The sequence below is a fragment of the Melospiza melodia genome, chromosome 2 (assembly GCF_035770615.1).
Source record: "Melospiza melodia melodia isolate bMelMel2 chromosome 2, bMelMel2.pri, whole genome shotgun sequence".
Taxonomy (NCBI): Eukaryota; Metazoa; Chordata; class Aves; order Passeriformes; family Passerellidae; genus Melospiza; species Melospiza melodia.
Window position 1 is genome coordinate 133071239 of NC_086195.1, and position 144179 is coordinate 133215417.

The following is a 144179-nucleotide window of genomic DNA, read 5'->3' on the forward strand; positions in this document are numbered from 1 at the left end:
TCTGAGACAGTTAATGCAGCAGTAAGTCTCCTAACTCAGAAAATACTCTATATTTTATACTGGGTTGCAACAAAACCATCTTCTGAAACAGATACTGACAGAGACTAATAGTAGATGCTGTAACTTAATCTCAGAACCCCAATGATGTCAAACCTCTTGAGCATCATATACAGTTTATGGTAGGGTATTATCACAATCCTTCAATGGAATTACAGTTTTGTAACTAATCTCTCCCTATCAGTTACACTGCACAGAAACTGTGAAGTCCAAATACAAAGAGGCCATAGGTGTGAATGATTGCACTTGAGTCTTTCCCCCAAACCATATTTCTAAGCCCTAGAGTGATAAATGGCGCAGCAGTTATAAATGGGCCATAGGGTCAGTGGAACTAAAAGCTGAGAGTTCAAAGAAAAGTCACAATTCTTCAGAGTTCAGCAAAAGGCCAGAGACTGATGTTGCAATGCTCAATGATGAATGGCCAAGGTTGCTATGCTCCAATTAGAGAAGATAGGAGATTGGCAAACAACCATGGCAATGGGAACACTACAGCCTCAGACCATCCACATCACCTTGCAGGTCTCTAAGTGTTATGGCTTTCCTGTATTTGTCTAAAATTCTTCTTTGACAGAAGCTTAAAAGTCACAAATAAACCAGCCATAAGAGGGAAATTATGTACACAAATTTAGCATAAATTGATCACATCTACACGAGTTCACAAAACAACTCTGAAGTGTGAGGAGAGGAACTTTGTCACGAACAAGAATTATCACAGGAGACTGAAGGCCAAGTCTGCTGACAATTTAGGTACCTAAAGGGAGAAAAAAATCAGGAACTAGAATTGAGGCACACATGAGTTCAAAAGGCTGATTCAGCAATAAACCTAAACAGATACCTGAATCTCTACCTGTTCCACTCAGAGAAGTGGAGGCCAACAGCATCTTTCTTTTGTGGAAAAGGAATCATATTTAAAGCATTTTCTAAGGCACTGAAACTGCTGCGTTCCAGACACATGCACATTTTACAATACACTCTTACAATCCAAGTGAACACCCTTCCCACCAGGAGTGTTTTCCATCCTGCACTAGTTGCAGTTGGGAGATGAAAACTGGTGGATCTGTAAGGATTGCTGGCAGGAGGACCTGGCCTTTTGCCACTCCTGTTCAGGAAGGAAAGATAATTTAAACTCATTTAAACTCCAATATTACTTCTATTTTTTAGACAACAGGATAATGTGTAAATAGTCGCCATTGAAGTGAGGCCTGGAACAAATCTCCTTCCTGGTAGATAAAGATTCAGATTCCAGATAGGCTAAATTGTTTGTTCATTGCTGAAAGCACCAGATTTCCAGAATATTCTTACTATGATCTTTCATGGTTGAATTTTAAGGACCATGGTCTAAAACTGGATCTCAAAAGTGATCACGCAGTGATATACAGAAAGAGTTGCAATTTTACATTTATGAAATTATCAATATACAGAAAGATTTGAAATAGGAATTAAATTACATGCATTTTCTACATACTGGTCTCCAAAAAAAACCCCCAAATGAATCCTTGCTTATTTCTTTTCATTGCATCTCTGCAATAACAACAAAAACAAATAGTTTTATGTTGAATATTTTTACACAAAATCTTGAATAGTGATGAACGAAAAATAGATATCTATTTGTCAGAAGATTCTTAGAGACAGCACATGAGGAAATTTTGCATGAAACAGCTATTCAGGCTGTCTGAAAGTATTCTCCAGAGATGTGTATCAGTGCCTACAATGAAATCACATAAACAGAATAATTGGTCATCCTCACTTTTGTATTATTGTCTCACATGATGGATTAAATGTCCTACTAATGCTAAACCAATTCACCTATAAATGAATGATCAGGCTCCAAGACTTTAAAAAATTACTCACCTTTAAACACTAGAGCTGCAACAGGAATAGGAAATACCGGTCACAATATCCAGAATACTTCTTAACATTTTTTTAAATATGACTCTTTGATTTCCCCTATCAAATCACTCGTTACCATGGGACTTCACCCTTGTTTTCAGAACTTAACTAAAATTAGTACAAATGTTCTTAAGTAAAGCATTCATAAGGCAGGAAATGGGAAAATTAATTCCCCATCTCATTTGTATATACAGACTGAACAGACCTTCTTTATGTGCTCATATAACATTTGCTAAATGAGAGTTGACTCCCTCATCACAAATACTCAATGTGCAGCTATTTGGTTTTTCACTGCAGAGTCACTATCCCTGGTTCATAAAGTTCCTAAACTGCAAATTGTTGAAGGTTAGGAAAATATTCCTGGGAAGTTTTACTGTTTGCTGCTAAGTTACACTTTCTTCCTTCAGCAGCCAGTGCTGGTAACTGCCAGGGATGGAGCACTGGGCTCTGTGCTCCCAGGAACGTGGACTGGTTACAGTGCTGCAATCTCACACACACTGCACGTGCAGTGAACACTGCTGCCTTTATTTGCATATGTCAGAAAACTGCATTTACTGCACCAAGATTTTTTTCAATTTGTTCTGGAATACATGGTTACCTGAGTGCAAGAAATTTGTCTTTGTCTAGGTGTACATTTTGATATTTTAAAATATTTAGAGGTAATTTTCCAATTTGGCCTTCCTCAGAAAGACAGAAAGCCCAACTGATATATAAATTCTCTGCAACTTAAAGTGCAATCATTTAATTTCATTTTATTGAAATCACTGAAGCATGCCTGAACACACACCTCGGTAGCACATGGGCAAATCTTGTTCAGTCTGATTTCATAGTTTGGGTGGGAAGAGATCTTAAAGCTCATCTTGGTCCAACACTCCTGCCAGGGAGAGGGACACCTGTCCTTAGACCAGAACTCCAGGCTCAGAGACCCATCCAACCTGGCCTTGAACACTTCCAGGGATGGGGCATCCACAAGTCCCCTGGACAACCTGTTCCAGTGCCTCACACAGCAAAGAATTATTTCCTAATATTTGGTCTAAACCTACTTTCTGTCAGTTTAAAGCCATTCCCCCTTGTGTGGTCACTACATACCCTTGTAAATAGTCCTTATGCATTCTGTAGGCTCCCTTCAGGCAACAGAAGTCTGAAATTAGATCACCTCAGACCCTTCCCAGGCTGAACAATCCCAATTCACTCAGCATCTCTGCAGAGGAGAGGTGCTGCATTCCTCTGATCAACTTATTGGCCCTTGGCAGCAGTAGCACAGGCAGGGCAGACAAGGAGGCAAGGAGCAGGTGGCAGCTGTTTGATTGGAGGCCTGGAGTGGACAGTGAGGGAATAAAGCCAGGAGGATGCAATGAGGAGAGAGGTGCAGTGAAGAGAACAAGGCTAAAGGAACATGGATGTGTTGCTACAGATTGATCTGTAGGAAGACAGTGGTTCCCATTCACTGAAATAAGAATGAGTTCATATAAGTCCACTATCATGCAGTCATCCTCTATTTAGCCAGCCAATTTGTGGTTCACTTAGTGGGGACCACCCTTATTTTAGGCAGGAATACTTATTTCACTGTAGGTGGGATAATATTTAATTTATCTATTCCTCTTTGCCTTCTTTTGCACTTCCCTCCTTTTCCAGTTCCCTCATTACCTCCATACCTTTCATTGCAAAGCTGGGATCTCACGGACAGTCTAACACCCTCCACCACCCTGACTCACCCCTAGCAGGTGATGGCAGCAATGCCTGGCATTTAGCAGGCGTTCTGCAAGAGCTAGGAGGCAGGTAAGAGAAGGTCGTGTGGCCACCTGCCCTTTTCACCCTGTCAGCAATAGCCATGTGATGTGCTTACAGACTGCCCTACAGACCAACAGAGAAATCCTGTGGCAGATCAACTGTTGAACAACAGAAGTCTCATCAGGACAGAAATCAAGGAGTTGCAAGTTTTGCTATTCACTCACAATTATGGCCCCAGATTCAGAACACCCTGGTTCTCAGGGCTCATGAGGCCTCCTGAGACAGAGGCACAGACACATCTGATTCGCTCAGAGTGTGATTTTACGTGACAGAGAAACATTGTGCTCAAGCTGTTCCAAAAGGGAATTCTTCTCAGTGATTCAGAAGGAGGTTTTGAACTTTGCTCTCCAAGATCCCAAAGCTGTAACCTGATCACCAGTTATTTTGGATAAAGTACCTCTGGCTCTGCTGGAGCTATCCCACTTTGTATAAACAGTGCAAGAAGACTCTGCCTGGTGGCTGGGGAGCTTCTCCATTCATGCAGGCAAGGCAGAAACCTCAATATGAACCTCAGCTTCCTGGTGAGATGTTTCACAATGGTGTTACTTGCTGCCTGACAGCCCAACCTTTCTCTCTTCTCCTCTTCCACTCACCCAAAGGGTGGTCAGGAAGATTTCTTATGAATCAGATCTGGTTTCTTTAACTAAAAATATTCCCATCAGCTCCACTTGTACAAGGCAGAGCTGTGCAGGCATCCTGACAATTCCTACCTGGAAGCAGGCTGCTGAAATGAAAGCTAGAATTCAGCTAAGAAGGGTCTGGTGTCTCTCTGACAGTTTCAACCTCTGAGACAAAATGAGTAATTTTGAGAGCAAAGATCAAACTCACTTCAGAGACTGGACATCAGAACCTGGCAATTGTTGCAAGGCAAACACTGAACTTTGAAGTCCTTCTCTTTCATTTAGTACAGCAAAAAGTCCTTACCACTCACACTTAAGCCACAGTGACTTCTCTCCAAAGTGCACATTGCACTGAAGCTCTCCTGCAAAGGACTCTGAACTCATATCTCCCATTTTGAGAATACTGCTTGAAAAAATACAATTTGGCACTTCAAAAGAGACATTTGACTTTTCCATGTCTCAAATGATTGCCCCTTATAGCCCTTGAGCAGCTGCAGCTTTGGGAGCATTTCAAAGATAAATGCTCTAGCATTTGATATCAGAGAAAGTAGTTTGAGGTACTGTAATCCCCATTATCATATTCTTAAAAAATATACTATTGCTTAGTGAGACACAGCTTTTCTCAGTCCTATTTTTAAGCTGTGGTACCTAACAAGGCTGATGTTTGAGATGAAGAAAAGGTAGTTTAATGTATTTCTTTTCATTAAATCTGAAGAAAATAATAGCTGCATCCATTTGGGGTAGGTATAGATAAAAAAAACATCATTAAGTTCCTAAAGCTTGTGTTAAAATGCAATCTGTTATCCTTAAGAAAACAACCATTATCTTCCATCACTATGAAATATAATGTGTGTGCACACTCATACATATGTATGCCAATGCACAAAAACACAGGGTTTTATTTTCTAAATTTAAGTGACAGCATATGAAAACAAACACACTTTGATGTACACACTTATGCTCCAAAATCATTTACCATACTTGAAGGGCCAAAAACCCCAACAACAAGAATAAAATCCCATCCCCAAACTGAAAGTTACCAATATTTCTCTGCATTTCATTTAAAACACTTGATTATCTATTTTGCTTTCTATTACATTCTCAAATATGCTCCATCTGACTTAAAACCTTATAGCAAGGTTACCAGGAGGAACAGAATCAGGTCAGCACATTAAACTAGATTTTTCTTTTACAACAGCTTCTAGGCAAATCTTCAGATTTTCCATGTTATTTACAAGGACATTAAGGAGGTCTTGGGCTTTCTACCTCAGTGATTTATTCTTCCCATATGCAGATGTGGTAATTCTTTAAAAGCTAGTTAATTAAAAGTTCTAGCAATAGCAGTAGGATCTTGACAGACTAACTTTGATTTACCAACCTTATAAAAAGTCTGTCCTTACCTTTCAGAATCTGACTTTACCAGGGGATGTGCTAAATGAGAATAATAATTCTTAAAATAAATTAGCTAAAAAAGTTAGTGTCTTACACCCCAAGTGGCTGCAAACACAGTAAATGCTTTCACATAAGGATTTGACAATTTGTTATATAGTATTTATGAAAACTATTTGTAATATCAGGGGTATCAGAAGTTAAGTTATTATTAGAAATGTCTTGGTGATAAGACATGCTCTTAAACAGACACCTACTGCTTTTTTCAAATACAATTTGCATAGCAGCAGTACACTCCCACACAGTTTTGTAAGAGATAAGGGAAAACAAAATCTTCATTCAGATAAGCTTTTTTTTTTTAACTAGTATCTATTTTGTAGTCTATGTGGGCTCTCTTCATAACCTTGTTTTGATACACATCACAGAACATCTGGAACCACCTGTGTTTTCTTGACTTCCTTCATGCTGGATTTGAATATTTTTATTTTAAATGATACACAGTACATGATATGCATATGTAACAATATTAACACTAGAAAAATTGTCAGAAACCATCTCCTGTGTATCCTGCCTCCCCTTTGCAATCTTCTTCCCCACATCCCCTCTGCTGCAAAAGAATGATTCACCAGGATTATTAAATGTTAGATGTAGTTTTGTAGTGTGAACCACGATGCCCCTCTTGCAGAGTTGTAGGTTGGTTGTAAGAAAGTTTTCAATAATTACTGGAGGATTTGTATCATAACTAAGTGATAAATCTGGAGTTACCCATTCTCATTCAGTTTATTGATAGAAGCAATAGTGTTACAGCTTTAGATAGTGAATTCACAGGAGAATTAATTGCTTGCAGAAGGTTTTAGACAAGAAGAATTCCTCCAGAAAAAAATATCTGGGTAATATCAGATTTCCATGAGAAGAAGAGCAAGTGGCAAATGCACCAATGTGTTCTGAAAGATATTTAGGTAGAGGCATCTTCTTCAGGAGGCTATTTCCTGAGAGCGTGATATTTCTGAATTTACATATTCCATCAGGCCCAGCAAAAAATTCAAACCTTATCTAAATTGTAACAGCCTGTGCAATCAGGGAGCACGTTCTATAGCAAAGATGCTAATATGTGTTTCCTTAAATGCAAATTGGAAATCACAATTTTTCACATCAGATAATGGCACACCACCAGTCAGTCATACATACAATCAGATTTTATCTATCAGCTTTATCACCAGACTGGCAATAACCAGAATACAAGTACTGGGGTCCTGCAATAAATGGTGAGATATAAATCCCACCACTCTTGCTACTACCTAAACATGCTCAGCAACTTCCATGACTGGATACTAACCCCAAAACCAAACTGGGGCAGAGTCTTCCCTAGGCTGCTTTTGTTTAATTTTAGGAAAAATAATATTCTTCAGTTACTTTAAGTTATATAGCTCAACAAAAAAAAATTATTAACATTCTTCCTACAAAACTTAATAGTACATTTATATCAAAGACACCATTAGCTTGTCTGGAAAATCCCTTAGGAAAAGTCTTACCTTACGTGGAGGAGACAAATTAAACCCAAGTTTACAGTTTGAGACTTCCTTTTTTCTTCTAAAGATGAATTTATCTCTTTTCAGTTCAGTACCTCTGTGCTCTTTTCTGACCCAATTTTGTCTGTGATATATGCCAGAGTTTCAGTGGAGTCACTTGAGCTCCTATAAGAAAAGAACTGAAGTAAAAAATGAATGCTCTCAACATTCCTGCTCTGACAGATTGCTTGACAGGCCACTAAAAGCCTTGCAAGGCTATAGGTGAGGTAAAGCCTCAGAACTGCCATTCTCTTAGACAAAATTGCATTTTGGTTTTCTGCTAATTATTCTGTACTAACATAACAAAGTTAAAGCTCATGCAGATTAAGCAGGTCTACAATTTGTACAGGCCTGATACAGGCTGTTTTAAAGGATTCATTCCCAGGGTATTGCATGACAAGAAGACATTCAAATTAAATTTCAGTCTTAGTTTAGACAGGAGAAAGACAAAAAAAAAAAAAAAAAGGCTTTCTACTGAGAGGCACTGCAAAGCACAGCTGGCACAGAGGTTTCTCAGTTTCATTACTTTCTGTTCTTCCCCTATCCAAGCACCTTGCTGGGATTGGTTTTTCACTTGTTGATGGAGAGTCAGCAAATTGCATGGAAGACTGAGCACAGGTGCACCTGCTCTTGCAGAAATGGGCAGAGAACAGCCATAGAAGGTGCAGGGAGGTTTCCCATCCCAGCCCTTCTGGGGAGATCCCAAGGTGTGTCAGAGGAGCCACCGCAAAAGCCACATTGCAGGATAAGGCAGGCAAGATGGCTCAGACCCTCAGGTAACAACAACATTTAAAGGGCTCTACTGGCCCGAGTCAAAAGCTCTTCCAGCCCCATATCCTGTCCCAAATGCTGTGCTAGGGGTAATACAGGAAAGCACACCATGATTTTTACTCTACTGTTTGCTCCCAGCTTCCAGCATCCTGCAGCCTTGGGGCTTACGGAGCCAGCAGGCATTTCTTTCCAGGGCTATAGCAGGGCTAAACCCCTCCCGAATTCATAGCACTCATTTATCCCCACCTCAACAAGAAAACTCCCTCGCAGAGCAATGAGTTCAGCTGGAGGGAAAAACTGAAGAAAGTAGATCAGATAAGCTCATCACTAACACATTTAGGAAGGAGTCTTTTTCTGGAAAGCGAACCAAAGCATGTGATACCTTATGAAGTAATTGGTGGGGGGGGCAACAGTTAAACAATTGTGGTTATATGTTATACAATCTTAAGCCTTAAGATGATGTAATAAAACATTTTTAAATGTTTGCTTATAGCACTAACTTAACCAAGTTGGGCTATTTCAATGCCATGATCAGTTTCACTGATTCACTGTAAATGCTCCAAAGTAGCTTTAATTTCCCAAAAATCATGCAGGTATGTTCTGAAGTCTCAGTTTGTTGAGCAGACAAATATTTTGTTATGTAGGATCAAGGAATCCCCAGTTCCATCTTCTATCAGCAAAAAAAATCCATAAGATACTTTACCTGAATCATATGAGAACAAAAACTGGCTGTTTTTGCTGCTAATGAACAGCTGCTTCATATCAAAGGAGCAAGAAAATATATTTATCAGAAGAGCAAGTTTTCCTTTATTAAAAGTGCTCCATTTTTTCTTAGTGTCTCCTCAGTCCTCTGGGGAAAAAAAACCAAAACAACAACAACAACAACAACAAAAACAAAAACAACCAAACCCACAACCCAAAAACACCACAAACCCTTTTTTAAGGAATAAGATTATCAGATCTTTGAACTAGTATTAAAACACAGTATTGCAGACATATTAGGAGGACGGTGTTTCCCAAGCCTGTGTAATAAAATTCATCAATGTCTTTAAACAATTCACTGAGGCTCTGAAAAGCCAATGTTTAAAAGTACTATTCAAGTCTGATTTGCCCAAGTGAACAGTTGAAAAAAACCAACAGTATTTGAAAGACTAAAGTCAGAGCTTCTCTCACTCCATTATTGTTAGCAGATGAGTACATTCACATGAACACCATAAAACAGCACACCCACACTGTTTAGGTATTATCAAAACTTGCAGATCTACATAAGAGGAACAAATTTATGAAAGCATTTGTAGATTACATTCTAGCTTTTAAATGAAGAACAGAGAGTTTTCATGCATCCTACCCCTTAAACACTTCTTCAATTCCTAGAAAACATTTGGATTTTTAAAGGTTTAAGGAAATTTAGTGTTGTTCCCCAATGTCAATGATGCTAAGGTGTTTACTGAAGTAGTGTCACTTCTGAAAGCTCACCTTAAAAAGAAAATGTGAAAGGCACAGACAAAGATGTAGCAATCATTAGTACTCATTCTTCACCATTCTTCTCCATCTTTTTCACAGTACTTAAATGTCTAGGTGAAACAAAAGGAATCTGATCATGTTACATTTAGGAGACAGCTGTAAAAACCAAAACCAACCAAACAAACAAAACCCCCAAAAATTCAAACAAAAAGCCCACCCAAACAATAAAAACAAGTTTAAAAAGGTGGGGTATGACTAGACATCAAAATCATTTTGCAGAAGTGAGAGTTAAAAACCTCATACTATCATTCACTTCTAACAGCAAAGTAATAGCATTTCTTTTCTAATGAACTTTTCTTACAGTGATAAATAGAAAACATAACCTTGTATAAGTAATAAGTAACAGTAATCAGAGTACCAGCTATAGAAAACACAGCAGCAATATATCCAGAGTTTCATATTGCTGCTGTTACACATTTTCCCAGTTTTGGCACTCCTTTTATAAACACTTTTTACCCTGTTCTTGAATTTTTCTGGCACTTAAACTTTTCCCCAAAGTGCTGATATGATTCTAGAAAAATGAGTTGGGACTGCACCATAGAAAGGTTAAAAAAGTCATGTTCTACACATGTGTCTAATGTTGCTCTCTGCCTTCCACAATTATATAAAAAACAGGATTTCCAAAACTAGTATTCAAAAACTGCTTGTTTCCTTCACTTCCAAACCAAGCAGGGCATTTAGCTCTGAAGACTGGAGGAGGGATTTAAAGGACTACATTCAGCATTGGTTTGTAAAGCAAAATGGTAATAACTTTTGTCAATATCACTACTCTTATTTTAGAAGAGGCACTTCGTGATGCCTCAGGTTTTAACTTTGATATTTTTCAGATTCTATTCTGCTTTAGTGTGTAAGGCTAGGCTTCATATTAGGGGATAGTAAGCTCTCTTCACAGAATAGGTAGACAAAACAATCCCTTCTCTAGCTGGGGACCCATGGACAGATCCAGATCTCAGGCCCAAGGGCATAAACAATGGTGGACTGAAGAGAGAAAACAAGAAGGATGGGACTTCTAGGATGTGCTAAAGCTGTAATTGGACAATTAGCTCCAATATGCTAATGGACCAAAACTTATAAAAGGGAGAGACCCTGTGACCTGTTGTCCATTTTGTGGCCATTTTGGGTTGTGCTGCTCAAGGTGGATCTATTTGAGGCCTCTTAATAAATCCCTACTTTATTCTTTAGCTCCATCCTGTCTCTGTTCTAGGTCAGCCTTCACGAGGCATCATTGGCACCAAAAACCCTCATGGCTAAAGATTGCTAAGGCCCATCCTCCTCACTCATCAGTCCCTGCAGTCCTGGTGGGGCAACAGGCCTTACTATTAATTGCAATTACTATTACTACGATTGTATCACTGCTACCAGCAATTGTGCAGCACAGTGCTGAAGATTTTTTGCAAGGAAGCATCCCCTGTGTGAAAGCATCTCCTGTGAGCCTCTCTGGTTTCTGCAGCATCATCAGTACCATGCCAGCCAACTCTCCATTCAATTCCTCTCAACTTCCTGGGGATTATGGGATGGGAGTCGTTTACTGTGGGCTTCTTTATTGCACCTGCTCCCAAGAGCAGCCAGCACAGTGATTTGATTTAATGTGAGACACTCATAGGATCTGGGCAGAGCACTGAGTTAGTAACACCAAGGCTGTGGCTTCGATTCCTGCCCAAGCCATACATATAAGAGCTGGACTTGCTGATTGATAGTTGTGCACAATATTCTGTGCAATCTGAAACGGGACTGAAAGGACTGGAAAGCAGCTCATTCTGACATGAGTGATGACAGAAAGCCTCTTCCCCTCTTCTTCCTTCAACTAAATAAGGACTAAAAGTTGGCTCCTGGGAGGAGTTGCCACTAAATGGTCATTGGAGCAAGGGTGTTTTGCATTGGTATCCAAGTGGCTGCTGCTGTTTGTGCAAAAGGGATCCATGGTAGCCATGCAAAAAGCCACACACAAAACACTTCTGACCTCTGGAATCTTGCAGTTCACTTGGAACACCAAGGCTTTAACAGAGAGGAAAAAAGGTACAAATTAGAAGCTGAAAATTACAGCTTAAGTCCACTTTTATCTTTCGCATTACCCTCCCCAAAAATAGCTTTTTTTGAAATTCCATTTAGCACAGAACTGTCTAATAGGTGAACAATTCCCTGTGGTGCACTCGCTCCGATAGTTTTAATATCAGCATAATAAACCTGAATTTTAATTGACTTTGACATTACAGTTACCCTAAAACGAGTCTTATTCTGCTTCCAACTAAATCATAAGTAACATTTGCTTTATAAAGTGATAAAATTATTCAATACTTGTGATGTGAACATATCAGATACTCATGGTAACTAACATTCTGGAGAGTGTTGGCACCACACAGCACTCTAAAATCTGGACACTTGTATTTGACCTATGATCTCCATAGATTTTTTCAAGTTTTTTGTGCTTTTTATATGGTTCATTACTTTTGAAAGAGATTTTTTAAAGTATTAACTTTTCAGAAGTCAAAACAAACAAACATAAAACCTTTAAAGTTATTTTTAGGCTGTGTTCTTGCAGATGTTTGAGTGGCTTTGAATTAAAATATTGATTATCAGCTTTCCAAGTGGAAGTACCAAGCCCTTGCAAACAAATCTGCTAGAGTGGCAGCCTACAGCCATCCAGGACTGTTAAAAGGCTAGTCTGAAGGGTTTTGCCTTTTCCTGAGCACACAGCATATTCCATTTCCTGCTTTGTGGACGAAGAATCACAATAAGCACACAAACACATGCATGCATCTATGTCTGTTCATACACACATTTGTGCCAATCCCAGATTACAGACAGCAGCTGTTCTGTCTGATCTACAGGAGGAGCAGATGAACACTGACTTGATAGCATATATTCAAGACTTTTTGGTTTTAAACATATTTTCAGTTTTCCTGAATGGGAAAGAAGGACCATTCAACCAGCTTCACTAGAAGAAGCTCATGGCTCTAGAAGGAAGACAGCACTCCAAATAGAAATACAGTCCTCAAACACACGGCCCAACCTTACCCTTCTTTTATTTCTGCTCAACTTCCTTTCTCTACACTGGGGAGGACACATCTTTCTCCACTGTGTCTTTTAAAATTTAAAGATTCTCAAGTTCATTATTCACTCTTACCATCGCTGGTTTTACTACACTAACAGCAGAAGTTTTCTCTCAGCTGGGGTTTCAAGAACATATTCTAACACAAACCAGAAGGTGATGATGAGACTACACATCCCCAGGTCTTGTGGCCCTCCCTGCCTCAAGTGAGTGTCAGGTCCAATTGCTGCAGGGTTGGGTTTGCCCTGGGGTACCTGCTCAGAAACCACAACTTGGCTCTCCAAAATTGAAACCACATTTCCAAGAAGCATATAATCAATCTTTCAGAGGAGGAATAGGGCAGCAATCTATTTTTCATGCTTTTATAACCCCTCATGACAACATATCACATTAAGATTTTTTCCAAGTGTGCGTCATTTCAGACTGTACAGGTCACAACTGCTTATTCCCAGTGAACGTTTCCATTACAGCACAAACTCTGCTGAATGAACCACACAGAAGACTTACAAGCCTTGAGAGGTGAGGGGGGAATAGCACTGCACTGTGGTAGTTTTAACACACAGGACAACTAATCAGTTCAGAAACCTCCCAGTATATTCTAGAAAGAGTTTAGCAACTGCGGGAACAAGGACTATAATGGAAAAATAAAAAAAAGCAATTTACTGCATGCTTTGGTTTTGCAACAAGATACCAATATAGCTGGAAATAATATAAGGGAAGGCAAAGTACTGGGGGTTTTGAGTTTATATTAAGAAAATTGTGCTTTTTATTTTACTTCTTCCACCAGTGTAGGTGCTCCATTAAGAAAAATTCCATATCTCAGCCTGTAATTCCATAGCTACAGGTTTCTCACTCGGGGTGGAACTCAGCAAATTTGCATAAAAAAGAACAAAGATAAAAGAGCTGAGTGTTATCATTGAGTGCTACTACTGCACACATTAACTCCATCCTTGACTTTTGGCACTCTTCTCTCTGAATATTTCCCAGTGAGTACATACAACGTGCAGCTGAAGAAAGCCCCTGATGCTTCTCAGCAAAGCATTTGGAAGTGAAACCATGGAAAAAGCTCGGCACCAGAAGCATGACATATTTCCTTCTGATCTGTGCTAGAGAGCAGGCTGGCAGCTGGGCTCTGCTGTCAGCCCTGGAGCTTTGAGCACTGACAGAAGTCCATTGTCACCAGGCTGGCAGCCCTGTGACGTGCTGCCAGCAAAGCATGGTGTGACAGGGCTGGGAGAGTCAGGCTGAGCTCTCTGGAGCAGGTAGAGCATGAGCAGCAGGGAGGGGAGCAGCAAGCATGGAGCAGCTGCTGTTAATTAAATCCATTAAATGGCAGCACTTTAGCATGAACACAAATGGCTCAGTGCTGGCCTCAAGTCTCCAGCTCTTGCAGAGTAACTTACAAGCCATGGAAAAGTAATTATGATGGCAAGAAAGAAAAATGCAATAGGTCTTGGGAGTTGGGGGGGTTAAACTCCTTGTTATATGAGAACTGAATATCAGAGAGGCTTTCTTCTGTAAGTTGGCTTCTCTTTCATGGGGCAACTTTGAGTAAACACACATCTATCTTTTTTCTTGCCCATATGACCTCATACACTGCACATTGGGAAAAAAAGAAAATTTCACAAGTCCTAAAGCACGCTGGGTAAGGAGAACTGCCTGCAGGAAAGCTCCATGCTACAGCAACACAAATTCATCCATCTCTATAACTTTGACCACGAGTCATGATTATCTAAACATCTCAGGTTATCTCTGACATGTTCATGTAGGGCTATTTTGGTCTTGCACACGTGGGACTGAGTGGCACAGAATCACAAACACTGAAGGCCACTTAAATTCATCAAGAATTAAAAATTCCTCACAGAGCTGGTCCAAAAATTGTAGAAGACTGATCATACCTTCCAGTATGCCCAGAAAATAATATTATTTTGTTTTGTAGCTTTTCACACACTAACACCCCTCCAGTCTGGCCAGCCATTCTCAGTACTCTGTAACGTGCATCTCAGAGGAAACCCCTTACAGTCTGTGGGAAGAAGAAATGCAATATATGCCACAAGAGGGGCAAACACAAAGGTAGGACAGCATCAAAGGTGAAAAAAAAAAAGCACTTTCTTTGTGAGAAAGATTTTCCTTGTAAAATCTCAGCTGGTTCCATGAGTGATGGAGAATTTAAGGCAGCAGCTACTTGGGCACACTGAGAACATGCCCCACCTTCCTCTCCTGTATCCCTGCCACTGCAGAGCAGGGACGCAGAGTTTTCCCTCCCCTCCCTTCCCCAAGGAGCAGCTCAACCCTGCCTGCCCTCTGCTTGTCAGCCCTGCAAGTGGAACCAATAGCTGGCTGCACATTAGCTCAGAACATGCTGACATGCCACTCTGGAGAGCCTATTTGAAAGGTTAATAACTTTTAAAATCCAATTAGAGGGCCTAATTAGCTAAAGCAATCTTTGGTCTGCCTACTGAATCTCAAACTAGGTGAGCACAATAAAGATTAATCAGTTCTTCGTTCTTTTGCAGGCAAAGCAAAGAGGATGCTGGAGCTCCTGAATGCCTCAGTTTTCAGGTGGGCACCAGAATGACCTGAGCTAGCTCAGGTCTGAACTTCAGAGCAAGTTCAAACCCAGCAGAAAAGCTCAAGCCACAAACTTTGCGTTCCATTGCCACGACATCATGATGCTGATACTTTGATTGCAACAGGCACAGCCACACATGCTATTTTTGCCATTCTTGAGCGCATAAGGTCAAAATGATCTGATTTGTTAGGAAGAGTAGCAGAAAAAAAATCAGCAATTTTATTTCTCACTCAAGTATCTCTGTGGAACTTTTCCTTTGTAACATCAACTGTGACAGATCATCTTGCATGCAATGTTGCTCCTTCACATGTACACACTTCCAAATACACAAGAAAACCATCCGTTTGTTATTAATACACTAATTACACTAATTCCTAGTTAGCCTGCTCTAGGCATCCAAATGAAACTTTATTTCGTTATTTCACAAGCTATGCTTTCTCTTTCCTGCTAGACGTCATTAGCAGACATAAAAAGTGAATATATATAATATATAAAGTGAATATAAAAATGTACTATTTTCATAGACATTTAAGACATACCAAACCAAAAATGTCCTTCAACACAAGCTCCTGAAAATTTCCAGTGTATAGCTGTCCCAAACCCCCATTTATACACAACCTTAAAGGTAGAAAGGCTAAATTCACAAGGTCATATTTTTTTAAACATCTACTAATAAAGTATCCTAAATTCCCTTGTTCAGAGGCACACCTGAATCTCAAAAAGCCCTACTGATTTTCCTCGGAGTGCTTCCTGGGAGGTGGCACATGCTGCCAGAGCCATGGCAGCGGTACCAGTGACAAAGTGAATTTCAGAGGAAAAAGATCAGCTGCTAAGAGCACCACCCCAGCCTGTTTTAAATTCAGAAAGCAGCTTGGTACGAATCTGTCACAGGAACTGCAGTCACTAGAACAAACTACTGAGAAAAGCTGCCAGTACTAAAATAGCCCCTAATCACTTCAGGCTTTCCCTGGTAAAAAGGGAAATTTCATTTCCAACCCAAGAGAAGAAAGGAATCGTTCTGATTCACGCGGAAACTCCACTAAAAGTGAAAATGCTTAAAGTGCCGAGAGAGCAAAACCTGCTCCCATGGGACCTCTCCGGAGCCCTCGGCCCGGTGGAGCTTTCCCTGCGGAAAACACCAAGTGTCCGAGTTTATTTACACAGCCCGCCCGGGTCCCGGCGGGCTGGCAGGGCCCTGGTTCTCCCGCAGGAGCCATCCCGGAGCTCACGGAGCTCCCGGCCGCTCACGGAGCGCGGCATCCCGCCCGCAGTGCCGGCCAAGGCCCGGCAGGGGCCGCTGCGGCCCCGCGGGAGGGCCCGCTGCCCGGGCTGCCAGGGACCGGGAGCGGCCTGGGCTGGAAAGGAGCTGGAACTGAGCCAGGCTCCAACCCCTGCCGTGGGAATGGAACTGGAGCAGCCTGGGCTGGAAGGGGCCTGGAACTGAGCCCGGTTCCAGCCTCTGCCATGGCCAGGGAACGGCCTGAAAGGGACCTGGAACTGAGCCCTGTTCTCACCTCTGCCACGGCCAGGGAACCAGAACGGCGTGGGCTGGAAGGGACCTAGAACTGAACCCGGTTCCAAGTCCTGCCATGGGCACAGAACTGGAATGGCCTGGGCTGGAAGGGACCTGGAACTGCCCCCAGTTCCAAGCCCTGCCACTGCCAGAGACAGGGAACAGCCTGGGCTGGAAGGGACCTGGAACTGAGCCCGGTTCTCACCTCTGCCACAGCCACGGAACTGGAACGGCCTGGGCTGGAAGGGACCTGGAACAGCAACCTGTTCCAACCCCTGCCACAGGCACAGAACGGGAACAGCCTGGAAGGGACCTGGAACTACACTCAGCTCCAACCTCTGCCATGGGCAGGGACCGGGAATGGCCTGGGCTGGAAGAGACCTGGAACTGCACCCGGCTCCAAACCTTGCCATGGGAATGAAAATGGGGCGGCCTGGGCTGGAAGGGACCTGGAACTGCCCCCAGTTCCAAGCCCTGCCATGGCCAGAGACAGGGAACAGCCTGGGCTGGAAGGGACCTGGGACTTAGCCTGGTTCTCACCTCTGCCACAGCCACGGAACTGGAACGGCCTGGGCTGGAAGGGACCTGGATCAGCAACCTGTTCCAACCCCTGCCACAGGCACAGAACGGGAACAGCCTGGAAGGGACCTGGAACTACACTCAGCTCCAACCTCTGCCATGGGCATGGACCAGGAATGGCCTGGGCTGGAAGGGACCTGGAACTGAGCCCGGTTGTCACCTCTGCCATGGCCACGGAACCGGAACGGCCTGGGCTGGAAAGGACCTGGAACTGCACCCGGCTCCAAACCTTGCCATGGGAATGAAACTGGAGCGGCCTGGGCTAGAAGGGACCTGGAACGAAGCCCAGTTCCAAGCCCTGCTGTGGCCAGGGACACCTTCCACTGTACCAGGGTGCCCAGAGCCCTCTCCAGCCTGGCCCTGAGTGCTGCCAGCGATGGGGAGTGCACGAGCTGCCTGGGCAGCCCACAGTTCTCACCATCCAAATCCAGGCTTCAATACTCTCAGTAAATACCTACGGACTGAGGATATTCAGAGTGTTCCAGAATCCTTTTACCCTGGAGGTCACCACAGCCTTCCCAGATGGCAGCTGTGTCCATGGCTGAGGGCAGCATTTATGTTTTTCGTGGAGCACAGCAGAGATACACTTCAGCCCTCAGCAGATCCTATACCCTGGGACAGTGCAGCATCAGAGGATCTGAAGAGATCACTGTCAGCATTATCTATTCAGAAAACATAAAAAGTCATAAAAGCCAACAACTCCAACCCAGACAAACCCTTAGGTTCTTAAAAAATTGCAGTATAAAAGCATTGTCAATAGCACACATATTCTATACATTTACAGAAAAAAATGCTGTCCAAATTAATGCATTCATTTTAAACTATTTCCTATGCAGGTCAGAGGAAAAGGTCAACAAGTTTTTTAAAAAGATCAAAAAGTATGTACATTGCCACTGAGCACTCCAATGAAAACTTCCAGATTTTTAGTTTAACTAGGTGGGACATATAAGAAATAGAAACTTTTAAAATATCAAAATACAAACTGAACTTTAGTCAAAACTGAAATTCAGGTATTTTAGCTGCATTCCTAATCATTAGGCTGTCACCGTGTAATATTTGCATTTAAGAAAATTTTCAACATGTAAGGCAGCAAAGGTTTCAGTTTCATCACATCTGTGTTCATTTGCAGTGTGTTTAATGTCATTTTAACATTTTTATCCTTCTCCAGTGAAGGAGGCCTGAATCAGTAGGACTGATGCTGAAATTTGTAACTCTGAGACTTAACATGTAAAAGTAAATTCCCACATGCAGTCTTGATAGCAAACGTCAGAACATTTGCTATCACTGCAGACCTGTGCACACTGTGCTGGTGTCAAAGAAAACCTAGTGCCAAGACCTGCTCTACCAGGTGCTACACAGAACTCCATCCTTCCCTTCAGGGAGAGCACTATTCACCAGAGGAGCTTTCCCATTACAATCTCATGGCCTTTAATGCTGTCTGAAATGGCTACAAGACAAAAATTTATGATTTATTGCAGAATCACAGACTGGGTAGGGTTAGAAGGGACCACTCGGTCATCTGGTCCAACTTCCCTCCTCAAGCCAGATCAAACTAGAGCTCATGGCACACGATTGCATCCAGATGGTTCTGGAACATCTCCAGTGAGGGACACTCCACACCCTCTCTGGGGGATCTGTCCCAGTGTTTGGTCACTGCACACTGAAGAATTTCTTCCTCATGTTCAGGTGAAATTTCCTGTGCATCAATTCCTGCCCGTTGCCCCTTGTCCCATTGCTGGGCACCACTGAGCAGAGCCTGGTCCCTGCTCTGACCCCTCCCTGCAGGCACTGATGAGGTTCCTTTCTTAGTCATCTCTTCTCAAGGCTGAACAGCCCCAGCTCCCTCAGCCTTTCCTCATAAGAGAGAAACTCCATCCCTTCCTCATCTCTGTAACCTCCACAGGACCCACTGCAGGAGCTCCCTGTCTCTCTTGTCCTGAGGAGCCCAGGACTGGGCACAGCACTCCAGATGTGCCTCACCAGGGCTGAATAGAGGGGCAGGATCACTGCCTGAACTGCTGACAGTGCTCTTCCTAATGTACCCCAGGATGCCATTTGCCTTCTCGGCCACAGGGCACAGAACTTTTTTGTTTATTCCATAGACATTTTTGTGATGTCATGACAGGAGGGGTTTCTTCTTACTAAGAACTTCTTTCCAGAGGAGCACTACTAGTGAAGGGAAGGAGTCACATCCTGCAGACCTCTTCATCAGGGAGCTGAAATACCAGCAATGACTACAGAGATCTGAAAAACCTGAAGGGTACATTTTGCCATGAGTCAGTCAGTCAATCACAAAATGTAGCTGAGTACTCAGTGAGCTGAATTCAGTTGAGTACAGGTTTAAAACAGGATATGCCCCTTCACTATTTAGAAAGTAAATTTCCTTATCCAAGAGGGCTTGTACCCTAGAAAGGAGAGAGGGCTCAGAAGGGACTTGAAGTAAAAATGAGCTCACAGGTGTGACACTAAACAGGAGTGTGGAAAAGCTGGCACTCAGCTGAGGAAGCAGAAGGCTGAGACACTCAGCTAGTGACAGGGAGGGGAACAGCCAGTGTGCAGACAGTGACTCTGGTGGAAAAGACAGGGTTTTGCCCAGCTGTATTCAGCTGTCCCTATTCCAAAGAAAGGCATGCCTGTCCCCTCAAGGTTACTGTCCAAAATACACCTGCTTCCCCTCTTCTACAGCAGGGAGCCCCACTCCATCATTTCTCACAAACAAACCCAGCTTTGCCTACATTATTGAGAAGCACTGAGTCTCCTCTGGGCAAAGAGCCTGTGGTTAATCAAACACAGAAAGAAGGAATGAAGCCACTTGCAGAAATCCTGACAGATATCTCTGTCCATTCACACCTCTGAGTGTCTCTGTAGTTGACACCACCTGTCTTTTCTGAACTCTGCAGGGATCCAACTCCACAATACTCTCCCTCTGGAAAGAGGTGTTGGACAACAGTATTCAGAAGCCCTCAATATTTACTCATCATCCAGCACTTCTCTGTAGACATTCTTTGCACAGCACCCTTTTATAGATGGCTTGTAAACAGCATTTGCAACCACTCCAAATTTTTCAGTCTTAATAGCAGAAATAAGACAGGTAAGTTTAAACCTGGCTGTGTCTCTTCCTCTCTTAGCCAGAGCTTACCAGGATTTGGTATATATATTAAACCTCTTGTAGCTCTTTGCCACACAACTGGTCTTTTCCTTGAAAAAAAAAAAAAAAAAAAAAAAAAAAAACCAAAAAAAAAAAAAAGAAACAAAAAAGACCCCTAACAATCAACAAAATTATAGTTTGCCCTGAGCCCACTACTTAATTTTAGAAGAGGCTTTGTTGAGGACAGTAGGGAGTTAACCAGGTAATAGCATAGACATAAGAGAGAATAATTACTGCAGTTTCACAGCTTCACTGAATTGACAGAAAATTCCCATTGGAATGCATCATGCTTTCTTGCTTAACACCAAGAACTGAAATTAGGTATTTACAAAACAAGCCTATCAAAATAAAAAAAATTACTACAGACCAAATAAAAACCCACCATATATACTTTTAAATCAATGTGTTTAGAGCAAAGACAGGAGGACAAACACACTTTCCATGCAAGTGCCCTCCTGAAGGGACTGTGACCAGTTTGAACACTTACCAGCTCTTACCCAGAAACTTCTCCTTTTCTTGTGGGAATATATGTCAAGGGAGAAATTATTTCATTTTACTTTGTTATTAAATAGAAAACAACATTATGGCTCTTCTCTGTCAACTGCAACCAACAGGTAATTAACTCCATTACCTTCCATTTCACATAAATTCACAGAGCACAAAGCACCATAAAATCTCTTAAGAAGTCGAAGTAGCACAGAGATGTCTCTGCACTATCTCCAGTGGAGTAGAACACTGGCAAACAGAATCAGTGCTGTTTCACTTGCTCAATGCAAAGCATTTGAGTAACAGCCTTAAACTGAACCAAGATAAGAGAGGAGTAAATTCCTAAAACACAGCAGTATAAACCTTAGTATGCAAAGAATGTTGAGGATTACATCCCACAGAGGGAAGCTGAAGTAACAAATCGTCTGTTCAAGCTTCTTGCAACAACCACATAATTAAAAATCACCATCACCTGAGAGTGGAACAAGTGCCAGTAGTGCCAAATACAATGACAGGTCTTAATCTCACATTGAAAAGTATCGGAGATGACAAGTTTTCCTTCAGAAATTCAAAGAGAAATTATATGCATTTCAAAACATAATGTACTTGCTCAAACAGACTGAGCAAAGGAGGGAGGAAATAAGTTTTTTTAAATATCCAAACTAAACTTGGACTTCACAGAACAGAATTATCTTCCTGGAGGAATTGGGTGGGAGTGGGAGGGTCATTTGATTTTGTGGAGACAGTTTGTTTTTTGGGTTTTTTACTTTCCAGATAAAAGACTTCATAAGCAGATTACAAGAATGTATTACCTTGAGCTATTAAAAGTTACAAGTTTTTCAGTTTCACCAAACAAGGTTGCTAACAAAAGCCAAACAGCTTCCCTAAGAACACAGGAGGTTTTCTTCAAATTGCATTATGTAACACTGACTTCTTGGCTTAAAACTTAATTCAACTAATGATTTTTTTTCTAATCCACAAAAAAGTTTACTATGTTTACACAGCCATTTCCTCCATCTCATGATCCTGTATTATTGATAATTTTTTTTTAAAAGGAACCCCTTCCCAAGCTCCCACAGGTTTCCCAAGCCCTTAGTCCACATCCAACTGAAAGTTCTGCTGTTACAAATTAAAGGTCACAGACAGCAAGGAAATTTTGTTTCTTAGACAATATCTACAGGAATTAGTGCCCTTCCCCTTTTGTCTGTATATCCATAAAGTACAAATCGGTCCAGGGAACCTCCACACAGATAACAAAGCAGATACAGTTATGGGCACTGATAGGCAACACCCAGACACAGAACACAGACAGGGGCAAGGACTGCAGTTACTGACTGAAATCAGCATAGCAGGAAAAGCTGCTTTTTGCCAGAAGTTGTTTGAAAGCAGTTTTAATAATTCAAGACAAAGTATAAAGATCAGGGTAAACTGAAAACTATTGCACAAGAGGAACAGCCTCTATGACCTTCATAAAAACCAGGATAGTGCCGAGATACAATGCACAAGACACCCCCACATTCCTTAAATGCTCAGTTAGTAAATGAGTTAGGCTCCAACAAATTATTTCCTTTTTTCTTTTTTTTTTCTTGATTTGTCAAGACATGGTACAGAAAACTCTGGTGTAGTTAGCTTTGGCTAACTATCCATAACTTTCCTCTTTCAGACTCTCAAATGCTGAGGTGCCAGACAGTATGCATGTGGATGGTGTTATATGACCTGTACAGGCATTTCCAGGACAAGACAGAAACTGAAGCCCACACTAATCAGATGGAAGCAGAGAAATCCTGGTTCTGTATCCTGCTGGTGAAGGTACAGTTGAAACTGATGGTGAATCAGAGACTTGATCAACTACAAAGCCTGAAAAGTGAATATTTCCCCAGTGACCTTCACCGGGGGACAACATGGGAGGGAGAAATAAAAAGTGAAAGAATGAACCATGGAGCCCAAACTTTATTTAAGAGGTACTTCACTTTAGATATTAAGAGAGCAATGAAGAATGACCATATCCTGACATTCATGATGAATCCATCCTGTGACCATCATCCTGAAAACAAGCCTTTCCCACTATGCATTTCCCAGCCTGTGAGAAGGGGATTTGGGTTGATCCCAACCACCAGAAAGCAAGCCAAGCTGCTCTTTCAAAGTGCTACCTCAAGAAACAGTTTTTGAGAGGCATGAGTCCTTTCCTGCTATTTACAGAAAAGATGTGAAATTCATAATTGAGAACATTCCATGGCCAAGGCCAAGATTTTAAGGGCATGACAATTAAGCTGGAGCACACATGTGTATGGCAGCAACAGACATGTCTGCAAAAGTCCAGAGACTTTGCTCTCATATGGATCAGAACAAAACTAGAAATGCTGAACCAAGCAGGAATGTTCTGCTGGTTCTTGCCTACAAAGATACTCTTTAGGAGTTAAAAGTGTTTCCAGTTAATAACTTATCCACTAAGACCAGGACCTCAAAAGATTTTCAAGGGCAGAGTAGATTAAGAAAAACTGGATCCCAAGCACATGAAATATAATTGTTTCACTTGAATCACTCCCCTTTGGAATTCTACCTACTGCATTTTGCTAAAAGACCTCTTTAGATAGCAGCATTTTCATATCCATATTATTGTCCTCTCCAGAAAAGAAAAATGGAAAGATGCCACCATTTTCACTGAGAGGACTGTTACTCACTTTTCCTGCATTCTTACAGGCTCACACCTAGAATATATATTTTTTTTAAAAACACACATTTATGTCGAAAAATGCTGCACAGATGAGGTGACTCATTGCAGACCTAGAGTGGTGCATTGTTCCATGAAAATTCTTTACCTTGTGCTTATATAAGGCCTCCCACAGACATCTGGAGTCACTGGAGATTGAGAGAAGGAAACGTGACAAAATGAAGAATATGGGCAGCAACCATTGTCTCCCTTTATGAACCTTTACATTTGTTGGACATTATCCAGCTGTCTCCTGTGTGCTACTGATGGTGTTCAGTTCCTTCTGGGAGCTTCAATCTTCACAGGAGTAGCCTAAAAACAACCTGAAAGATACTTAATGCAGATATTATCAAATTGTGGTATGTTAATGCTTGAACACAAAGCATTTTGGGGCTGCTCATACTTCACATTTCTCAAGCAACCCTGTTCCCTGCAGTAAAGCACAGACTGCCCACAAAGCAACACTGACTCACTAGGGAAGGTCAAGTTCTTCATGTCTGGTGTGATTCCAAATGTCCCACATCTAAGAAGGACAAACTGACTCCATCCACCCATCCTCTTTGTTTGTTCAGCTCAATTCTCCTGCTGCTCACGGTTTTCTGCTAGGCTGAGACTGACAGGCCTGCTATGGTAGCTTGAACTAGAAACAACAGGATTCCTGATACTACCAAAATATCACTTCAAGTAAAGCAATAGGACTGGGCAGCCAAAATGAAGATACATGTTTGGGAGAGATTAAAAAAAAAGGCAATTAACTAAATCAGGGTAAATTCAGACTTTTTCTTACGATGAAGCAATAACTGGAAAAATCCCCACATTTCACTTGATGGTACATATGATTTTGTAAATGAATTTTGGTTAAATTTCCTTAATCTTTCTTTGTTCTATTAACTGAGAAAAAACCCTGATAAAACACTTGATAATCCCCATGCTGAAGAGACCATACCTCACATAATTCAGCCCCAGATTACCAGGTAGCCACATGGACTGTATGCTTTCCTACCTTACAGTTACTTGTAGAGGTTTTGTGCTGGGCATTGTGAATCCAAGCTATCAACAGCAGTGAGAAAAGCAAGGCTTTCAAGACAAAGTTAATGCAACCATTAATGATTTCACATTAACATAATCATTAATTATTTCACATTAATGTAATCATTAATGATTTCATTGAAGGCCTAAACTCAGATATTAAAAATATATTCAATATATATTTATTTCTACCTTCTCAATTCAACTCAAAAATCTGTCTTTGCAAAGGAATACACATTTATCTTCACTGCTATGAACTTCAGTGGATTATTTTCATACTTTCAGAAACTGAATAAAAAAAAATCTGAAACAAAAACCAAGTCTCATCCTTCCTGACTTCCTTTTAATTTAAAAATCTTAGTTATTCTTCCCAGATGAAATAATTTATTTTTCTTTTTTACCTTAGAAAGAGCGCCTTTCCCCATGTGTTTACCCATGTGTTTGTTGTCAGAAATTAAGCAGATGAGGGTTACTGGCTCCTTTGGGGTAAGAAGGGAGCTTTCCTTAAAACTTCCACAAACAAACTCAAAACCTGTTAGCCATAATGAAATAAAGCTCCTCTTTCACATCTAATTCTTTTTACTATTATTAAAAAAGTAGCAAGTCTGATCTGTTCAAAACCTTGTTTAAAAATACAGTGCTAAGTAGGCACATTCTTGAGTTTCAAATCAAAGTTGAACAGGTGCAAAATGTAAAAGCTTTTAAAATGTATCCTCTCCCACTTCATAATAAACATACCTTTTTCTTTAAGAGGGATATTTCACACATCAACATTCTCAGACCTAAAATAATGCTCCTTTGCAGTATATTTAACTTCTAAAAGGTCAATATTCTTTTTTCAAAAAAGAAATTTGATAAAATAAATGGGTGGTTTGAAAAAGCATGAAGCACTGCAATACTGAAAGGAGGAGTGGAGAACAGCCCTGAACAGATTTGGAATTGAAGGCCACATTCCATTCCCTGTACATTGTGATCCAGTGTTTCTCCAGAGAGAACAAATTCTCAGAATGATACGTGCTAAGATTGAACTCTGCTGCTTCTTGCTTATGAGATGCCCACATTTCTGCACTTCTAAGTGGTCTGAACTTCATCACTCCTTGCATTCCCTTCCTTCTGTGGTTTTTATTAGCAGATACTCAACCACCACTTGAAAACCTGTAAGGAAAAGTTGTGTCGCTCCAATAAAAACATACAAATAAATATTCACATATTTTACTGATCTAACACAAAACGTTCTCTAAAAAGAGAAGGAATCAAAATAGTGTCAGGTAACAGGATTACCTAAGGACGCATTAAATCTCTTTTTCCACAAAATAATTAAGTTTCTTCATTAAAACCAGACAGTATTTCAGTTCTACAAAACAAGCCCGATAGATATGTTCTTTTACTTCCAACAGAAATTTAATTAGGACAGATAAAAGATTTTTGAGATATTTTGTTGCAAAAATAGCAACCCATTTCAAGTAAAGAATTAAAATTAGGATTTTCTTTCTGGTCATTTACATGACTCAAAAACCAATTAAATTTGATTAATCTTTAAGCTTCATAAATTCAGTTTTTTAAAATCTTTATTTTCTTCACTTACACCAATTCAAAGAAGCTTTGCTTAGATGGTGTAATATATTTAGACAGAAAATATTTTAATTTTTTTACTTACATTTTTTTCTAAGAAGAGAAGCAAGGTGCCATTATTGTTTTGCTTCAGAAGCCAGTCCCTACCATTAGAAAAGACTTGGCATGGCCATTCACACGCACACTAAAGTGCTCAGGTGCAGTATCAAACAGACCAGTGAAGAATATACAAAACACCATTGTGTATAATACTGTGACAGTTTTTCAATATATTCACATACAGTAATCTCTGAGTACCTGAAAGGAAACTGGCCATAAATCCTAAAGAACCTTGTCTATAAAATTGAGTAACCCATCAATATACTGTATCTCTTCTAAAAATACCCGTATTTTACAATAATATACAAGGTATCTGCTTGCAAACACAGAAGTAGCCATAAATAAAACTTTATTCTTTCTTTTCATTTACAAGCTACCAAGTACCATGTATTTACACAGCACTGGACACTTAAAGTAGTTGCAGTCACAAAATGATCCAGACAGCTGTTGATAAAGTAAAGGATCTTAAGATAAAAGCAAAGTAATACTGTAACAGATAAATGGCAAAAAAGCAGTTTTGCCATAATGATCAGACTTGCATGTTGCATCAATTCTGGTTGAAACGACTGAGCGCCATGCGATTCTCAGCTTTAATCGTTTGCAGTCTGGCTAAAGTTTGTACAGTCATTTCTCTTTTGCAGTTATTAAAATAAAAAAGTTAAAAACTATAGCAGCAACAAGCAAACCCTGTGACAGGAAGGCAAGGTTTAAGAACTAAAAAAGTTTATACAATGTGCTTAGGAAGGTCTGCAGAATTTATCTTCCATCGGCTGGAGTTCGACTGAGTGACAGCATGATTCGGGCGTATCTTTCACACAGTTCATGTGTGGAGTAGGAGGGTAACTTTGGCGGGTCATTGAAACCTTTAATCTCTGTAGAACAATCTAGCAGTTTTGGCAGGAAATCTGTCAGTTTTTCTTGCAAGTTGGCTGCAAATCAAACAGAAAAACAAACATAAGCATTGATGTCCACATGTAGAATTGTCCTTTTTCTGCCCAATGTTGACTTCTTTTTAATTAGTGGGTAGAAGAGGAGGAGTTTCACTTGGAATAATTCAGATTCGTTAGACCTACCAAGCAATAACTAGGACATACCAATTCCTAGTAAGATGTTGATATAAACTCCCCTTTAGATAGTCTAACATCACAAATCTTTTCCCATTTGAAAAGCATGTTTCCTTTACAGCTTGATAGTGCAACACATGAAAAAATCTTTTATTTGTACAGAAACAATCTTAAATGTGTACAGGATTATTCAAAAGTCAAGGTAGCTCAAAAAACATTAATGAGGTAAAAAAGATACAGGTTTAATTCCAGATATTGAAAACATCATACTTATAAAAAAGGTGCACAAGAGCCTTTTACCTTGATAATAAATTACTTACGTTCCATTTCTTGTCCAAGATAGGAACACCAACGGTTCCTCATATCTTCCACAGCAACAATATCTTTCTCTTCCATTTCATCCACCAGCAGTAATGGCAAACAGGGGACAATAAGCTCGTTCATTATGATCAGGCCATTATTTACTTCCTGATCGTCTCCCGATTCAAACAGTGCTGCAGCATGTTCGTTCAGTTTCTTCAGAAACCACCACAAAAAAGGAAAGCTTTTAAGTCCACAGCATTTCACAGTCTACCATGCATCATTATCACTTTGTTTTAAAGCACAATCTTCCTACAGAATTACCTGGCAGTTTGTATTAATCACAGCTGTATTTTAACATTTACTCCATGATGCATATGGTGTACTAATCCACTTGAACTTGTGCTGTTCCTCAAGCCACTTCATTTCATACCTGCCAACTCCAATTTTGCAGCTGTTTTGTTAAGACTGAGATTCTATCAGCAGCTTTTATTTTTTCACTATTGTTAAAAGTGACATAAACAAGGAAAAAATCCCTTGTTCCAGGCAAGGCATGATTGCTGATGCCTTTGCCAATATTTGTCTCCCCAACAAACCATGGCAGCAGGGTGAGTCTGCTCACCAGCATTACCAACCACTGCTCCCACCCAGCCCAGCCCAGACTGCAGTGAGCCCACTATAATCATAAAGAAAATTATTTGCTACTCACAAAAAAATCAGGGGAATAATGTTTTCTTTTTTACTTGTGTTTTTTTTTTCCTCTTACAGCCTCACTATTAAATTACTAATGCAGGGAGGTTTGAGGTTTGTTGTACATGATGGCAACACTTTACTATTAATTAATTTTATTAGAGCTATGCAGCAAACTCAACATTTTGAGACATACAGTTCCCCTTCACTTACTAGCAAACACTCTCGTCTGTAGTGAGATATCAGCTCCTCGTCGTGCCCTCTGTAGGGGCCTTTGGACAAGAGTTCTTTGTTATTCTGGTAAGCATAGATAAGGTAGAGCAAGGCTTCCATGTAACTGAAGTGAAGAAACAAAAGCATTAGGTGCAATATCCACATACCACCTGCCTCAAGGTAACTATTCCAAGGACAGATAACTCCACCTGCTGGATGGCAAGTCCACCCCTTCCCACCAATCTCTTCATAATTGTATTTTTAAACCATACAATTTTGTCTTTTACACACACTAGAACAAATTATTTTATTATTAGGTTAAATCATTACAAACAATGTCTGATCCAAAGCTCACTGAAACCAACGGGTATCATTTCACTCACTTCAAAAAGCATCTTTAGATTGGCCTTGAGTATCTATGAAAATTTAATTTTTCCTGACTGCATTTATGTCACATTGGGTTTGAGTTTCCATTGCAATGAATATCTTGACAGCATTCTACACCTCAGCAAATAAGATTTAAATTGTGTGTTTCTAAAACAACAAATGTGAATTTTTAAGCTTCACTAATTGAAAGTTCTTCCAAGTTACTTGAAATCTAATGTGATGGAAGAAGCCATCACAGAATTTCAGCAGCAGAAGTGCTGTCAGACTGTTGATATTTCTGTCTTTAATCTGAATGCAGCAGATAAATGCAAGGCTAATTGGTAGAGAAGGAATAAGAGAGCACCCAAGAACCTGTCAGTTAGTAATTGACAGAGATCCCTTCATGCACAGATGAACAATCTCCCCTCATACTGCTGCACATCATCTCCTGCAAACACACCTGAAATGGTTAATTCTCTGATTTACAAAGATCCAGTTATGACAGACAAGCACTGAAAGCAGTTCCGGTAGCTACCCTAAAAACAGGCAGTTTGATATCTCATTTTTATTCAAATAATAAAAAATAAAATTTAGGAAGAGAAATTTCCTAAGGGAGTGGTTAAAGGAACATGAAATTGTGCACTCCCTCTTGATGAGATTCAAGTTGAAACTACAAACACTACCAAGCTACTGAAAAAGGCTAAAAATTATGTGGACACACAGAGCATATCTGAATGCAAGTCAAGAATTTTCCGAAGTAAATAACTCAGGATGTAAGGTAATACCTCCCAATGAGACAATATAAAAATAAAGGAAAAGGCTACTTCAACTCCATTTTTCCTAGCCATGAAAACTCTTCATACCACTGGTCACCAATAAAACTGACCAGACAGCTGGAAATTTAGTGTGGGATGAAAGGGGAAGAAAAGATGGTTACAAGAACTGAAACTGCTGGTTATAAAGCCAGAGGGGGCGGACCTTCTCCTGTTCTTCGTTCAGTTATTTGTGAAACTGCAGGTTGGAGCTACAGCATCAATAGCTCTGTTGATGCAAATTAAAACTCAGTGGTGGTAGTGACCTTATTTCCAATCACCCTTTCTTGCTCCTTCCCTCACCTATGCGTGACCCTTTCCTGAAACAACTGTGGTGCCATTTAACACCAAGGTAAGTTATATTAGATTATCATGACCATATATCCAAACTCAGACTCCTTATATATCTTGGGTCTGAGGAGTGGGACTACAGTAAAATTAGCAAACAGATCCATAGAATCATAGGGTGGCCTGGGCTGAAGGCCATGGGCATGGGGACACCTTCCACTTGACTAGGCTGCACAAATCCCCATCCAACCTCACCTTGAAGATTTTCAGGGATTGGGCAGCCACAGCTCCTCCAGGCATCCTGTTGCAGTGCCTCACCAACATTAGTGTAAAAAATTTCTTCCTGATAACAAATCCAAACCTTCTCTCTGTCAGCTTGAAGCCATTTTCCCTTGTCCTGTCACTCCATGCTCTTGTAAAATGTCTCTCCTCATCTTTCTTGTAGGCTCCTTTCAGATACTCAAAGGTTTCAGGTCTCCATACAACTTTCTCTTCCTTCAGGCTGAACAGCCCCAACTTTCTCATCCTGTCTTGACTGGGCAGGTGCTCCATCCCTCTGACCCCTTGGTGCCTCCTCTGGGCTGGCTGCAGCAGGTCCCTGTCCTTGCTGTGCTGGGAGCCCAGAGCTGGATGCAGCCCTGCAGAGGGGCAGAATCCCCTCCCTGCCCTGCTGCCCACAGGGCTCAGGATGAGCTTTCTGCCTTCTCACAGCTGAACTGCACATAAGTTCAGGTGTGTGCAGACTAAACCTAAAATCACTGAAGCTGCTCACAAATTTCTGGAGCTCACTAGGTTGAGGCATTGGAAAAGACAAGCAAGCACAGAATGGCAAAATTTTAGCACTGCTTTCAAAAAGGCATTTCAGTCAAAATTGAAAAGCTGTACTGGCTTTCCAAGTAACTTAAAAGGCAACTGGTAAAGCATACAGTTTGTTCACTTTTAAGTTGCTGCCACAAGAGTGAGCTGCAGGCAAGGTTCATTAGCTGCTGCCTGGGTTGATCTCAGCCAGAGTAGGTTACTGCTCCACACTAAAGTCAGAGATCTGCCTGAAAGACCCCTTAATTCTCCACCTACAGTGAAAAGTGGGCCTTGTCACTCACCATCAGGGATGAGTGACAAGTGACCGCTGAAAGTAGGCATGAAAAAGATATACCAAACTAATGTTGATTTCTGTGTTTGTTCAACACATTACAATTAAAGAAATAAATACTGCTGGAATAAAGGCTGACTTTTGGCTCCATCAAGACATTGAGTGCTGCTAGGTTATTGCTTAGTGTTATTGAATCTAAGAAAAGTTTGTCAGCAGAGAGGTGGGTTTGTGGGGGAAAAACAGCCTCAAAACAGTCCTACTAATGAAGATCATATTTCTAGTATGAAAATCTATCCTTTCATGAAATATTTCTGAAGTTATGTTTTTATGATTTTAGTGTTGAATGAACTGACAGGGATCAGCAGTTTAGTCTTGTTTCCAGCACAAGGATGGTACCATTGCTCTCTCAAGTGTGCAAGGTGGGCATCTCTGTAAATCTCTGAAACCTTTGGGAACCTGAAGCTGAAACACAGGTATGTATTTGTACAAGATGTCTTTGGAGCAGGTCACTCACTGGATAGCCAGATCTCACTCATCCACTAACTATATTTCAGTCCTACTATCTTTGTATCAGAAACTTCATGAAGCACTTCTGAAGTTGTACCTTTTATTTCTGACCCATATTAGAGTGTATTATCACCTTGGTGATAATAGGCTTGTTTTTTAAATTATGAAGGTGCTTTCTAACAAAAGAAAACCTAATTCTGCAAGTTATTGTAAATAGTGGAGAACGTCATTTAGCACATAGTACAAACCTGTGCTTCCCTCTCTCCTCCATGACATAACCAGATTATATTATGGCAAGAAGGAATTTATTGAAAACATTGGTATTTTATAATTGAAGGTGCCACTCTGGAGTCCCAGTGCCAAAGAACTTGAAGATGTTTCACCCTCCTGTAATCTTAGAGAATGCATGAAGGGCTTCCTATAAACAACACCAAGGCCTGTAACATTTCTGCCTCTTTAAGGAATGAAGCAACACCAGACTTCAAATAAGCCAGGCAATCTTCTGACTAACCTTTGTCCACAAACTGTTTAGGACCAATAGTGTAGCATATTTCAATACAGATTATTAGTAAATGTACTGTTTATTACATGGTGGTAACCCAAGGACAACCCAAGACTCTGGGCTCATGGTGTTAGTCACTATTAAAAAAGGTATCATGTCACAAAGGCAATGCTGTGTCTTTTGCAATTAATTTTCCTGTACTGTTTGGGGCCTTTCTTTTTTGGGAAGATATAAGATGAGAAATATGGAGCAATTTACTACTCAACAAAGAGAGAAAGAATTAAATTTCACTTCTGCTACAAATTTCCCTACCTATTGTTTTATACATGAAAAATCAGTGATTGACTACATTTATACTGTAATCAACATTCTTGTTGCATGTGTAGATCAGAATAAATATGAGCAGTTCTGAATTAAGTACATAAATGTCACCCATTTTATACAGCCACAATTTCTGACTTGGTTCAAAAAGAGAAGGGAATGAATCACCACAGAGTTAAGGACAATCAGCTACAACTATGACAGCTATGCATGACAGTTTTTCTCAAATATGTTGTTTTCCTGACCTTTAAAGGCCACCACAGGTGGAGTTTTGGCTCAGACTAATGCAGAAGGCAAAACTGCTTCAGTGGGAAGTCCCAGCCAAAAAGCAGGAAAGACACAGCCTTGACTAATTGTGTCTGCTAATGAAAGCAAATAAAAGTATGTGCACAGAGTGACACCCAGAGCATTTAAGAATAGAAGGAAAAATAGGGGTGCATGTGGAGGGTGCTCTGAAAAGAACCCATAGCTTGATAAAAGATTTGAAATGGAAATTAAACACTTCTTATTTTAGAAAACAGCTTTACTTATTAATATTACATTTTGCTTTCACATCATTCCACTACATTTGAGTTCTATACTACCACTTACCTCTTTTTTTGGAAAAACTCCAATCCTACCATGAGAAACATGGTTGTTTCCCTGAAATGTCTATAGTCTTGATGCCATCTCTGCATGTAAAAAAAGGGTAAATAGAACTTCATCCACAAAAATGAAATATAATTTTTTTAAAACACAAAACCACCTCCAGTTAAATTCAGTGTCCAGTCACAGTAAGTACTAAGGATGCCAGTAGGCTTGCATATGAGAAAAGTCCACCAGAATCCACCCTTCCTCAATAAAAAGAAAATTCTTAAATGTCTTAAACATTTCTAGATGAGATTATTCTTACAGAACCTATTACCATTTGAAAGGAACACAAAGCATCATTGGAGAACCACAGGTAAAATTATACAAGATCTTGTTCTTTCTTCCCTGCATTACTCAGGTGGTGTTGGCAAGCTTTTTCATACGCCAGATATTAACCTTAATTTTCAATACAAGAATGACACAGAAAAAGCCTGAACACTTTACATGGGAAGTGCTAGAAAAACCCAAAGGCAGCTCTGATGAGATGCTGGCGCTGAAGCAGAACATTTATCTTACTGCATCACCATTTACACCAAGTGACTCCTGGCTCACTTTACAAGTAAATGGCCCAGGTGAGAAAGGCACTTTCTCTACAGAGGGTTAAGTGCTGACTTTCAATTTATTAAAAATAAAATAGACATAAGACACAGCTACTAGCAGATTCAACAGAAAGAGCTTGAGAAAACATCCATAAAATGCCAGCTCACTATACCGAGCTGACACCATCTATGGTGAAACCCCCAACTACCTATTGCAGGAGCTAAAAAAGAGGCACTTTTCTGCAGAAGAATAGAAGATCTCCCCACTCTTAGAGCCAAATTCAGAATTGTTTATTCTCTCTGTGCAGCATCATTCAGAGAATGGTAAAACAATGAGCTCTGCAAAGCCAAGAAAATGCAATTAAAATGCCACTCTGAGGGTCCTCCCTCTCAGTGGCTAGGGAGGCACACTGTAATGCAGTAGTATCTACTGTAGGTCCTAAACCTGGTAATGAGAAGTGGAAATTAAAATATTTTTCATTGGATTTATGAGGGGAAGATTACTCCCATTATCCTCCTGATCAAGTTGTTTGGACCTACCAACACAACAAGGAGGTTCAGGTGCTGCACTGGAATCTGCCCAGGACGTAAATACCGACTGTTAAGAGGTCTTAATGAACACTGTTACTCAGACTTGAAACTGATGCTGGAAAATCAGCTACAGCTTAGCTTTAAATGTGAGATGAATTATTTTAGTAACTATTAGTCACGATTATTTAATGTCCAATTTTCACTCTCACTTTCCCTCCAAGTTTTTCTAAACAACCCAGGAGGAAAAATTAAATGCATAAGCTGGTTATGCATGGTCTCAGCAAAGAAAAGAATCTGCTGCTCATAAGACAATGGGAATGGCTGCAGAGATAGCTGGAGGAGAAGCACAAATGGGACTGTGCCTGCTATGCAGCTCTCAAGATGAGCAAGGCTGGGCACAGACCACTCTCCTCCTTCCTTGCCAGCTGCCTAGACACAGCCATGTGGCTCATGTGGTGATAAATTACAAAATATTGTTAGTGACGTCAAGACTGGTTAACAAAGTAAGGACAGATTCCAACGTGACACTTATTAATGGCTCAGACACTGGAATTACAGAAGTGGAAAAAACAGCTTTGGCTCAAGAGCAGCCTTTAGACAAATAAGGGCTTTAAATAAATAGCCAGTTTTAACTTCTCAGTCTGAGACAAGAAGAAATTTGTAAAAACAAAATTCAGCTTTACTGATAACTATTTCACATTACAACTTAATTTAAAGCATAAGAAATACTGACCTCATATTCCTCCATGTTTACTTCATCTGGCTTTATCATTTCAAGTTTGGCCTGAGCAACCTTCATTATGTTACGGCACCTTACGAAAAGCAAAAAAATAACATCATTAAATATTACTGGAAATTCACAGAGGGTATTATCCTTACAAAGACAGGAGCCTCAAACAGTATGAGCTACAGCTTTATGCAAACCAGTATGAAAATGCCTTGGAAAATGTACATTTTGTTATGCAGGGTATAATCAGCAGGAGAAGGCACACTTTTGAAGTATGTGTGATGGAGGCCTGTGCTATTTAAAGGATTATGTCTTTTATTTCACTAAATTGCCACATTGCTCAGTCTTTCTTTTAATTTTAAATTTCAGATAATTTGAAACTCCCTGACAATTACTTTGCAGAAGTTTAGAAGATTATTCCCTACACAGAAATCAGACTGTTTTCTAACTTTTAATTTATCTATTTATTTAAGTAAGTAGATGAAATTTTGAGTGGAAGAGAGACATAGTCTTGATCTGGAGGCAGTCACTCAGTTGGAAAGGCTTTGCTCTCTCTACTGCCTTTCAGAGCAGTGAGAAAACACAGTGAAAGAAAGTACAAAAAACTATGTGAAAGACTATGAACAACACTGAGCATTTCTACTTATTTTAGATGAGTAGAAACTCAACCTCTTGATTAGTCTTTTAGCAGGGATTTTTATAAAGATGATTTGTTTTACAAAGTAAGCGTGCAAGCTATTAACCAGGAGATAAAGCCAAACACACCAGCCAAATATGAAGGGGTGTTTCCACACATCAGAGAACATTCATGAACACAGGAAATGAGATGTGCAGATCTTATTACCTTTCATCAAAGCTGAGATTGTGATCTCCAAACTGCTCCAGTAATGTCCTCTCAATTATCTTCTTTGGTGCCTGGTTTTGGATGAAGTAAACAATGGCATGACGCAAACGATAATCACATTCAGGTGGCGGATCTTCCTGGGCTAATTTTAGCAGACGTGTGTATTCCAACTTAATTGCCTACATAATTTAAAAGAAAAAGATATTATTCCTTCTGGCTTTCAACTCAGACATCACAGACACAAGATACTTTATGTGCCATAACATTTTGCCTATAAAAATTTTTAACAGTTCCACAGACTAGTCTTCTAAGACGTCTAAACTATATTTTTAAAAACTCCACAGACAAATTGTCGAGTTGGCACTCTCTCTCACCAGTTAAGCCTGACAATATCCCAAGTAAACCTTCCCTTTAAAAGTAGTTCCAATCCTGTGCTATGTCTCCCTGAGAGGAGATTTATCCAATCCTTAGAAAGGTTTCTTTAAACCCAAGAACCCATGACAAGTATAAGATTTCAGATACTTGACCTTAAGAAATTTTCTGAAGACTCATAAGATAAAAAAGTACCTCTAATACATGGTTAAATGCAAAGACATGAATAAAAATACCCTACAGAAAGTTTAGTGAATGGGTATGATACAGAAAATACCAAGTGGGAATGGAATATCTCCTTCAATGAAAAACAATTGATAGGATTTCTGAAAATAATAATTCCATATGAACAGCACTGCTCTATAGGGCAGGAAGAAGCCCTCCCTGAATATTTTAGAGAAATTTTAGAGGTCATCAGAGTAATTTACTTTTCCAGCTTTGCCACCACATTAGGTTTTAATGAACGCTATTTGATGTATTCATTAGATTTTACTCACTGAAACTATACAGCATGAACAGGAGCAACAAGAATTAGAAAAATGGTGACAAATGTTAACACACACAAATTCCCTCTGAAAACAAGGAGGTTATCAGATGGTTTCCTAACACATTTGCAAAGTTTCAATACAACGTATGCACAAAATAAAGCATCAAAGCAGTCACACAAAAAAAACCAAACCCACAACAAAAGAATCCTGCTCAGTATTTCAAGTGTCTTTATGCTGTAATATCAGAGATCTGGGCTCCCATCCTCTGCTAATAACACATTTTGTTTCAGGACTAAACATGTAGGGTAATAATCATACAGGTTTAAACATAGAGCACGTGGAGATCTTTAAAACTTAGGACAATGTTCTGCATCAATATCTTTAAATACTCATTATTTGCATTACCATTAAAAAGGATGTTTAGGACAACATTATAAGTGCCAAAAGCCACAGAGGTTCGATTATCTTACATCAGAATTTCGACCATTAGAAAGTTAACATGGCTAACAATTAAACCTTGTTTATTGAGGATGCAAAAATAAATTGATTTAGACATTTAATTTTTCATATCATTACTTAGAAGTAGGAAAAATGCAACACAAACCCTATATTTTTATAATAATTTTAAAATAATGTGGTATTCTAGATTCAGAAATCTTTAACAAAATGGAAAAAACCCCACTACTTCTCTACACAAAAAAAGAGACAGTTGAAAAAAGTATTATATGCTTTCATTTTCTCACTAAGGATAACAAAGATCTTAAAAGGAAACATTCTGCAAGGAGTTGTCTATAAAGGTTAAAGAACAATGACTGGAAGAGATCACTGACCAAGAAATATCTGAATGTTAGTCATGTTAAACCTGAGGTCTAGAGGGGGATGGAATCTTGGCTGTAACAATGACCCACACCAAAAGAGTTTCACCTGAGTAACATTAAAACAAAGATACAGAACCCCCCCATTTTTTTTGGAAACACTAATTTCATCAAAAACAAACACATAAAGGAACACAGTAACCGTGTTTATAAGACATCATAGAAGCTTTTATAGTAAGCTAGGGGAAAAAGTGAGATTGCATCTGATGTATCCCAAACCAAAAATTTTGCTCCCAAAACAGCCCCACTTCATCTGCATCCATTCATACTAATGTATTCCTTCAAAATGAACCACATTTCACCTCTTCTAAGCTATTACAAACACAATCCAGCAGAAAATGAGTAAGGAAAGTTTTCTACTTTATGTCAAAACATTTTCTCACTCAAAGACATTCTGCCCCCATGAAGCCTAAATGTTTAAGGACTCAAAATTAAAGACTGAAAATCATTTCAACTGAGCATTGTTTTGATAACTCTAAAGCATTAAATAGAATTTTATTTTGAAGTAATTTTCTGCTTTAAAATTATCAAAACACCCTTCATATTAAAAAATATAATTAGATATAATTGGACTTTCTGATTCAAATCAAGGAGTTATTTGATCAAATGAGGATTTTTTTTTTCAACTTGAAAACCACTTTACATATTTCCATTAATAAATTTAAAAATAAAATAAGCAAGCAACACTAAATCCCAAGCAAACCCAGTTTCACTGAACAGAGGCTGTGGCAGATGTCTCTCCCTTCGCTGAGACCAGGCACAGTTAACAGAGACGGCCCTGCACACACATTATGGTTATAACCCTTCTCTAAGTATCCACGTCAAACACCCACACAGACAAACCAGGCAACCAATCCATGAGGTTTCAATTTCCTTACCAAGGGGTTGCAGAGCTTTTTGTTGGTGATGTTAGGGTTTTGTGTTTGTTTGTTGCTTGTTTGGGGGTTTTGTGGCTTTTAGAATTTCTTCTACATCATAACGATTAAGAAGAAAACACACTGCTACTCAATGACAAGCAAGAAACTTCTTTCTCCTCTCCAAATCACATTTGAGAGGATTTTACACTTTACATCATGTCAAAGCAACTCCCTTTCTAATATCCTGAAAATTCAAAAGGCCACGAGCTAAAGGTGCTCAGAAGTTTGTGTATTTAAGAAAATGAACACATTTCCAAATCTGGTGTCACACTGAAGACTAATCACCATAAAAAGCCTAATGTCTAATTCCCAGTAATAAACCACTGCTTAAATAAATAGTATTGACACCCATGCAGTTACACAAAAGCAAGAAATTTAAAATTATTAAAAATCTTCAGGAGTACAAACCAAGAATATCTCTTTGAAATAAACAACAAATGGCTAAAAGTCCATAGGTAAAAAAAACAAACCTTATGTCCCACAGTCTACCAAAGGCATGAGTTTTATTACTAAGAGGAGAAAAAAACCATATACTTTTATTGATTACACATTTAGGTTTCATATTACTAATATGTAACTCACTACTATTACTAAAAAAGCTAAAATGCAGAAAGGTCTATGAGCTGCTGACATCAACAGGGCAAATAGCTGTATATTTCAAGGGATAAACATCTAAATTAGGGACTGATATAGACAAGCATGTATAAATGCTGGAAAAGACTTTATATACAGAAAGGGGTAGAGGGAGTAGCATATCTAACAGGAAAAGTCAGAGGAGAAAAAGTTGAAAATGTTAGTTGTACCTTAAAGAACCCTGCTTCTGGCCCACACCTGTCATAAACATTCCTGGCTTTACCTATAGCCATGATAATACCTTGCATGTTCGGGGTCAGCATGACCTGCCACAAGGGATTTAAGGTAAAAGTTTTGAATGATTAATATTTTAATGACTAAATTCAATATGCTTTTAGTCTCATGCAAAATGAAAAAGCAACTTAATGCATGCATACATTGATATGGCACACTTCAATACAGATCTGGTGAGCATATTCTGCAAATCAAATCATGGCATGTGTATGTATAGTTTAACTGTAACAACATTAAAGGAATCTTACAAAAAAAAAAAAAAAAAAAAAGGAAAAAAAATCTGTGTTAAAAAAGTTACATGGACCAAACTTCCCAGGAAAGGAACATGCACAGTTCAGCATTAGTACCAAGCAGAAACTGCACACTGAATGAGTGCTACCCATGGCCATGAAAGGATTAAAAAAAAAGTTTCAAGTAGAAAAATCATCCAATCACACTTGAGATATACTGCACTAAAGCCACCTGTGTTTTATGCATATTTCAAGGTCAAAAGAGGAGACTCACTGCTGCAAATGCAATCAATCCCTGAAACATCTGCAGACAATCTCTTAAACATCATACCCAAAACAATTAACAAACACCAAGCCAAACAGAAGGCATCTCTCACTGCTATTCACATCAGTTACACACAATTTGATACATCCAAGCTACTCAGAAAAGCCTCTCCCCTTTTTTATCTCTAAGGAAAGGAAAACATTCCCTCCCTGCCCAAGGTATTGCTGGCGCAGCAACAAATGATGAAGGATCTTAAACTCCCTCTGAGTCTCCCACACATAAAAACATTTTCAAAAGTGAATACACTCACAAAACAAATAGGGAAATAGGTAAGAAAGTTATCCTCTAGAAAGACAAGGGCATGGGGACAAAATTAAAAACAAACAAGCAGGTCATTATATGAGGTTAAATCTCATTTCTTTCAAAGTGGAGACTACACATCTGTGAGAAGCTAAACTCAGTGCGATGATGTCAATTAAACCATTTTATTCCCCATCCTCCCAGTTATAACTGATCACACTTCCAGGTCAGAATGACCTGAAACATCCATTTGCCCAGGGAAGCTAAAGCTCCCCAAGAACCCATGTTCAGAGCCCTGAGAATATGGGCTGCACCAACTCTATTCCCTCCCAAAACAAACATGGAGTAAGCAGTGACAATGAAGGGGAGTTTGATGACCAGCAGTGTTGCTTTCTACTGCTGAAACTGGGCAGCAAAAAACAATGTTCCTCAGAAAAACAACAGGCCCCTTAATTATTCCTCAAGTACTAGCAGATACATGTACCACATGAGTCTGAATTATTTTTAAGATTTTCAAGATTCAGTTATACCAGCCATATCAATTTCAGCTTATTTCCATGGCTAATTTAATCCCCAAAGCCTGAAAAGCTTAACCTTGGCAAATGAGAGATCAGACTTCACTGGACTGACAAAGCACAAACATCAAGAACATTTCTCAGTGTCCTGTCCCCTTTTAAATAATGCAGCAGTGTGCAGTCTTATCACCAGCATTTTGAAGGCTACCTGGCCTAACACAAACATTCGCCCTCCAGAGCTGAAGAGACAGATACACCTCCAGTGTAAAAGGCAGCATGCAAACCGTGCCCAATTAAGAGTTTGTAGTGCTTTCCTTCCATATTCCACAACAAACTATGACGTTGTTAAAGATCACAAATCACTAAGCATTTAGTTTTTGCAGAAGTCTGTTAGGTGTCACAGTGTGCAGACATGCCAAAACTCTCATCAGGCAGCACAAGGAAGCCCCGAGGAGGAGCAGTGCACACGAGTACCTCATCGTCATAACCCCCCTCCTCTGACTCAATGACAAACGTCCCCACATCGGGGATCGCCACCTCCACCACTCGCTGGGTGGGAGCTGCTTGAGCTGGGGCATTAGCAGAGCTCTGCAGAAGAAAACCATTATCAGTACATGCTTGGGGGGAAAAAAGGAATAATCATAATCGTTATCAGAAAATACAAGAAAATTATGGAGAGATGCAAACTGACAGGATGATCTGCAATGATGTCCACTGCTGAAATTTTGAAAAAATTCAGAAGCTGTATCTAGTTAGAGAATATAAGTGATATTTCTAATTTTTTAAGCAGTACATTTTAAAATTAAACCATAATTATTAAAATTATTTCAATTGTTCTTTATTCACTAATTCTATCTTTACATGTTATTATACCAGTATTACAACTCTAATATCCATTACAAACTTAAGTCACTTGGCAAAGGATGTCAGTGAACATTTTTTGTACATTTCACCCCAAAATTACTAAGTATATTATAAAATATCAGAATAGTTTAGGAAGGGACCTCAAAGATCATCTAGTCCTGAAGATGCCACCCACTAGATCAGGTTGCTCAGGGACCCATCCAGCCTTGAAGAAGGCCAGGTCAGATACTTCATATCTGAAATACCTGATAAAAGTCGCACTATAGGGTAAAAACAAGCTGAAAGCTAACATTTCCCAATGCTCTGGGAGAGAAAAAATGCCAAAAAAAGCCTTTTAAAGAACATTTAAAGAAGCATTACATTAAACCAGATTCCTTTTAGAAGACAAATTAAACAGAATATCAGGAGAAGACTATCTTAGTTACTAAAATTCTTGACATGTTAAATTAAGTTTTAAACAGCAACAGAGACAAATATTGGCTCCTATGGTCTATCACTCAATAATAGGCAGTTTGCAACATTTGCAGAACTTAAACCTTCAAGCGCTATGCTACTTGTTTTGCAACTGTAACAACAACTTCACTTTTTAACCAAGATTCCAAAAACACAGTATCTATTTACACCCAACACTGTATAAATACAAAGGAGGGCTATGCAATCAGAAGGCAGAAAAAATAGGCAAAAGGCACAAAATGGAAAAAATGAACATGTGGTGAGTAACCTACAATCCTGTTACATGTGCTGATGTTGCCTTTCCTTCTTTTATAAATGGACAAACAAAAAGGCAAGTAATGGGATTTATGCCTGCATGTCTGAATGCATATGGAAGCGGAGTAATTTGAAAGCATGATGATACACTGAGAAGGAAGCACAATTCTGCCTAAGTGAAATTTGGGAATACAGAGAACAGCTTTTAAATGTTAAAAGAGTACCTTCAGATTAACTAGAAATTGAACTACATTTGTTTCTAAATAATGTTTGCATGGTTTGTTTTTTTTCTTTTTTCTCATTAAACAGATCATGGTGTTCCCCAACCACAGTCTTGTGAAGTCCTAAGGCTGACCACTGTGCCCAGTGCCATCATCCTGAACTACAACACTTGATGCATTGAAAAAAGTCTAAGAGTCTTTCACATCCCACTGGGATGGTGCCCACAAACCCTGGAAGGAGGATAGCCTTATGAAAGACATTTTATCATGTATTATGGTGTCTTCACAGTCACTTTTCCAGCTGGAGTAACACATATTAAACAGCTTCCCACTAAGCTGTTCTGAGAACTCAAAAAAGGCCAATATGCAGCAGCCTAAGGCTTTGGTGGCAGAGCATCTTCTCACCCAGAGTTAGGTGAGTTTCCCTGTTAGCTTCATTTCAGTTTAGCAGAGGAAGTGTGCTTCCCTGCCTTCCTGACACCACAGCAAGAGTGGAAAACACAGCTGGTCAACAGGGTGCCAACAAGCTGTCACATAATTTTCAAAGATTCTAAGGTATCTGGGGCCAGACTGCTTCTGTTTAATGAGGATTCACACCTGATGGTGGGAAATATTTTGTACAGATCTAAACTGTTCATATCCTTGGTGGTTACTAGGGATGCCTAAGGAAGCCATACTGTACATTTATGGATACAGTTCCAAGACAGATGCATATATTGCTTTAATGACACAAAGTTTTCTGGCAAACACATTTGTCATTCATCTACATACTTATAGGGAAGTAAGAAAGTATTTGCTGCAAGAAAAAAATGTCAAATATTAGTTTCATTAATAACCCATAAAATAGTTAATGCCCCATTCCTCTTTCACTTTGTACAAAGTGAAAAGAAACATCCAACACTGATTGTTAAGGCATCCTATGAACCACAAAAAATTATTTTCACCAAGTTGTAAATCTGCATTAAAGCTACAAAATACTGTTGAAAAACCCCTTATTTTTGAAAGCTACATTAACTTCCACAGGTCTATCAAAGGAACTCAATTATGTATTTACATTTCCCAGATAAAAACCAGAATGTCTAAAGCAATATTTTTCAAGTCTTTCACATGGACTGTTAATGTTTACTCCTCAAAAAAATACATGGAATCATCTAACATTTTTAAAAGATGGTGGGCACAAACAGCTGATTCTAATCTGAACAATATGCTGTACTCCTGGCAAGCACTTTAATCCCATAGAGAACAGCTATCTTAGTATTTTTATTTTTGCACTACACCCATTACCATTGTACACAGTTTCTGGATGGACTTCAGTGTTGGACAGTCCTTGAAGAAAAAGCAATTGTCAGTTCAAAATTTCCAGACTCACCCCCTTTTATCAGTTTTTGTATCATTTTTCACTTGCAAAATAAAGGCAAAATAAATATTTCAAGCTTCAAAATGTCCTCACCGTATCCATTATAGCTTCTGGACCTCTATCTTCTTGTTCAGCTAAAGCTTTATTGATTGCTTGTACAGAATCTTCTTTTAAGTGCTTTGAAATATCAGTTCTTGATGGCTGCTCTAAATACTCTGGTTCTCCAGGTTGAACTTAGTGACAGAAATAAGACAACAATTTTGTGTGTTAACATAAGCCTGAATTTTAAATTGATTTAGTTTTATTTAGATCACTGTCTCATAGATAAGGTAAGCACACAGAAAATGCAGGGTAGGACACAATTCACAAATACAACTTTACACCAGTCTGTGTCTCAGGTAATTTTAAACACTTCCCTACAAATGGATCCCTGATTTTTTATTAGGAACTAATATTTTATATTAGGAATATATTATATTAGAAATTTTATATTAGACCTGTCCTGTCTATAGATCCATTGAGGCTCCTGAGTGAGGGGTATTCATCAACCAATCATCAGGGATGACTGAGAACAAAGGTGAGATTCTAGGTGGAGTTTCTGTGGGATACAGAGTCAACATATGGAATGACCTCCAGCTACCTGAGTGTAAGATCTACTTTTGCTTTGTAAAATAATAAACACATTATATTTTTCTGCCTTAAGGGAGATCTCAGTCTCCTCCACTTGAGAGCAACAAATTGATTAGTATAGTGTCTTATATTCCTTACATGATGAAACCAAATTTTGGCAGACTAAACACTAATTTTGTACTTTCCATTACTAACAAAAGAAATAGCATAAATCTCAAAGTGTTTGTGAACTCAAAGCATAACAAAAGATGAAGCAGCTCTCTATAGAAAATGCAAAACAAACAATCACATTAAATCACTGCACTTCTTACACTTATTTTGCAGTCACACGTGGCTATGAGAAATGTATGCTCAATCTTTAGGACTCAAATACAGCAATAAGAACATCTGGACAGAAAATTCATCATCATTGCCAGTGGTCCTTATTATCTGGGTTCCAACAAGCATTGGCCTTACAGTTGCTGGTCAGAATCTTTTCCACCCAATTTGAACACCCTAATTGCCACACACTAATTTCATAAGCAGGCCCTACTCTCATTATCATTAAATCTATTCAATGCACTGCATCAAATACATTATTCTGCTCTTTGGATCTAAATGCTATTCTAATTTAAAATGTGAATGTAGGTCTCACACTAAATCATCCTGAATAGAAGAAATATATCATTTACAGGCTAACAAGTCCTCAAAACAGACTGGTAAGACCTAACTTAAAAAGACTCAGTTTCTATGGTGGAAAAAAAGAAAAAAGAACCTCAGGACAACTGGGAGGGAAAAGTCAGAAGAATCAATGAATAATTATTTTCTTTAAATAAAAAATTAAATGCAAAAACCGACCCCAACAGGCTAAACTTGAAGTATAGTTACCTTGGCCAAGTAAACAGCTGTAATTCAAGATTACACTAATTAACCTTTTCTTCCTTCCTTATGTTCTAAAATATATATACAAACCCCAGTGACTTCTGGTCAACAGGTGGAAGCAGCTAACCTGGAGCAGGTGAGGGTGCTGGTGCCCTGGGTATCTGAGATAACAATTTCTCCTGCTGTGCTTTCTGAGCAAGTTCTGCATCCCACTCTTCAAGTTCTTTTTCAAAACGTTTATTGTCTTCCTTGACATAATCCCTTAGATCAGAAGGCAGTGTGTCCATCCCAACAAGCATCTGTCCTGTTTCTTTGTTGAACTCCTCTGTGGTAACATGAAATATAATTTTCAGAAAAAGAAACAATAGGACAAAAGAAAGTAAAAAGTAAGTTCAACAGATATCCACAAGAAAATTACCAGAAATGTACAGCATAGCACCAAATCCCCAAAACTATAATAGTTTTAACTGGTTTTACTATCTGTTGAGCACTCTATGTGAACATTCAGAGAATACTCACAAAACCCCAACCACTGTTTGACTGTATTACTGCCACAGAGAGCTGGACACACCTAAATTTCCCAAGAGAAAAGGGGAAGGAGAGTAGGAGAGTGGACCTACAGAAATTCAGAAATCTAGCTGATAAGAACACTAACTAAATTGAGTGATCTTCCTTTTGCTTTGAGAATGGTCTCTGCAGGGGTATCCCACATCCCAGGGGATCCACCAGCAGTAATTGCCATGCAGTGGGCAAGCCTCAGATTTAATCAGAATGGCACAGCCTATGGGGCCCAAACACCCTATGGCTGCAAGTGCACCACCAACATGGCAACCTAGGAATGTCAAGGGTAATATTGGTTCTCATTTAAAAACTGATCAAATGAGCACTTGAGCCTTCTGCCCTATGAAAAAACAGGAACCTGAATATTTTCCATGACCTCCTATTGAATATCTGGACACTTCCACAGATAGCTCTCTGTCTACCATTATCCAAAACTTTGTGTTAAAGGATCACTGTCCTCTCTTTAATCACTTCCATACAAAGTCTTATGGCTGCATACTCCTATATGACCTGAAAAAAAATTCCCAACCCATGTATTACTTAGGTTTGATGTGTGGTTGGTAAGTCTAAGTTATTCACATTTCAATTTACTGCATAAGCTTTCAAGTTTTCATGCTCCAGTAGAGTGTATCAGGGCTCTGAAGCTTATGGGGAAAAAAGCAGCTACACAAGGATTTTAATGTCAAATGGCTCATTTCTCCATTTCCATACCTCTCTCCTAATCTTGAGATAAACCCTCCAAAATTCTGCAATCCCTTCTCTAAATATTTACAAATTAACAAACAGGTTTTTTTTTTTAAATCTTAATAATGCTGAAACACAGGCATTCTTTTTATTGATCTATAAGCTGAACAGCAATTGCTCCTCCCACAAAAACAACCTAACAGTTAGCAGGAATAAAATTTTCAATAACTATTAAAAACATTTCAAAAATCTGGAAATCCATCTGAAAGAAGTTTGTTCAACCAATGTATTCAGCTATTCTGTATCATGCAGAATCTGTGTAGATAACATTACCTTGTATCAAGTACTGCTCCTTGTCATTGATGTACATTAAACAATATGCACTGGCATTCCTGTAACCACCAAAAGAGTCCCGTTCCAACTCTTCCCAAGTTGACTTTGTCACAGAAATATCATTATATTTCATCCATCTGTTCTGGTGGTGGTCATAAATATATGCCCAGTAGTGTCCTGCATTTGCTTGACCCTCATGAACTAGGACAGCATGCAACCTATAAGGAACCTTAAAAAAACAAAACAGGAGATAAAACAAATGTCAAACCCTCCCTGACAGCATTTAGTTCCTATTGTATGCTACCAGTAATTGCTACATGAAATAAAGGTAATTGAAATAAAGTTAATCAGAATGAAAACACAACACAGAGGAAAAACAAGTAAAACTAGCAACCCACTAATCATGAGGACTTGGAACTATGTTACTTACCACTACAAGTTACAGGAGATCTTAAAATATTAGTATATGACATATATGTCTACTCTGTTGCCTTTACTGCCACTCATCCTCTTTTCTTAATTCCTTAATATTCCTACCTTCATTATATCTATCAAAAAAACCCTCAAATAACTCAGCCTTGACTGTCTCTGATTTGCTTCAGTTCCAATCTGGCAAACCTGTCAAAAAGTCTGGAAAGGCGCATGCAAATTCAAACTCAGTGTTTTTTGTGTGACAGTAAAAGAATTTATTTAAATTAGTATCTACTTCAGTTACCCAAAAATAGAATTCCCACAGTAGAATAGGAATACAACTGTTTTCCACTGTTTAAACTGTATCAGGAAAAGTTAAATAAAGCACAGAAGACCTGAAAAGGTCCCTTCCTCCTCCTGAGAGAAAGGATGATAGCAGTTTCTAGGATCAGTGGAAAATGAATTACAGGCTACATCTGTAAACCAACAAGTAAGAACAATGGGAAACTCAGTTTCTACCCAAGTAATTTGGAGTCTGAAGGAAAGAGAGAAGCAGAATTAATGAGTTCTTTCTTACTTATAAGTCCTTTGAGAACATCTTAGTGATTGACTCATTTTAACCTGCTGTTGCACATGCAACATAAAAAGGAAAGCTGAGCTTCTCTGCTATGCTCAGTGTGTCTCAATGACAACAGCTCAGCTGGCATGAAAAACCTCAAAACCAGCTTGTGCTGGTGTCACAATCTGGACTGAAGATAAACAGTCTTTAACTCAAGGTGTACTCAGTATTTTTTGCAAATATCATTTGAGTACTGCAACAATCACAAACACACACATATCTGTGACTGGAGAAACTCCTTGAAGTTATTTTTAAGCTGATCATTCTCTTCCAGGCTATATGCAAGTGCTGGAGATATGCAACTCCCCTTGAACTGTAAAGCAGAGTGACTGCACAGCAGCTGGAATCAAACAGCCTGTCTTTCCAGAGACCAGACCACACTCTAAATCTCCCAAACACAAGAAGAAATCCTGACAAGTCCTTAAATCTGAATGCTCTGGGGTTTTTAACATCTGTTATTAAACCAGTGTGAAAGCCTCCTTAACATGACTGCAAGCCTCTGTATATGCACACAAATGTATGCAGATCCTGATTTAATAAAAAAGGGGTCTCTTTACACTTTGTCAAAACAAATTTTCTTACCCTAAAATCAGGAACTAAAAATCCCTGCTGAATTTAAATTGTTTTACTTAAAACCATGCAAACTGGGCCAGCTTGAGGGTCCTCACCCTTTTTTCCAAGCCAGGAGAAGCAGCTGTCAGTCACCCACACTCAGCTTTCAGGAAGGTTCCCCACAGAGGTCTGTGACCAGGGGACAGGTGAGATCAGTGCCAACAGGCATCTCTTGTGATAAGCCATTATATCAACAGTAATTAACAGCACAAGGCAACACAAACATGGGTGGCATTAAACTTCTCAGTTTACATTTAGTACTTGTAAATCAGAAACAGAGCTTCACCAGCCCCATCACATGTAGCTGGAGAACAGATACATCAAAGCTGCTATAACCCAGACGAACTCCCACAGAAAAAACAACTGTGCCTCTTTCCCAAAAGCAAGTTCACAGAAGGAAGGAAATAAATAAGCAGGTGATAAAACATTCATTCAGGAGAATGAAACAATAAAGATTTCAGGAATGCATTTCATATGACAATTTGACAAAGATTTTATGGACTACTGTATCTGCTCAGAATCCTAAAGGATGAGAAATGAGAAAATGAGAAAACAAAGAGCTTATCAAATAGTTCATAAATATAATATTTGCAGGATGCTTCCTAGTGTATGCTTGTCTTAAAAATGTATCTAGTTTTATGTGCATAGAACTTGACTTCAAGACTGCAATCCTGCAATTGTATTTTGCAGAGGGAAACTGTTCCCAGGGAATGGGGCAACACCCAGCTATCAAATCACCCAGAGACAGAGGAAGCAGGGAAAAAAAAGACAGCTCTGTGTACTTGCCTCCTTCCTATTGTGCCAAAACAGCAACAGGGACAAACCAGGTGAGCTGCAGGAGGGCAGCTTCCCTCCCAGCCTGTGATTTCAGATGGGTTCAGCACCTACTTTGTGTTTTACTAAGTAATCTCTTTTTTCTTTTGTAATGAGAGCTGACTAGTATCTTTGCTATCCAGAGGTATTTCTTCCTGCTACACCTAAGCCAACACAGGTAGATTATTCAGATGCAAGTGACTAAATTAATTAATTTTACAGTTAGATGACATGTAGCTTGTGGCCTTCTTCTTAGAACACAAGTATTAAGGGAAAAAAGTGCCTGCTAGTAGCAAGCTTAAAGAAAGTCATCTAGGCAAATCTGCCTGAAATCCTTAACATCACAGTTCAGCTGCCAGTAACTATTAGGAGCCATGTACAAAATGAAAACATACCTCAAGAAAAACTGTAAGCTGAACAGATCTTACTTGGAATGCTAATAGTTTTTTTTACTAACAGAAAGTAACAGACAAAGTAATCTTTAGCCTTAAAACCTCTCAGAGTGAGAGAAGAGGAGTATGTGAACATAAGAAACAGCAGAGGAGCCACAACTCACAGCAAAACATTCTAAAAACACTGATCAGACTACACAAAATAAGAATTTGCTAGAAGATAGCTTAGACTAATAATCAAAGTTGTGAGTGATACAATTTCTAGACAAAGTTTAAAAAAAAAAAAACAGAAAAACAAAATAAAAAAAGCCAATAGCAACAATACCACTCACTGGAATTAACTACAAAGCAAAATCAGGAGTCTTGAATTTCCATGTATTAGCATGGAAGTTGCAATATGCAGTGGCACTAAGCAGCAAAGTAAACAGTTCTTTCCTGTGTCTAATGCTTCATCACCTTAAAGCCATAAGTTACTGAGTAATAATGGGCAAATCAGGGCAAGAAAAGTTTGTTGTGCAAATCTGCATTCAGGTAAAAATGGAGATCGGAGGTAGAACATGTTTGGGCTTTTCATCATAGCTGCCTGAATTTAAGCCTGTCACCTGTAAAATACTGTAACGCTGTCTTTCATTTGACTGCACAACTAAAGGCTTACAAAACCCACTATGACTTTGCAATGAAATTTCTCACAACACTACATAATTGTACAGTTGCTCTCAAAACACTACATAATTGTATACTTGCTCTGTTTTCAAGCATCTAAGAATTTTTTAAAAGTGCCAAAAAATATCTATTTTCAGTTATGCCAAAACTGTACTTACCTGGACCATTGTTTTGTCAGAGTACATCAACTCAATTGTCCGATGTATTCGGGATATACTTTCTTGTAAATCTGAAAGACAAAGAAGAAAGAACTTTTCTTCCACAAGGCTGTATAACTGCACATGACTACATATTTATCTCACGAAAAACCAAACAGGGGTGCATTTCACACATGGTACATCTATCTACAAGCCAAATGCTAAACCTTCTGGGATGAAAGGTTTCCCCCATGTGCACAAATCCTTTCCTACAGCAAATGCCCTTCCCAGTGTGGCATTACCTCTTGTGTCATTCTCTACTTCAGTCCTCCAGCGGTGCAAGCAGCCCTCCAGGACAGACAGCTCCTCCTCTGTGATGTGCCTTGGTGCTGGATGCATGGGCAGGTCAGGGGGAATCCGTGATTGTGTGAATGGTTTATGTATTACTGATCTCTGTACAGGAGATGTGCTTGGGACTTCTGATGATGAAGGCCCCTGCTGCTCTATTGCGCTGCATTCATTCAAAACATGAAATATAAAAATTGAATCATCACATAGACAGACTAAATGTTACACCATAAAAATAAGCTTTTCACCTGAAAATGTGCATTTTAAACATAATAATTTCCTCAAGTGCAATCCAGAACATGTAACTACAATAGCAATATGGAATTAGTTTTTAAATTCTGAAAGCTTTGTGGTGCATTACATATTAGCACAACAACAAAGTTTGCTTATTTGAAACACTACTGGACAATTTCAAATCATGTCATACATGTAAATAACTGTGGTTTGAAACATTTACAGCCAAGTGGCAGAGAGAGAAATCACAGTAGTTTGTCTTATGGCCAATGACTATAAAATCCAATAAGCACAAATGCTCAGTTTAATAACTTCCTTCATGTGTCTTATGCCTAGCAGACTTTTTCTAACATCCTACCTACAACTTATGTTAGCTGAACAGCAATAATGAAGGGACCTCTGATATTTATGCCACACAGGAAATGCACTACCAAGCCATCTAAATTTGTTCCAAACCACTCTAACACAAACTGCAAAGCAGCCACCTTAGGAGAATTCTGCCAGAGCAGCAGGGTAATAAAAATGTTACTTGTTACAGATTTTTCTCTTCCCATCAACAAGATCACTTCTATATAATTACACTGCATAAGAGGAATCTGAAGATCTTTCTTGCATGCCACTGAATTTTTACTTTGTGTATAGCATCATGATACAGCCTGAGGAACTTGGATTTTTCATGAGTTTAGAAAGGTCTGAGAACATTAAGAGCTGAAAATATCACTCCATATAACATGCTGTGGTGTTTCTACAGATAGACAAAAAAGCCACAATACTTACATTTCTACAGAACAAACTTCCTGTACAGGAGTTTGACCAGTTTATTACTTTTGATAATACATTTCATGCAGGCAATGGTAACTTTTAAAAGTTTGTCTTCTCTTATCAATCATCACAATTTCTACTGGCATGATACCAGTAAGGCATTGGACATCCTGTTAAAACCTTGTCAGATTAATGTGCTTCACTTCTCTGAATGACAAATTTAACAACCTTGACTGACCCAGAAGACAGAACCCTACTTTCCAAATACAATATACAAAGCTATGTAACAAGCTGTTAAATGTCCACTTATCCAAAATTGCACTCTATTACCAAAGAATTTTTTAGGTTGGAGAAAACTTCTAAGATGAAGTCCAACCATTAACCCAGCACTGCCAAGTCCACAGCTAAACCATGTCCCTCAGTGCCACATCTACACTTATTTTAAATAGAGGAAGACTCCACCACTGCCCTGGGAAGTCTGTTCCAACATTTGACAGCCCCTTCTGTGAACAAATCTTTCTTAGTATCCAATCTAATCCTCCTCTAGTGCAACTTGAGGCTGTTTCCTTGTGTCCTGTCATTTATTACCTGGGAGAAGAGGCTGGTTCCCACCTCGCTAACCCTCCTATCAGGGAGTTGTAGAGAGTGATCAGCTCTCCCCTGAGCCTCCTTTTCTCCAGGCTGAGTCCCTCCAGCTCCTCCTTATCACAGTGCTCCAGACCATTCCCCAATCCATTGCCCTTCTCTGGACACACTCCAGACCCTCAATGTTTTTCTTGCAGTGAGGAGCCCAAAACTGAGCACACGATTGAGGTGTGACCTCAGCACAGGAGCACAGTCACTGCCCTGGTCCTGCTGACACACCATTCCTGACCCAGGCCAGGTGCCATTGGCCTTCTTGGCCACCTGGGCACTGCTGGCTCATGTTCAGTCACTGCTGACCAACATCCCCTCCAATCCTTAACTGTTGGGCACCATCTGCAAACTGACTGAGCATATACTCAATTTCCTACACCGAGTTATTAACTTAAATAAAGAGAAAAACATTATTGGACATTGATTTCTCTGGTACTTTAGCTATTCTGCATTTAAGAAGCCAGATTATTTAGATTCCTGACAAATTTGATAAGATATGCAAACTGCATGGCAGAAAAGGAGCTTAGCTCCTAGGCAAAAATTAAAAGATAAATTGCACACCAGAAACCTTGATGCTACACAGCACATACACACTGTTCAATTCAGATTCTTAAACAATACACATGGGAATCAATGACCTCACCAGAATCTTCTGTCTATTTAGAATTGTAGATAAAATTGGGCTGTGCTTAAAAATGGTAATCTCCTTGTGAAGACATTTTTTAAGTGCATGAGACAAACCCAGGTCATTAACATTTTTATTTATTTAAACCTGCCGTGCTGAAAGAAAAGAGCAGAAACTTTATGCTACCCCCCCAGAGATGCCTGGTTTTACTGGTCTGGTGCACAAAGCAGCTGAATGTGCTGGTTAGCTCTGGGAGCAGAGGCAGCCCTTACCTGGGGGGGATCTGTGGTGGCAGAGTGCCACTGGCAGGGGCACTGGCACCCAGGTCATCCACGGGGGACGTGCACACCGGCTTGCTGGAGGCAAACTCCAGGGCATACTGCAGGACATCTACCAAGGGGAATCGTTTAGGACCAGAACCATAGCTTAAATATCTGTTAACCACAAAACGTATTAATGCCATGACTCACAGATACAAAAAAAAATTAAAAAAAAAAAAAAAATTATATTTTTTTTTCTGATTGACTGCAATTAATAAAAGCAAATCTTTCCTAGCATGTTTCATGAATCAGAATTACAACACTCATACATAGCTTCCAAAGAAAGGTTAAAAGAAAAGATATAGAAAGGAAATCTCAGGTAATACACAAAGTATATAATTGCAAAGAGTTATTCTACGTAGCCCACAATACTATTTGCATTGACAGTTATCTATAGTACCGTTCTAATCTCTGCTGTAAAACTGTGAGGTACTCTTTGAGTCTCTTGATTTCATCTCGTTTAATTCTTGTTATTTCTCTGTTTTTGTGCATATACCTGTAAAACAAAATTTAGAAAGTATTGTCAGCCTCTAGTATCCCAACAGTGAAACTGAGGTGTGTCGCCATCAGCCATGCAGTTCAATACTAATAAAAACTCACACCCTCTAGAACTACAACATACTCAGCACTAAAACAGAACTGAGAAGAAAATGAGCCTTCCCTTCCACAACTTTCAGAAGATCCATTTTCCCCAGTGTCAAAAGCACTGTTGATACTGAGGATGACAAAAATGTATTAGAAAGCCACTATTAGAGAGATTCTAAATTAAGTAGTTTTAGTGGCAACCACAGAGCAATACTCCTGTTTCATTATTTAGGTTCACAAATAACTTTACTGAAAGCCATCCATTTCTGCTCTACAGAGAAACTGCATGCACTCATGCTGAGAACTGACTGCATGTTTGAAGAGTATCTGCAACACCACAAAACATCCAACTTGTCACCCTATTTCCCAAAGGGACCCATAAATGGTGGGCATGAATTTTCAGAGTATTTTGCCTGTGTACACAAGTACCGAGCAATAAATGAAAAAAGAAGCAGGTTTTTGACACAAAGCAGCAGTATGTCTTAAATTGTGATCTATGTGTACTTTCTGAAACAGATGAAACCCATGAAAACTCTAACTTGTGTAAATAGAACATAAAATTACTATGATTCAAGTGAGCATAAGACACATCATGAACTTTACAAACTTACATGATTTATTTTATATCCACACTAGAATTTTGTTGATAATATTATACCATACCTGTCTAGATACAAAATTGGAGGAAATTCTAATTTGTTGTGTATCTTCTCTGGTCTCCCCAAAGCCTGATTAAACTCAAATCTTGATAGCTCAAACGTTAAGACAGGAGGAAGCTCTGTGAACCAGTGCTGGATGAAGAAACAGAAATTCCCAAAATTAATGCCTTCCAATAGCAGAAATTCAGTAATAGTGATACAATACCTGCAGACTGACACAGCTATGACAGAAACTGGTTTTAGAGTGGGTCAGCATAAGTTTTCCAATGCTACCACCCTCTCCCTTCAATGTAAACACAGACTATTAGTTGCCCATGCCCATAAAAGCTTTGTTATCTGTATTGCAGCAGAGGAGGCAGAAATACTTATTCCACTCACATTTAATTTGCTCATACAGAAGTCAGCTCATGCTTGAGCCTACCTGCCTTGTCAACTCCTCAATGATACTGAAAGGGCTGTTTACACTGCTAGCAAGTGCTCTTCCTGCTATAGTTCTCTCAGACTCAGCTTCCTGATCCTTTCATTCACCTAGCAACATTCAAAGCTTCTAATGATCCCCTCTGAAACAGGATCAGTGAGCGTTTGACATTTCCTGCATACTAACAGCTTAAAGTTTCTACTCATGTCTCTAATCATCTTACAATCTTCTGCTCTCATCATCTTACCCCATTTGTCTTTGACTACTCAGCAGAGGTCTATCGCTAGTCCTCATTTCTTTTTTTACATATGTTGTTTCTCAACTACAATACAAATCCAGCTCCAGTTCCAGCACTGAAGATCATTTTTTTCCTGTCCATTCTCACACATAACAACCACAGTCTACCCATTTAAATAAGTTTGGGGTGTCTAACCACCACCTGAAGTTTCTCTGATTGCTGCAGACACCATTGACATATTTGTCATCAGTGTCATAGCCCAGATGTGGCATTTGACTCAGGGCTCACTTGAAGTTCTCCTATCCAGCCAAATGTCTTGAATAGCCTTTTCACATAATAACTGGCAAACAGCCTTTTCTTCCAGTGCTCGTGGCTAAAATTCTCTTGAAGCAGGATTTAAGTTCCTCAGGACAGAGAACGTTTCCTTTTTCTGTTCCTACATTAGCTCACTAGCTGAGACCCTGCTCTGTAACTGAGGCTTTTAGGTATCATGATAAAAATACTTATACTAATAGCAGTAAAGCTAAATACCCCATTACAGTCAATGGTAGGAAAAAGGAAAAAAACCCAGAATGTTACTTTTAGGATCTTTCAACACATTTGAGTACCACGTTATTTTTCTCTTTCAAGCTTTGATATCAATCAGCTCACAGAAAAGTTACTTGAAGGCTTTGTTCAGTTGAGACAGACCATGTAAAAGCTACAAGAAATTCAGAGTTCTTTACTACTTCCAAACCTTCCAGTGCACTGTGACATCTTTCTGGCATTGAAACACAGCTACTAAAAGAAGCAATATCACTATAGATTATTTCAGGGGCACATCACCAATTCACTTGGCCCCAGTCATAATGAAGCAATGCTTTTTCTAGAGTAGGACTTGACACATTACTTTTCTTGTTTTTCCACCACTGTAAATCTGTCATGTGTCTATTTCACTTCTATTTCCACATTCTAAAAAGCAAAGCTGACAATTTCACAGAACTCAAAGCTTAACAGTATAGATCTGTACTTCACTATCCTGCTGTTTCCCAGTTTCCCAATATTACAAGTTAAAAAAGCCTCAAAACCAAAACAAAAAAGCCCACAATACCCAAATCTGACATTTCTAGTCAAGCATTTATAACAGAACTGGCATTTTATGCATGAATACACACAGGTTATAACTGCAAGACAACCTTCAGTTCGTAAGATGAACAGTTATGCTCTTGTAGTAGGTACAAACAAGGCTTCACCTTGCATGGAGAAACTAAACTTGGGATTGCACCAAGAAATTTATGAGATTTTGTTTTCTTTAAATTACATTTCAGGAAATATGCTCATTGTGGAAGAGATGCCATAAAACATTTGATGTAAAACACAAATTGGTACCAGAACTTCAGATTGGAGGATGATTTCAGTGTGTGTCACTAGGCTTCACAATTAAACCCCATGTGTACTTGGACATTAGAGGAAGCAAAATTGCATTACTGCAAAAGATTGACATCAAGGAAGAAATTACATCTGAACTTTTTACATAAGCAGGAAAAAACCTCCTAAGATTTCACATCTTTAAAATAACCGTGATGAAACATGAACAACTGTGTAAAGAGAAAGCAGCTCAGCCTTTACAGGCAATGGGGATTCCCATCTATACAGCAGGTGCCATGAACCATAAAACCCAGACATGAAACCCAAAGAAAAATAAAGGGCACTACAATAACATCCCAAGAGAAGTCCACAGGAGCACTTAACTCACCTCCTGACCAGACTTTGCAGAGTTTTCTGAATGGAGAGATTCAATTTCCCCTTCAATCATTGCAGCTTCTAGGCACTCATGCAGATCTTTAAAGCCATTAACCTGTAGTGGATACTGGCCAAACATTTCTGTGTTTTCAAATTTTTTACCTTCACATGAAAAATTAAACAGTTAATGTTTTAGAACAAAAATTTACCTCGAAAAAAACTCTATCTATCCTAGGTCAATTGATCTAGTCTACTAAACAATACCCACATTTTCTTGTTGAATTTAATTATATGCCAAAACACAATTTATTCAAAAATGTTGCTCCAGCAATCTTGAAAATTACTGTATTTTCCTCTTCAGCCCACTTTTATATATTTTAAGCATCTTTTGGTAATAAGAAAACTGAAAATTACTTGGCACCACAGACATATGGCAAGTTTTACACATATAAATCAAAGTCCTCCCCTGCAAATAGGAGCTTCATAATACAAATGTATATTGTATCAGCAAAGCCAGTGGAATTGCTGGTATGAAAGAGCTCTTTGTATAAGTACATTTTGCAAAACTAAGCCACAAAAGAGAACATTCATTTCTGTCCTGAAAACAAGATTATATTTTGGTAACATTGTATTAAGATGTAAGTGCAAAAATGAGGACAAATATGGGGGACAAGTGATTTCAACCTAGAAATTCAATTTATTTCAGCTCAATGTCAGTAACAAGTCTTGCATCCCCTAGTTTCTTTTCATTTGTTTGATTTTTACATATCTCCTCTGTTAAAATGAGAATGTTAGGGATGAAAGTAGCTAAATATAAAGAAAAAAAAAATGCTACTAGCAAGAAATCTGCAGAATGGTTCTGAAATCTGACAACAACTCATTAGAAATATGTTCAAGGTCACAGAATAACCTGGAAGCCACTTAAAAGACTACACCTGCTTCATTCAAATACAAAAGTCATTCATTTGGATGAGAGACAGAATCACCAACATTAAAATGACTCAAAAATACTTTCATGGCCTATTGGAAATAAAGAACAGTACAATTCTGCAGATCTACTAATCACATACAAATAAGGTAAAGGGAAGCTTGTTGTACAGTGTCTTCCTCCTTAGCACTCTCTCCAACACTGCCCTTGAGCAGGTTTCCACTGACTTGTTTCCCAACAAGCTGTACTTGTGGGAGGGTGAGTTTTCCATGTGAGAAATTGTGCATAAGGAAATGCTGTAACTCAAGCTTTAAATTGCATTAAATGAATCAGAGGGAGCATGAGAGAACAGCTCAGTGAAATACCCTATCTTGCCTTCTGGTAAGTGGTAACAGTGCCCCAATAATTTTTTCCAAGCATCTTCCCTCAGCATCTCACCCCAAGTTCTGCTGCACTGAGAACATACACTCAGCTCCTGAAGGTTATGAAAACATGGATGCAGCTCACTGCATTTCTCCTCAGTCTCATACCTCACCAACCATTTGTCACAGACAAATTTATATATGTGTGTTCTCCATACCTGCTTCTGCAGAAGCAGCTAAAATCCTAAAAATGCATCAGTCACCTGTGTGCTTGGACAAGCACAGATCAGACATGACCAGAGAAGTGCAAGTAAATTCTGATGCATACCTTCAAGTACACCTACTGCTAGAAATCTTCCATAAAACAGCTCCACCATTGGGTTCTTTGGTTTCTCTCCATCCCTAAAAGAATAGGAGCTGTATTAGTGCAAAAAAAAACCAAGTCAAAGCTACAACCTTTGATTTATAAAACTATTAATTCTTCTCAAATTCAGAGTTCAGAATGAATGAATTCAGAAGTTTAAAAACTTCTGAATTCATTATAGAAATTATACCTATTTTACTGTTAATTTATTTTTGTACTTCCCTCTAATGACAACAACAATGATTCAGATATTTGCAGGGAAAAATGTATTCTGAAAATTAGTTTTCAGAAGTGTTTCATTTTAAGACAATCTATGCAAACCAGATTAAGTAATAATAGAGTTTAAACGTACAAAACACTTGTAAAAACTGTTTCTTGAAACATTATAGAAAAAATCATGTGTTCAAAAGAGTTTCCAGATGCTCACTAATACAAACAGTGTGTATTTTCTTCTAAGATGAGAAAGAGGAATGAGGTTTTGAAGTACTTTAACTACAGGATCCAAAAGCAAAATTGTATTAAAATAAAAAAAGCCTAATTGACTATCTACAAAACATCTCTTTATTTTACTCTTTATATACTCTGGACTTCATGGAGCTAGATTTCTAACATGAAATAAGAGGGTGAAAAAAGACAACTTGTGGAAAAAACCCAAAAGTATTGATATGCATGGAAAAAATCACACTTGAACTAAAACAAGCTACAGAGTCCAAATTTTTTCAGCCATACAGAGAATTGCATTTTTGGTCATTTGCTTTGCTTTTCTCTCATCTACAATGTTCAACATGAAGAGCTAGAAAAAAAATTCTTACCTCTCTTCTTCAGCTTTAATTTGGAAGGCATCTTCTAGCCAATCTAATAATTTGTGTGTAAATTCACTAACATCTTGCTGTTAAAAAACAAAGTGATCAGTACACATTTGCAGCAGAACACAACAAAGTGTCACCTTACAAGACCAGTTTAGCAGAATTCCCTTCCCCCTCCACCAGTGTTCCAGAATCACACAATGTCTAAGACCATGCCATGATTGTTTTTTTTTATGAGTGGCTCTGGTGTTCCTCAGCAGTGACACTGTCCTGTGATCCTTGTTACTTGGGCTCAGCTTTCACACCACGCTAGTCCAAAGGCATCTCTTGAATCCCATTGTTCAAACCCTTTGGTATCTAGCAAGTGGTGACTAATATTACTTTCATCAAGCAACAAATTCAGTGTGCTATTGTAATTAAACAACTCAGTCACATAACCTCATGTTATGAAACAAAGTATCTGAAGAAATAGAATATTTCTCCAAAAAAAGCAGAATATGCACATTAAGATTTGGGTAATAATCCTGAATATTTAGATCCTCCAAACCAGTATCTAAACAAGCAGGATAATGGCATTGTACATTAACAGTACAGTCCTGTATGTACTGTTAGATCAGAAGAGTATTTCTCCTTCAAAAACCCCCAGACTTAGAAGCTAAAATAAATCCTAAAAGCAAGAATGTTGAACTATTAGTCCATTTCTAAAATAATAGGAAGAAAGTGTATTGAATAAAATAGTCCTGTCGTCTGGAATTATATTTTTTTACATATTTCTAACAAACAGAACCAGAAACCACAAAAGTTCAAAGACTGTGATAATTACAAGTTGCTTTTCTGTGGACATTTTGAAATTCTGTTGTCTGTGGTAAGTATTTCCTATTCCAATATGACTATATAGAAACATGCATAAAATTGATTGAAAATACATGGAATTTACCTGTTGGGAATCATTTGATTTAAAAGCATCTTTAAGGATTTCAACTGCTCTTGATGGATCAACATATTTTCTCTTTGAACCAACTAGAAGTGCAAACAGGTACCTCAATTCACGCATGAAAGGCAGATTCCTATGTTCCTGTATGTGAAGAATAAAAATATTTAAAGGGGTAACAGAAATCTACTGAACAGAAATGTTATCCAATAACCTGAGTAATGTCATAATAATATATAAGGTTACTTGTACCAAGGTAATGCTGCATGCCTTTTATTTGTCAATATTACAAAATAATGCGGTTTTCTGGGAAGAAAATTCCATTTCAGAAACTAAAGTTTCCCTGAAATAATATCTAGATGATACTCTTTGTCTTCAACAGGGCCTGCATTGACAACTGGACAAGCAGAGCTGCATTTAGGACAAAAACGTTTCTCTCAAGACTTAAAAAGCTTAAAGTAACACCCCGCAAGAATGCATTATTTTACTGAAATTAGTATTCCTCTGTACCTCTAGAAGAATTTCTTGTGAGCCTACACACTACTCAGCACCTTTTTTAAGCTTATTTTTTCCTGAAGACTAAACCTCTAAGGTCTAAATTAACCTCTGTTATTTCTCTTGACACTAATAAAATAGCCTGCTCTCCTTCCTACCAACTTTGAAGTACAGTTCATGTGACTATGGCATTCTTTTGCTGGTTTTCAGAAGAGAAGAAATATTTTCTGCCTCCATGATGAAAAACAAATAAACTGAAATACAAATACCATAGATTAAATCACAGGTCACCAATGCTGCAGAGATTGGATATCTACTTCTGAGTGGATAGCTGGCAAATACTTGTGAAATTAAACCCCATGTAATATTCACTTGTATTTAGAACAAAGTATCATTCAAAGGCACCACAGATGTCTGATACTGGTCAAACTGGAATTACTTGATGACAAATTGTGACTATTTCACATGCTCATCACACAGCAGACTTGTTTAGTCACTCCTGTGTCAATCCAGGAGGCATAAAGCTTTTTATATGTAAAATATGGTTTACTTCAGATTGCAAAAGTGCACAGTGAATTCCATGTGTTCCACATAACACCTAGGAAATACTTCTAGCCATGTAAATTTGAATTTAACTTGCTCTTCCAGTCCACCTAGCAAAATACCTGCCAGTTATAAACGCTGCTCTAAACACTGCTCACAGAAAAGGTTGCACTTCAAGTGCCACTCTAATTCAGCATCAAATCATCCTAATTAAAAAACAAAAGCAGTCTCCCATTTAGATACTTAAAGCATAATGTAACAACAAAAGAAGGAAGCAAACTGCAAAAGTTGTATTTTTCTTGCTGTTTTCTGAAAGTGTTCTATTAAAACAAATGGAATTTCAATTTTTAGATACATTTTATAAAGATGCTTCAATATCAGTGATAGTTCATATGCATAAAATAAATTATTAACCACAGAATACTATTTTTATTCAATCTGAAGTAGATAGGCATTATTATAAAGTACATAGTACATTACTGCATTACCCAAATTTACACTACAACTTTGGCTGAGTTTTAGCCAAAGTTAGCTTGAACAGCTGCCTACCAATGTAAGAAAGATTACTCAGGACAAATATCTACAAAGACTACTAAAGTTCTCTAAAACTAAGGAAATCCTTGCTGCTTTTGAAAAAGCTCAATTTAATGCAATAGACATGACCCTTGACCAGAACTAACCCTAAAATCTTCAAAATAAGGTAGGCCAATACCTAAGATAAGGTATTGAGCTCCACAAAAGGACTTGCACATCAAAACAAAGAACTGATAAAGTGAACACAGCACAGCATAGAGCTCCCATCTCTAAAGCATCCTGTACATGCACCAACACAAAAAAAAAGATGAAATAAGGTTTTAACTAAGCACTGCATGAAAATTTCATAATCTAAAACATTCTCCATTTTATCAGCTATCCTGCCTGCATAAATAATTTCTTAATACATGTCAGAATAATTTATTGTTATAAATGTCTTTTAAAGTTGTCTACGTATTTCATACATAGCAAACATCCACTATGGCCAATCAGTTTGCCAGGAGAGTGAGATAAAGATAATATTACAATAATATCAGACCAGGTGGAAGGATGTCCTGACCTGGAGTGCAGTAACCCCTTTCCTCTGATAATAAAATGTTTCCTGAAGATATTACTGAAGCCAAATATTTAGCTGGTCTCAGTGTGTACAGGAAAAATATCTGTTCATGTGACAGCAAGAGCCAAGAGAATTGGGATAGCAAAGAAGCTGCAGTAACTACAGAGAACTGCATTTGTTCTATAGAAAGAAACCAAGGAAGAAAAATTATTTTCAAACTAAAAAGAGCAACATCAAATCAAAGATTTTAAGTGTATGCCCAAATCCAGAAAATCAAAGCCCAGTTAGCTGAGATAAATAGGATGGGGCTGTTGTTTGTTTGGGGGTTTTTTGAAGTAAAAATTTATACCAATGGCTTCTGGATTAAAAAGTTTAATGCCAAATTATTCATAGCATTTGGATTCAATATATTGATGGGAAAAAGAACAAACATCCTGCTCTGTCATATTCCCTGAAGTACCACCACATGCTTTAATTCTAAATCAAGAGATTGTCATGACCCCAGCATTAAACTGTAATTTCCAGCAACTGGAAGAACAACAGGATGTAAACCCAAGTATTCGAAATCTAGGATTATTAAAACATATCCTTTATTAGCAAGGAAATTTGATCCTGGAGATTGTCAGTCACATATGGTAGTTAATACTGAAATAAAAACAAAAACAAAACCAAAACTGAGGCAAAATAGTTTTAAAATAAGTAAGCAGTCGGAAGTAAATTCCAGGGCTTTATTTTTTTTTTTTTTTTACTGTCAACTGGTAACTTATATTACAACTCTGAATCAATTTCCCTCTAATTGCCTTCTCTTACAAAGAAATAAAGGCACCCATATTTGGGGGCATGCATGCTTATGTCTTCTATCCATCAAAATTCCAACTAGTGCAGCAATCCCTTATCCTAAATTCTCCTCAATCCTTTTTCAGCTGTAGATAAGACAGATGAGTACACCAAGTAATAATGTTACTTCCTTCTGGAAGGTAAGTTAACAAAGGAAAGGATACAAACTACTGCCAGAGATTCTTTCTAGCAAGGTTTCTGCCCAAATCCATGCACTTGCCTGGTGTCACACCATTTCTCACCAACTTATTGCCTGTCATGGTCAGAATTTCTAAAATAAAGCACTTTGGCACAGCTAAAGGCATTTGGCTGCAAGTGTCAATGCTTGGGCAAGATGTTTATGATGCCAACAGCTTGTTATCAGCTATTTCATACCATTTTTTAGATGCCAATTGCTTTTTCCATGCTGAAAAATGAACATAGAATTTCTGAGTAATGAAGAATATTACTAAAACAAATTACATGATGAAAAATTAAATACTGAGCAGAAGGTCAATCTAAAAATCAAAATAAAAAAATTTAGTGCAACCATTTGTAAAGCACGACTTATCTTTCTCATTAAAATACACTACCCCATCCCCACCTTGTGTTGGGAACACTACCCATGTTTTCTTTTCACACCATCTCATGATCTAATGCAAACATGCTTTCCAACCAAAAAAGTGACCTCTTGCACTTTGAATGTGGTGAGGAAAGAAGGGGGTAGGGCAGGAGAGAAATTATCCAGGCCTGACTGAACATTCAACTTCCCTTTTATGGAACATACCCAGAGGTTTAGAAAATGGACACTGGCTTCTCTTTGTTTTCTTTTGCTTCTCTAATTACAGTTCTTACTTTTGATAGTGAACATTCCAGAGAATCCTGAAGGGACAAACAACTAAGAACAGGCTGACAACACACTTGCTTCTTTAAATCTGACAGAAAGGGGCAACAGGCAATACTCTAATTTACTGCGAGGGTGGTGAGAACTTGGCACAGGTTGTCCAGAAGAGCTGTGAATGCCCCATCCCTGGGAATGTTCAAGGCCAGCTTGGATGGAGTTCTGAGCAACCTAAACTAGTGGAAGGTGCACCTGTCCATGGCACAGGGGTTGGAAGTAGTTAATCTTTAAGGATCTTTTCAACCTATATAATTCTAATTTCTGGATATGCAAAAATTCACTGCTCTATAAGTCCCTGCTAAAAATCAGGCAACAAAGCATCTTCATAAAGCCACTTCCTTTTCCATTTCTTCCTTCCCATTTCATAGCATAGAAACCACAGGGCCCCCACTGCATCTGTCCTCAAAGCAGGCCCATGAAGGAAGAAAAACTGATTTGTCTTGTCCCCCACTCCATGACCATTCCCCTTTGCCAGTCTGAAGCCACAAGAAACCTAAGCCAAGACCTTCCCCTTCCCAATCCTATATGAGTACCAGGATAAGCATGAGAAAATTTATACTTATAATCACCTCCTGAAAAAGCCAGAAGAGACAAGCTAATAAATGAAAGCTCAATGTCAGATCATGAGTGGGAGGGAAATGGAATAAAGTACATTTGCTAAGACAAGCTACACTCACATGAGAAATGCTCTGCACCCTGCCCCATACTGTGCTGCCAGGCTGATGCCATTTATGCAAGATCCACAACAGGAATCTCAGAGAACTGTTAACTGGCACCTCTAAAACCCACACTGATATGAGCTAAAGAACAGTGCAAAATTCAAGTACAAGACAGAAATGCCCTCCTCAGCCATGAGAGGAAATCAGCTTCTCCTTTTACCTTTTGGTTTCGGGGTAAATCTTGAGCATTTGCAGGAGGATTGAAATTCAAAACTAGTCTTCGAAACTCCAGTAGGTTAAATAATGACTGAAAAGAAAAAAATTAAGAAAACCTTTAAGCACTTCTACAAACAATACAAAACTCTTCCAAATAAGCCTTAGCAAAACAAATGAAGTGTCAAACATATGCAGTGTTAAGTTTTGTTTCAGAAGGCAGAGTATTGCTAAACATATTTTCACCAGAAGACAATTACTTTTGCCAAGAAAACAGCGTAATAAAAAAATAACTCTGCATTTAATCACATAAAAGGAACAATAATTTTACATAATAGGCAAATTACATTTTACAACAAGAATTTTATGAATTGTATAACTGTCAGTTTCCAAAATGACATGAAACACAGTTTAGCCATCTAAAATTTATCTTGTAGGCCCTCTATCATCTACTCCTCAGTGCACAGAGACTACATCTCTCCATGTGCAACCCAATTCCACTTGCATTAGCTGAACATTTTGCATTCTGTCCTCTTTTCCCATTCCTACAAGATCTGAAGGATGCACATTAGAGTAAGGAATTTGGGTTATACAACTTTGCAGTTAAGGGACTGATAACATTCCCATTTTATGGAAACATGAATAGACAGGTGTCTGTCCATCTAGGACATGAAAACAGGTGTCTGCAGGCACATCCACAAAGAACTCAACAGAGCCTGGAGCCAAGAGAGTACAAGAGCAAGATGACTCTGGGCTGCAAGTCCAATGCATTGAGCTGAGAACTGAAGGTCTCAGAACTTGTGGAACTGCATCACTGCTTTTCTGTACAGACAAAAAGCATCTTAACTAAAAATCACTACGTTACAGAAGAGCATTCTGACGAAGACAGAGCAGGAGGAAAGGTCTGAAGTACCTTAAACATGCTCATCAGAGAAGCACAGGAAAGATCTGCCTTCCTATTTGTATTTTATTTCGTTTACAATCTATAATTAACTCTCCTCCCACTCCATCACATATCTTAGCTATTTGTTTTGGAAAGGCAGAGTTTGCCTACCCCAGCAATAGACTTTGATCCCAGAAGTTATCCTACCCATGCAAAGACTTAAGTCACAGATCACATCACTTTAATAGGTTTTCAACACCACAGTGCCAAATAAGTGAAACACAAATTGTGAAGAGGCTCTGCACTTATTGCAGTAATTTAGAACATATTGGTAGGAAAATAAAAAGGTTGTAAAATACTGCCATGTTCCTGATTCTCCTTGTGAAAGAGCCCATACAGAGTCCAACCTTTTCCCACACCCCACAGTATACAGCATCCCCAACAAAACAAAGAGGCTTCCATTGTCACATTTCTTTTTAGATTTAAAAAGTATCCAAAACATCAGCCAGAAAAAGATCTCTCTGACTTTGCTGAATCAAGGTAGACAACTGAGACAAACTTTTTTCCTATTTTGCTGTTCAAAATACACGTTCCCCTTTTATCCATCCTTGCAGAGAAGGTAGATTAAAACAGAGTCCTTTGTTTACTTACTCAAAGCATAGAAAATGTTAATATTTAATTCAAGTGTCAGTCTAGAAGCTGATACTAATTGAAGTTATGTCTCATGATGTAACAGCATTCCACTGGTGGGCTCTTCAGCAAGCAAAACACAGCAATGTTTTATGTACAAAATAAACCAGCTGCTGAAATATAATGTCCAAAGGCTGAATTCTCTCCATAACTAATCCAAGTGCCATCCAAATGCCAAGCAGCTGAGCAGGCCAATTTCATAATACAAACACACAAATTATGTACAGAAAACTGTACTCAAGTTTAGCATTTTTGCCTGGCATTCAATCCAACAAGTTTTTCACAAAAAATCAGTTTCTTAAATTCAGAAGTCTACTGAACATAATTCCATGCTTTCTGACTGACCTGAACAAACCCATCTGTGCAATCCCCTGAGAGTAATTAAGAGGATTGTCCAATTTGCTCTTTTCTTCTTCCACCTTGTACTATTTAAAATTTCTTATGCAAGATGTTTAGTTGTTAAACTTCTTGCCAGAAAAGCTTACTCTGTGCATGGCTGTTGTGAGATACAGCAGAACCCTCACAGTTTATGTGCTGCCAACACCACTAATGCACACAGGACAGAGTCATGCTGTAGCTCTCCTAGAGTGAGCTAAATCAACTTAAGAAAACTTCTACCTTCATTTAAAAAAGATCATTTCCCAGTGTAAGTGTAAACAAGTGCCTGAAACCAACTGTTTTAGTGCCTGAAGTATCTCAGTGGGGAACCTGCAGTTCTTCCTGAGGTAAGGAGATAAAAAGGAGCTCACCTAAGCCCAGCAGAGACCTTCCAAGGCCAACCACCACAGAGCCCAAAAAGAGGCAAAGCAAAACAATTTTCAGTTTGCTGAGCCAACTTTGTCCAGGCTCCTTGCACCTAGAGTAAGTGGCCCATGAGGCAGAAGCTGCTCTTCTGTAGCCACCAAGAGACAAAGCAGAGACTGTCCCTGGCCCACGTGCCTCACACTGGCCCTAGCCTAAAGCTCCAAACAGATTTCCTTTCCAAACACACTGCATGGAGCAGCTCCTCACCTCTTACCCACTTGGCTTCAGCTACACTGAAGGTGTAGGAGTCCCAGGGCAAGAAAACAGGCTGCATCTAAAAGGTGGACACTTGACATCTACTGTCCTTGATCAAATACCTTTACAATTGACTCAAGTATGCAAAACTCATGAATGAAATAAAAACTCTCTACAAGGTGGGTTTGTGGCTTTTTTTTCCCCCCAGTTTATTTAAACCATTTAAAAATTGTCATCTGGAAACTTGACTGAGCCAAGCTAAGTTATACCAATTCAAATTGCCACGAACATAAACAGATTTTTAGAATATTGCCTTGTATTCGGTCAGAACAGAACACAGAAGACCAGAAATCCAGTCTCAGTTTAAGGCATTTACACCAACAATACTGAATAATGAATACATGACATTGTGGCTTTCCCCTGCTATAGGTGGTTATGATGTATTTTCATTCATACCAAAGAGAACTAGGTAGAGCTGTAGCTTCTATACTGTAAGATACTAAAACATTCACTTTTATGAGTAATGTTTACTTACATTGAGTTCAAACACAATTTCTGAATCTAAGTTGTCTGGGTTTCCCTTAAAACACTCTGCTTTATCCTTTTTCCCCCCCTTAAAGTCTAGGATTATCAAACATAAGGACCTTGCCAAAATTTAGGTTGACTGAATAAAGAATTAATTCTGAACATTCAAGAACAGTGATGAAGAATATAAACAGAATTAGTGCTGCAAGAATATAAATTAGTCAGTATATTAAATCTATAAATGTCAGGCATGCAACACAGGTCATTAAAAGCCACCAGCAGAGTCCTAAATTAATAAAGTTACTGACACCAATAACAGTTAGAGTAGGAAAACACTGCTTCTGAGTCCAGGTACAAGATGACCCAAGAAGCTTCTGCAGAGAGCTTCAGACAGGCTCTTTGGTGGATTCTTCCAAGGTTGTAAGCATCTGGAACTAAAACCAGCTGTTTCACTAACAGATTAATGAAAACATTTGGTACTCTTTGACTTCCAATTTGGTATTTGTTTCCAGCACTGAGAACAAAAAAAAAAAAAAAAACAAGAAAAAGGCAAAAGTCCACAAGAACTGTGCATTTTTAATATGCATCACCTTTATATAAGTTTGCATAAGACCATGAACAGGCAGGCAGATTCCCCCTGAATTTGCAAAGGTTAAACTTGGAAGGACAGAGGGAAGACAAGACAGAGGGAAGAAACTCAAAAACTAAATATATCTTACTAGGAGAGCTTGAAAAGCAACTCTTGGCAAGAGAAAAGAAAAGCATGCATTCCTACAGAGCTCCTAAACAAATTCCTTTAGGTACTGGCATTTAGCTAAAACATGATCTTGTATGAGTTGAAAACTTATGTGTATTAGCACAGCACAATATCCATTTTCCTCATTTAGTCATCTGCAGCCTTTTATGCACTTCAGTTTGACATTTATTTATTTATTTCATTTTTTCTTTAAAGCCAAAAGCCAAGATCATATTTACCTTCATTCTGTGTAACAAGCAGAGAACAATTTTAAATAGTGAATACATCATTACTGTTCTAATAATAAAAAGCAAAAATATAGCCCTATGTCATAAAGTATATTATTTGGAATAGTTTGCCTCTGCCAACATAACAAATTAGATTTGTGTTCCTACTTCTCTTTACAAACAATTTTGGTGATTTAAGGTATATAGAGCCAGTTTTAATGGGGTAGACTGAGTATTATTATTGTTAACATTTGATTCATGTTAATAAATCAAAGAAAAACACAGAGCTATGGAATGTATGGTCCTACTTGCATACATTGCCATGTTTCCTCCAATAGAATGAAGAATTTGAAATTTACTAGTTATCAATATTTCGAAGGTTCAAAGTAAAAGTACTCGTAAATATTGCACAAATTAGTGATTTAATACTCTCTGATTAAATATTAGCATTCAAAGCTCCATATTGCAAAAATATGAGCAGCTGACAGCTGAGTCTACTTCTCACCAACTTGCAAGGCTTTTGGACTCTATATCCCTATATCTTGAGAGAACTGGGATTGTTCAGCCTGAACAAGAGAAGGCTTCAGTGTGACCTAAACTGTGGCTTTCCAGTACCTGAAGTGAGCCCACAGGAAAGATGGGACAGAGACTATCCTGGAGTGATAGGACAAGAGGGAATGGATTCACACTCACAGAGCAGGTTTAGATCAGATATTAGGAAGACATTCTAAACTGTGAAGATGATGATGACCTGGCACAGGTCCCATCCCTGGAAGTCTTCAAGGCCTGGTTGGATGGAGCTCTGAGCAACCTGGTCTAGTGGAAGGTGTCCCTGCCCATGGCAGGGGGTTGGAAACAAATAATAAATAACCTTTAAGATCTCCTCCAACCCAGGCCATTCTTTGATTCTAATTTTGGAGAATCACTTCTTTCTCCTCTTTAAAGCTTTCCAGACTTTTCCTATTTATTGATTATTTTTCCTTTTTTGGTTCATATTCTTCAAAGTATTTTCTCAAACAAAGTCCATAAAGTGGCTGCTTGTTGCTACTGCACCAATTATTCTGCTGTGCACAATGCTCCCTTCTACTCCGCTCCTCCTCCTAACTTACTCTGGGGTTGTCTCCCACTCCACCTGTTTGTGTCTTGTTCCTGTTAAGTGGTAAATCCTGTTTCCAGAACAGAGACTAATAACATGCATTAAGAAAATTAGGAAGTCACCCAAAACATACTTCTGTACTTCTTTATATATACTGAGGATTTGGCACAGTCCAAAGTTTCTCTCACATTCTTTGGAAAATTTCATTTAAGGAAGGCAGAAGGGAAGTGAGCAAAGCAGCTTCAAAGCTGGGACTTGAGCAGGTTCCTGTTCAAACTTCACTGAGAAAGTATAGGAAGCGGAGTTTTCTTTTGCCCTTCCCCTCTGAAACAAAAACTCTTCAGACAGATATGACACTGCCTGATGGCTCAACTTCAGCACAACCACCCCACATGTACAGTGGTAGTGAGAATCACAGATTCAATCCCACGTCTCAAAAGCTTTGGAAAGTACCTCTAAAAGGACATTTTTACTTATAAACCAACAACCAATTAGCATTCCAAACTGCTGAAAACCTAGGTACAATTTGCAGTTTTAAGCTATCATGTCTTACATCTTCAGAATGCTGAGGTACAACAAGGAAGAAGATGGAAAACAGCTTGCATACTGTTTGAGCTGGAAAGTCAAACTAAGACCTCCAGCAGGCTTGGGTTAAGTCAACATTTTAAACAAACAGCTCACCATGGAATTACCAGTCTGCATTTAGAGAACATTTACTTGTTTATAGCAACAAACTCAGAACATTACTACAATTCAGAAGACAGCTAAGTATGATATGTGTCTAGAGGAATTCACTTTATGCTTGTGTCTTGGCACATACTAAGAAATGCCATCCAGCCACTCCTCTACTACATGGTCAAAGCAAGGAAAAAAAAAAAAGTTAGGACAAAAAAAAATCACAGCCAACATTTCCTTACATGGTTACAGAAGTTTTCAGCTTCTTGACCAAATTAAGTGATGTGAATTTAAATAACACACCTAAACAATGCATCCTGTATCCTTTATTTTAATTAAATAAGAACCATTTATGGGAAAGCCATGATCCATTAAAGCTTTCCATACCTTGGTAACAAATTTTGCAATATTACAAATCACTAAATGTAAGGTAAGAGTTTGAAATATCATGCAAGCAACCTGAGGACGCCAGAGACTACAGAAACACAAAAAGCAGGAAAAGGAATATCCTGTCAGCAAAAATCATAGGATGACTGAATTTGGAAGGGACAGGTTCACCTCTCAGAGAAACAGAGGGAGTGACAGAGGAATGGAAAGCAAGAAACTGGATTTCCAACATCATTATTGCTCTGCCATGAAACTCTACAGAGCAGTTTCTATCATATACCCCACCAACCTCTGCCTCAGGCTGTTCCACAGTGAAAACAGTGGCAAGAGAATATTCCATCAATGACCATTTTAAGTCATATGGGGACTGAACACTGAAAGTTCTTCAGCCTACAACCTGGCACTGCATGCCCAGCAAAGCAAGGGACTCATGTGCAATGTATAAATGTCCACATTTAATAATATAATGCTAGGCTTTTTGTATGAATGCACTACCACATCATCCATCACAATCCTTTCCATCCGTCATGACAAATCAGAAACATAAAATAATGCAAAAGTTAGATACTTGTGGTAGGCTGCTTTAAAGGAGAACAATATTGGCAAGTAGCTGAGCTACCAGCTGGGAAGAAAATATTTGCTTGATTCTCACCCATCAAGTTGGTTCATTTCTTCCCAGAACTAGAAGTCTAGGATCAAAGGAGATCCTAACCCTAAATACACTGACATCAGGAAAACAAGAAGCCTGCTCCTAAACACAATGCAACAGAGTAAAATGCCAGAAGTGGTGTTAGGGACCCTGAAAAGAAAAGTTAAAGAGCACCCTAGGAGATTTATGCTTGCTGACTTAATTCAGCAAGCTATGCACTTTTGGGGGAAAAAAAACCTAATCCTACTCTGACAGACTCACAGGGAAAAGCGTGTGGGGATGGCAAGCCCAGCTGTCCTGTTGGGATCCCTCATTTGGTAAAGGGAGAAGCTGCAACCTGGCCCTCTGGGAGTCATGAGGCAGGGGGAGAGAGTGCACATGGTACATGAGGAATGGCACTGGAGAAAGAGCAAACAGCAGCATTCACAGTACAGTCTTCCCTGATTTCCCCACACACAGAAATCTACCTTGGCACACTGTGACATCCTCTGAACCATCTGGGCACTTCCCATGGCACCTTTTCCACAGGGCAGGACCTGCCAGGACATTTCCTCTTGTACATGACCAGAACCCCACTTGGGACTCCAAAAGATAAAGTTTGTCTGGTGCAGGGTCTTAAACCAAAACATCTCGGGGAGAACTTGCACAGGCAGCAAACCTAAGATATGATTCCAACAACATATCCATGTCCTGTCCTTACTTGCTTTCTACATCCCATGTCCTGAAAACTCTTAACTTGTGCTCAGCATGGGATGAAGGAGCCACTCCACAGGCTCCATAAACTTATTATTTCTAAGCCATTTTCAGGCTGTAAACTCTTACAGCTAAGAAAAACCATGATGTTACCTTTTCACAAAGTGGCCACTAAAATCTGCTGCAGAAAAGTAAAAACATACAGTGGTGTATCTATGTTTTGTTTCTTTAAAAAATTTGATGTCTTAAATTCTAATTCAAGAGCACATATGTAGTTACAATAATGAGAATTTTTAAAAATTAATAAATAAAAAAACAACACACAACCAACACAGAAATATTCTAAAGCCTCAAGATTTATGGGTCCTTTTATAAATGTTCATCTAACTAAACAGTAGCAAAATCATGCATGGGTGAACTCCTGTCCCAAATGTAGGTTTATTAAAAGTTCAAGAAGAGGTAGAAAAAAGGTTGAGGAACTTGATTCATTTTTTGGCAGGTAACATGATTTAATACAGTTTTGTTTTGAAATACTGTCTTGGGGACTCAGTTTTAAATTCATGTTATTATCAAGTCCTCAACAACAAGGCAGATTTTTAGAAGTTACACTGTGGGAAAAATATTACTTTTAATTCCAGCACTGCTGAATGTACCTGTTGAAAGCAAAACTTTATTTTGGAGCTCTCTGAAGAGAGACTCCCCTCTTCCTGTGCAAAAGAGGATGCCTTCCACATGTGCCTATTTCTCTACAGCACAAATAAAGACAGGGTAAAGGCAACATTTCCAGTGATGTTTGAATCTTGTTAAACCTTGCTGTCACTCACTACGAACGTCTCTTCAGGAATTTCATACTCTTAATGCAAATACACAAACCATTTATGACTGCATTTCACTAAGTCAGTTAATTGGTGCCTATAAAAACACACCTTGCAAAAGGAAAGCATCAAAATGTCAAAATCTTTTTTCTCCTTAACAAGCACGCCTTAAATAGAAGGATGACTTTTCTTTCTTTGCAATTTAGTTTTAGATTATATTACACAATATATCATTGTGACTGACAGTAGTTAACATTTAGATATTGTTGACCTATGTGATGTGTCAGGTTACAAAAGTCTCCCAAAGAAAGCAAAAAAATATTTCTACATAGTCAATGCAACCCAAGTAGTCAATCTGCCCTGTGGATACATAAGTATGTTATTAGCTAATGTTCTAAATTAACATGCATTAAATTTCCTGGGATGGTTGCTGGAAACATAAATCTTCCTGGCTGACAGATAATATTAATACCCTAAATTTTCAACCAACTGAAGTTATTAATCTTTCAATGGTTTGCTTAAATTACATTCCATAGACCTAACTCCAGAAGTTTCACTATCTTTGAGGATCAAGCCATTATAATTCCAGACACCACAGATTTTCACATGGTATGGCTGGTGACCATAAGAACCAGCTAGGTCTCTTTCTAATCTGTTTGCAAGGTATAAAGTTGCACACTGGGTATAAATAACATTAGATCATAGGTCTAGCATAGGTTTTTACATTCTCAGCCCTCTGCTCTTATCTCTGTGATTAACAAATTAAAAATCTAAGTTCCCATAAAAACATTTATCTAAAGATTTTCAATTTCCTATATAAAAAAATCTTTAACAGAAATGCACATGCACATAAAATCAGTCCTTTAGATTTTGGGCTGCTAGGAAAATCTGATTACACAACAGAGAAGGTAAAACACCAAGTTTACATTAGCCCCATCGAGATCTTAATGGAAATAAAATGTTTGCTTCTGTTAAGACAATGTTTCTGCTACTGCAAAAAGAGCTATGCATGCAATGGAATAAGGAAAGGAGGAGAAATTAACAAGGGAAACATCAAAAGATCTCCAGGAACACAGAAAATTCAAATATCTGTTAGATTCCTAAATGCTGAAAGAAAAGAGGCCAAAGAACATAAAAACTACAGTGGGAAGTGGGGGGGTCATCGAACAATTAAAGAAATCTTTCAATTTCATGATCTACAGCATTAACCTAAACAGAACCTGCAGGTAAGTAAATCCTTCCCATTAAAAACAAAAACAAAACCAAACCAACACACAAAATGAACCACTTCAAACAAAACCAAAAAACCTCCAAGTCAAGCAGAACATGCATAACAGCAATCCAATTTATGCAGTCTACTGGGATTTCAGGGCAACTTTGGAAGTATTCATTCAACAAAAGCTTTTAACTAAGCACCAGTGAGGTGAGATGGAAAGTCCAGGTACAAACAAAGAGGCAATCAAAAATTAAGAGAGGAAAGAGAGGCAACCATCTGTTCTAGCCTGAAGGTAGGTTACTGTAAATTCACCAACTCTGCACTGGTAAGTAAAATTCAGAAGTGATTGAAAAAGGACAGTAAGTTTTTACCACGTTTGCTCAGTTAACAGATCTGCAGTGTACTAGCAACAAGAGTTGGCAAGCATGAACAGACAGAAATATCATATGAGATTGAGTATCTACGTAAGAAAAAAGCTATTTTCAAAACTGCTGTGTAGTGAGGTACATGGTGGAAAGCAACTCTGGAATTTGTAGATGATGGTCATTAAAGTAACTAGCGTTATTCACATTATTGACCTGTGACATCAGACCACACTACTCAGAGCTTTTTTTCAGGCATCTTAAAACTTTCCCAGATTTGACAAACCCTGCACAGCCTCTCTGGGCAACCTCCACTGCCTGCCTGCCTTTATGAGGAAAATGCTTCTTTATATCCAGGCTTAATCTTCCTTATCTCAATGACTCCTATTACCTCTCATCCTCCCAGTATGCACTGCTCTAAAAAGCCTGGCTCAAGTACATCAGAAACCTCTTTTATTCTCCATGACTTTGCAAAAATGAGAGAGAGCTGCCTTGCTAAGACTTCTTCCCTCTGTCTCTCATCACCACTGGATGCAGCTCAGTGGGTCTTGTGGACTTGTTTGGGTCAAGTTTGCACACAAATCCTTGTTCAGAGTTCCCTCAACTATGTACAGGTCTGAGGTCTTAGAGATAGATCCCACTGGTAAAGACTGAGGCAAAGCAAAGCACTGAGAACCTCACCTGCTCTATTCAGCCACATTCTCCTAGCTCAGCCCTTTATGCCCAGTAGAACATCAAAACCTTTTCTTGTTACCCTAGACAACCTTTTAGGCACCAACTCAGATCAGCTTGCACTTTGCTAATACCATTCCTTCATGCCTGGACAACATCTCCAGTCTGCTCAGCAGCCCATCTCTGCTTCCAGACCCTGCACACTGCCTGCATGGCAATGAGCTCCCTGAGAGCAGAACAGACTCTTCTGGCAATCAAGGAATGCTGTTAGCTTTCCTAAGCATCTCTGCAATTCCACCTATGGAACCCCAGACACCAACTTCTAGAAAAAGACAAAGTGTGCTCTTCTGAACTGGGTCTGGGTCCTGTTATTCCTTTTCAGTCCCAGCAGTATCTTGAACTCCACTATTTCATGGTTGTTGAAAGAGTACCCACATTTCTCCGTCTTCAGTTCTTTCATTTTTGGGGAACAGCAGACTCAGCTGTGCATCACCCCTAGCTGGCCCATCAGTGCTCATACCAAGAAGCTATTCCTCATGCCCTTCAGAAATCTAGTTTGTTTGTGTCCTGCTGTGTTGGACCCAGCAAGGGTCAGGATGTTTATTGAAGTTTCCCATGGGAACCACAAACTGCAATCCAGAGATTTCCTTGCCTTTCAGAAAGGCTGTGTGCACATCCTCATCCTGAGGAGGGTATCTGCAGCAGACACAACTGTCACTGATGATAGCATGAGCTGCATACACCCAGGATCTTCAGAGAGTCAACTCCTTGTCTTCTTCATAATAAGAAACATTTTGAAGCTTCACTTATATATGCTACCAGCACCTTCTACACTTCAATCTGACTTAGAGATAGACACATTAAGAGATGCAATAAATAAATAATGCACAAACTTATCTCTTGCAGTGGCCCAAACTTCCCAGGAAAAAAGATTATTTTAAATTATTCACTTAAAATGAGCTGACTCACCTCCCAACAGATACAATGCAGAGTGCTTACCTGAATGACAGCACTAAACCAGCACGTGTTGCCAACATTCTTTAATCCTACTGGGCAGTTGTCCTGTCGCTTTCGATCATAAGGGTTTGGAGAGTCACTCCATACCTCTGGATGTGTCCTCTTTAAACTCGCCTTATTTTCTGCAATACTGGCTTCTAGAACTCTTTGAGAACAGAAGGGAGGGAAAAATGTGAGAAAAAAAGCTAAGACCCCAGAAAAACAAATAAAAAAAAAACCCACCACCCCACCAAGTAGTAAAATATATGCAGGTAGCAATACAGACATCATAATGACATCATTCACTTATTGTTGCTGAGAAATATATGCAAAATTATATATATTATATGCATTATATATTATATTATATGCAATATATATTATATATTATATATTATATTATATGTAATATATATTATATATTATATTATATGCAATAACATGTCTCCAAAAATGCTATTTTACTTTTAGCTATGCTACAGCAATTCCATATTACCTTTTGGAAAATCCTATCGGTGAGTGCATGAATCTCCTGTGAGAGCTCTAGATAAAAGTCTACAAGTCATCAATTATTTAAGAACCAGGTTCAAACAGGATGGACAAATTTTAGGTGGCACTAATAGTACGATGCTTTCATCCTCAAATGCTTTTATTGCTATGTGAAGCACAAAGTCACCAATCTTTTGTTTACTGACAGGAAGCCAAAGCTAGCAAGGCAGCTTTCAAAAATGAAGGCAGTTTTCTTAGTTTTTCCTTCTTGCAGCTTATACAACTGTGTTAATCACTTTACATGGCAAGTAATTACTTTATGAGCCATGGAAAGTCTTCTCCCTGCAATTTTTCAAATGCCACCCAACATTTTAATTGTATGCTTCAATGACCACTTTCTTTGCTGGAAACTGTTCCTGTGTGATTTATGCTGATTATCCATATTTCACATGACAATAGGATCTGATGGCTGTGAAGATCTCCAACTCAAGCCTCATCTGATACATTATTTCTGTATCAACAGGTGGCTTAGCCTGGTGACAAAATACACCTTAAAAGTAATTTGTGGTAGGTGTATTCTAAAGAGAAAGATGGAGATGGATGCACTGAGGTCCTGTAACAGTGGCTCTAGCTCTTAAGCCAAGAGTCTGGCTTGGGCACTACTGACACAACAGTCACTGTTTCCAACCATCCAGTCCAACCCTCAGACAAAAGGCTGAGCTCCTGTCCAACACCAAGCACAGGATTTCACAGGCTGCACCACAAGCATTAAGCAGTCTGAGCAGCATGAAGAGTTGACCCCTCTCAGTTCTCAAGTCACTAAGCACCAAAAAAAGGCAGATTTAGGTTGGCCTGTAAAGGGAGCTCCTAAAGGATAAAGTTTGAACATCTTAGAAAAAAACATAGAAACAGACAACCCCCCTCCTCATAATCTCTCCATTTCCTACCTACATCTTTATTTCAAGCTATGTTCCTATCAAAGAAAGAAAAGCTATCTTACCAAGAACTATGAAATATCATATGAATTTACTGAAGATAACTGTTCTGGGGAACATACTAATTTGTCATTGATACTTACGTCAGAAAAAATACAGTAAAGGAGAGGCATTCTAAATCTGAGAGACCATTTGACACAAATACCACTTTTGTATCTGTCTCAGAAAGAACCTAAATCTAGTAATTTCCTAAGGATTAATCAATTTATTTTTTACAGCACCCTGTAAACAGCATTGAAAGGACAGGCATATAATCCACTAAGAGTTTCTGTTCTGACATATCTTCAAACATTGCACAGAGATGGAACCTGACCCTGATTGTTCTAAGTGTCTTCTCTGATACTTTTTTTTACTAAAAAACCCCAAAAATATAAAGAAACAGTCAATTTAATTTCCCTTTTCACTAATACAGTCTTTCAAAATTATTGGATGACCTACGTATCTTGGTTTGAGAGCAAAAGCTGGTCAATGTGACATTAAAAAAATGCCACACATAGTTCAAATAACTTGTCATGAAAGTAGAATTGCTTAAAATCTTGTTTAAACTAAATTGAAGGGACCTTTAAAGCTGACAGGAAGATTGGCAGACTGGAATAAATTTAAATGATGTTGTAACAGGATTACAATACCTACTTCACACCACTTGTGTTTCAGGTAAAAAACCCAAACTCCTCTTTTTTTGTTCTCTCCAGAAGTTCAAGAATATTTCAAGGTATTTTAAGATTCAAGTTCAGAAAAATAAATACTCTCAAACTGAAATAGTTCCCTGATCCTGTGAGCATTACCATTCATCAGCTTAATTACCTACTAAAATTTCTTTGTATTTTGAGTTTGTGTTTCTTTAGCAGGTAAGGGATTTACTCTCCTCTAGCTCGACCTAAAACGTGTTTCCACATGTTAATAAAGTATTTGTTTCTGAAGGCATCATGGTATTTTTCTATTATTCTTTAATCTACCTATAACATTATCTTTCCTCAGAGAGCACATGCAATAACTGCACATTTTATCTGCTGAATTAATTTTCCAACATAATGATAGCTGTGATGCAGTTAAATCAAAAATGAAAAGTGAAATAAAGTGCAATAAGCACAGCAAACAGGAAGCTAATGATCAGCTAGAATGCTACATAAATAAATGTATTTACTAGCACAGTGAGGATATCTCATATAAAATGCTCACTGTCTTACATTCATAGTGTCACAAATTTGGGACATCACCTAGATCAAGAATCTCACACTGCTTGACAAAACAAGCATCCTTCCAGAGAGCTATGACAAGGATTTAGCAATTTTGATGACAGAGCTGAAACCCCACCTGGTGACTCTTGGGGCCAACAGCACAGTCTCAGCACAGAGCCATCAGCTAGCTGAGGGCAGAGTTTGACAACCCCCCAAACTCACAGGACCTACAGCTTCCACACCTCCAAGGGCTGGAATCCTGTTTGGAGGGAAATGCTGTAGCAAGGGTTAATTAATGCCAGGCTTGGCATGACACTTGAAAGCAGTGTTTCATTTCTCTGTAACAAGATGGGCACAGCCAAGCACCTTTGCAGAACTGCAGGGGGTTCACCAGACAAAGCAAAAACCCCGCAGCAAGGCAAGTCCAGGGCACAAAGATTCTGTCAAACCACACTCTAAGCAAGCCCACTCAGCATGCTGCAGAAAAGCCCTCTCTGGCAGCTTACTCAGCTAAAAGAGCATAGGAAGGTATTTGTACTGGGACTGTCTTACAGCTGGACATCCAGGAAGATATCCCTGACTCTACAACATTCTGCAACTCCACCTTGGATCTACACACACAATGCCTAACCACAGTGCAGAGTCTCAAGCAGTTTCAATGACCCTGATTTAAAAAAAGCCCAGGGGCTGTGCACATCCCTTATGCACTGGCAGTCGGACTGAATTTTATTGGGGCAGTACCACAGCCACAGCTGACTTCTCCTTCCAGCAATATCTCACTGGCTTCCCTAGTGAAGCCCTCTTCCACCAGCTTCAGACTTCAATCCACAAAAAGGAATACAAAGAGGAGAAACTTCTTCACAACAGGAAATACACTGATCAAGCACATTTCTCTAGGAGATTTAAAGAGGAAACAGGAAAAGAATTGAAACGTGCCATGTACAAGATGTTCAGCTCGGACACTTCAGATGCACTCTCTCAACACCTACACAGTAATCACATCTGTCCTCACTAGGTTTAAAGCAATTACATTCAGGAAGACAACTTCTACATGCATTACAACATTAATTACACAAGTCAAGAAATTCCATTAATTCTCCCTTGGAAACCCTAACAAAATCTGCACAAATTAGGTTCCAAACCACCACGAATACCTCTGAAAAAAATATCCACCATAGCAAAAACTATTTAAATATGCACATGGCCTACATTTTTTTAAATGAAACAATTTCACTGTTTAAATTTGCTTATTATTGACCTCCTATTTGATTTTTGCTTCTTGTTTTATCTAGAAAATCAAAAGTAAATGGCTGTAGCTTGACTTGTTTACAACCACAGTGTTCTATTTTTTGTTTTGTGAAGTTCTGCACAGCTCATGCACTTTCTGTAGGAATGCCAACATTCTTCTCTGGGGTGTTAACTACAAAGTGGGGTGTTTTTTTTCTTTTGTCTTTTTGTAATAAAACCAGTCTAAATTCTGCCCTTAAGGAAAATGATTGAACAGTTTGGATTAAGAATTCAAGAACTCTGAATTTCCTATATTTGTTCTACACTGACATAATCTGTCATCAGCTTAGGGTGCTTCTTGCTAAATTACTGAGTTGATCTAATGTCTCAATGCTGCCAAAACCTTCAAGATCCTCATTCTTCTCTGCCTCCATTCACAAGCAAAGTCCCATTCCCTTCCTTGTGTCATGAAATACTATGGATCCTCCAGTGAATATTTTTGCACGGCTTTGTGAAATGAATTTGTGCAATAAATGATCCAAAGAACCCTCCAGCAAGCATAGAAAATGTGGTGCAGTGCACCAAGGAGGATATGACCTGCAACAAGCCCTTCATTTGACATTGCACATGTTACTCTGTGCAATTTTGCAATTAGATCTGAGTCTCTATTTCATAGGACCAACTTTTTCTCAGCAAATAACCAGATTGTCTAGATGCCTTTGTACACACAGAAAAAGGTCATCCTTTGTTATTTTCTGCAGCCAGAAAGATATACACTGTAATTTAAGTTAAAAGTATTTATAATACTTCAATACTAAGTATTTATAATACTAATAATAGTATGGGCTAAGGTAGGACCAAATGGTGGGGGGGGAGGAATTTAGTTTCAAAAGTAAAAAACAAAGTCTACAGCAAAAATCCTAAATCTTCAAGGCTACAAAGAATTGAGCACAGCAGAAGCAGTCAAGGCTTGGGTAAAGAAAAAGAGGGAGAAAATTTTCCATCTCCAGAAATAGGTCCATCTCTCTGAGTGACTGCTTAAATCACAACTCTGTAATTACAGCAATTCTGCCCTTCAAAAAGGAACATGCAAGAGCTGACCTTCTGAAAAAAACTGGACAGAACTTCCACCATCCTCTTGCATACATGCACATACTGAGGTTTTAGAAAAAAACAACCCCTTAAATCCTTCTTCCAGTTGTTAATGAGCATATAAACCCCTTTCATCCCACCCTTCCCTCCTAAAATATGCTATCTTAAATTCATATAACAAGATATCTTTTATCACAAATGGAGAGGTAGAGGAATATATTTATCCTCACAATTAGCATATTTATTTTTCAAAAGGGAAAAGAAAACTACTGTTGATAAAGTAATACAAATAAAGTAATAAAATATCCATATTCTCAGAAATGGAATTTTCTAATAAGTCATTTAGCCTGTCAAACACAGTGAACTGAGGAAAAAAAATATCATGGTTAATCTCCCCCATCTAAATTATTCTTTTATAAAATTGGTCTTTTACGAGGAGGTAGTACTTTGCCTCCTATCAAGGATCAAATCATTGCCTGTTTCCCTTAGAACAAGGCCAGCCACAAATGAAAAACTCAACATTCCTCCCAAGGCCAGTGACAGATGGAAAACGAGAAACAACATCCCTCCCACACAACCCTACACCCAGGCTTAGTTCAAGTCCCAAATATTTCATAATTGTATCAACATTACCAAAAAACATACACTGTACAAAAAGTTATCATGAAATCTGACCAAAAGTTAACTGAAAGACTCTTATCACACCCAAACTGAGAGTTATGTTTATAAAACTTAAAATCCAGAATTTCACTCAAAGCCTATAAATCTTACTTGTTAAATAGGTTAATAACATTCTTCATCTGCTCTTAGTGTCCTCAAGTCACAATATTAATACCCACTCCCTCAATCTCATCCTTAGCAAAGAGGGAAGAAAATGTTATTGTAAAATGAAAATTGCAAAAAACAGGACAAAGTATTTATTAGCTTCTTAATTTATATTTTGGTTTTGTTGCTTTTTACCTGTTACACAAGAGAAACTTTTGGGTTTAGTTCCTATTTAAATATGACCACACATTCTCTATCTCCATCCACTTCCTCCATATTTAAAGAAATACAAAAATATGAAACATTTTATTAAATCCTAGTCCACACATAATACACTATTTTCCAGTGTAGAACATACAATACATTAAAGCAGCATCCTGAAGCCAGGCATATCAGTAGCACAAGTAAAAGTAAACAAGTTATTATTTGTTAAAAGTTTAAAAAAGCAATACAGGCCAATCTCCAACTCTTTAATTTAATTTCTGCTTTATATAAGTTGGTTGTTTACCTGCTAATGGCTTGTTCCTCATCTGTTATTCCAGTCTCCCTGAATGCCCTGTTTGATTCCTCCAAACTCAAGGCAATTGCCCTCTGAAGATCATCTTTATCATCTCCAGTGAGATCAATCACATCTGAAAAGCAAAACTATCTTTCTCAAAATTAAAAGTGAAACAGAATGAAAGGTAAATCTTACTGTAGAGGAGAGAGCCCACGTGGATTGCTGAGCACCATTCCAGTCCATCCCTCCTGCACCCTACACTCTTGTGACCACTAACCCTGCAATAACAACTCCCTTCTGCCTCCAAGGCAGACAAAAACCTCAGCAGCTCACTCTTGACATGATGGGCTGTGGTTCTCCTTGCTCCTAATGTTCTTAACTTTCACAAAGCTAAGGGACAAATTTAGGAATACATGTTTTCTGAAAGCCCTCTTAAAGCAATACACTTAAATGCATTATATCAGCTACTGAGATCAATTGCTTCAAGGAACACATGATGAAGAGGACCTTACTTTAAAAGGATACCTTAATTGAGCATAGTTGATTTTTCCTCCTCATGAAGGAACATGTAACAGTGTTTTCCCAACACAGCCCCAAATTCTACAAGTATTTTGTACCCTGGTAAGCCAAATACTTTCACACAGTTTCATAACAAGTGGAACAGTTCCTTACTCAACCTAATTATTTTCTATCCTGTTTGTTATCCTGAACATATTTAAATTCGATTTCATCTACTGAAAGTATCGCATCTCAGCATGAAAAAAACAAATACTGGAGAGAAAATGAGCATCCATACTTGGATAAATGGGGAATTCTGGATGGACTACTGACTGAAAATAGCTCTACTTCTGCCTTCTTCACCAGCACTTCTACAAAGAATCAAAGACTGACATTCCCCGTACACTTCCTTATTTCCTGAGGGCAACAACAACACCCCTGCTCCTAATTCAGGTGGGATCCTACTACACACCACAACACAAATCATGTCCCCATCAGGCACAGCCGAGCTTTTAGAGCAGGTAGGGCCTACAGGAATGTCCATCAGCTGCACAAGACCTTCTAAAAAGCCAAGGTCACTGGTTATCACCATTTCAAGGGTCAGAAGTCTCATTTTCCAAGTCAGACAGAAATAAAGGAATAGTGTAAAAGAGACACTGGTGTGCAATATCAGATTTGCACATGCACATGGAGCACTGACTGGTTTGAGCCTCCCTCTTCCAAGGCAAACTTTACCCAAAGAGCTATGAAAGGGACCTGTCTCCATCCTGGGGTTTGGCCATTGGAAGCTGAAAGGCTCAGGGAGAAAGAGATGCAGATTTGAAAGTGGCAATTGCTCACAAAGAGAGACAAAAGGCTTGTCAGCATATTTCTCCTTCCACAGGCAAACCCAATTACTCCAAAGAGCTTGTCTGTCTACATTCTGACTTTGCTCCTGTGTGGGCCACCCACTGCAGAGACTGTAGCTTCCCCTATTCCCCTGGGCTTTCTTTTATGGGATGCTTCTCATTGGATCAGAACAAAACACTAAACTTAGCATACAAAAATTATTGCCATAGTCACACACGAACAGAAAATGGGATGACCTGTCCATCCAAAAAGCTGAAACCAGAAAGAAGTTGTAAAGAAACTTTCCTGTTAACACTAGCATCTTCAAAACCTAGTTTTAAACTCAGTTCTGTTTTCTCCAAATAATGGTTGATCTTCTATTTTATTTAGTGGGCCTTTAAAGGGAGCACTCTTACCTGCAGAGTGTACTGGGCAATCTGTCCTGACCTAGAAGTATGGAAAACCACTATTGGTATAAAAGCAGCACTTTCTAATTTTATTCTTGGGCTTTCTACACTCAGCTCAGATCTTCCAGTGTAACAGAAGGGTACTTCAACTGAGATGCCTGAAGTTCTCCTTCAGAAGTACTAAAGCAATTACAACCACCACCAGCAGAAGTCTCTCCCAGAGAAGTTTTGATAAATATGCTGCCATGCTGAGAATAACATAATTTGGGCAAAAATACCATCTCAGCCTGGCTCACATGCAAACCCAGCTCTGTCCTACAGCCTAACAGCAGGAGGAGACCAGAAAAGTTGACAAATGAGAGGATCTCCTCATCACACACACACTGCCTATTCTGTTCTGAAATGTGGTGCTTGTGTTGTATTTTCTGCACATTTACAAGGAGCCACACACAGCTTCCCTGGAACCAAGCTGTATTTCTCAAAGCAGGAATAGTGGTCACAACCCAGCTGCCACACATGCTGATGGACAAGGATGGGATTTCACTTCCTCACAGAGAGGAATGTTTCTTGAGCAAGTCTCTAGTCAGGTAAGAGTGATGACATTTTCACATGACAATAAAAAAGTTAAATTAAGAAGTCAGTTTCTCTATATGGGAGCGATTTTGTAGAAAAGAAATTGATGTAGATGAAAATGAAGTATTTAACAAAAACTCCCCCACTATACAAAAATCTATCTGGATCAACTCTAACTCTCACTTCCATTAAAATATTCAACTTCTTTGCAACTCCTTAGCTCTCTAATTTTTATTAATCTATGTCAGCACCTTAAGTCTTTAGAAGTTTATTACCATTCATATTACCAGAAATTACATAATTTTAACATTAAAACCCCAAATCTTTTACTTCCATTTGCTTCCCATAAGCAGATGAGCCAAAACAGTTTGTTTTGACATGCAAGGGTTTTGAAGCAGACACTACAGGATTCTCTTTAGAAATGTTCTAGCCATACATTGCTCCTGCTCTGCATGAAAAAAGACAACAGAGTGAAGACTCACTCATAGATATTACCACTACATGTGAGTGGTGCAATCAGTCCAAGTCACAGAGGGCTTATCCAGCATAATTTATGTCACAAATTACATTTATTAATATCAGCTCATCCATGGTAACCTATTTCATGAAAGCTTTTAGTTCAGAGCAAATGTAACAAAAATGGTTTTGACATTTAAGCTAATGTCTTTACAGCTCACACAGTAACTCATTAAGCTGCAACACCTCACATACAACTTGAATCCTAAATGACAAGATATTAAAGAAGACTTCAACAGAAGTCACGAAAGAAGGGTAAGTCTGAGACTAAACTCTTTGTTCTAAAAACAAAACAAAAAAAAAAATATATATTACCTTGTCTCCACATTTTGCATTTCTTTCAGATGGCTATACATTGTACAAATGTACATATAATACATGAAATTAATATAGTTTTCCTTTTTTTCTCATTTTTATTTTAAAATATCTTCATGTTTTATAAATTCCTGCATGGGGATGTTAATGTTGCAGCTATGAGTACTAGAACTCACTCATGAAACTGAGCTGCTGAAGTTTCCTATCTGACCAAAGAATACTGGGTTAAGTATGAATTTGAAGAAAAACAAAAGATATGACTGTTACTCAAAGATTTTATCAGACACACAAGTTTTTTTCTGTGATAGGATGAAGGATGCATTTCATAAAGGTGTGGGACTAATGCCTCTTGTCCAGATTTAGTGACTTTAACTTACACATGCCAGCTTTGTAATACTCCTCTCATTTAGCTCACAGAACACTTCAGCTCTCACTGGCTCATCCTTGTAAAGGTACTTATTACTTTAATGTCAAATAGCCTTAGAATATGCAAATATTCTTAACCAGGCCATGACTAGGAAATAAAGTTTGCTTATGAGAAAATTCTCCACAAGTGAAGAAACTTCTCATCAACAGTCTGGCTTAGTGCAATGTGTGTTTATTCAAAGAAAACTAACATTCATAATCAATCATCTCTTTTACTAAGATCTGTTTTCTTGGTTTACAACATTATTATTATATAATAATGTGTCGTCCTGATAGATAAGATTCAGAGGGTTTGACATTGTTTGTAATTCTACAAAACAATTTTAGGTTGTATATTAAAATTTGGGCAAATACTACTGCATGTATAATAAATGCACACAATATATCTATCCCCATAGATCTTCCTTTAAAAAGAAAAATTATCTGTTTACTTAGGAAATTTCTATCATCATTTAAATAAAGGGTTCTTACTTGGTTATTGCCCAGGTCATTAAAATAATTAGTGTTGTTGACTTAGTACTTATATGAGGAGGAGGCAGAGAGTAGGAACTTCAAACTTAAGTAGGCTGGGAAACTCAGCATGAGAGACAGATCAGAAGTAGCAATTGAACTCAGGGATAAGCAATAAACATCCACAGTGATGCAACAACTGGAACAGGGAGGAAAATGAAGGGGCAGCCTTGATGGGTTCAACAGAGCAGTGCCAAGAATGAAAATTCAGCAGCAACATTCCAATTTCAACACATAAACAATACAGAAGTTTCTTAAATGGAGTTGAGACTACATCTGGTTTATTTATTACAAGCAGAGTTAAGCAAGATCCTACATACTGCCACCTATTCTGTGAAGTTAAGTTCACAGTGGTCTCAGGCTCCTAAGGTGAAGATTTAAAGCAATTTATGTGGCTGAATATGCCAATTTTGGTTAAAACTGGATGTGGGGAGAGCACCCAGCACCCCTGCAGCAATTCAGCCAACTCAAACCACTGTACTGGTGCAAGAGCTTGTAAATATTGGCCACCACTATCCCACAGCTTCCTCATATCAGCTGTATTTACAACACCCTGTGATGATAACACCTTAAACTGAAGGCTCCCACAGTGAAGGGAAAGGAGAGAGGCAATCATGACACAAAGCAACAAGTTAATCTGTAGGATGAAAAGAGGACCTCAAGGTACAGGACTCCTGACATTTGAAGCGGGGACCTTGACATACCAAGCTGGCAAAACTCCCAGGAACCTGGACGGAGATGACACAAATAATCCTTGAAGTAGAAGGAAATGTCATGAAGACACATAGATATGGCTGAGTTAGGCAAGGTGACAGAAGAAGCCACTGTCAAATTCTACTGACAGAAACAATAAATGAGCAGCTAGAGAATGAGGACTGACTAGGATTTGTGCCAAGAAGGATCCAGGAGCTACAGCCGACTCATGCTCAATCTGCAATTCACATCATCACAGCACTGAAGAAAATAGGAAGTGTTACACTTCTGTCAGAGTACTACGTGGATATTTATAGAGATTCACCTATTTTTCTGAAGAACTAAGCTGATGTCTTCATTATAGTTCTGAGTGCCACAGCTCAGGAAAAAAGCATACTAAAGAAGGTGCAGATGAGAAGAAAAGAAATTACAATAGGTATAGGAAATGCATCCAACCTCTTGAAAGGAATTTAGGCTGTTTCATTTAGATCTGAGAGAAGTCTTTTGATACATTGTCTTCACATGCAACATGTCATCTGAGACAAAAGGAATGAAGTGTGCTATAATTTCCAGGGGCACACTGGAGTAAAGGACTTAACCTGAAGCAAAAGGGATTTAGGCAAGACACTAGGAGTCTAAAAGGAGGGGCAGTGAAGCTCCAAAAGAAATTACCCTATAAACTTTTCAGAGTCTCTAGAATGGAACAGTAAGAAATGTTTTATAAACACCACTTCAGAAGGATGTAGGTACCATTGAGCCTAAACTCCACCTGACTGGAAAGGGCTGAGTGACTTTTGAGATATATGCAAAGGCTCAAAGTACGAACAGGAGGATATAAAAAGCCAGAAGCCATGAAGTCTACAATCCTCAAATTGCTGTGTGGCATTTCATAGTTACACTGTAATATGCCCTTATAAAAGGGCTTGAAATCTTTTGTTTTGGCTGTGGAATGTGCAATTGCAAAGACTAATAACTCGGTTTTAATGAAAAATAACTGTGTTTTCAAAAGAAGGGAAGGAGAGAATTTGTCTTGACAGCTGTTTCATTGGAACACAACACAACTTCCAAAATACATCTTTTCACTCTGTTCCTTCCTTTAATCCTGGGTTCTTCAAGTTCCTTCAATAATAAGAAGAAAATGGATACATTCTTAGCAATCCAACAGTTCTGTTATGCAGCCACAGATGAAAATACACAAAATTACTTCAAATGGGAATAAAAAGGTTTCTAGAGAAATAAAGTGAAAATATTTGGAAGTACTACTAAACTTCTTTTGTTTTTCTTTAAGAACAATGCCTAGGATTTCCTCTACCAAGTGAAACATTGAAATTACCTTGGACTAAAAAGTGTGCATCCATACATTGAAAACCTAATGCTTGAGCACTTTCTCTTCACAGAGTGCAAGAAGGGACAGAAAGTCAAAATGTTAAAACAGCCTTTGCAAAAGGATCAGATTAAGTTTGCATCACTGTTGATGTGAAAATACTACATTTGCAGGTGCTTGCACATGCCATTTTGAACAGACAAAAAAGCAAGCATCATGAGTAACACTGGTTGTGCAAGTCCATCTTTGTTTAACAGACGGAGCAGGTTTAATGAAAACCTATTCTTTTTTTGCATCTGCACTTGGTAATAAGACAAACCAGGTTTCCTTACACCTCATACCATCTTGGCTGCAACTCTCAAACCATTTATGAGCATGGTCACTTTTGGAAGAGCCAGGGAACAATTCTGGCTGTTATGGTACACAGTAACATTTTCATTTTACCCCTTTAACTAAGTAACCACATCAAAGAAATGCAGTCAGTCAAGCTGATATCTGATACATCTTTATGCAAGTAATACATTCAACAGCCTTTGTAAATGGCTGGAGGTTTTCTGTGGCAGAAAAGACAGCTCTAGTATTTATCTGTGACTTTCTCCTTCCCAGTTTGGATGCTTTAACTGGGCAGGACCACAAAGCTCGGTGAGTCTTAACATCCCCAGTTCCAAACACACAGAGGTAGTTAAGCAGTAAGGAACAGTAAGGGTGAGTTTCAATAAATTAATGTAATTATACCTATGTAGGATAATAAAGGGAGTCAAATTTGAGAGACAAGATGCTGTCATTAACTCAGCAGAGCCACTGAGAACTGCTAACACGTGTTCTTTTGCAGAAGGGAGCAGTGATGGTCAAAGCCATCTGCTGAGGATTTCCCATCCTGTATCCTTTCACACCCCCTTACAAGACAGTGTTTACTAACACAGGGCCCTAAGGCTTGGCCTTTTTGGTGCACTGCATTTTTTAAATCTAGCATCCAAACAATTACAGGCAAGCACATTACAAGGAAAGGTTTCTTCCAGAAGCATTCACTACAGATCACTACAGGAGCTTGGGGGGCACTCCATGACCACACTGGTTTTGACTTTTGTTCTGCTGTAGGTGTTCAGTTCTTGCCCTTTAAGTCCTCCAACATGATAAAAAGTTCACCAAGATGCCTTTATCTCAAAGTGCTTTCAGTCTACTAAAACAGCAAAGACTGGCTAAGGGCTCTCATCTTTGTTGCCAGTGAGGACCTGACCAGACATTAAAGATGTTAAAAAAAATTTCAAAACCTGCTTTTCCCACAGCAGTTGGTGTTTCTTGATCACTGACTTGTCATGCTGTATAACTGTAAGGAATCTGCCTTCAATCCTCCAGAGAAGAGAAGAGAATCCTGAAATTCACCTCGGAATGTACAACTCATGACCTACCCTTCTCAATCTGACCATCTGCCATGGGTAATGTGGGCTCTTGCAGATTTGATCCATATCCCTTGTCACCTCATTTCTTCAGTAAGGTTGTACAGCACACTAAGTGACAGCAAAACTAAATACTTCTATTAATGGGATTGCTATTAAATCTAATTAAACACAGACTTCAAGAGAATCCAGCTTACTATTTCACTGCCATAGTAGGTTGTCAGTACTAGAAACTATGACACAGTGCTGAGTTTGTTCTTAATAGACTTCATTCCCTCAATGGCAATTTTCTGACACTGAAAATTAAACACATGGGGAAGGTTGTGTGTGTTTTCTCTCCAAAGGAGTGAAAAGAAAAAAGACACAAAAAACCCCAAGCCACCCACCACAACTACTGCATGGCTAACACAACTACCTATAAGGCACTCAGGACATTTTATATAGGGTTGCTAATAAGACCAAGGATTTAAATGCAGTTTTCAGATTGGACATGCTGAGAATAAATTCATCTCCAATTAAATAAAAATATTTTAAAAATTCATGCCAAGGTTCTACAGACAAAAGATAATTATACAATTGATAAGGAAATCTAACTAAACTTCTTTACATTGAAGCCACCATGAGCAAAACAAAGGAGGAAAAAAAAACCTACTGCAGGAGGCACTAAATAATCCTACTTGTTTAATAAAATATACATAGATGTACTAGATATATGGCCATAGAACTGGTATGTAATTAAAATATTCTCCATCTGCATTGGAAATGGTGTAAAGTAACTATACCATGAAGAAACTCAGATTTTACAAATATCAATCCCACTACAAAATTTACTTTGACTTTTACTTCTATGTTATTTCCTATATTTATTTCCAGAACATTTTTATTTTTTTCTCCCCATAAAAATTACTATATACTAAAGCAAAGGATAAGAACCTGCAAGACTTAGAGAAATGCAGGTTGTGGGACCTCCTGTATCAACTAAATGAAATTGTTTAAAATTGGGTATATTTAATGCTAATTTAATATATCAAATACCTACTCTTTTAGTACAAAATTCACACTTAACCTCCAACATCTCCCTTTGGGAAAGTCACTCCTGTCAGGGAGGAGCTACTCTTAACAATATTAAGCTTTAACATATCAGGACAAACAATGACAGACTATTCTCCAATTTTGTTTTGACAGAGGAGTACCCAGCTTTTGCCCTAAATTATTTACTGCATGACCCTAAAACAAAACTTATAATATGGGGGAGGAAACAAAAGGTAAAAAAAAAAGTAAAGCTCAGTTACTCACCTTTTGATCAGTATCATACATATATGTAAAGGTAATGTCTAAAGGTAGTTCAAACAAAAAAAAAAAAAAGAAAAAAAAAACAAAAACAAACCTCACTGAGATAAGGAGAGAGAGACTACATAATAATCTAAGAATTGATAAGGAAGAATTATCTGCAGATTAATAGTTACGTCACAGGCAAGGTTTTATTTCCCATGCCTTTAAACTGAACTTAGGAAAAGAAAAGAAAAGATACCTACTGGTGTCTGCCTGGCTGCCCACGCTGATGTATCTGTCATTGCCAGGAAGGGCTGTTTGGTAGTAAGTGGCCTCCTCTAGCTGGGGAACCTTGGCATTCTTCGCAGTGAGAAAAGCCACGGCCAACTCCAGATTACCATTGCTGTCCTTTAAGCATATTTAAAAAAAAAAAATAAAACAACAAGTGAGAGTCCTCTCACCCCTTCTTTAATTTTTCCTAAAAGGAAAGGACATGATTAGCAACTTCAAATCAATAGCCATTGTACTGTCAGGCAAAATAATAACTCAAAACCAAACTTGAAATATTCTGCATATTTTGCTATTTTTTAACCAAAATAAAGATAAAACATCTTATAAAGAAATTGTTTTGGTGGCCTTTCACTTATTTCAGGAAAGAAAAAAATACTGTCTTGTAGTGTAGGTCAGCCTCTCAACAAACCAGCACATTCACTGGAGTCAGACTAATTCTTCTGAAAATATACAGTTTCATTTTTAAAGCCACAGATCCCAGATTTTGAAAAGCAGTTGTGCACATGACTTAGGCTAACAACAACTACCTGGTTTTGTGTAGATAAATATTTTTGATTTAAATTACTAAATCCTCATATACCATGTATTAACAGCTAAAAAGTTCTGCTTGAGGGAGAGAAAACATTTTTAAATGTTTATATATTTGTATAAATAAAATATTTATATATTTGCTGACACAGAATACAGAGAGACCTGCCATTTTTTACTTGCCTCAAAGAACTCTTCGGTGCTGTGAAATAAATTACAATGGTTGAAAAAACATTGAAACAATACCAAATTAGTAAAGGTTGGCAAGTTCAAGCAGTTCTTCACTCTACACAGTGAGCAAGGCCTGTGCAAGAGAACACCACATGGCTCCCCAGGATTTGGTCATCTGTAGTAGCACCAATGTATCCCAAAAAAAATCACACAAGGTTAAAGGCAAGTCATAACAGTCCTGTCTTTTCATTTTTGAACACTTAATTAATTTTCAGGTCAGTACCAAAAGAGAACAAGATTTCATGCAAAGTGAACAAGCAATCACTATTAGCTTTCTTTCCCCCACCCTGAAATAAATTCAAGGGGGGAAGGGAAAAGGAAGGAAGTGAAAGAAAGGAAGGAAGAGAGGGACAGAGTAAGAAAGGGTTGGATTTATGGCTTTCACAGGCAGTTAAGATGCATTCAGGTTCATCCAGCTACAAGTCAGTTATCTTACCTTCAGTGCCTGTTGCAGTACCTGGATGTCATTGATACCAGTGATCTCCCTCAGCTGATTTAAAAATGTTTGCTGGTGCTGAAAAGAAAACAGATCATTGAAATAAGATTAGAGCCAAAAAAAACAGCAAAACAATGACTTAACAGAGTACACTCCCCCACAAACATTAAAGGCATCTCCATGTGAGGTTTATGCATCACAAAGGGGTAGAACCTACATTACTCAAGTTTGTCTTCATCTCTGGAATTTGGGCACTTTTTTGGGAATCCTTAATTCCCAAATGGAATGATTTTGCATTTTGGTGTGTTTCCTTGGTAAGCTTATGCAGCGTGGGTTTAAGAAGCTCATATAAAGCCACAGTTGGCCCATCTAAACAAATAAAACTCCACAGCTTTGGTTTCCAGTGGAAATAGCTGATTGAACACCCACCAAAACCAACTTCTTTAACTCCCAGTTATTCTCAACCCCATTATTTCCTTAACATAAACAATTCCTCATCATTCTAAACACAAAACCTGGAAATGCAACTTTGCTGACCACTGAGGTGTTTTAAGATAAATACCATAAAAAATCCAAACAAAACAAGTTTCTTGATACTGGAACAGAACTTAAGGAATCTGTCCAAACTGCCTTCCTAGACCAGTTGAATCCAACTCTCCCAAATCACACAAGTCAGCACCCATGACTGAGTTTAAAGCAACACTTGGAATTAGAAAAAGAACAAGAGGTTCTGGGTCTCTTAAATATTCACTTCATAAGAATTTTGAGGCTTGGTTTTGTTTTACTTAAATAAAAATCTGGTCCCACCCCAGTTTAGAGCCAACAGACGATTCACTCCAGTCATGCTCAGCTATCCCATCACAGAAGCAAAAAGCAGGCACTAAGCTGGAACAATCTTTGAACTCCTGTAAACTATTAAAAGCATCTTAACCATTAAAATCATGAAAAAACAGAGCATTGACCATTGCTCCATACCAACAAATTCAATTGCTCCTTTGGCAGATGGGAACTGGAGAAAAAATATTTGCAAATGGTTTTTCTTTTTTATTCTTTGCCCACAACATCCTGAACTCAAAACAGTAATTTCGTCTATGAAAGAGAAAATTTTTGTAAAGTACAGGGTTTTGTTCGCATGACAAAAAGCGTATTTCCTATCAGGAACAAATAAACATTCTCCTGCTACTCTCCAAATTCATTTTAAAATAGCAACTATAATTGTCTTGCAGCTTCTTCTAAAAGATTTATTTTTGAGCTGAATTATCTGGAATCAAATATTCAAATATCCTTATTCTTCCTTTATCACTGCTTTGTATAGAGGAGGAAATTAAGATCTGCATGAATGCTGAATTCCCCAGTGAGAAATTAACCTGGCAGGCACTACTTCATGCCCTAATAAGTTGAAATAGAAGGCGTATAGTTCAGGATGTTTATGAATTACATACACAAACTTCCCTTCATTTATGATCCTAAGAGACACTGCTAACAATCCAATTTGCCTCTTTCTTTTTTCTTTTCCTTTTAAAAACCCTTCTGTTGGCACAAGAAAAGTGAAGTGATGCAGGAAAACAAACTCCCACTCTATCCCCATCCCTCACCCCCTCGTTTGTTTACTCTGTGCATTTCATAGCACCGTACAAAGCCACGACTTGTTTCCCCTATAAAGTTGCTTTCCTGCCCCTAAGCCTGGCAAGAATCAAAGAAATTAAATAGAGTATTTGGGAAAAATAATTACAACAGCATTAAAATTGGCAGCATCAATTCAAAGGCACGACAGTAAAGTGGACTTCTTTTTCTATTTGCCACCAACACAATGGTGAACAGAACAGAAAATAGTTTCACTGTAAATTATTACAACAACAAGTTATAAGAGATTTCTGTATCTTCCATAATATATACAACACTTGGAAAGGCTGATTGGAGGATATTCATCGTTCACAGAGACTGGGAAAAGACAGAAGAGACAGTTTACCAACAAACAATCTCTTAGCAGTTCAAAATATTGGCTGTTAATTTATGAGCACAGCTGTGACTTATAAACTTAGACATCTGTAGTTTCCATCCACATTTCAGCATTCCAGCATAAAAGCTGTGTTTCAAGGCCCCCTTCCCATGGACGTCCACATTTAACAGATCAGAACTTCACCCAGAGATGCTCCTTTCTCATCAAGAGATGATATAAGTCTCTTCTAATACATATATCTAAATGTATAAGTATATAAGCATATCTAAGTATACTTTTATATAAGCATATATAACTATACTTTTTTTAAGGCCAAGAGTTTAAGGTACTCAGCTCCAGAATTTCTTACTGGTAATTAAAAGAACAACATGGAGAATCCATAAGCACCACTGTTAGAAGTGACAGGAATTAAAAGGAAAATAACCAGTTCTCCTGAACACCTTAAATGGAGCTTTGGGGCATTTGTCTGGTTTAGACATTACTGTTTCTTCAGCTAAATGTGGACAAGTTGCCACTAATTTCTAATTGACTTACTTCAAATTATGCAGAAGATAAATAATGGACGCATTCCTTTTTTATGAGTATTGTAATTGACATTATTTCTACCTGATCAACATGTTCTTTTAATACTTGCTAATAGACTAACAGATCTTCAGAAACAAATGCGAAACTGCATAAGGCAGCTAAAATCTCCAACTGGTGGCCTTCTCTTCCATAAATTCACCATCTGCCCTCATCCTCACAGATGTGCTGTAACTGCATCCATCATCTTCACTATATGCACTGACCTTTTTTGTATAACTGGATGTTTAACTTGCCATTAGTCTTCTTCACTGTTATAATGACAGCATGTTATTACCCATGAAACTGCATTAACACAAGTAATTCTATTTCTTTTCATTACAAGTGGCAGAGCAGGCACTGTCAAACCCTCTCCTCATTCACTATCAGAGGATGAGATTCAATTTTCTTTTTGCTTTTCTTTTCACTTAAGACACCTATGAAACAATTGTAACCACATTCAGAGAGCTTGTATTACTGAATTCCCGATATTACTTTATTTAGTGCATCTGTACCATTTTGCAAAGTCAAAATGGCTGAATTTCATTTGTTTTGAATAATTATTCCTTTAGCTCTGCTTACTGTGGAATACAGAAAACTTATGCTACTAAACTTATGCTACTACTACCCATGACTGAAGCTTAGAGATCAATTTCTAGTGCTAAGCAATTAAGTCTCTTCTGTATGGTAAGAAATATTTAATACTACAGACAGACTTGTACATATGAAGCAAGCCACCCTCCTTACTCGTATTAATGCTCATTCTGATTACATTTACCCTAAAAGCTCAAGAAGCTCAGGCTAACTTGAGTTGAAGTGACTGTACCATCTATACCCTCAAATGTCTAAAATCACATAAATATATAAAACAATTATAATAATAATTCACTCACAAGCTATAACCAAAAATACCCAAAAGAACTCATCCTACGCTAAAACAAAGATAAGAAATGAAGAAGGTAGCAGACAAGTATTTAGAAGTGTCTGAAATACCTACACCAATGTATGCTCATGAAATCAGGCCAGTAAGGAAAGTTTCAGATCACAACTACCCATTCTAGCATAAAAAAAATTATTGTATCTTTTCAATGCAGCTCTTTCCTGATTCCCTATTTTTTCCAGCCTTGCTGGAAAATTTCTGAATTATAACTCACTGTACTTTAATTCAGTTTAATAAGCAGCCTCTCTTTTCAAATGGACATACAAACCAGGTCCATTCTTTCCACTTCAGTTCTTTCAGGTTTACCTGTACCCACTTCTGTTTGCTATCCTACCCTCAAATTTACATGACTGATTCCAGATCTTGTCTCTAGCAGAGATCCTCCAGTTTAGTGAGCCAAAGCTTCAGGAATATCTGCAGTGCCAGGATGTACGTGCACATATGTCACACACATACATGAATTCTCCACGAAGCCTGAACAGCATTTGTCTCAACCCTAAAAAGCCCCCAGGACCTGATCTGGGACACCAGCCTGTGCTGGTACAGCTGCTGCAGGGTGCCCCAAATCCTTGGCCACACAAAGGAGATGGTATGGCTGCCCTGGATCCAGCTGTTCACACCCCCCAGTCCCACCACATCCAGCAGCAGTCTGCTCCCTGGGGCTTTCATGCACAAGCTATTCCCAGCCTTTCCCTTTCCTTTGGCTCCCTGAGGTATGTAGGCCCTGTATCTTCAGGCTTTCAGCTCTTGGAAGATTTTAACTAACAGGAAATTCCCCCATTTTCCTGGATGGAAGCCAAATTTGTGTATTAGGAATGCATGCCCTTATTTCCAAGTCTCTCCTTGTTCAGCCATCTCTGCCTTGCTCTCAGGAAATGCCCAATTAAGATTATCTGGTTTATAACCTCACACAATAGCATATTCAGTAGCTGTGCCAGCACCAGTGAAGCAGAAAAGGATCTGCACTGCTATCAGCTTAGGGAGATACTGTACCCAAATTAGTTCCACGACAGTACTGTAAACTCTGATAACTTCCTACAACCAAAGCAAAAAGCTAAATTACATAAATGTTTTTTTTAACAAGGCAAATCTCATAAACTGACTAATACTGAATTACAGTAAAGATAAATTTGGGGGGGGAGATTAGCCACCTTTTGATCTGTTTATTTTCTCCTCTCTGCAGCTGAAGAGGCACATGTAAACTTCAGCTTTATTCATGGCAACATCCAAATATTTGCATTTGCAGCACAACCACTTAAAAACTCAGAAGATAAAACAACCCTTTTCCATTTTCAAGCACAGATAAAGTTGTATGTTCAGGAATGAATGAGATGATCCAACCATTAGGAGGAGAAAACAGGATCTGTGGCCTCACTACACAGTTCACATTTCAATTATGTACTACATAATGAAAATGCACTAGGGGCACCAAGCTGATTAGAAGCATGGAACACTTCTCCTGTGGGGAAATGCTAAGAGAATTGGGATTTTTCAACCTCAGACAGAGATGGCTTAGGGGTAACTTGCAGCCTTTCACCACACATGACAGGAGCCTACAAGAAAAATGGAGATTATTTACAAGAGCCTGGAGCAACAGGACAAGGGGCAATGGCTTCAAACTGACACAGAGTGCATTTAGATTGTATCATCAGGAAAAACATCTTTACTGTGAGGGTGGTGAGGCACTGGAATACGTTTTCCTGGAAGGTTGTGGGTGCCCCATCCCCAGAAGTGTTCAAGGCCAGGCTGCTGGATGGGGCTCTGCACACCCTGCTCTAGTGCAAGGTGCTGCTGCTCATGGCAGGGAGGATGGAGACAGATCATCTTTAAGGTGCCTTCCAGCCCAAGCCATGATTCTGATTCCTGAGGGATGAATACTTTTATTAGAGACAAAAAGAAAGAAAGAAGAAAATGCAGATGCTGAGAATGGCATTTTGACTCAGGTCCTCCACACACATCCCATTTTCTTTACTTTCTAGTGCCACACTGATTTATAAGACCTATTTATTGGAGGAAAACTCAAATGACACTGCACAAATATTTTATATTAATGACAATTCTAATGAAGCCTGAGCTGCAGAGGACCTGCTAATGGCATTGCTTGCAGACAAGTAGCTAATAAGCTGGTTTCCTCATATGATGCTGCTGTAATGAGAAGAACACTGAGAGCTTAGAGGAATGTAATCCTCCATAAAGAGGCTTTAAGTTTCTGCTACAAACAAACAAACAAACAAACAAACAGAAACAGTTTAACATACAAAGGACAAGCATGCTAAAGACCCTCAATTACTACTGTGAATATCATTTTCTGCCACATTAATAATTTCTCCCAGGAATAGTTAAAAGGCCCACAGACACTGCTGTACATTACAGCTTCCAGCACCACAGATACATCAACCATTTCCTAAATATGCTGTTGGTCAAGTTCCAAATAGGCAAATAAAAACTAACTCCTTCCATGAAACTATTGAGCTGAAACACAGGAAAAAACATGCAGTCAGCTCCAGAAGGCTTTGCTTTTCCCAGCTCTCTCAAGATTTTTCTCCATGTATGTGCAGAATAAAAGTATTTATAAAAATATATAAAGTAGAAAGCGGTTAAATGTATACTTTTTTATTTTAAGCACTATTTTGCTAATGCAAAGACCAGGTTAAATCTCTGCACCAGCTCTAAGGTGCTCCTTAAAAGTACAACAGAATGAGGTCCCCTTGCCCAGCATCTGCTATCTGGGCTTCCTTTTGTTAAGACATGAAAAGAGAAACATCTTACATGACATTGTATCCTCTAAGAAAGTAGGTAAAGATATATTTTTACACACACTGTAATGCCAAATGCACCTCAGCTTTGGTTCAGACAAAAATCACCTGTGGAGAGCAAAGGACATGCATAAAGACAGCAGATTTTCAGTCTGGGACTGCTCTGCACAGGCTGCCAAAATCAGGCTATTACAGCAGCAGCTTGTACAAAGTGCAACTGGACTGAGAGCAAAACTTACTTCAAGGAGCAAAAGGACACAGTGTATGGCAGGAACTTTCAGCCAACCACAGACTAGCCCAAATAAAGCTTGCAACGGGAAAGGCTTGAGTGCACTACTTAGGTGTGTACACTCTTCTCACAAAAATTTAATTAAGGACTCTACTTAATCATAGCTTTATGTAACCTATATTGATCCTAGACAACACACAGAAAATCCTCACCAAATTTCCACACTTTTCATGCTTAATTAGTAACTTTTCAATGAATTTCAAAGCCTGATATTAAGGTTTCTACTCAACATGAGATCGTGCATTCATATAAACACTCACAATTCTAAGCCTCATATGGGGCCAAAAAGAAAAATCTTTTTCACTCTCAGCATGTACATTTGTCCTTATTCAAACTGATAGTTAAAGATTTCGAGATCATATTTTAAGGAGAGGCTTGAGGAGTTTGGTTTGTACTCTCTGACACTAAATATAAGGCAAAACCCACCTCTGACAGTTATTTACATAAAACCACCCAGAAGTTATGAGCCAAATAATCACCTGCATGGGGAATGCTCTCACAATGAGCAGGAAAACCACCTGCTCAGTTCACAAGGGGAAAATTTTAAAATTAGTCTATGAATTGATTTATGATCAATGTTGCTTGATCATAAATGTTTTGAGTTATTACTGACAGCTAGCCCTAAATGAATCTCAGTGACAGGATGCTAATCAAGAAAGGATAGCAACCTTAGTACTTACTGAAAACAAAAAGGTGTCAGAAATGGAAAATTACCAAGATTTTTGAGGTCTTTTTGTTTTAAACCATCATGATTTCTCCATACCCTGCTCAGCATAACAGGGAGCTTCCCAAGAGTAATGACAGCAGCTCTGAAATTAATTAACTACACTAAAACCAATGAGTTCTTCAGTTTCACTTAACTAGACACAAGTTAAACTTCAGGTTGTATTCACTGGGACCACCACAGGAAAATCTGCTTCACAAAAATTGCTTTGATTCTTACACACTCCACTAACTGTGACAGTAATTAGCAAAAATCTCTGCTCCAGTTCAATTTTGTTGAGTAATTAGTTACTGGTAGCAGTGGGAGGAGTCTTTTAAAACACCAGCACATACTAGCTGTAAACTACACATAAATTCAGGAGGATTCCTCCAAGAGCCCACCATGGACAACAGCTGGGCAGCGACACAGTACCAGTGGTTCACAGCCCATCCCACCTCAACACCAAGTGACCTGCCAAAAACATGCACAAGCCACGGCAAACTAAATCCACTGGGGTCAGTCAGAGGCAACATTATACAGATAGAAAGGAGGAGGAGGCTGGAGGATGGCAGATACACAGCAAACTGCGTGTCCATAAATACACAAACAGAACCACAGGGGCAGCAGCTGGAAGGGGCTTGTGGGGATCATCAGCACTCTGCTGAAGCAGGATAGAAACTCACATATATGAGGAAAGGCTGAGAAAACAGGGCTATTCAGGCTGAAAAGGGAAGACTTCAAGATGACCCAGTTGTGGCCTACCAGTACCTGAAGGAAGATGGAGAGAGACTCTTTACATGGGCCTGGAGTGACAGGACAAGGGAGAATGGCTTCAAACTGAGAGGAGGTTTAGATTAACATTAGGAAGAAATTCTTTACTGTCAGGGCAGCGAGGCACTGGCACAGGTTGCCCAGAGCAGCTGTGGCTGCCCCATCCCTGGAAGTGTCCAAGGCCAGACTGGATGGAGCTCTGGGAAACCTGGGATAGTGGAAGGTGTCCCTGCCCATGGCAGGGGGCTGGAACAAAATGAGCTTTGAGGTCTCTTCCAACTTAGATAATTGTGTGATATTTTTCCAGATCCTCCTGGCTACTTTCTGTTCTTAAAGTTTATTTCTTAATTTTTATCTTCAGTTCACATATATTTACCATCATGCATAAACATCCCATTTTACAGTGTCTGACCAGGCAGCACCACCAAGACTTAAGCTTTCTCCTCACAGGAAAGATTATTGCCTAGGGTATAATTTTACTGCAGCCACTATTAAAAATGTTCAGTCTTGTCTTTCTGGTCTAAAACAACACTTTCATAAGATCCACATTTTTACACTTTGAGATATTTTCCTTTGCATCCCAATCACAGTTTAACCATCACACCACAGACAAGCTCCTCTGGTTCATGTTTGATGCTATTCACAGTCCTTTTACAGGCCTAACTTTCAAGTGGAAAAGGCAGTCCCACTAGCCCCTTCAAACACTCAGCATATTCATTTTTCTCCAAACAGACATCATGATAGCCTCACCCTGCTCTGCACAACACCAAAGAGCTCCCAAGGAAACACCAAGCCAGCCCCTCACTGTCACTGCTGTTACGACAACAAGGGCTACTATTCCAGGAACAAACAAACCAACTCTGGAAATTCCAAGTATCCTCAGATCAGTGGGATCCCAGGCCCTGCAATACAAACAATAACACTCACAGGGACTGTCAGACCACAAGCTGCTTCCCAGGAGTCAGCTGTTCTTCCCAGGCTGTAGCTCCTGCCAGGGCTGGCCAGCCCAGGCTGGTGTTGCCAGATGCCACTTGTCCCTAGGAGCCAGCACCACCAGATGCCACTCATCCCTAGGAGCCAGCACCAGCACTCATCCAAACCTCTGGCAAGCCAGGCCAGGGTCCCAATAACCCATCAGAGAGTCACTCTCTGCATACGCTGATTTCCTGCCATCTTAGTGAGAGCCAGGGCTGGGACAAGGGAGGGGATAAGACAGACATTGCATCAATTTCCACCCAGTTCAACTGTTGTGGAGCCTTAAAAGAATGAGTTGTTTCTCTGCCATTATTTTAATCCTGTTTTTATCTAGTGAGAGAAAATTATGGGGGGAAAAGCCTCCTGCAGTCCCCATCCTACTTAGGCACATAGCAGAAAGCTTACATCAATGGAAGATGAATTAAAAATCTCACAGTGACAGAGATGTGGTGCTCCTGGTGTACCCTTCTCACAAATGAACATGCACAATCAGACCTGCTCCTGCATGGGCTGAAATGCCATCCACTGTTCTCCACTCCCTGCTTTAGGTGTGCACATCCAGAAGGATTTCATTTACTGCAGCTGTTAATGGCACAAAGATCAAAGCTTCCACTTCACCTCAAACAACTCTGCTACATGCCCTAGGTAAGTGATACCAGGAAGATTTCACCATTTTTCCACACAAAATTCAGCATAGTACAGCAGAGAAAACGTAAATAAAATTTAAATTGCACTTTTTCACAGACAGGTCTGTATTACAAAGAGTCGACTGTATTCAGCAGAAGAGACACATTTGGGGAAAGAGTTCAGCTGACTGTTTTGAATAGGAAGGGAAAAAACCAACAATCAAACTTAACAGAAAGCCTTTCAATAAATGTCTTCCATTGAATCCAATTAAAAAAAATAGTAAAATGATTTCCTACAGAAACAAGCCTTGTAATCACAGAGTGGGCATGTACCCAGGCACGTCTCCCCTCCTACCTCTCCAGCTCAAGGTCACCTCCAGCAACTTGGCCCGGCCTCAGGGATCCCCAAAAGCCTCAGCAGCACCCCCAGGCTTCTTGGGGTGCCAGCCAGCATGTAGCTCCTGATCACACTGCCTGCTCTTGCCCACATCCTGCGCCACAAGAAGTTAGAGGAGACAACACAGAGGGCTTGGGAAGAAGAACAGAGGGGAAGCACCTCCACTCCACTGCAGTGAGGTCTGCCAGAGGTGAACTCATCCCACTGCCTCAGCTGGTCACACCTCCCAACTGTTGTGCATTCCAGGACAAAATTACACCAGGAAATTCACACAGCCCTATTTGCAGCATTCAGTAAAATTATCTGATGGTTTATCCTGCCCTCCACTAACCACCTACAAAGAAATCAAGTGAAGAGACATGTTTTCAGCCTGGGGAGGGGCACGTGGGCATGGACAGACACAAGGCACAACTCTGCACAAGAATGAGCCTACAGATAACATTAGGCCACATAAAATCTGGGGCAGGGTTTAACAGGTTGCCTGGAAGGTGACAGGCTTCTGACAGCAGTTCCAGCTTCTGGGGAGAGACAAGACAGCCTTTCCTTGCTGGGTCGAGCACCAGGCAGGCACTGGCACGTGCTGTGTCCCTGTGGAAAGGCCACTGCCACACCACAGTGTGAAGGACAGCCAGCAGCTTTCACTTGCATTGGGTAATAACCTCCATGGATGCAGGGGATGTTAGAATTGAAATGAACCTCAAACACAACAGAGACACTGCAGTATTCAAAGGTGTGGTGAGATTTATACCAGGGATCAGCATGTAATTTTACTACCTCACAATTAAAGAAATAGTAAATTCAGCATTGAATAAATAAGAAAGAATAAATTCTTTATTACTAAAGAAATAGTAAATTCAGCATTGCACTCCACAGAGGGCAAATGAAATTTTCTAGGCCATTTTCTTTCAGGGAGAAAGAAAGACATTGCTTAAAGTTTGGGGGGCACTTTTTAATGGATCTTATATTGAAGTACACATTTGCTTTACCTCCCACAGAAGCTGAAGGTGCTACATTCAAATACATTTGGACACGGTCTCAAGAAATCTACAACCACCTTGGTTTGTAAGCACTGTTTGCTGTAATTTAGCCCTCCCAGTGTCAGTGGGATAAATACTTGAATAAAAGGGGTACAAAATACTCCCATAAAGAGTTCACATTTTTGGAAAATTACTTGAAACAAAAATTTCAATTCTGTGCTGACTTTTTAGCAGCAGCATTATGCCAATCCATTCTCCACCAAATGACAGAGATGATAAACTCTGACAGTAAAAGCTTCAATCCTTTTCTGTTCAGTTAGGTCACAAAGCACTCAGTACCTTCTTCCCTGGCCTCCAACAACTCAGCAGAGCCTGTGCACTGCACACACCCTCCACTCAGCACCAGCAGGGTGGCACATTTACCAATCACCTTAAAATCAGCCCCAGGAAAAGCTTCAAGGAAACACAGCAACTTAGCAAGAGCTGGAACTGGACAATGAGGAAATCTGTCTGTCTTCACCATCAATAGAGCTTACCCTGTAGACCTGCAGGCTGTACCAGAAAAGCATCCCAGGCAGCTTCAGGTGAGGGGACAATTGTGTGGTCCAGACAGGGCTGTCACAAAAGATATTCTGTGGCTTTCAGCACTAAGTCCCATAAAACACATTCAAGACCAGAGAGAACTTATAAAAGTTGCCAGTAAGCTGTCAATTATTTTTTAATTTCCAAACCAGTAATGGGATACAGACAGAGAAGATTTAATTCTAGTACCCCATTAAAAAAATGTTATAACCTTAGATGCTAGAATTAAATAAAACTTGCGAATTACTACCATCAAATCATTAAAAGATTCTAAAGTAACAAAACCACACAGTAGAGGGAGATTCTCTAAATGAAAAAAAAAAAAAAACACCAACAAAAACCTCAAACAGGTGGGAAATTTCATAGGAGATACAAGCAGAATTTGAATAAAAGTACCTGACAGACAGGAAAATAGGTAATAGCAAGAAGGGAAATCCCTGTGCAAGCCATTTCTAAAGCTATTTAGCTTTTAAAAAAAATCATATTTACAAGTTTAAAAATGTTCTGATATATTTTCCCACAGTTCTATATCAAAACAAAGCAAAAGTTAAAACCTGCAAAGTATAAAAACCTGCAAAGTTTCTCAGTCATAACCTAAGATTTCTGGGATATAATATAGTATTCAGTCCTCTAACCAGGCCATTCATAACTCTACAGTGTAAAGTTTTAGGGGGAAGAAAGATAAGTACTTTTGCAACAACTGTGGTTCCAGAAGAAATTTCTGTTTCAAAGTAACTAACTTTCAGAAGAATAAAACAAAACCAAAACCAAAAGGGAAGTGGAGTAGGAGTCTGTTCCTGCCACCTCCTCTTCTGAAGAGGACGAAGAACACCATGTGCCAATGCACACCCAGTCTTTTCCAGATGCTTACTTTAAAGCACTCTCATAGCACACATCTGCAAATTAATATTATTTTCAACCTCCATGTGACACTCTTCTTTTTTTTCCAGCTTAAACCCAGTAGAAACACAGCTAAATTCAACTTTTCAAAGTGGCTTTATGTTTTAATGGAAATTTGAAAATCAGAAAGTGTAATTTTTGGTTTGCAAATAGGATAGAAATTTCAAGCACAGGTATCTGACTTTCCTTGGAGTCACACAGTTATCACATAAACCATGTGTGACCTCAAGCCTACCATTTACTATTCAACAAAAGTAAAAACTGGCAGGAAATCACAATCCAAAAGTTTTACACTTCAGACTCAGACCCTAATTTTAAGTGAACATCCTCTTCTAAAGTGAGCCCTCTGGAGTTTGGGGTACAACACCAGGGAAATGATGACAATTGGCAGGATGAAGCCACAGGGGGATAGAATGCCATCATATCATGTGCTTTTATTTCCACAAATTCTGTGTATACAATATACAAGGGTCAATTAGATTTAAATAGCTCCAGACCATGCCTTGCAAACACTAATGCCTCTCTGACAAACTTCTATTAAATACATTGTTCTGTCTACCTCTGCTTGCTGTAAAGCTGAAAATACACTTTCACCTGATGGCTAAAAAGGCTGCAGTCAAGGATATTTTAAACACAATCTCCATTTTCTTGGCATCTAGACTTTGATAAGCTTGACTGTTCCCAATTAGATGACAACAGAAACATTTTAAAATAAATACTGTGCAGAGTATAATTTTGAAGCAAGAATCCACCAGGTAAAATAATTCAAAAATCAGCTATAAACAAAAGCATCAAGTCAAAGCTGGGCACCTCAGAATAAAACTTGTTCAAATTTGCATACCAATATTTCTTTAAATGCCCTTAAAAAGGAGTGGTTTACATACACACATCTGTGTCAGGTAATGTTTTCAGAGACAACCTAGTTGCATTCCAGCCTTTAAGCTGTTCCCCATCACACGTCCTTTGGACTCCACCCCTCCAACACCCTTAGAAGGAGAGATACTTTTAAACTGTGAATCCTCAGTGGTGTTACTGCTCACAACAATGCTGCCCCTGTTGAAGTCCCATCACCAGGTAACACCAGATTTCAGGGAAACTCTCATGCTGATGCCTTTCAACATGCTCCTGAATTTCATCCTTTATGGCAAAGAAAAGCTAATGACATTTACAAAACAATGAAAACCACAAAACCCAGCAGAAAAAAAAAAAATCAGGGCCTTCTTAAATTGCAAAGTCTAGTCTGAATAGAATATTTTCATTGTGATTTTCAAATGCTTAGAATGAATGGTGCTACTAAATACATGGGAAAGCCACTCCATAATTAAACAAAGGAAAACTCAGAAAGCCTGTCACCAACTGAAGTCAAAGTGTCCAGCTCATGATATTTTGTGTCAATCTGTCCTTTACAACATCTTGAAACACAGTTCTTCCTTTACAGCATTTCCCAGCAATCTCAACATTTTGAGTCAATGTTGCTTAACATTTCACTCAGCTTAAAGCCCAAACCCTCAGATTCTGCACAACACCCCCAGGAAAACTCCTGTGTAGCTCAGTATGCTAAAAGCAGTCCTCTGCCAGAAGCTAGAGCCCTGTGAGTGTCAGCAGGAGTCAGCACACCCCCACAGCCACCCCAGAACACAGACTGGGGTACCACCCTCAAATACTGAGGCAGGGACGTGTAACCCTCTGCAGCCAAGAGGTGCTTGATCCACTTCAGAAAAATGGGGTGTAACAGACAAAGGTGCTATGGACAGGATCATTCAAAAAAGAAGTTTCATGAAAATTTCCCACTAGTGGTCTGTGGAGCTCTTAGTCAATTGCAAGTTTTGAACTCCTACAGAAATTTATCAATGAAAAACTGCAAACCCTGCAATACAATGAGAGAGAGAGCAAACTGCAAATTTGGAAGAAAGCAACATTTAAGATTTAACATTTTACCACAGCACACACTACAGCTGCTCCCAATTTTACCTGCAAGCTTGGCTGAGGTGTGCAGGCACAATTCAGCTTATGATAACATCTATATTCAGCACAGTATTAATGTAAAGTAACATGGAAAAATCCAACACGTGCTGTTCAGAACACGCTCTGTTGCCAAGGAAGAGTTACAAGTGCTCACAAAAAACAGCAAGAGATGGCATTCCTCAGCCTGAGGAAATAGGAAAAAGTATTTCCTTTTGCTTGGCACAAAGCCTGAGTTTGTACCTTTACTTGGCACAAAGCCTGAGTTTGTACTATCATGCAAGGTAAGCTCTGCAGGAAGGCATCTCACAACCTCGTCTTTCCTTCAGCCCCACAGCTTAGCATTCTCTTTTTTTTCTCTTTTCCCTTTTTAAATAATAAAAGGAATAAGCTTATAGAAAGCTTTTAACTTGAATGGTTTTGCAAGCAGCTAACTTCTGTGATTCACAGTATCAGCTTTTCTCTATTAATTATGCTTGACCAGCCATTAACCAGAACACTGAACATATCACAGTCCCAAAGGGAATGGAGGGAGCTTTTATCCCATGTATCTCACACTCAGCTCCCTGGCAGAAATCACACCTGAGTAACATTAGAGTCACTTGACTACTGAAACTGAATTTTCACTCCTGTCAAATATTTTCCACTCATGGCAGATGTTGACTTCTTTAACAGCACCCCAACTGATAAAGTGTAGCCATCAGCTAAGAAAAGCCATCTTTATTTCATTATGTGAAAAGAAGACTGAACTCTACCCTGAACTCACAAAATCCTTTTGAAATACATTGTCACAACAGCCTCTCCTACCTTACTCACCTAATACTCTTAACTTGTGATTTGGATAGTAATGTTACACTGCTCCCCCCAGGCCCCTGCTGAGAACCTGAATGCTTTCAATTTAAAGGTGTCCATTTGCTGACTGAAGACCATCACGTTGGCAACTTAGTCACTAGGGCCTGATGGGCAAGTGTAGTAACAGAGCCAGCTAAAAAAAAACCCAAGCAAACAAATGAAAAACAAACAAACAAACAAAACAATCCAAAAACAAACAAACAACTCCCAAACACCTATACACACACAACCCTTCACTGTGACTGAGGCAATCTCCACCCACTTTTAAATAATCACAGTGACTCTCACAAGAGAACCAGAAAGTGAAAGCCATCAGGATACTTTCAATTCCCAGAAAATCTGCTCCCACACCTCTGGCTTTTCTACTCAGAGAAAGTAGAAAAGACTTCTCTCTTTCAGTCAGGTACCAGCAACTCACACACACACATCCCCCTCAGCTTTTTAAGAGTTCTGTTCTCTAAAAAGAACAGAAAATCAATTGAAAAAAAAAAAAAAACCAAAAAAACAAAAACACAACCAACTAAACAAAACTGAAAATTCAGGCCTTTAAAGGAATTTATTCCTACATAAATACATGTGACTGAAGACACAGCTCTTAAGCTTTTTGTTTACTTTTTATACTGTGGAATACCAAGAATGTCACATTTGACTCTTGACCAGCTGGGAATTGAAAATCAGTACCTCCACTGCAGAAAGTGAAGAACAATACTATTTTAATACATCTTTAGGCACCTCTGGGCACCTCAATAATCCCCCTGTCACTGGCACTGCCAGCAATGGCTGTAAGGGGGTGACTGATGCAGCTCCTCAGACAACTCCTGGCACAGCTGAGTGTCAGAGACCTCTCTGGTGGTTCTGCAAAGATCAGGGCCCAGCCTGAAAAGGCATTCTCCAAGTCCTCTGGGGCCTCAGGCTGATTTACCAACCTGGCCACTCAGTCCCCAGCACCTGTGACATCCCTCAACCTCACCATTCACATCACTGGAGCTACAGAGCCAGCTTCTCAGGGACTGAAAAACTGGGCTGCCAACTCCTGGATGGGTGCTTCAGCAGGGAAGTAGAGAAGATTTAGCCAGAAGCAGAAGAGAAATTCCATCTTTTGTTCTACCTTTCATTCCCCTTCAGTTACTCAAGTCCACGGACACCAGCTAAACTCACAGAATTAAGGAGATGCCAGCCACAAACATCTTCTTAGGCACAAGAGTGTAAGAAAGGCAACTGTTCAATTACCCTTCCACTTTTCTTTATGAAGCACTTTTTAAAGTGTTAAATACTTTTCTATTTTAAGACATGGCTAATTTGTTTTTTTGACCTTTTCATAGAAGCTGATGGGTTTTACTACCTTTTGTAGCTGCTGCTCATAGTAGCTGTGAATGCAGAGTTATCCTAAAAATATTGAGGGGAGGGGGGAATGTGTGTTAAGGATTTATTACAGATATTTTAAAATAATATTACCAAAGCTTACCAGGAAAATCTATAAACTTTCATATTCTGAAGTAGTATTTTCCTTTCAAGTTGTGGACCAAAAATATTTAAAGACATTATTTCAGACAAATTCTAATGCTAGTACTATACTTGTAAACTCCTGCAAACACAGCCAAAATCATTACTGAATTTCTGTGAAAGGTTTTCTGAAAGCAAAAAGTTTTAACCTGATGTTAAAGGTTTCATAAAGGTGCTGATTCATAGCATATATCAATAAACACAACCCTCCAAGATTCAGCAAGCTTGCATAGATACTAAACAAAAAAAAAGACCAAAAAAACCCCAAAACTAACCACACACACACACCTCCACCCATTCCCAACAAAATCCATCAAAACAGCCACAAAACCAGAAGGCATTCAGCAGACCAGTTTGACAAGGGCTTTCAAAATTACTTTGAATGACTGGCCTTTGCACCTTGCTCTAGCTTTCAGAAATACCAACAGGAATCTGTGTCAAAGGTGTCACTACAAGTATTACAAAGTTTTTTGATATGGGCTTCTTAAATACAGAACAAGATGCATATATTTAACAGCACAACTCCGCAGTTCTTGAAGTAATGTTTGCAAATTACTCAGTAATTGGTGCAAATACTTTCAGTAAACCAGTGTTGCTATTCTGCTCATTCTGGACAAAAAGGCACTAAAGCTCTGGGTACCAGCACTGGCAGCTGTAACACCCCACATTCAAGCCCTCCAAGCTTGGCTGTCACACAGTCCAAACACAGACAGCTTCCCATTCATGGGGAAATGCAGAAATCATCCTCATTCTGTGACCCAGGGACCATTTCTCAGGTGCAGAGGGACACTGGTCACAGGTAAGAGTGACTTAGGTCTTGTGATGAGAAAGGGAACCTGCAGCTGCTTGGATCCACCAGGCAACTCTGAACTCAGGTTTTAAAGATTTGAGGTTTTAAAGGTTTGAATTTTAAACCTTGGAAGGTTGCCACCTATTAAGATGGGGAAAAAAAAAAGAAGAAAAAAGAGTACAGAGCTCCCAAGATATCTTCCTTGTGTACCAGGTGCTCAGTAGATACTTTGCAATCACTTCCTGCCATTTAGGACTGCATCATGTCAATTGGTGGAGACAGATGACTATCATCATCTGCATATAGCAGCTATTGCTATTGCTCTTAGGAAAAAAAAAACAACTCAGTGCCATACTATTAGCTAAATCTATAATAAGTACATCAAAAGCATGGGACAAGCACAACAGAAGCAAACACAAGCTAGCACAATTTTCACTTTTTACCCCGAGAATTTAGTATCAGACCTTGCTTTAAGGCAGGTATTATTTCAAGTGGTAAATATCCTTAAAAGTTTGTGCTTCTTTTAGAAAAAGAAAAATGAGCTGAGCTGACATAGCTCTATTCTACTATTATTCTACTATTCCTGAGACTACACTGCCAATGCACTGCTGAATCACAGGTCTGAAATAACAGTGGGTGTGAGAAAGCAAAGGACAGATAAAACAGCCTTTAAATCCATGTATCAACCAAATGTCAGGCTCTCTCCAGAAGCAGCAGAACTTGATAACACACATTGCTGAGAGGCCAGCTAAGTGCCACCAATTAAAAGCCAGCTTCTTCAATCTGCCATTCCGAGATGACCATCACAGTAATTATCTGAGCTGAGACAATGCTGAAACACGTTTAACCTCCCCACGTCACAACTTCCAGTTAGCAGGAAAATCACATTCACCCAGCCTGTGTAGGGGACACTGGCCAAGGGAAAGATCTGCACAGCACATGGGGCAGCTTGGGAAGATCTTCCTCCTGGAAGAAAATTGAGGTACACAGCCATCAGCCATGTAGGGCTACCTGGAGTACGGGAAATCCTGCAACACTCGTGCCTTATTTCCTCAGCAGCAAAATGCCTGACCAAAAAAAAAAAAAAAGAAGGATTGGACAGGACAGAAATACAGATTGGACAAAACAAGAAGCAACTTTTTTTTTTTAATTCTCTCATTGTTTACCTTTATTCACATGCTTTAGTCTTACTGTAAACAGTACCTATAACCTTCACACACCGAGCAATGTCAGAGAAGCACACAAGGGCCATGAGCAACAAGAATAATTTGATTAATTATTTGCTTCAGGACATAATTTACAAGTTTTAACTAAGGGTCAAGATGACCAGTAGAGATGAAAGAAAAAACTTCTTTTGACCTGACGCAGCTGCTTTAACTACACAATAAACTAAAGATAGCTTCAGTGGGAAGCAGGCTGTTTGTAGTTAAAGCATTTATTAATACAAACCTACATCTCCAAGTGCTGCTGAAGTTTGACACACACTTCCTGTATGGCAGTAAGAAAACATCTGATGAACAATGTTGGGAACCACGGCTCCGAATAAGGTATGCTGATGACTCAGGCATCTCTTGTAAACCCAATGTATTTCTGCTTGTATGTGGTTTCTTCACGCTAGCAGAAAACAATTGTAACCAACTTTGAGGTGTCCAGAACAAACTCCCTTATTTGTGGACATTGGGTTTTTCCTCTTTTGAGGGAAAATAGTAAGTTATTGCTGTGGTAGCCTCTCCACCTTTCATCCATCCATCAGGCCACTGCACCTTCACCATTTGCCTTCTTACATGCAAATACTCAATCAGCGTTAAAGTTTGTAATCCAATTAGCTAGCCAGTCTCACTAACAATGAGATACTCACTTTGGAGTCATATAAAGCTTTTTTACAAAGATTTGCCTTTCCCTCACTCTCTAAATGCATGCAATTAGGGATAAAACAGGTTAAAAGCAATTGCAGATAATAAAATAATCAGATGATTCAACAAATATAATAATAAAAAATCCCTTCCATGAAAAAACCTTGATATTTTATTCAGTTTCTCTAGACACTTAAAAAAGTGGCCAACACCCACAGATGCTGATTACAACTTCAGAATTATTACTAGCTGTATTTTTTATTGCAGCATAGATTACCTGGCATATACCACAATCAATCCTCAACATCCTTTTGGATTTGAGGCTCAAGTGAAACTGAACTACTGACCCACAAGCAGTAGTTTAGCTGAAAACTAAGGATCCTTCTAGCTCAGCTGAAAACCAACATTACTCCTTCAGGATTATTGTCAGAAAGCACAAATAGGCAGCACTGATCTTGGTCCAGAAAGCACTATGCAACTGACGTGATAATTACGATATATTAACTAAACACTGACAAGAGGTTTTGTAAAAGATAAACTTGCTCACAGAAGTTGTCAGATGCACAGCAGCAACATCAGTTTTCAAACACAGCAGGCACATGTAGCAGCAAATCTGCTACATTAACCTGCGAGCACACCCCAACTGAAAACAGTGAGAGAGGAACAAAATCGGAGCGCTCAGCCCTTGCCTTCCTGCTGAAGCCGCCAAAATCACTGCTAACTACTTCCAACTATGAGAGCAGCCCTCGGCCAGACACGCCCTCCCTCCAAAAAGGCTTTTTAAATGCGAGCTGTACCACTTTAACCAATTATACCTAATCAGCACATTCCCACTGTCCACTCTTAGGGCTGCAGCCATTTAACTCCCACCCCGACTACCCCAAAGCACATCCACCTTTATCCTCCCGTGAAGGCAGTACACGCCATTAAAACACTAATAAAAATCAGGGAAAAGGCAACAGTCATACCACTAACCGCAAGAGTTGCGTTAACCTACAAATTACCTTTAAAACATGTTATTTTAAAAGCGTTGCAATTTAATTTTAGACATTTCTCTTGACAGTTCAGTTCAAGGAAAGGAAAGCTTTAGAAGGTATCTTTTTTTTTTTTTTTTTTTTCCTTCTTTTGACAGAGAAACATTCTCCTCCGAGTCCTGGCGCGCAGTAAAAGGCTGGGAAGCGCCGTCATTCCCCTAACCCCGCTCCATGATGCACGTTACCACGAGTCCCCAAACCCGGCACTTTTTCACTCCAGCAGGAGCGCGTCACTCGCTGGAAATAGCGTTCACCTTTGGCAGGCGCGGATGCCGGCGCTGCAGGGTCACGCCGGGCATGTGCAGCATCTCCCCCGGGCCCGCGGGGGGCTCGGCCGGCACCCCGCGCTCTCGCTGCCCAGCCCCGCTCCCGCCGCGCTGCCCGGCAGCCTGCGAGCGCAACAGGCCCGCCCGGGGCCGCGGGCAGCGCGCCGGGGCTCCCCCGAGGGCAGCGCCCAGCCCGGGGCCGGCATGACCCGCGGCCGGGCCGGCAGCGGCCCCCGCTGCGGCTCCGCGGCCGCCGGAGCGGCGGGGCCCAGGCGAGGCCGCGGCACGGGGAAGGCCCGGCAGAAGCTCGGCACGGGCAGGAACGGCGGGAGCCGGAGCGGGCGCGGCCAGGCCCGGGCGCGGCGGGGACGCGGAGCCGCTCCAGGCCGGGCCAAGCCGGAGACTCACCTTGGCGGCGCCGCCGGGCTGCAGCACGTTCTGCTCCACCGTCATGGCCCCCGCGCGGCTCCCGGCGGCGCCCCGGGCTCGGCGGGTGGCGGCGGCGCCGTGCGGCGGCAGCTGGGCCGGGCCCGGGCTGGGCGAGCGGGGCGGGAGGCGGGGCGGGAGGGGGAGCCCGAGTCACCGCCCGGCGGGGGGGGCAGCGCAGCCCCGCTCCGGCCCCGCCGCCACTCCCGGAGCGCCGAGCGCCGCCCTCGGCCCGGCTGCGGCTCCCGGCGGCGCCGCCCCGCGCACCTGCCCCGGGCGCAGCCCCCGCCCGGCCCCTTCCCCGCCCTGTCACACCGCCCGCCTCCATCTTGGGAGCGCCCGGCGGCCGCGGGCTCGGCGGGGCCGCCCCGCTCCTCCCTCGGGAAGGGCTCCGCGTCCTTCGCCCGCCGCAGGGGCGGCCCCGCCGCGTCCTTGCCCGGGGAAGGCAAAGTTTGCCCTGCTGCGGGGGAAGCGAGGGCAGCTTGGACCGGTGCCGCTTTCCAGGGGATCGCCAGGGAATTTCTGCTTCCAGCGTTGTCGCTGCTCGTAGCGACAACAAACCGAATCGCCAAATGAATCACAGAATCACAGCATGGTTCGGGTTGGAAAGGGACCTCTGGAGATCACCCGCCCCAACCCCCCTGCCAAGGCAGGGTCACCCAGAGCAGGTGGCACAGGAACGTGTCCAAGTGGGCTTGGAATGACTCCAGAGAAGGACACTCCACACCTTCCCTGGGCAGCTGCTCCAGTGCTCTGCCATCCTCAACAGAAAAAAAAAAAAAAAGTTCTTCCTCGTGTTGATGTGGCACTTCTTGTGTTTTAGTTTATGGCCATTGCTCCTTGTCCTGCTGCTGGGGCTCACTGTTGCCCCACCATTCTCTTGGCACCCACTTTGGAGATCTTTGTACGCATTAATGAGGTCCCCTCTCAGTGTTCTCCAGGCTAACCAGGCCCAGCTCTCCCCATAAGAGGTGCTCCAGACCCTGATCACCTTTGTAGCCTTTGCTGGACCCTCTCCAGGAGCTCCTTGAGGAGTCTAGAATCAGACACAGTAATGGTGCATCCTAAAGTTGCAGGTCATCCCTTTCCCTGAGGTTTGACTGGGTGAGCTGTGGGGTGATAGTGTTCAGCATTCAAATTGTACAGGAATATCATTAATGTAGGGGGGGATGCAACTGGTCTTGGCAGCCCACAGTGAATTTTGGCACCACAGATAAACAGTATTAGGGAAGAGATTGTCCCTCTGCCACCCTGGGTGTCAAGGAAAGGGCAAGAAAAGGCTCTGCTTTGGGCAAAGTGACTTGGGTGGCCAAAACATGTTTGCCCAGAAGCAGGTGAAGGGCAGCAGAGAAGCCCACCCCACATTTGGAATGCCAGTGCATGGTACCCGTGTCCCAGCTCCATTTCCAAGGCCAGCAAAGCTTAGTCTGTAGGAAAAGCTGCAGAGAGCAGCACGGTTCTGAGAGCCCCAAGTACCTAAAAACATGAGCTGGGAGCCTAATGCAACAAAATGAATTACAGCTACTGCTTGTGTGCCACACACAGTCTTTATGAGACTGTAATTCAAGGCCTTCCTCTCCCCACAGTGGAGTATGGATCTTTTTAAAACTGAGGTTATCAGGTAATAACATCACTGGAAGATCCTGGACTTTAAGTAAAACACAAGCACAGCCTGCAACCACTGCTTTATTTCACCGTAGATCCTGTTCAGGAGATGTTGCAATGTAATCAATATTTGCACTTCTCAGGTTTGTTGCCTACAGATTGTATCAGTTTTAATGTTGGTTTTATTTTTTTTCCTTTTATGCTGCAATATACAAGGCAATTTTTAAAATTAATGTTCCCAAAGAATTTATTGTGCAAAAGGCAAGAAAGTATGCAGATAATGTAACGGGATCAGAAATGGCTTGCAAATTACTTTACTGGAGATAGGAGTGGAAATTTTCTCTGCTCAGACTGATGGCTACATGTAAGAAAGGCAACAGTAGCAACTTGGGCCCTTCTTAAAAACCTTTTCTGCAGCAGCTGTGTGGGAGTGCTAGTCCAATTCCTCTGTCCTCTTCCAATCATGCTTTTTCTTATACATTTTTACAGCTTCTTCATCGTATTTTTGACATGTGCTATGTTCAGATAACTCTCATCAAAACTATTAATTATTTACATTATTTGAAAATATTATAAACAAATTAGCATTTAAATGAAATACATTTGTCTTACAATATTTTTTCAAGTGTTTTCACTGTTTCATTTAATAGCTTTCCTGTGTCCAAAAATAAAATGTATCCAAAGAAAGAAGAAATCATACATTTTGTTCAATTCTCTTTAAATCAGGACAGCGTGACAAAATCACCTTCCATTAAATTCCCCTCCCCAATAAAATGATCACTTAAGGGCTCTGGCTTCCTAACTTTCTTTAATACAAAAAAAGGCTGAGCAATCCAATCCCAAGACAGGGATTTGCCATTGAAATACATCATCTGAACCACAACCATGCCAATGAGGATTCTGTCTTACTTACACAGTGTTGCTGGGAACCAAAGGGAGCAGAGTTCCCTGTTCTGTTTGCAGCTCAAGCTCTCCATGAAGTACAGTGAGCACAAGGCTGGAAATTGTACCTCACCAGAAAACACTAATGATTTTGTCAAGGCCACAGTTTAGGAAGAATATATATATATATTTATATGTTTATATATATGTGTGTATATTTTCACCGAAGTCTGTCAGGTTTCCCCTTAGTTGCTCCTCACCTTTTAACAATATTACAGGGTTTGGCTGTTACCAAACATGGTTTGGTTGTTAAACAATTGGTGACACATTGCACAACCTCTGCCTCCAGCTGCTTGGTCCCCTGAGCAAGGTTCCCCCTCGTCTGCACCTCCTGCTCACCAGCAGGGCTGGAGAGGTGATTCACCTGAAACACAAGCACAGACTCCCCTCCCCCCTAAACTGGTTGTTTTCTTCTGCTAGATCAGTTCCCCAAAATGGTTCACTGACTGGCTGCAGGAACAGCTGTGCTGGCCCAGAAGAGAGGGTGGCCCAGGCTCGGTGATGGTACCCATCAAGTTTCATTTCACTCATTTCTCAAATCAGTAAGTGATTGCGCCTTCCTGATCTGCACACTGCCAGTTGGAGGGAAAGCCTGTGCCTGCTCACAGGAATCCTTGTTTTCCCATTTTTGCAAAGAGCAGCCAAACATCAGCCAACCACAAAACACTTTAGCACATGATTTATTGTATACAAAGATCATGTACAACAAGAAATAGCTCATTATTTCCCTCCATTTTCAATAGACTTGGGTTTGCCCTTAATTAAGTGCAACATTTATTTAGGGCTTTAATTAGACTGTGGCTGTATAAGTTACAGCTGGGGAAGTACAAGTCAGGACTTCTTGGTTTTCCTTTCCCAAATGTGTAACCTGCTGTACTGGGGATGATAAAGCCCTGCTTTAAAAAGCACAGTGAACACTGCAAACACAGACTCTGTAGTTAACCCTGGATTCACATTTCCAAACCCCACCTCAGAGCACTTCCACTTAGGCCTTTTGGCTCTGCAGTAAATAGTTCAGCCAACTGACAAAACCACGGCCATTCAAGCAGCTTTTACAGCATGACACTTTTGAAATCAATTGGCAATCACTCTCTGTGTCACTGGTAACCATTCAAGCATTGCTTTGGCACCTGCAAAATCCCCTGGTGGTTATCAACCAAGGCAACCAAAATAAAAACTAACCAAAGTTGTAACTCAGGAAAGAGAGCAACCATTTTCTGAAAACCCTTTGAAAATCTAAAAGTAAAATTTCAAATGAGCTGAGTATAGGTTTTGTTGCTATGCAAAACACAACTTCACATTCCATTGTTTATTGACCTTAAATTGAAGGTTCCTTACCTTCTAATTGCTTCCTGACAGCAGATGTCTGCTCACGTGCCTTCTTAAAGTCAAGTGCTACATTCAAAATAAAAATTCTCAGATTTAGAGTCCTGAGTTCATGTAATTGCAGCTGAATTCCACAGAAATTATGGATTTTACAAGAACCTGGTTAAAGTGCCCTTTTTACCCTAGCTATCATCACATTTTATTTACTTTTTTGACCACTCTTGCACATTGATCATATTTCACACAGCTTTCCTGAGAGGCTGTAACATTTTTTTGTATGTGGCTGAAAGTAATTTAGAGCGCAGCAATGACCGCTCGTCCTTCCAAAAGGCATTACCCATGTTTTTCAAGGAGCAGAAGCTTACAGAACTGTTCCCAAGATACTTCTTTCTGTCGTTGAAAAGGTAACTAATTTAAACCAGCATGTTCCAAAACAAATCACTATTTCCACTGAATTAATTTTAAGCAAAATAATAATTAGCATTCCCCCTGATTTAGACTTTACCTAATGATTACTTATAATGTTTATTTTGAAACTATTTCAACTCAAACACTTATTACTTTTAGCACCATAAGTGTGTAACACTCACATTCAACATCTAAACAAATTTTTTTGGATTACAAAGTAATAAAGCCAGTATTATATATTTTTTCCCATTCTTACTTTGCATGTATTTTCTCAAGTGGCAAACTCCCTGTCCCTCTCTTCCATTCAACTACTCAGTCATTTCTTGCTTTTTGTTGAAGCAAAAGCTCATTGACCATGATGACAGCCTATCAGAACTCCTGGTCAAGATTCCCGTACACGCAGTCATGTAAATGCACACTGCACTCTTCCTTAAATAAATATTGACAGACAATTGTTTTCTTAGATAATGACCTTAAATTTGAGGGTCTGTGTGGACAAATAGGGTTGTTCTCCATCAGGATTATGTAATCCACACAAAAAACTGAGTCAAAGCTGACAGGACTAGCACAAAATTGTTGTAAACAGCAAGAGTTCTATTATCATTATAGTGCAAGGATTCCATACTGCCAGTTTCATACCTCCTCAATGTTTCTCACAGGCAACTCCTCTAAGCACTGACTGTTCCTAGCCCTTACAGTAATCATCTAACGCCTGATCCCACCAATCCACTCTTTTATACCACTTGTTCTTATTGGCTACAGGTGTGGCCTGTTAAGATCAGGCCTGTTCCTAATCTTTAGTAATTGGTACAGCTGCAACTCACTGGGGGATAAAATTACGTTCTACACCACCTTCATTTACCCATAATGTATCCCCCTACACAAAATTCCCATGTTTTGCTTCTGTCATTTTGGATGCCCTTCTTTCTAGCCACCCACAATCAAAGATAATAATAAAGGCCCCAAACTGTAGTGCATAATTTCACAAAGGTTTCAGGTATTGAGTTCTTAGGGTGATATTAAAATATTTCAGCTAGTTACCCAAGTTCCCTGTCCTAGACATGGAATGGCCTTGGATGCTTCAAGCTGGGATGTACAACATCCAGCAACCTACAACCTTCTAAATTGCTGAGAGAGGCACGTGCCCAATATCCTACCCCTGCTATGGACAGGGAAAATACTTTTGAATGGGTGGGAAGATGCTTTACATAAGGATTCATGTTTCACAACTAAAGCTTAATGATCCTTGCTCAGGTCCAACCAGCCCATGTCCTTATCACAGCCTGGTCTGCAGCCTCCCTGCCTGGCCACTCCTCTGGAATGAGGGGAATGTGGACACCAAACCCCCGACAGTGTAGGAGGGAGCAGCTCTCAAATCCTCCATCTACTGGGACAGTACTCTATATACAAGGGTCTTAAATAAGGAACAAACATCATTACTGCCTCCCTCAGTGGCTGTATTTTTAAATGAAGAACCCAAGGCTCTGCATGCCATGTTGATTCACTCCTGTCAGCATGCTCAGAGCTCAGCTGTCAAGTGCTCTCTGGGAAGATGAACTGGGGAATACCACTGCTTCCCGCTTAGGGAATGTTCCTAGGTATTCAGGCCTGGCAAGGCAGAAGCACACACACAGAAAGAGCTTCCTCAGCACATAGGAAACTTTTCTGATAACTATTTGTTTGACTAAAAATGTACATGGCAGTTTGCCTTTTTTTGCGTGTTTGGTTTTTGGGTGTTTTTTTTTGTTGTTGTTGTTTTTGTTGTTGTTTTGTTTTGTTTTGCCTTTATTAATTTTCATTTTCAGCCTACTCAGCTTCAGACAGGCAGGTTTCTATAGACCATGGTGGGCATTAGCACAAGTTTCATTGTATTAATCCTGTAAAAAAGTTAAGGAAAGATCAGGCAGTTCATCACAAATGACTATGACTTCCATAGCAGGATTTAATTACAGCTTCTGGGCTTTTTTCCCCAAGAAAGGATTTTAGTAGGATCCTGTAGGATTTTTACAGCCTAAAATTTTCATGCCCCCAGACTATTTAAAGATTTTTTTAACTTAATAGCTCTTAGTCTGTATCACACAAAACTACTGAGTAAAAGGTGTAGAAATTTCCTCAAAAGAAACTGCATGTTTACATTTTTACATTCTCTGAGCAGTTTCCTCTCTTTTACATCCAGATAACATGTCCTTAATTTCCTTAAATATCTGTTAGTTTGGTTTGTATCTTCCTACTGATTGTAAGATATATGTAAAAAAAAAATGAGTAGATACAAAATATTACTGATGTGTGCATGGTCAGGCTCATACCATCTTGTATTTTTACCTGCATATAGAAACTAAATGCTTTTAAAATATATTTTTGGGCAGAAAATAACATATTCCTTGGTGTCTGACCACATTTACTGACTGTAAAAATAGCAATTTTGTAAGTCAGAACGAATAAGAGGAAACAAAAAACTGTTTTGTTTTCTTGTCATGGTTTTAACCAGCAAGCCTGCTTTTCCTAAATGGTACAGAAGAATGCTGACAGTTGCAGACCATTTCACCTGACATATCTGTCTTGTTTTATCTGAAAATAGTGTTCATTTGGGTGATTAAAAAGTTTTCATTTTAATAATTAATCTGGAGAGGTTACCTACCAGAAAGAAAGAAAAAAAAAGTTTTTAATCAATACATATAATATATTGAATAAATAATTATATATATATTATATATATAAAGTAGCCCTTTAAGATTCCTTTATTGCTATTAATTCTTCTTAGAGATGAATTGAGGGTGGTTGTGTCTGTTGTCAGTGGCTTCTCTAGACACAGCTGTAGGCCAACCTCCAAATAAATATGCAACTTTACTCTTTGTGTATTCACATGAGGGAAAATATTGGGCTCCAAGAGTACACTTGACACCACAAAATCTGTCACTTTATATATTCTAATGAGATTTCCATTCCCCCTGGTCCTGAGAAGACCAACTGAAAGCAAAGTCATTTAATATGTTCAACATTTAAAGCTGCTCTTGTCAACAGATTTGACTGTGACTCTTCCTCATCACGTTTGGTATATAAAAATGAAACCCACCTAATAGTAAAGTCAGCCTAGTGACCTTTACTACTACAGTATCAGGCACAGCTCATGCAAAGCCTTTAAATGTACAAACATGGACAGCTGGGGTGAAACATAAGATTGAAAGGGTGACACATTAGCTAAACAGGAGCCTGAGGAGATGAGATGGGGTCATAAATTGCATTAGTCAGACTGTTTGAGAAATGATCTCCAGTGGCATTTGCTTCTCATTGGGGACTTCCATTGATGATCTTTAGTATGCACTGGTAAAACTCTATTAGCTTCTTACATATTTGGTAAATGTTCGCAAAGAAAACCATCCTCAGGGTCAGCTTTCCTGCCACAGAACGGAACATACAGAAGGGGCAGAGTGCTACAATAGCTAGGAGTCCATGCTGAACAGCTACAGCAAGGGTTAATTTTGGAGAGGGAGAATCTAAAATGGGGACAAGAACTGAAGTGGTGGCATTAGGCAGTGCTTTTGGGGAACTTGGGAGCAGTGGCCTCCTCAGAAACACTGCAAGGACTGACAGCAGGAGCTGCTCAGAACAGCACTTCATGCATGTTTCATTGAGGCACACTGCACACGGGCACACTTTGCAATTTAAAACAAGCTCAATATAGTATTCCAGAGAGTCAATGAAACAAGAACATCTCCAAAGTGTTCTCTATAAAAACGGACAAAATTGAGACAATAAAATAGTTCATCACATGAAAAAGATGGAGACTGATTAGCTAAGTGTGCAGGCAGAGACAGAGGTTCATCATCAGTAGCTGGTCAGCATTACAGGGAGGTGATGTCATACACTTAATTTAGCTGTCCAAGTAGAAATGTGGGCAAAGCTGTTCATTGTGAGGGCTCTCTCTACTTTTGTTAACCAAGGCTGGGAGGTGGAATGGCTAAACAGAGCTCAGGGATGGCAAAGCATTAACTGTAGAAGGACAAAATCACAAGGAGGGACTGTGGGAAAACCCCACACTATGGGGGGCTCTCTGCACCAGGTTAGGCAGGTGGCTGGTGTGGAAGCTGTGCAGAATTCAGTGTTCCTCCACTCTGGGAGCCTTTGCAAACACAACTTCATGGCCTGTCAAAACATTACTATGCTGCACTGGAAATACGAGTTCCACACACATGTGACAGAGCAAGAGAAACAGGACAAAAAATTTGGAATTACCCATCCCACCTGTGTATCTACAGTAAGGTGAAAAGTTCAGGTAAACACATCTGAAAGATAAGGGAGTTTCGTTGTTGTTGGTGTTTTTTTTCTTTCAGCTAAATGATAAAAAATAATTCAAAATGTTCTTTAGTGAACTCTGGTCACCACAGAGGAGACATGTGGATCAATGTAATAGACAAATTCAGCATCTTTGTGTAAGGTTCAAAAGGTGTATTGACTAATTCACACAATGGCATGAGTTTGGATCTTCACTAGGTGAATTCAGTGGAAGGAAAACTTCGGCTCTGGGATCTTTACTTTAAGACCAGGTTTTATGGATTGTAGAGTCAGTTTGACTCAAGTGGTCATGGATTTGAGGACTCATCTAGAAAGACCCTAGATGAAGGCATCTATTTCCTCAGAATCAGTATTGATTCCTAGATAAAGGAATCTATATTCTCAGAATCAATGTTGCTTCTTCTGATACATTCAATTTTGGTCCATTCTTCACACCTGCAATATTTTTAAAGTGATGTAAACTCAGGTTCATTAATGCTGTGTCTTTACTGACAGTCACACCCCTAAGACTGCCACAGATGACCAGGAGAATTTATAAAGGCCAACAGAGACTCTCAACTTTCAGAAGACCACTACTCTCCCTTCTTTGTAGTGGAGCTTGGACCCCAGCATGTCGCTCAGACTGCAGGGAGGCACTCTGCCTCTGTCAAGGCACTCATTTCCTTCTTGCCTGCTTACAATTGCAAATATTTCAAAACTGAAGAGTCTTCCGCTTTCTAGCCCTTCCAGATTGACACCCTCATGACAAAGCAGGAAAAGACAAACTAGGGAAGTGGATGGCATCAACCCTTCTATTATTACTATTTAGGAAGTTGCAACATCTTCTGGTTCTGACACAGCTATCATTGCACCTGCACCAACACATCTAAAAGCCTTGCATGGACTTTTCTGGAACCTTTCAAAACACAACACAAAGCCAGCTCATTGTACCAACTAGATAGACATCTGGGTTTGCAACCTATATAAACTTCTATCCTCTTTTTTTTTTTTCAGGCAGTTTCACTCTGAACCACAGTGCTGTAACTTCAGCCCAGCTCTCTGGGGAGGTTGTGTGAAGAAAATGCATGGTGGTACAAGAGCAGGCAGCATATATGAACGGCCATGGCTGGAACAGCCCTACTTTCTCTGGCTATGCAGCAAAGCACTGCAGCCCAATGCCATGAGACCCGTCCTACTTGCCAGGAAACACAGAAAAGAGTAATTTGGAGAAAAACATAACTATCAGGGGTGCTCCTGCTTGTAGCTGCAAAAGTTGCTGTTTGTGTCTGAGTTTAAGGTCAGAAATTAACAGACTTTAGCTATAGGCCTGCTTTGGTAACATCTGAACCATCTAAAACTGGATTTCTTACCTTGCCAAGTGGAAAGCTGCAGCAAAACTACTGTCATGTTGTCACACATGCAGGTACCTCTGCCTTCTCCTATAATGTCTCTTTACAGTTTCAGCTTGGAAGAGTAGAATCTCCTAGTAGTGAAAAACATAAAAACCCCAATCCCCACATTAAAGAATTCATTTTACTAGGATAGATTAACTTGTAATTAAAGACTCAAGCTATTGCATGACTGTGGCAATAGTTTGAAAAGACTGCCTTTCTTGAATGTGTGCATATGTTATGTTGCCATTTAGGTGGCGCCGCTTTTTGCATAAATTTTACTTTGCATAATTACAGGCAGTTTTGCAAAATATATATTTATAATCTTTAGTACTTGCTTGCCACATATTTTTTTCATTTGGTTCAGAATGTTTGTAATAGATGTCTGTTATATGGGGCTAAGAACTGACTTCTGAAATACAGAAAAAAGTCCAGAAGTCTTTGAAAATTCATTATTTATTTCCTCCTTCTGTTTCTAGGCCCTTCACAATTTGCTATCACATGTTTGCCAGGGAAAACCATCCCTGCAGAAAAGCAGCTGCTGGGGCTGTGTGTACATGACTCAGATGCAAAGTCCAGCAATTTTCTTTAAAGTGCTGACAAAAGCTGGTTTGGGCCAAGAAAGAAGACACTGTGCTGAGGCACGTGCAGGTGCTCCACCCCTGCAGGCCAGCTGCGGAGGGGACAGGACAGACAAAACAGCTGAAGAGGTTCTGCCTCTTAACAACCTCAGCACAATTTGCAGGACTGTCCCTCTCCTTGTCCCTGGGCTGCAAGAGTGGCTAAACTGCTTTGTTCAAGGAATAAACACAAGTTATGAATAAGAGGGTACTGTGGCACAGGTGAAGTAAACTTCTCCCATTTGTAAGTAGAGTAATTCAGTGGGAAAATTCTAGTTCATTGAGTTCACATCATCCAGTTCACAATACCTCCAGGTTTGGATTCTGCTGAATCCAAGGTAAAGTGAAACCTTTCCATGGTTACTGCGGACAGCTGAGAGCAAAATCCAGCCCTTGTGTTCAGCATTTCTGAATCAGAGCCACCAGCTGTATCCTGGATGATGGAAACCCTCTGCAAATGGCTTGTGGCACAAAATGTGGGATATGCCACCTCTGTGGGCTAGGCAAGTTTGCTGGCTCATATGGGGCACAAGGGAGGGAGGTAAGCACAAAGGCCATCAAATGTGGGAGATGTGGGGCATTAACAGGGCAAGAAACATAACAGAGAAGGAAAATAATGATCTAACACACTGCAAGTCATTCTTAGAATTCAGCAACTTTCATGTTCAGATTCGTATTTCACAGGCATTTCTCTTCCTCCCATTTCTTTAGGTGCCAAAAATGTCTACTATTTCCTCCATGTTTTGTTCTCTATTTCCCCTTTCCCTGTGCATTGTTTCTTCCTGTGTTCTGAGTATTTGCTAAACTCAGTTTCAAAAACAATCCTTTTTCCTAAGTACCAGGTTGTAAAATACAGCAGCCAATTGCTGCTCACGCTCACTGATGTAAAGATAGATCTAAAATTGAACTAAAAATGTTGAATTGGTGAGCTTTTTCATGTTCAGACAAATCTCATTATAAAGAAGAATTATCCTGCTGTCCTTCCGAGATGCATAGTTTAATTAATACTGGATATATTTAGTTTCCAGAGTGCCTCTCCCACACACAAAAGCCAAGGTAAAACAGGAATATTCAGTTGCTGCATAATGGGAGGATATTTATAAAAACAAAGCTGCATTAAGCAAAGCATTGTTCATTTAGATGCATGAGTTGAAAGATGTAATTAATTCTAACTTTAATGTGAACTTGTACACATTACATGTATGATTAAGAACCCATACAAATAGCTAAATAAGATTTTTAACTTGACTATGCAGAGTTTGCAACCTGATTGTTTTGGTAGACATCCCAGGCCTGGTTTTACTAGTCTGTTACCTGTACAACTCCTTGGCTTACAACAGCTCTGCATGGGAGGTGTTACCTGCATTCCTTCATGTGACTAAGTTACTCTGCCATGAATCTGCTGTATACAAATTAAGATGAAGGACAAGATTCTTGAGTCCACCCACAAGAAGGAGTAACTCATTTGAACAGACAAATAATTCAGACATAGCTTGAAGGGCATTTTGAACTAGCACAGACATGTTCATTTGGTGACAAATACTCCTCTAAGGTCTACACACTCCTACATAGTCTCCTACATAGGAGAACTCTAGCTAATTAATTTGTCAGACTATACTTCTTCTTCAGCTTACAGAGTGATGGGAAATGCATGGATGTGACACAAGAAAAATCTGTTTCAACAGGAAATAGGTCAAATTCCCCAGAGGAAAAAGATAATCTGGCCAATAGATGATTATTACATTTGGTGGGTGTTATAGTCAAAGCATGGTGCAATGCTCATCGCACAAAGATGAGTTGCACAGTACAACTAGTCCTTTTTATTTCATGTTTGAATTTCTACATAGCAAGAAGAGCTAATGAATGGGCTCTGCTTCCTTTATACTAAAAGCTGCTGCCTCCACCAACACTTCTTCCAGCTATGGAGTTGGTCTTTATAATAGTTTCCCAGCTTTCTGCTGCCAAAGCTGGCCAGCTCCCAGTGAGACCTGGCTTGCAGCACTCCATGGTGACATGTGAGATGTGGTAACAGCTTATCTGACATGTTCTTCAGGCTTCAAAGGTAATAACCAATTGAAAATATACAGAAATTTAACCCCAGCCAGCACCTAAGCACTGCACAGCCACATGCTCACTCCCCCTCAGTGGGATGGGGGAGAGAATCAGAAGGGTAAAAGTGAGAAAACTTGTAGGTTGAGATAAAAGTTTAATGGGGAAAGCAAAAGCCACATGAACAAGCAAAGCAAAACAAGGAATTCATTCCCCACTACCCATGGGCAGGTGTCCAGCTATCCCCAGGAATTCTGGGCTCCATCACATGTAATTTGGGAAGAGAAACCCCATCAGTGCTAACATTCCCCCTTCCCCCTGCACAACAGCAGCCTGCACTTCAGCTAATTGAGAGCCTTATGCCTTATTGCAAAAGCATAATTAGTCTGAGGCTATTGATATTTACAGCTTGGGAAAATCTCTTCACCCAGTTTTCAGAGAGGAGCACAACTAAGCTTGAGTGCTGAGGCACCATTCCCAGAAACATGTGGAACAGGGCTTTCACACTATGATCAAGCTGTCCCCACTGAAACAAGCAGGTGGCCCAGGAGATCTTAATCCACTTGCATTTGTGAGTTGACATTTAAGAATCTTCTCTGCCTTTAAAACTATCAATCAAAAGTATTTACAGAATCATGACTCATGATTCTATGAATCAAAAGTATTTGCAGATTTAGGAAATTGTCTCTAAACAGACCTGGCCAGGAACTGGATTTTCTGTTTCACAGAATTCTTTTTCCTCAATTTCAATTTTTTTCCCATTTAAACCAAATATATTTGGTTGTTCTGTTGCTCCAAAACATTTCCTAGAATTTAGATTTCTTTTATTCTTTTAAATAACACATTTCACATTTAAAAAAAAATTTAAAATAGTCAAAATATTCTTTGCTGGACTTTTTAATGCTTTATCAGTTCTCCTTTGAACAGACTTAAATCAACTCATCAACTTAGCATATTTTTCAAAGCATTTCAAATTTGATAAAAATAATGTTGCATTAAGAAAAAGAATCTCTAAAAAGATACACGAATCCCATCTGCTGTACTCATCATACACCTTTCTATTTCTTTCCCTAAATTTACAGTTCCTAGACAGACTCATGAGCACTCAGAAAAGAGGCATGAAAATTATAGCAGTCATTCTGGAAATCTTTTGTTCAGGATTTTTTTTTATGGCTTGATCAGTTACTTCTTTAAAGATATTCTTGGTAATATTGCTCTAGTAACTATTTATATCAGAATGAAAAATGCCAGGGAAAAAAGAAAACCCAGCTGTGCTCAAGAAAATGTTAAAATCCATAGCAGCTTAGAGAGCCACTGCAGAGCAGTGACCCTCTGAAATGAATCACCAAGAAGCTTCTTCACCTCCCTTCAAGTGTTTTCTTTGTGAGAGGAGCTTTTTAAAGCTCTCATTACAAGATAGAAATATTGGAGGTCTTTTGCATGTGCTAAGCCAAATGTACCACAAGAGCTACTCTTGGATAGACACACCTCTGCTTAGCTCTGTAGACTCAAACCCTTTTCATGTCTGCCTGTACTTTAGCACATTAGATTCCATATCTGTGGGGAAGGTGGCAGTGAAGCTCCTGACACAGCATTTCTTAATCAATAAACTAAATTCATGAGATTGCTTGAATCAAGAAGCTCTAAAACCATCACCAATTTACACATATTCCCTGTTCTTTTAAAGGACTATTTGCTAGACTCATGACTTGTATTTTAGCTTGAGGAGTGGCAGATATTTTTTTTTACTTGGTCCAGGGATTAGACATTCAGAATACACTGGAAATCTCTCAACTTACCCAATTCAATTAAAAAATATGTGTGTGCAGCAGTTATGTAGTGTTTAGACAGACTTTATTTTCTGCTTAAGTGATTCAGTTTCCCCTGGATACATATGGCCCTCTCTTTGTTATGCAGAACTGGAATTGCACAGAAAGAAGATGAGGTTATTGGTTATTGGCTAAGTTGCAATACATTAATTAAACCAATAACTTCAAATAGCCTTCAATAAATGAAATGTTCTTTAGGTTAAATCTGATTCTACTTTAAACATTAGTCTACCAGGCCAAATGAGAACAAAACAAAGTAGTTTCTATTAATAAAAATAAACACTGCTGACAGCAAAAGCAACAGCACAGCCATTACAGTCAGAAGAGACAGTATCCTCCTGACTTCTGAACCACCAAAATTTCAGAATCAAGGAAGTTTTATTTGTCTCAATTGCTGTGGAAGAGCTGAACAATTTTATCATATGCGAATGATGACTACTAAAGAATCAGGCAATGAATTTCAAGATCCAGACACTTAAAGCATCCTGTTTGGATAAAAGTTTAATAGAAACTAAGAAGATGGAGCAGTGCAGTAGAAAAGAACATCCAATTGCAGCACTTCCATCACAAAGATGCAGGAAGTCAGTGCCCACCTAGAGAATTGTCTAAATCAGTCAGTGCATCTTGAAGTCTCTTGGTGACTCCCCTTTAGTCCAGTTTTGGGTAGATCCATAACTGTGATATTTTGGATATCTGAATCCTGGATATGGGTGAATAATTCACCCACAAATTCAAGCAGCTGAGCAGCTCCATTCTCATAGATCCAAGTGGCCAGGCTCCACATGGGCAGCCTGAGACAGCTGTGGGGACAGCACGTGGCAGGGCAGAGGGGCTGCAGTGCTGGAGCAGGGTCCTGAGACCACTCCTCATGTGCACAGGCAGAGTCAGTGCTTTCTGAATGCAGACCTTATCACACACAGCTGACAAACACAATTGGAACAAAGCATTAGTCAGAACTTAATGTCATGGAATTTGCTTGCTGTAAGCATGAGCAAGAAGATCTTGTCCCAAAATGGCAGATATGTCACGTTTTTTATTTTTGAAAAACAAGACAGATGTTAGCAGAGAAACTGTAAGAGAAGAGAAAGGATGGACTGATACCCCAAAGAAAAGGTGGCTGTGAATTGGTGGCCCCCAGTTCAGGCATTGGGCTCACAAGATGTTCCAACTCACCATGCTTTGTGCAGCAGCTCTGGAAGAGACAGGACACAACAGCAGGTGGAAACTGGCACCTCCCTGTCCATCTGTGCATGGCAGCCTGTCAGGAGAGCTCCCAGCACTGAAAAACTGGGATCACCAAGGCAGATCCACCCCTTGCATACTGCAAAGGGTGTCTGAGACAATCCTCTCTCCTCCCCTGAAGGGTGGCACAGAACACCTGAAATAGCCTTCTGACCAAGAATTCCCTGTGAGATCCACTTCCTCTTTGTGGACTACTAAGGGGATCCTTGGAAATTAAAATCTTAATTTTGTTGACCAAAATTAGTGACCTACAGCTAGGGAAAGTGAAGTCCTTATCCTTTCCTCAAAGCATTCCCCATGGACAAAGTACAAAATTTCCCAAGGTTTTTTATAAAAGGGTTTCTAATAAATCAGTATTTGATATTCAGCCAAGTACATTTACATAATTTCCAAAAACATTGAGAAACAATATCTTCTATTAATAGGAATGAAAGGCAGAAGCAAGCCCAAACCCCCAAGTTAAACTCCAACTTCTGGTCACTTCTGGAATTTTGTGGTGACACTGTATCTCTTCAGTGAACAATTGTCTCTGCTGATGTTAATAAAACAGTTTAAAAATTTTATTTAAACTATTCTCTAATAGTTGGGTTGCAGATGCTCCATTGTACATAGATGCAAAGAAAGGCAATAATCTCTGTTCAGGAGAGGTTATAAGTCAAATGAAGTTTCCTAAAAAGAAACAAAATTATAATGGTAAGCCAGTTTTAAATACTGTCATGGCTCTAGTGTATTATCCCCTCTACAGAGGACAGAGACAGCTGTTAAAAGCACCTTTGTTTATTGTTAACCAGTAAACTTAGCAGGGGGAGGGATTCCTGTCACAAGGCAGGATATAAGGAAGGAAAAAATAACAGTGCATTTCTGTTGTTGTCTTTATTCTGTAATATTTTGTATAATCCAAGTAGCTGATGATGCTATTTTCTTGGCAGCAGCACAAGGAGCTACTGTAATTAAGAGAGGCCAGGCCATTTTCACATGAAGCAGCTTTCTGAAACACTACAGCAACATTCAAGGTTGGGAGAGAAGACTTTGGAGAAAGCCCAAACAAGGAAGAACAGAACTGGACACACTGATATTCCCAGGCTTCTCACAGGCCAAGTCAGGCAATGACACTCACTGGTCCCACACATTGTGTGCTCTGAAGTTGTGATGATGTTACAACTCAGAGCAGGACAAGATGTGAGATCAGCCTGCCCTCTGCATAAACTCTGTGAGACAAGGCCAACAGCAAGGCTGGGCCTTCACCTTGCTGAAATATGGCACATGGAGAAATCAATGGGATATATTTATTTCCCAGCACTCAGACACTGCATATACATCTCTCTTTTCTCGTTAATGCTTCTGTCCCATCCCCTTCCAAAATGAAGGCATTTGTAAAATTAACAAAGGGCAGGGCAGAGAAAATCAGTGGACTGGTTTCTCTGTAACTGTGATGTTAAAATTGAGACATTGTTTACCTTTGTAACCTTTTTGTTTAAAGATACAGCTTAGCATAGAATAAAATATATCAAATGCAGTACTTTTGGGGTTTTTATAAATGCATTCTCCTTGGGGTTTTTTAATTGTGGAGTTATTTCAAGGATTTTAAGATGATTGTACCTCCCTTGTGATCAAGAAATCTAGGTATCTAGTCAGTTATATCCTGCTACAGAGTGACAAGAGAGGGACTCCTGCAGGAGCTCCTCCAATCTTTTACTCCAGAGCCCTGAGCTCTTTATTAGCAAATGTGTGAAATTTGCAGTGTAGTTTGCAGCACTGAAACCAGGTGTCTAGAACTGTCTGAAGTAAGTACCTGACTTCAGGATAAAAACTGGTATTACAGGTTCTAGCTTGACTTCCATCTGGTCAGTTCTTCCACAGATCTACCACAATCATGGTATTGTTAAGGATGGAAAAGACCTTTAAGATTTTTAAGCCCAACCATTAAATCCAGCATTGCCAAGGCCATGTCCCTCAGTGCCACATCTACACATATTTTAAATACTTCCAGAGATGGTGATTCCAGCACTTCCCTGGGCAGCCTATTGCAATGCTTAACAACCCTTTGTGTGAAGAAATGTTTCCTCACACCTGATCTAAACCTTCCCTCCAAGAAGGACCTATATACAACACTCCAATGTCCTTGTAGTGAGGAGCCCAAAACTGACTGAACACAGGATTTGAGGCATGACTTCAGCAGTGCCCAACACAGGGGCACAGTCACTGCCCTGGTCCTGCTGCCACAGCACTGCTGACCCAGGCCAGGTGCCACTGTCCCTCTTGGCCACCTGGGCACTGCTGGCTCATGTTCAGCCACTGCTGACCAGCACCCCCAGGTCCTTTTCTGCCAGGCAGCTTTCCAGCCATTCTGCCCTCAACCTGTACACTCATTAACACAGTGTATAGACAATAATTTATGGCCCAAATACTCTGAGCTTTTTCAGCAACATAACACCACAGAATTTATGGAAAAAATAATATCAAAACCCCTTGAAACCTCTGAGTCTACCTGTTACATACCCTCTTTGTGTAATTACCATTATCATTAACAACCTAGAATCCAAATTCCAAACTTTGAATGCAAAAGACCCACAAACAAGCAAGATTCTTTTCCAGGTTGGTAAACAACATCAGGCAGTTCCTGTGGGAGAATCTTCTCTCCCAGCACTGGGCTCTGTCCCACCTTCGGGTCCAATGCATTCATCTGTTTCAGAATTCTTTTTTAAAAAGTAATTTCTCCCCTCCTCCACCTATACAAAAAACATTGCAGAGACTATGGAAAACATTTCAAACTTTCACAGGAATTTCTAAAACTGTACTTAACTTTTGTTACTTATTTAAGTAGAAACAAAAGAGAAAGAGAAATGAAATTAATAGGTATAATTAAGGCTTATACAACCCCTTCTTGCCACTTTGCTGAAACTAAAAAAAATGATGATGCTATCAAAACTCTGAGATCCAGCCATCCCTTCCCAAACTCATGCAACAATATTTTGGATCTTTATAAATAACTGCAGTTTTGTATATGTAAACTTTTTTCTTGAATTCAAAGAAAGCTACAAATACATCATGACATCCTCCTAACAGAAATTATCATGGCAAGGAAAGTAACTTTTCCAAGAAGTGGATTTGTACTTTAGAAGCCCTTTCTGCAAAAGTGAACGACTAAATCTCATCTCATACCAACAAAATTTCTCACTAAAATCTCATTTCTTGAACTAAAGTTTCCACTAAGCTGTTCTAGACACACACACTATATACAAACATAGAGATTTTTCCTCACTCTCACATAGAAGAAAAGGAAAATGATGTTTGAAGAATTTAAAATCAGCAGGCTCTGAGAGAACATGATAGGTACCATACTACCTGAACAGTGCAGCTCAGACTGGTCCATTCACTTCTCAGCCACATTTGTGGCCTGCCCTTCCATTCAAATCACTGCTCAAAAATGTTAACTTTCCTTGAGACAAATGTTTAAACACATATCACCTGACAAATTTACAGAATTCAGCTATTGCAGAAATAATTTTGAATCACCTGTGATTATTTCCCTCCTCTTTGTCATAAGTTTTCATGATGCCATTAATACAAACCAGTAACAAAAGAACTATTCAGCACAGATGGCACAGCAATAAAAATCTGGACATTTTTCACATGAATTTCTATCTTTGGACCAATTTCTAAGCATATGGAGAAGAAACCACTACACACTGCAGTATGGTAAACACTTTTGATAGCAGTAATTGACTATTACTTGAGTAAAATGTTAGGGATTATTTGACTTAAAAGACATGTTTTAAAACAGGTTATTTACCTTGGCACCATACTTAACTCACTCTGCTTCAGCTGGTACAGCAAGGAATTCATCTGCTGTTTCTAGGTATCTTCAGTGTTGAGGCTTGAGGTGGAAATCTCAAGGAAGAGACATCTGAATCTCTGAAAAAAGGCAGGGTTTTAATCTATGGGAATTTAACTTTTATACAAGATAGGCTTGGACTAAAGAAATTAAATGCCATGCTCCTAAAAGAAAAATATGTCTTGCTTTATGAATGAGCATGTATCACTATTATTTTGGAATGAAGAAGAAAGCAAAAAGAGGATTCAGAAACCATTTTAGGCCAGCAACTTAGAGCAGTTTTCACACAAAGAGAACTTAGCTAGAGCAAGCAGCCCTGCAGAGATAGCCAAAACCTGAAACTGGCTGCTCAAGTGTGAGAAGTTTTATATTAAAGGCCATCCATGGCAGGAAGGAACAGATTTTTACCCAGCTCACCTGCTGAGGGCCAATTATTCCTATCAATCTCTTGCACTGCCACTTCCATTACTTCAATGGCTAAATTAAAGCTAGTTCAAGTATTGATAACTCCAGCTTATTATTTCAAAATAATTCCTTAACAGCCACTTTTGAGATGGAAATGCATCTTCACAGCAGCAACTCCTACACATTCTCTCTGGTTTTAAAAAGGAAATGGGGATTAGTCCAGACTTGAAAAGGTCCCTCAAATTAGGATATATCAGTTGCTCCAAATCAAGAGGCATTTGAAATATACTTCTAAGAAAATCAGATTATTTAGCCTTTCAAGTTGCAAATTACAATTTTGAAGGGGTTGCTACAAAATATCTTGTATGATATTTGCATATATACAGTCTCCTTGTGGTTTGAAATTATTTCTCATTGATTCCTGGTGTTCTAATAATTTATTTTATTGTGCAGCTATCACACAAATTTTTTAAAGAAACCTCTAAGAGATCTCAGACACATTTTTGCAAATCATGGAGTGCCTAAAGTTTTTCCAGCTGTTCAGCCCAAATAAAGCTGAACTTCCTCTGAAATTGTCACATAGTTACATTTCTATAGCATTAGGCACAACTGTGTTTTAGGACCCTCTGACAATGAGAGAATTGAGACAGTGTTACTGAACAGAAATTATGTTATAAACAATTACAATCTTCCAAACCAATCTCATAAATAACTGGAAAGGAAAAATTTAAAAAACATAAAACTTGATAGGAACAGTCTTCCCAGACTCCTTCTGTATGATTGCACCTTTTCTTGGGCAGGTAAAACTGAGTACACAATTACCACTGGTTCTCTGGTCATTTAACACAGCTCACAGAAGGTCAACAAAGTTTTTGGAGCTGATTTTTCCAAGTGCCATTCCTCTGAAACATAAATGTCTGCTATGAGATTTCTAAGGAATGAGCCTGTGACATCTGATACAAACCTTGCTACAGATGCAGAAGTGGTGTAAACAAGGTAGAACTTTCTTTGTAAAACACTGAGCCCTAAAAAAGAGTAAGAGCAGGAGACATCCTGGTGAGCCAGGGTGCCTGTAAATGCTCTCAGAGAACCACAGATCAGGCATGAACACTTGCAGCACCCAACAGGATTTATGTGCTCCCTGAAATAAAAGCTGGCCAGCCCCACAGCTCCTCCAGAAAGCCATCTTCCCCCACAGAGGGTGCTCACTGTCAAATTAGTTGCCCCTTAAGGAATAAAATGATGTGCCTCATAATCTATGTTTAAACCCTTGCTGCTCCATAATCAGGCTATTAACACCATCCACTCACACATTCTTTGAGATCTGGGACAATCCTGCTCTGAGCACTCTTAGGTTTTGGAGTCACTTGTTCTGTATTAGTTACACCATGTGAGAGAAGGGTATGAGTAACCTCTTAGTAACTCTGCCCTCAGTGCCTAACACATGCACAGAGACAGATTAGGGGTTTATGGCACAGCCTGACTGACAGCTCACAGTGCTACAGTTTGGGCATTTCTGAGCTAGGGAAGGAAGCAACTCCCCATTCACAGTTACCCTTCACTTCAGCTTTAAGAAGTACTCAAGATAAAGAGCGTTATATAAAAATCTCATTATTACTCTGCCTCTTCCTACATTTGAATTTCATCCCTTTTATTATTTAATTCCCTCTGCCTGTGCTGGGTCTCCTCTTCTGCAGGTGACAAGAAGAACATGAAGAGGGACTAGTGATGACACGTAAATAGTACCTAAAGAGGTGAGCTTGAAAGCACCAGCCATAAAATTGCTCTTTACTGGTGTCTTACACATCTTTGCTTCTTGTCGTATTTCCAGCAGCAATTGCAAGCACTTAATGTTCCTTAGCTCCTGACCAGTAAATTTAATAAGAATGTTAGAATCCTTTATTTGATTTGCAGACAGGGTATGAACTGGTAACAACTTAAAAATAGAAAAGTGTGATGGATTTTTCCTCTCTGTGCCACTTCCATATCAACATACCCTTACCTGTAACAGGTTGTAACACTCAGGCCACATTTTAATAACCAAAGGAACTCTTTACACAATCAATGATTTCTTATTAAGATGCAAATCCATAACAATCTCTGATCTTCTAGCAGAGCCTGAAAGCAGTTTCTTAATTAGTCAGGCTCCATCTAACATCTGACAAGACTTCCTTCAGCGCAGAAAACTGACTTGAAAATTATCTTAAGAATTCAGATTTTTGGTCAGCAATAAAGGGCTAGAACCATATATAAACCATCACAATAATATGGTAATTTTTAATAAATTAAAATAAAAATAAGTAAATCAGCATATAGTCTCCTTAACAACAAAAAGTATGACTGAAGTTTAGTTGCCTAATCTCTTTCTGTAAACTCATTCTGACACCTGAATTCCTTTATATGCTAAAATGAAATGCCCCATGCTAGACAAGCAGAATGGTATTTCACTGACTCAAGAGTCACCTCTAACTGCCCACTAGGTGAGTTTTTCTTCATGCTTTCTTTCTCACCACTTCCTAGCTTTTGCAGTATCTCCCTTCATCTTTTAAATATAGACCTTTGGCAATGTAAGTCTCTAAAGCAGCTCTGGTGATGACATGATTACCACATCTCACCTGTTGCTGCCATCATGTGGTCCATAATTAACCTTCAAAGTGCTTTGTTGCTATCTCAGCTTGAGTAATAGAATCCTTGAGACAAACACCATGGCCTGCGATCATTTTTAGAGAGCTTGCTTTTCTTGCCATCAATAACAGATTTACAATAAATTATTAATACCTCTATCCCTTTCAGACCTTCATTTGTACTGAGCACAACTTTGCTAAAGCCGACAAATACCTAAGGTCAGGCTGAGGCAGAACCGTTTCTTGTGGCAGCATTTTTACTATTTTTCTCACATATTTTGGCAGGCTGACCAGTTGTGCTATGGATACAGGCACACTGGAAAAAAGCCAAAGAAGGTTTTCCACCAAAACAGGTTTTCCACCCACATTTCAAAGAGAAAATGTTTTAAAGAAGCTGAATAGAGGCTAGTCCTGATTCAGTGAATTTCCATACCAAAATCTCTATTTGTCCAACTTCAGCAGGACTGCTCATTATCTTAATTTAAAACTTAAGCCTGAGGAGATTTGTTTAAAGCAACTAATCCAGCTAAATACACTACCATGAGGAATTTACACAAGCTAGATCTCTGTATTTGCATCTCCTCGAGGCAGCATTCTAATGGCACCATAGTAAAAGAGTGTTATTGCCTCACAAATCTGACATCTTCAATGCTCTAAAGAGTTTTAAAAAAAATAATTATAGGTCAATAACCATCTGACTAAAGCTGATGATGAGTCTGGAGCATCTCTCTTATGAGGAGAGACTGCAGGAGCTGGGCCTGCTCAGTCTGGAGCAGGCTGAGAGGGGAGCCCATCAGTGCATACAAATATATCCAAGAGGGGCCAAGAGGCTGGAGCCAGGCTTTTTAGAGTGGTACCCAGCAAGAACACAAGGAGCAGTGGCTGTAAACTAAAACACAAGAAGATCCACCTCAACATCAGGAAGAACTTTGCACTAAAGATCGCGAAGCACTGGAGCAGCTGCCCAGGGAGGGCACAGAGCCTCCCTTTCTGGAGACACTCCAAACCCACCTGAACTCGTTCCTGTGTCACCCGCTCCAGCTCCTACCCTGGCAGGAGGTTTGGAGCGGGTAATCTCAGAGGCCCTTTCCAACCCGAACTACTCTGTGATTCTGTTTTCCGAAAAACCCAGCCCTCTCAGCCACCGAGCCCACACGGCGCTCCCGCTCCGAGCTCCGCATGGGACTCGCAAAGAGCCGGGCCCAGCTCCCCCTCCCGCGGGCGGCTGCGTGCTGAGGGCGAGCGCGGGCACGGAACAACCGCCACCATAAAAAAAGCATTTTGCTGCCAGGAAGAGAAGGGCGGTCCCAGAAGGAGAAAGGCGGTGCCGGCAGGAAAAGGGCGGCCGGCGCAGGGCGGTCCCCACCGGAGAAGGGCGGTCCCGATGCCACAGCCCCGGCCCGCGCCGCCACCTTGTGGCGGAGTAGCTGCTGGCCGTGAGGAGGAGCCGCGTTTGGGAAGTCCCACCCGGAGGAAATCCAGGCCAGCCGCGTCCCACCGATTCTGGGCGAGCCCTGAACCGGGTACGGTGGTGCCCTCCCGCTCCCGGTCGGGCCAGCACAATTTGGGGTTCGCTGCTGATTCCGCCGAAGGCGTGGTTGGTGATTTCCGGGGAGTACACACCTGCCTCACCCGCTGCAGTGTTTTCCAGGGGATTACCGACACGCCTGGGAGGCAGCTGTGTTTGTAGTTAATGCCGTTAAGTCAATCCACCTCCAGAGGTGAAGGAAATATTTGCCTACTACGGGTTTAAGGCTTTCATAAGTCAGGCCAGGCTCGCTGATTTACAGCCAGCCTTGCAGGCTGTAAGGGTGAGCACGATCACTGATCAGATCAGCTTGTCTGGGGTGACAGTGCCCTGAACACAGAGAGCCCCGGTTCACCCGTGCCCCTGTGCCCTGTCACGGCTGCCATGGCAAAGCCCTGCCATGCCGCTGCTTCATCCCAGCTCAGCGCCTGCACACAAGCCCTGTGCAAGTACCTGGGCAAGTGTGAAAAACGCCAATCACTTGTTTTTAGAACTTTAAAAGTTTAATAGTAATAAAATTATTATAAAAATAGCAATACAATTAAAGTAATAGTAATTTGGACAGTTTGAATTAGGACAATATGAGACAATAGAAACACAGAGTTATGGATGGTCCAGGTACTTTTTTCTGTGCAGCACGAGCCCAGAAAAGGACACACATTAACAGAGGATTAATCCTTAAAAACAATAGCCTGCTGCATATTCTACACTTTATACATGATGCATAAATTCCATTCAAATACAGGATTCTGTCTAGTCAGTGTCAGCTTCTTCCTCTTAATCCTAAGGGCGTTGTCCTGCCTGAGCGAGGTGGGAAGAAGTTCATTTCTTCTGATAATGGAACAATAAATTCTCTTTCTCTGAAAGATTGAGGTATCCTGTGGCTGCTATCTCAGTGCAAGTCCGTTCTTTAAAAAAAGTATCCTACATAGCATAGTTTCTTATTTTAACATTTTGTTATAACTTAAAACTATATTTAACACACTACTTAAGGGAATTAATACAAATTAATACAGCATTACTTTCTAACACAACACGCATAATATTCATTTTAATATTTGCGAAAAGCCAATCATAAACTACGCATTTTTCACAGAAGGAGGGCTGAGGAAAAGGCAACAAAGACAGAGCTGAACCCTTATGGCTGGAGCCATGTACTACCCCCGTGCCCAGGTGTGGGCCCCACGTGTTGGGAGCAGCTGTGCTGTGTCCAGGATGGCCAGGCAGGCTCTGTGTGTCCCGCTGTGCCCGGGCAGTGACTGCAGGAGCTGCCCTGGCTCTGTCACCTGCCCTGCTGGGCAGCCCTGGCCTTTGATCCCCTGGGTCTCACCCCAGCTCTTCCTTCACAAAACCACGGTTCCCATTGGAGGTAACATCAGGGACTGAAAGCAACTGAACTTTTGCTTGGTTTGGGAAATCCTGAGTAATCCTGGTTTTGTTGTTTTGATTTTTTTTGTTTTTAAGGCAAACAAAACAAACTTTTGTTTTCATTTATCTGTATGCAGCTTCAGCAATCTACTATATACTTACTGATACATACAGTTTTTCTTTCTTTCCTTCTTGGACCTTTCCATATTCAGTCATTCTCAGAGCTCTTCTCTGAGGCCATCTCAAATTTTTCAGTATTTTTCAGAGGTGCTAATTTGGAATCGGACACAGCATTCAACAGTGATCTCACCATTGATGCTGAGAAAACAAAGCAAGCCACCAAATAAAGCCCTCCCATCACCTCCTGAGTAATATCTCTTTCTTAATACAGTGGAGTGGGTCTGCCTTGTCTTAGGACAATTATACTGTCTGTCAATATAGCACTTTCTAGTCAGAAGAAAATATTGCCTTCATAATGCTAGGCCTGTTTAATTCCAGAAGAAGGCCCTTAGTGCTAAAACCTTACTTACAGTCTTAGCATACAAAGTCTGTGTCCTTTTTTAGACACAGACCTGCAAATACTCCCCTCCACCTAATTTCAGGTTTTAATTCCTGACTCACAGTATTACAGGTATCTTGCAGGTGTGCCCAATCTTCTTGAATAGCTTCTTAATTCTGTTCTCCCCTGAGGTGTTAGCAACTACCAGAGACTACCTTCTGTCTGACAGTGCTAATTTTTTTTCATTTTCACAAGTTAAACCACAGTGTAAATCTGAGATGAACACCTTGCAGAAGATAATTTCTGACATTTCTTTTACCAACCAAGCCAGTGATGTTCTCAAGAAGTTGCACATTGTTTTGATGACTAGGTTAAATTTTCATAGCTAATCTAAGATTACAGTGAGCTTCTGGAGTGTATGAATCTTGTAATTTTTTTTTCTCCTTTTTTAGTGTGCACTGCCTGGACCTGTGTGATTAAACTTGGCAGCCAGTGCAACTCTTGCTGGGACTAGCACAGGTCAGCCCTTCACTTTCAGACACAGGGTTAGTCTTGAAAAGGATCTGGCTCAGTATAAACAATAGAGAAGAAAAGCAATACTATGTAATACCTAGACTGCCTTCAGAGGTCAAGCTAGAAATAATTCTACTTTGTTCTGAAAAAAAACCCCACTCATACTAGTAGGCAGTATTTGGGTATTCACATAATGCACTGGAAAGTGACCCTGTGGGTTTGTGGGTCTCAGACCACTGATAAGGAAGCATTCACCTTAGGAAAACAGACTCAATTTTTGGAAGGCCAAAGTCATAAATTACAAGAGTGAGTTTTCTTCTCTGACAGGAAAATCAGCCCCTTCTTCCTTTCAGTTTAGTGGCAAAAAATTTTGCAGGAAGCCCCTTCAGGCAGGATCACAGAATCATTTACGTTGGAAAAGACTTCCAAGATTATTTAGTCCAGCCTTTGATGGATCTCCAGCCTGTAAACTAGATCATGGCACTGAGTGCTACACCCAGTCATTTCTTGAACACCTCCAGGGATGGTGACTCCACTTTTGGGCAGTCTGTTCCAATGTTTGACAGCTTTTTCCACAAAGAAATTTTTACTGGGAAGAATTCTTTCTGAGAAGAATTTACTTTATATTTCTACAAGAGCCAGAACTCCAAATGTACAGGAGAATTCAAGTGTTTCCTTGCTTGTTAACAGGAATGATCAAACCTTAGTACTGTTAAAAAAACCCCAACAACCCAAAACCAACCAAACAAAAACAGACAGGAAGACAGACAAAGGAGGAAGGTAGTAATAATAATAGTAATGAAAAATCTGTCCTGGCTGGCATGCATCTTCAGGAATTGGAATTTTTTATTTCTCCTCCGGGTAAGAAACTATACTATGCTATTTTATCTTTGCCATTCTGTTAAGGTCTTTGATAGATGTCATACTTTAAGAAAAATCATCAACAGTGTCAATTATTTATGAATGCTAGAGAAAACTTCATCAAAGAAGACACAGAAGGCAGGCAGTAAGATGAAGAGCATGGAACTCTAATAATTACAGATGGGTTAGTTCTTAGAGATTTTTTTTAAATGACAAATATTTTTCTTGTCAAGTTTAAAAGCATGTCATTTCACAAAGGAGAGGCTAAACCAGCAGACACCAAATTCCTGATATTAAACATAATCTAAAGCAACTTCATTAAAATCTTAATTTAGCAGCACTTGGATTCAGCTTCTTGGTTGCAGTAAAACCCCACACTGATAAAGCTGAGCCACTAGTAGAGCTGACTTATTTTATGGTGTCTTAGAACTGATTTAATCAGTCCTTTCAGTCATTTGAGAATAAGACAGCTAATGAGGGTACCATAAAGGGAATCTCCTCCTCATTCCTGTCTTTTAGGTAATGATTTTGCTTTATAGAATGGGGGTACCAGCTATGCTGCAGGTGGCAGATTCGGGGAACTCGTTATCTCCCTGACCCCTTCCTCCTTCCACACCTCAAGGCCAATAGAAATTTCATCTCTCAGTACTATTCATTTAAGTATTTGCCTGGTTGATCTCTTGCCAGCAGATTGAGCTGGCTTGAAACAACTCTTTTCTTATAAAGAGCTTTTTTCTTCTTCTTCTTTTTCAGTTGGGTCATTTCTCAGAACTGATTTAGGGCCTGCATATCTCAACCTGCTCAAAGTGGAACAAGCAAATGAAACCCAAACCCAAAGGCAGGGATCTCTGGCTGAGGCAGCAGCTAAAGGTGAAAACAAGCAGCTCTGGGGAGGTGAGGGGGTGTTTGTGTGTGGGTGGTGGCAGTAAAATATCGATTCAGCTCAGCTGTAACCAGAATAGTTCCTCTGACCATACACACAGTGCTTGTCTCCTACTTCATCATATTGCCTGTGCGTGGCTTCTTTAATTGAAGTAATATATCTTTTGGGCTGCTTTCCTTGTGTTGATACACAGTGGAAGACTTAAGTGAAGGAGAAGAGAGAGTCAGCTCCTACATTTGTATTCACCTTCCTGATCCAGGGCTGGAAAAATATGGAGGCACGTCTCAGGCAAACATCAAAACAGCTATTATACAAATCTGGGAGAACATCAAAGTGAAAGCTCTCGTGTGCCCTGATTGATTTCCATTGCAAATACAAAGCTTACTCATTTATTTTCCAGTTTGTGCTCATGATTATTTTAATTTAACATGTTTGTCCGGAGGCAGCCGTCATGTTGATGCCATGGTGCTGTGTCACACAGGCTGTGGCCTAAGACACCCCAGCTGGGGATCTCAGTACCAAGGAAATTTATTCATGCCTCATACAAAATGCATTGTACAGAAAAGCTTGCGGTGGTATTTTGCAAAACAGCAAAATCTGCTACTCTGGAATGCTACAGATATTATAAGAATCCCATATGGGCTTATCTAGTCTACTTTTTTTTCTTAAAGATGACCAGAATATGCCTTAGTGGCGGATAGAAGTCTCAAGATGCACTTACTGGCATCAAGAGCAGATTGTCTGCAGATCCACATGTATTCAGAGGAACTGCTGGGTTAGTGAGACCACCACTGTCAGCCAAAGCTGTCAGCTAACTGAAATTTTGTTATAATATCAGTTACAGGTCTGCTGCAGAGCAGCAATTCCACGGAGTTTTGAAGAGGAGGTGTCAGCTGTAATTGTGAAGAGCCATGCAAATCACTCAGGAAGGGAAAAAAAACCCAAAAAACAACCAAACAACAAAACCTGAAATCCCTTATCTTTATAACCAGTTAATTTAAGTTCAGTTGTGGCTGTTGCAAGCACCTCACAGGTTCTGGGAAATTAGGACTGGAAGGGACTTTAAAAAAAAAGTCATAATTGGGAAATTTTCTTAATGGTTATCCAGAACTTACCTTGCTGTAAGTTCAGTAAACTTTTGTCCTGTTTGTCAGGGAACAGTGACAGTGGGGCTGCTCCCAAGGGAGGATGAGCCAGGGGCCAAGGGTAACTCCAGGACAGGAAGTGCCCTCAGCAGCTGGGGTGAGCAGAGCCAGGGGCTTGTGACAGCATCTGCCAGGAGCCCAGACACAGGAGAGGGCATGAACCAGGGGCAGGGCCATCCAGGGACAGCAGGAATGAGACAGGATTGGAGACAAGGTGATGACATGACCCTAGGATCCACCTGGGAAGCCCTGTTGGAGAACAGGGACAGAGAAGGTCTGAGGGACAGGGAGGGTGGTTCCAGGGAAGTGGTCAGAACAATTAAAACCTGTTAGTGCTGACAGTGTCCTGACAGAATTCACAGTGGGTGTGGTGATCAGTTATGCTCTTCTGTGAAAGATGAATCTGCTGGTTTTATCCATCCCTCTGAAGGTGCACTCCTATACTCATTGAAAGGAAAA

General features: G+C 39.6%; 1 protein-coding gene across 3 annotated transcripts; it reads right to left on the minus strand.

The window, feature by feature from the left end:
• Positions 1-26699: 26699 nt before the first annotated feature.
• On the minus strand, positions 26700-114442 carry USP25 (ubiquitin specific peptidase 25). Of its 3 annotated transcripts, XM_063150033.1 has the most exons (26): positions 114358-114442; positions 93253-93330; positions 92030-92174; positions 83017-83140; positions 76766-76928; positions 65149-65235; positions 60431-60568; positions 59500-59576; positions 58652-58725; positions 57047-57195; positions 54660-54787; positions 53812-53907; positions 53364-53525; positions 50789-50997; positions 50508-50578; positions 46840-47068; positions 45389-45586; positions 43864-44003; positions 41095-41208; positions 39247-39342; positions 35792-35970; positions 34954-35032; positions 33112-33191; positions 28635-28758; positions 27752-27947; positions 26700-27296 (listed from the first exon to the last, which is right to left on the minus strand). In XM_063150033.1, the coding sequence occupies exons 1-26, from the start codon at positions 114400-114402 to the stop codon at positions 27124-27126; spliced, it is 3354 nt and encodes a 1117-aa protein (XP_063006103.1). In that variant the 5' UTR covers positions 114403-114442; the 3' UTR covers positions 26700-27123. The 3 variants fall into 3 exon arrangements, with proteins under 3 accessions (XP_063006103.1, XP_063006104.1, XP_063006105.1); XM_063150034.1 differs by lacking the exons at positions 39247-39342; positions 41095-41208; XM_063150035.1 differs by lacking the exons at positions 83017-83140; positions 93253-93330; positions 114358-114442.
• Positions 114443-144179: the final 29737 nt, after the last annotated feature.

Bases quoted from the DNA above. Each gene is read 5' to 3' on its own strand.
- USP25 (XM_063150033.1), bottom strand. From the start codon at position 114,402: ATGACGGTGGAGCAGAACGTGCTGCAGCCCGGCGGCGCCGCCAAG. The intron at 93,331-114,357 runs GTGAGTCTCCGG...TTTTCTTTTCAG, and splicing joins AGCCCGGCGGCGCCGCCAAG to CACCAGCAAACATTTTTAAA. The intron at 76,929-83,016 runs GTAAACAACCAA...CTGTTCTCAAAG, and splicing joins GAGGAACAAGCCATTAGCAG to AGTTCTAGAAGCCAGTATTG.